Source organism: Archocentrus centrarchus, chromosome 24 (genome assembly GCF_007364275.1).
Source record: "Archocentrus centrarchus isolate MPI-CPG fArcCen1 chromosome 24, fArcCen1, whole genome shotgun sequence".
NCBI classification, from domain to species: domain Eukaryota; kingdom Metazoa; phylum Chordata; class Actinopteri; order Cichliformes; family Cichlidae; genus Archocentrus; species Archocentrus centrarchus.
The window spans coordinates 16,430,862-16,552,328 of NC_044369.1; the positions used below are offsets into that span (position 1 = coordinate 16,430,862).

The 121,467-nt window shown below is 40.6% G+C and overlaps 6 protein-coding genes and 1 non-coding gene across 22 annotated transcripts; 5 read left to right on the forward strand and 2 right to left on the reverse strand.

The window, feature by feature from the left end:
• Window positions 1–2,039: 2,039 nt before the first annotated feature.
• ncoa7b (nuclear receptor coactivator 7b) lies at window positions 2,040–23,522 on the forward strand. Of its 5 annotated transcripts, none has more exons than XM_030721694.1 (17): window positions 2,040–2,063; window positions 7,043–7,203; window positions 11,409–11,542; window positions 14,299–14,369; window positions 14,508–14,615; window positions 14,863–14,961; window positions 17,418–17,543; window positions 17,700–17,884; window positions 18,369–18,523; window positions 18,979–19,539; window positions 19,649–19,820; window positions 19,976–20,123; window positions 20,263–20,388; window positions 20,504–20,656; window positions 21,359–21,454; window positions 21,549–21,622; window positions 21,749–23,522. In XM_030721694.1, exons 2-17 carry the CDS (start codon window positions 7,166–7,168, stop codon window positions 21,882–21,884), a joined length of 2,382 nt encoding a protein of 793 aa, XP_030577554.1. In that variant the 5' UTR covers window positions 2,040–2,063; window positions 7,043–7,165; the 3' UTR covers window positions 21,885–23,522. The 5 variants fall into 5 exon arrangements, with proteins under 5 accessions (XP_030577554.1, XP_030577555.1, XP_030577556.1 ...); XM_030721695.1 differs by lacking the exon at window positions 2,040–2,063 and adding an exon at window positions 2,289–2,310; XM_030721696.1 differs by lacking the exon at window positions 2,040–2,063 and adding an exon at window positions 5,987–6,164 and having other exon boundaries at window positions 18,402–18,523.
• Window positions 5,841–5,912, reverse strand: trnae-cuc (transfer RNA glutamic acid (anticodon CUC)). Its single transcript has one exon. It is a non-coding gene; the product is annotated as a tRNA-Glu (tRNA).
• A 1,007-nt stretch (window positions 23,523–24,529) lies between the features above and the next one.
• LOC115774682 (histidine triad nucleotide-binding protein 3-like) lies at window positions 24,530–28,830 on the forward strand. The gene is made up of 6 exons (XM_030722042.1): window positions 24,530–24,608; window positions 24,711–24,914; window positions 26,070–26,187; window positions 26,436–26,505; window positions 27,890–28,016; window positions 28,210–28,830. The coding sequence occupies exons 2-6, from the start codon at window positions 24,813–24,815 to the stop codon at window positions 28,315–28,317; spliced, it is 525 nt and encodes a 174-aa protein (XP_030577902.1). The 5' UTR covers window positions 24,530–24,608; window positions 24,711–24,812; the 3' UTR covers window positions 28,318–28,830.
• A 2,274-nt stretch (window positions 28,831–31,104) lies between these two features.
• On the forward strand, window positions 31,105–33,417 carry LOC115774702 (histidine triad nucleotide-binding protein 3-like). 2 transcript variants are annotated; one of them, XM_030722085.1, is made up of 5 exons: window positions 31,105–31,260; window positions 31,333–31,450; window positions 32,312–32,378; window positions 32,534–32,660; window positions 33,054–33,417. In XM_030722085.1, exons 1-5 carry the CDS (start codon window positions 31,174–31,176, stop codon window positions 33,099–33,101), a joined length of 447 nt encoding a protein of 148 aa, XP_030577945.1. In that variant the 5' UTR covers window positions 31,105–31,173; the 3' UTR covers window positions 33,102–33,417. The 2 variants fall into 2 exon arrangements, with proteins under 2 accessions (XP_030577945.1, XP_030577944.1); XM_030722084.1 differs by having other exon boundaries at window positions 32,309–32,378; window positions 33,054–33,416.
• Window positions 33,418–38,430: 5,013 nt separating this feature from the next.
• ppp1r13bb (protein phosphatase 1, regulatory subunit 13Bb) lies at window positions 38,431–78,878 on the forward strand. 7 transcript variants are annotated; one of them, XM_030721552.1, is made up of 19 exons: window positions 38,431–38,815; window positions 39,073–39,245; window positions 45,667–45,814; window positions 47,671–47,790; window positions 48,492–48,562; window positions 56,793–56,894; window positions 59,642–59,816; window positions 60,234–60,433; window positions 60,574–60,738; window positions 60,897–61,089; window positions 63,667–63,800; window positions 64,499–64,952; window positions 65,083–65,867; window positions 65,949–66,086; window positions 66,181–66,314; window positions 66,414–66,580; window positions 66,789–66,988; window positions 67,524–67,631; window positions 78,312–78,878. In XM_030721552.1, the coding sequence occupies exons 2-18, from the start codon at window positions 39,237–39,239 to the stop codon at window positions 67,563–67,565; spliced, it is 3,237 nt and encodes a 1,078-aa protein (XP_030577412.1). In that variant the 5' UTR covers window positions 38,431–38,815; window positions 39,073–39,236; the 3' UTR covers window positions 67,566–67,631; window positions 78,312–78,878. The 7 variants fall into 7 exon arrangements, with proteins under 7 accessions (XP_030577412.1, XP_030577413.1, XP_030577408.1 ...); XM_030721553.1 differs by having other exon boundaries at window positions 60,574–60,714; XM_030721551.1 differs by lacking the exons at window positions 38,431–38,815; window positions 39,073–39,245 and adding an exon at window positions 45,449–45,553 and having other exon boundaries at window positions 65,083–65,529; window positions 65,623–65,867.
• LOC115774339 (disheveled-associated activator of morphogenesis 1-like) lies at window positions 70,998–112,782 on the forward strand. Of its 4 annotated transcripts, none has more exons than XM_030721554.1 (26): window positions 70,998–71,126; window positions 94,736–95,031; window positions 96,882–96,971; window positions 100,882–100,953; window positions 101,164–101,258; window positions 101,888–102,221; window positions 102,341–102,451; window positions 102,568–102,671; window positions 102,974–103,040; window positions 103,136–103,253; window positions 104,092–104,230; window positions 104,433–104,491; window positions 104,605–104,792; window positions 105,448–105,756; window positions 105,836–105,943; window positions 106,773–106,802; window positions 107,071–107,168; window positions 107,259–107,343; window positions 107,493–107,599; window positions 108,298–108,386; window positions 108,518–108,686; window positions 108,853–108,960; window positions 109,227–109,287; window positions 109,404–109,535; window positions 110,771–110,941; window positions 111,380–112,782. In XM_030721554.1, the coding sequence occupies exons 2-26, from the start codon at window positions 94,840–94,842 to the stop codon at window positions 111,590–111,592; spliced, it is 3,249 nt and encodes a 1,082-aa protein (XP_030577414.1). In that variant the 5' UTR covers window positions 70,998–71,126; window positions 94,736–94,839; the 3' UTR covers window positions 111,593–112,782. The 4 variants fall into 4 exon arrangements, with proteins under 4 accessions (XP_030577414.1, XP_030577417.1, XP_030577416.1 ...); XM_030721557.1 differs by having other exon boundaries at window positions 111,786–112,782; XM_030721555.1 differs by lacking the exon at window positions 70,998–71,126 and adding an exon at window positions 85,020–85,437.
• l3hypdh (trans-L-3-hydroxyproline dehydratase) lies at window positions 112,770–118,815 on the reverse strand. Of its 2 annotated transcripts, none has more exons than XM_030721558.1 (6): window positions 118,733–118,815; window positions 116,428–116,936; window positions 116,162–116,331; window positions 115,471–115,593; window positions 114,257–114,394; window positions 112,770–113,752 (listed from the first exon to the last, which is right to left on the reverse strand). In XM_030721558.1, the coding sequence occupies exons 2-6, from the start codon at window positions 116,903–116,905 to the stop codon at window positions 113,627–113,629; spliced, it is 1,035 nt and encodes a 344-aa protein (XP_030577418.1). In that variant the 5' UTR covers window positions 116,906–116,936; window positions 118,733–118,815; the 3' UTR covers window positions 112,770–113,626. The 2 variants fall into 2 exon arrangements, with proteins under 2 accessions (XP_030577418.1, XP_030577420.1); XM_030721560.1 differs by having other exon boundaries at window positions 116,428–116,912; window positions 118,733–118,807.
• Window positions 118,816–121,467: the final 2,652 nt, after the last annotated feature.

Here is a 121,467-nt window from a genome sequence, read left to right on the forward strand (position 1 = left end):
GCCAGTGAGTATATATTAAAGCTTAAAGATAATCAGACATAATTTCTAGAAAGATTCCTGAGTGATTCCGCTCTCGGACATGTATTTTTTTCCCTAATTAGTTTTCCCCAAGAAAGTCAAGAAAGCAGAAAAAGTTAACCAGATAAAATGTCTGTGGGAAGCTTGAGCTAGCAGTAAAGGTTTTTAAGAACACAGCCTACTGTACGCTGTATGTATAAAGCCTTTGCATGGCAAGTTATCACCACCTGCACTCTCTCCACTGCAAACCTCTCTGGCCCCTGGGTGACATGATAAGCACAGGCCTCATTAGCCTTTTTAACTGGTCCAGCACAGTTGCAGTGGGCCGGTCTGTGGTCTGGCTACATGCCAGGCTAAAGTAAACTAACCCAGTGGAAACACTGTACAGACTGACCAACAGATCACAGAGTGCAAAGACTGTATTTGATGGAAAATTAATCAGAATTTACAGTATAATTGCAGCTAAACTACTCCTCCAGTTTAAAAAACTCCTATCTGACTATTCTTAGACCTGCTCTCTGTACAAATTTACATCTTTTAAAAAGTTACCCGAGCAATCCTTTTCTAAACACATCTACTCCCTCCGCTTGACAGCTTGATGGCTTTATGCCCACAAAACTTTAACTGTCTCCTCAGTGTTAAATCATTTTAAAACACTTACTCATTAGCTGTTCAAACAATCCTTTTTTTCCCCCCAAGAATGAGGAGAAAAAAATTAGAGCAGCTACAAAGTTGTGTAACCTTAATGATTCACGGTGTTTGTTTTGTTTTTGTTGTCTACATAGCAATTTTTTTGAATTTGCTTTTCTCATTAACATTTGGATTTTTGTATGGACGCCTTGAGCCTGGCTTGCCAAATGCAGCTTTTGCTTTTTTGTCAATGTGTTCTCGGGCCTGCATGTGTGAATTAGATGGTGTGTGTGCGTTTAGGCGTCTATAGTTTTTGAGAAATCCATCAAAGCTTATCATTATAAGTAAACATGACAGAATGGACAAAATGTCTTGTGCGCCGCCAGACCTGCTATCTAACCACAAGCCATATCTGCGATGATGGACTGATGTGGCGCTGGCTCGGACTAACCAGAGTCTGAGTGTGAGAGTGGGAGTGCATGTATGACACACACACGCAGACACACACAGGAGAGCACGCACATCAAAAGGCTACACATGCAGACTCACAATAAGCAAACACTCATGTTACCTTATATCCTTTACCTCGCAAAGGAATATTACCTTTGCCATACTTGAAAAGTTGACTTATCATACAGTCACAAATAGGCAGACACTGTCATAACTCATATAGGAATTTATAGCTGTTATTTATTGGCCGGTGTTTACTGGGCCTCATAGTTTTATACCTATAAGCTGAGCAGAGACAGCGATTTTTCTTCCAGATACTGATCGTTACTGTGCAGGACGAACCTCTTTTTATGGCAGATGAGATCAGAGGAGAGTTAAGGAGTGCTGAGGGAGATTTATTAGTAATGCCAGCTAATAGTTCATGATCTGTGCTCATTATCCCGGTTTCACTATGTGTTAGAATACAGACCACTGCTACCACAACCTACAGCATGTCAAGGAAGGTCACTGAAAATTCTAAATAGTTTATTGAACAGTTTTTTTGGAGTTTTTATTTTTTTGCTTTTGCCCAAGGTGAGGTTTCTTGCATTTGTGTGCATGCGTGCGCAAGTGCTGAGGTCAACCTGTGTGTTCCTCTAGTTGTTACAACACCACTGATAAGCAGAGTAAACAACCATGCACTGTTTGCGCCCCTGCCACAGTCACATGATCAAAAACTCTGATGATTGAGTGTGTGTGTGTGTGTGTGTGCGTGTGCGTGTGTGATTGAAAGGGGTAATATTCTGTTTTGCCCCCATGATGAGGTTTCAGGCACTGTGTGCGCCATATTCAAGGTGTGGCTCCTGCACTGTCTGGATGGCTAGCTTTAAGAACTAAACCCCAGCTTTGATAACCTTTCCCCTGCTGTTCAGTTCCCGGGTCGAAGGTCATGGCTGCAGAGCCTCAGCTGACTTGGCAGATTGACAGTAGGTGTAGTGGCACTGGATGGTATACAGTATAGTGTCGTTTCAAGCCGTATCTCCATCACTTTCATTCTCCTCTCTGTCTTTTTTAACTGGACTGTGTTAGTGGTTAGTATGTGTGTATGCAGAGGCTGTGTGTGTGTGTGTGTGTGTGTGTGTGTGAGAGAAAGAGAGAGGGGTCATTAACCTCATAGTAGCCTATAGACAGTCTTTGAATCAGTCTGGACAGTCCTAGACCACCAAGGGAGTGGTGAGTGTCTCCATTACAAACTACTAAACTACTGCAGCTTGCAATGGCTCATATAAAAAAAAAAAAAATAAAAATAAATTAAATTTAAGCTCTAAGGGTTTACAGATTACTCTGACCAGGATTGGTTTGTGCCGTTGATTGTAAATCCATTACCAATGTGTAAAGACTTTCCTGTGTTAACTAGGTCAAAATGTACTAGATCTGGTTCCCCTGTGGAAAAGACACTTTAAAAACCATTTTAAAATGTCCCCTTTCCCTTCAGTAGTGTTTGTGTTTTATATTTATCGAAGTCTAAGCTAAACTATGTTAATTCTCATAGTATATTTCATTTAATCTATTCCAGAGACAAACTGTAAAATAAGCGGTTCGTCTGAGTTTTTATAGCTAGCCCCAGTTAAGTTATGCTAAACTAAGCTAGCCAACCACAGGCATTAGCTTCATAATTACAAACAGGAGATTTTAATTTAAAAGATGACTTGAGTATTTTTTTTTTTTTTTTACTACTAGGTTTTTGGTAACATCTGTTTGCCACAGCTTGCTAATTTTTAACTCAAGCGTCCTCTCCATTAACAGGTATTAGTTGGCTAATATTAGCTTCATGTGTATTCTTCACTACATAACGGTTACACTTACCAGATATTGGGTCAAAATATAAATTAATCCATGTATAAATAACACTTTCTGTGGTCATACATGCTCATTTTAATTTTGAGATTATCTGTAGCCAACTTGAATTATGCCTGATGGTTATGGTCAATATGGAAGCTTGTTTCTGCTGCTGAAAAAAACATTTTTATTAGTAAGTCAAAATTTCAAGTTATGCATATCTCGACATTACCACTCAATAACTCAAAATGCAAGTTACACATCTCATAATGTTCACTTACTCAGTAGTAACTGGACATTTTGAGATAGTAAGTTGAAATTTTGAGATACCTAACTAAAAAATTTGACTTTGCTCTGCCTGGCAATTTTTTTTTTTTAGCTATAATGAAAAGGAAAGTACAAGAAAATGGATAGCTGATTATCTTTTATATTGATCCACTTTAATGTATCAAAACAGTAACAAAGGACAATTTAACATCACATCAGTTGATCTGACTTAAAACAGACAATAAGCTAAATAACTGTAGCATAGGCTTTGAAAATATGAACAAATACTTCCTGTTAAATATAAAAAGCAGCTAACAAAAGTAGGTCTCTACATAAAAGCAAAAATGTGAGCTCCGTGAGCATTTTGTTTCAGCAGCCTCTGGAAAGAAAAGTCAACATATCTTCCTCATTCTGAGTCTTTTTTGTGTCAGCCTCTTGTACATCTGTCAAAGCTGTTAGCTGCTTGTAAGTGGGTCCCTGAATTATACTTACACCATTTTGTTTAGCTTCATTACTAACAGCTAATTGGTTTATTGCGCAACTGTCTGTCAGCATTCTTACATCTTCCCATAAACATCCAGATAAAAATGTACGTTTTTCTAAAAGTAAAGCAGCAGTTTTATTTTATTTTTTACACACTTTAGTTCATTATAATGAATTACACCCTATACTCTCTATCAGTTATCATTTGTATGACATATCCTTTTCCCAGTGTTTAGGTTTTGTGTCTTCTTGATGCCACGCCGTACTTGAAGTTATCAGTGGCTTTAGTCTAAGCTAGAAGTGTGACGTCCAAGCAAAATCATTTAAAATCACTCCAAGGCCCGGCCTGGTTCAGACCTTTGTGCCTACAGCAGTTTGAAAAGATATAAGCAAGATATTATCTTTGTTTTCTCTGTTTTAGCAAAACAGTGCACAACAAAATGATCTAGTTCATTTTAACCACACACAAACCCTCAAAATGTGCTCATCTTCAGAGATTGTGTATGTGTCTCTCTCTCTATATATATATACATATATGTGTGTGTGTGTGTGTGCGTGTGTGTAACTGTAAAGCAATATTAACTAAATAAAAGCAGATACTGTAATAATACCAAGCTGTTTGCCAGTCCTGAAGGGAGAGTACCATAAAACTTCTAATATCAGAGGCTGAAATGAAACTACCTGCCTACTGTACAGAGCTTATGTGACAGTGAGACAGTATGGATAGAATTAGACTCGTATTATAGCTCTGTCTGTGAAGCACATCTTGAAAACATTACTCAGCAAAGAGGCAAAAGTTTACTTGGGGTCATCCTTGGCTTTTTTAGTGCTTAAAATTCTTACAGTATGCCAGTTGGTCGGCTGCAGTGTTGCTTCCTTTCTTTCTCTCTGTTGATTCAGTGCCATCCTTGTGTTCCCAGGAAAGCAAACAAGAGACCTTGAAGATAATTTAAAGAATCTAAAGAAGAATTTTAAAAAGTAGGAAAATGAATAGAAAGATGCCAATCAAAGACAGTGTATGTGCAGGAAATGATAAGTTGGTGGGCGATATTTTGAGCTCTCCCATTTCTGAGTCACAAGGAGCTTTTGATGGTTCTGCAAGGGGACGATGATACCCAGAGCCGCAGGTTCCTGCCAACACAAACCCTGCTCCCAACCAGCACTCCCTCCCACCCCCACTATTCTTTGCTCCTGAGGAGAGGAGGGGGTGGAAGTCAAGGGGTGGGTTGATGAGAGGCTGAACAGGCCGGAGAAGGGACACACAGGCGCCATGGCGATCCCTAAGACAACTTATCTCCTCTCTCACAATGATAGCGCCTGTCAAAATAACTGCCAAGATACACAGCCAGGCAGGAACTGGTTAACCGGCAAGGCCTCCAATAAGGAGGGCCTTCTCGCTGGGGTCCCACCTTAGAGGGCTCTCTGGGACCGCAAGCACATATTATCTCTGTTTCATTGTTCTCTATAACTCAAACAGGTTGGGTTTAATTCAAGACAACAAGCTGGTTACATTTAATTGAAAATTAAAATGTACTGTGAATCAAATGTCAAGGTGTCTGAAAAATTAACACAGGTTAAAGACACTCTGGTCACTGATGGGGTCCCTATTTCCTTAGGGAATATATTGTTTTAGTCTGGTGTACTTTTTATTATACTATACTCTATACTATATTTTCCTGAGACCTTAAGTCCTTTGTAGTGATCACAAAAAAAAGTTGAATTGAAAGATACTTTTTTGCGTCTCTTCTCAGGAAGATATATCTGCCCATTTTCCTTTTTTGTGAGGACTTGTGTCATTTATTGTGAAGTATCGCCACCTAGCGGCACAGTTTTTCGTGGGTGGCAAAAATGAAGTGGACATGCTACCTCGCCGTCAAAGTACAGTTGTGTATTAGAGCCATTCTTTGTACATTTGAGGCCAAAGGTGCATCTGTAATGCGTCTGTGGAGTTATATCAACGAGATATGGTAAAATAAGACTTTTTGCTCTAACAAGGGCAGCGTCTTGGTAGATCCTGTTTCGAGTTATATGGAGAAAAACGATATATATCTATTTTTTTTCTTTTTCACTATTGTGACTGTTGTCACAGTGGCAGCAGCACACTACGGCTTATAATTAAATATTGTATTTATATTCGAGGATAAGAAGAAAAAAAAAAAAAAAAAAAGCTGGAGTTCCCTGACCGGGAATCGAACCCGGGCCGCGGCGGTGAGAGCGCCGAATCCTAACCACTAGACCACCAGGGAAGTTAAAATGGGGGAGGGTCCTGTCTTTATTTATTCGTTGGGATGCTGCATTTTCAGAACTATCTATTATGTCATCAAATTATATTGACTTACAATCTAGTCTCCAGCCTAGTTAAACCTTGGTAACAGGACCCATCGGGGCATTAACTAGAACCAAGTGGCGATCTCGAATGTGTTTTATAGCGCGCATGACACCAGAGGGCGTTGTAAAGGGGAGGAGGCTTCATTTTTATGTTGGAGGATGCATGCAAGGTATGTGGGAAATTTTAGTTACCTGTTTTTATGTTAAATAAAAGCCCTTAGAGCCGTCTTTACAAATCTGTGTTCGGCGTGAGTGTTTGACCTGGTTGCACGAACATGAATGCGTTATTTTTTTTTAAAGAACGAATTTGCGGAACAACGAAAAAAATATATAGTTAATGTCATCCCCAGGTTGCTATTGTCTTGTAAACAAAGTGGCTAGCTAGCACCGTTAGCATCAACTGTGTTGTCAGCTGGAGGACCTCGCTCACTTCGGCCGCGTTTGCTTTAAACATTTGCACATTTTGGATATCTGTTGTCGTTCTTGTATCGTAATAAGAAGCTGAAACCTGCCCTGTGGAACAATTTATGCAGGATTTCCTACCATGCAAGCTACTACAAAGTGAAAGTCTGGGCAGATGGGGTCGTAACGTTGCTTCAGATTGAGCTTTTCCACTCTCTGGTTAGCCACTCACCTGTTATATAACACGCTTAGGTTACACATGGATGAACTGCAGTATCATGCCAGTCGCTAAGGTGAGCTACATGCTGCGATTATTAGTTTCATTTTTATTTAAGCATCAGTGTTGAAGCTAGCTGTTAATGTAGCCATGATGGTTTGATTCTTTACATCGGCAGTCAGCGTGTGTTTTACATAATAAAACACACGCTGACTGTGTTCCCGTTAACTAGAAGCAGGTGTGATTGTGTTTTGTAGCCGAGAGGCTCCATTTTCCACCCCTTTGGCTTATTGTCAGCTGATTGAGCTGACATGCCTGTTATGGGACGCTTTCATCGCCCTTCACTTAAGCTAATGGGGCTTCGCGATCAGTTGTTGGGTAAGTGTTGCTGAGTGAGGAGGTTAATCCGGTTTCTTCTTCATTCTGCAGGACTAGGAAGAAGTGTGAGAGGTGATCTTCCCAACCTTGGATGCACAGACTGCGTACGGATGTAAGAAATTGGATCTTTGTATAAATGCACGTAACTGCATGCAGATTTAGGACCCTGGCCTGATGGAAAAGAGAGACAGGAAGCCTGGATATTTTGCCAGGTAAGGGACTCTTATGGAAATGTTTAAATTTTCATGCAGCTGTCAGTTTTTTGTTGTTTTTTTTTTTTTTTAACTCTTTTGATCATTTAGAGATATGAGTCGATAGTATTAATAAATTTGAACATAAAAATTATCTTGGAGGATTTGTGTCCTTGTGGGAAGCATTAACATGAAATTAAGGGTGTTTTGCTGACCAATAATGAGGATTTACCCCATGGTTAAGCTCTAAAAAGAAGCACACTCATCCTTTTGCCTTTAAAAATTCAAGGAACTGAAACTATGGGGGGAAAAAAACCTTTACATGTAGGTGGCAGGTTCAAGGTGCTGGGAACTTGAAAGCTATAAAAAAAATCTTAAAGGAAAATAGATTCTTGACCTTTTTTGTTCAGTTAATGTAAATTAACTAATATCCTATGCCATCTTTTTATGGTCCGTCTTGTTTTGCTGTTGTCTTTGTGATATCTCTCCACACCTTAAATTAACAAGTGTGGTGGTCCACCCAGTGGTCTGTGTTCAAAAGTGTGGCTTAGCATTGTTGACTGATCATAGACACCTGTCCCCTTACTCAGCTGGTATGTACTATATCTGAAGAAGGGCATGAGCTGCTACCATTGGATATTTTTTAATAGTCCTGTTCGGTCATAGCAATCCATTAAACTCTTATTTCCAGTGCCAAGTTTTTAATCTAGGACTATATTACTCTGCATGACTCACATGTCAGTATAAACCTTATTTATCTCATACTGGGCCTTGGTGCAGCCACAAGCTCTTCTCCTGCCCCCTTCTTTGAGGCCACCCTCACTTAAAGCCAGCTTTCTTGTGATTGGTTGCCCTGCGTAAACAGAAGGTTTGAGATGCAGGTGGTGGGTGGGGCTTCTGCACTCTCAGCCAGAGGTGATCATGTTAGGATATCGTTGGTTATCAATATCATTATCGATGGTTCCTCCTAGCAAAGCATGCCCAACTGAAGCAGCATTAAAAATCTGTTTTGTTTTGTTTGCTATAAAACCCTCCGGTGTGTCTCTCTAACATGATACCCTCTATCGCCAGAAATTGCAATGCTCATCTGATACAATGCAAAAAATTTCTACAGAATATGGAAAGAATCAGCGAAGGTGCTTTTGGTTATATTGTGGGTGCATTATTTAGCTGTAACACGTTTTTGTGTGTGTGTGTTTTAAACCAGTGGTTCTCAAACTTTTTCTGGCTTGATTTTTATCAATAATTAACAATTAGGAAGTATGTGAGTAGAACTGAAACAGCTTGTAATATTTATTTATTTTTGTTGTCATTCACTCTAAGAATCACATGGTAGTGTGATCCAAAATCTTGAATATTTATTTATTCATATGAGGGTATTGTTTGTTAGCAGTGACAGTTTGTTGCATCTTTGCGACTCAACCTCGTGCTGTCGAGGTGCATTTACTAATTACGTATTCAAAGCATTGTGAATTAGGCCCAGCATCCATCTCTAAGCTGCACCCACCTTTTACGGACACATAAAATCCCAGCCGTGCGTCACACGTCTCACGGGCACGGGGCCCGATGGGATGGTGTCGACTTTAGAAATGGATTTCGGCAGTGTTGTGAAACGTGATATGAGGAAATGCGTGGAAAGAGGCTTATCACGGTTGCAGTCTATAGACTGACAATAAATTTTCAGGTTGTCAGCACCTGCAACACCTGCTCTCGCTGACGTCTGAACAGATGAGGTGTGTCATAGAACTGCATGGCTGATTTAAAGATGGGTAAATGTTACATTAGGGCTGGTTTGCTGCTAAAACAATTACCTTTTGCTTTGTGTGACCTGTTCTACACAACACTTATAAACAAACATGTAAACTGGTGCATATGTAAGGTGAAACAATGATATGCTGCCATCATTGCATAATTTTTGTATTTGTTTAATGTATACTTTTGTGAGTGATTATGAGTTCAAGCTTTATAGCTTAATGAGCGTAATTCCTTATTATGTCTCATGTTACCCGCTTAGACTGTACTGACATCTTGGTGCAATCCAGCCCTTTGTCTTGTGTGTGTGTGTGTGTGTGTGCGTGTGTGTGTGCGTGTGTGCGTGCGTGTGTGCGTGCGTGCGTGCACGCGTGCATTACCCCCATTTGATTGGGTTATGTTGGAAATATAATATTGTGGAGAAAAATGGCTGTCGTCACAATTATTATTATTATTAGGTTGCCAGCATATTAGATGTTAATGGGGATGCAGGCTTTAAACTGAGTTAGAGAAGGAGCACTTGCCGAGAGGCTGTGCAGGAGCACCACTGCCTGTTTGCACAGAAAGTGGAACAAAAATAAGCCTTATCGCCGAACGCAACCACTCCTCTACCGCGTATCTGTGCGGCTACTTCGTGCGGCCTCGCTTCCTGACAAATAGAGCAAAGGTCACTGTGAGGTGCACACACAGGGCGGCCAGGGACAAGTATTAACCTGCCACATTAAAAATGTCCCATTGGAAACAAAGCTCAGCAAATGAAAACCGTGTGGAAGCATTAAACACAAAATAAATCCAGGCACGCATTTGTTCTTATAACATCATTTTTTTTTTTCCTAGACAATGCAAAATAAATTAAATTGAGGTCGTATGAGGAGATGAAGTTGTGATAATATTTAATATGTGCAAGGTTCATTTGTAAAGCTTCCAAACAAGGTTAGGAAAGCCTAAAGGCACTTATTATTAATCATGTTAAATAGGATGAGATCTGTTCATTTCAGATTGTCTTATCTGAAGCACTTTGATTAGCATTGACCTGTACAAGAAGTGCTACGCAAATAAAGTTTGATGAGTAGAAGGAAGCCTTCTGCTGTCTGTAAGAACAAGGTTTCTTTGTAGCCCCCAGGAATAAAACAAAAGTTATTCATAAATGACCATTAAAATGCAGAATTAAACTCAAATAACTGTATGGACATCAGTCTTCTTTAGCTCGTTCACATTTGTCCCCACAAGCTAAATAGAGCTCACCATTTTGAACTGGCAAATATAAAGACTGGCTGTGTACACATCGAGACTGAGGGGTTCCAGCTGCAGTAGGTGCCTTGTATTTGAGGGATATGAAAATGGATGTTATGATTTTTTTTTTGTGTGTGTTGTGTCATGCTTTAAATCATTTTGTATGCATTTGTTTGAATGTCATCTTCACCTCCTACACTGTATGAAAAAACATTAAAATGTGAGCATTCTCATAAATAACTTAGAAGTATTCTAGGGTCTATTTTTCTATTTGATTTTTCTTTTTGGCATCATGTTAGGAAATCATTCACTGTTTACAAGCTCGAGGGGGATAAGAAGGGTTAAACGGCAGACGATGATGTAAAGATGAAGGAGAGGCTGTGATGGAGGGCGCTGAGAAATGCCCCTGAGTGAAACAGATGGCGTACTGTAGAGAAATGCATCAGCAGATTGAGTCCACAACCAGATGTGCGCCTGAGCTCTGTCTGTCTACCGACTTATCGACCCAATCTTTCCTTTCCATTAAAGCACTTGAACACTTAAGTCAGTCCGTTTGCGTTTTTCTCCTTTGGCCAGATCGTGCAGAGCAGACCGCTTTCTCTCAAAGCCTGTGACGAATCAGCATGGCGCTACCTTTTCTTAAAGTACTTAAGCTCTCAGCAGGCCTCTGAGAGCCGGCATTATCCTTAAGTGTACCGCTAACCTGTGATTTCACTGCACTGCAGTGGGCCCCCTTTAATGAACCCCCCACACAGTGTGGAGGTGGCGTACATCATTCCCTTTCGTATGAATGATTAAACAGGGAGAAGGGGCAATGTCACAGAACAGCTGAAGCAGCAAAGTAAACAGAAAAGTTGGTGCTGATTATTAAAACTTACTGCAGCACCCTTGACAAAAGGAATTAACAGCTAAAGTCTGTTGTGTTGTTGATGCTATAAGATAAGTGTGTGCTCCCTGATAATGACACATTATTACAGAGCTTTTCTTCTAGATTATCCAGCATGCCTAATATCTGAAACAGAAATCCTGAATGGTTTAGTTTAAGTTAAGGGCTTTATTATTTCCTGTAGGGGTCTGCTACAACACTCGTAGAATATTTAAAGTTACAGACATGGTGTAAGCTGTATATTCACCCTGAGAGAGCTGACCAAAGCTGAGCTTTGTTTCTACTTGCTCTAAACGAATCTTGCTTTTGTTTTTTGTTTTTTTTTTTGTTTTTTTTTCCTCTGGCATCCCATCAGGCTGAAAAAGCGGAAACAGATCAAGGGGAACCAATCGGAGAAGAATGTGACTGAGCCGAACCCGACAATCATCTCCTGTCCTGACAGCGACCCCAACAAGAAGACAGAGCTGCAGAGAGTGACAGGAAAGCCAGGTAAGATGGCCACACCGATTTCCAATGTATCTGGAGATCTTGTTAGCTTTCATTTTTAAATAAAAAAAAATAAAAATTTAAAGTTTTACAGTTGGAACATACCCCAAAGTTTCTAAGTGGCTGCTTTTTTTTTTTTCTTATTTCCTGTCATATGTCTATTGTTTAAAATAGTGGATGCTCATATCAAACATAGCTTAAGTTTTTTTGTTTGTTTTTTGTTTTTAATATAAAAAGGAAATGCATGTGCAAGTAATCCATGTAGTGCTCAACAGTCATCCTTAATATGGTCATCTTGGACACACAGCTCTGGAGTACAGAAGCCCCACCCACCTGTTTGGGAGGGGCAGCCAATCAGGGGTTAAAACAGTTTGTTTCAGACAGTAAAGGGGCTCAGGGCCGCACCAATGCCCAGTATAAGATGAGGAATTTCTTAAACTGTGAGTCATGCAAAGCTACTCTACTAGAGTCCAAGAATAAAAAGATGGAGTTGGAAAGTATTATTATTATTATTATTATTATTATTATTACAGTTCCCCTTTGATAACATAAAAGCTGAATAATTTAATGCAATAGATTAAAAGGTGTATAAGATGGCTGTGCAAGCTGCATGCACACCCCTGTTTGAGAGACTGTCAGAGCAACCTTTTTTTTTTTTTAATTTTTTTTTTTTTTTTTTTTAGTGGTTGAGATGATGTTGCACATTAAGACTGTCGATCTCACCCTTCTCTGTATCATCTAACTGTCCTTTCTCACGTCTTTTCATCAGAATCTGTGTGACTCAATGTAAAGCAGATTCATGGGAGAGTGTAAAACAAATGGTCTCACTGGCTGGCAGCAAGCTCTGTGACACAGCTGTGACCTTGAGAGGGTAAAGCATTGAAAATGCAAAAAAAACTAACCATGCGAAACAGCTTTACAGTCTAATAAGAGAGAAATCTTCTATGGAAGGTTTTAAAATCAAGTTTCTCTTGATTTTAATGCAATTCAAGACTTGAGTTGTAGTTTTTTGTTTTGTTTTTTTTTTTGCTGTCTCGTGTGCGTGTGTGTTATCACAGTTGCTTTACATTTGCAATGTATGATCATTTTTAAATCTGTGTTAAGGATCCTCTCTGTTAAAGCAACCTCAGCAGTTTTAAATCGGAAGTTGCATAATCGTTATCCTGTTCTGGTTTACAGTTGAAGATTAATTTTAAGCGCGCTTTATACACAACATCATTTAAAACTATGGTTTGATGTTAGCCCTCAATCATTATAGGAGTGCCCTTAACCCTCTGGGGTGTAATTGGCCATTTTTGACTACTTTTGATTTTACCTTTTTATATTTCACCTTAAAAACTGTTTACCTTACCTTGTTTGGTATCCTTGTTTTCAGCACGACCTCAAATGTCTGACTGTACAGTTGTTTTGTTTGTTTTTTTTTGGGGGGGGGGGGGTTATTGTGACATACTGTATCAACACACTGGACACCTAAAATCTGAATAGAAAAAAGTTGTGAAAACCACAAACATGTTTAACAAACAATTTTTTACAATTATTTACATGAAAATGCAATGCAGGCCAAATTGCGTTTGCAACAGACCGCTAGCAACAAAGTACCTAAAGATACAATTTAAAATTGGTTCTTTGCTAGTTTGTCTGTTCTATAAACACAACACTGGTTGATTCTTTGAGTTAAGTGGTTAGTTTGGCTTTTTTTTTTTTTTTTGTTTTGTTTTGGGGTTTTTTTTATGCTTGAATGATTCATAGGTCAGTGTTAAGTGGCTTACTAACCAAAACCATTCCTGTGAAAATGGTCGGGTACAAGGACTGGACTGAAACTGAGTGACAAAGCAGCCAAAGAAAAACTTTGTAAGACTTTCAGAGAGCCTGGTGAACTACTGCTCAAGACCAATTTTAAAAAATAACAAGAACGTCCTACAAGACATCCCACGGACCAGTATCTGTCTAACAATAAACCCAAAATAGCCCAAAAAATTGATCATTGCAAGCATTATGAGCTGTGTGTGTCATGCTAGCATATTTTGCTGGGTTTGTTTGGCTGTGAATGAGCAGTGATGATAACTCCTATCACAAGTTCAGTGGGTCAGCCAGCTGTATAAACTCTGTAGTGAGTTGCTTCATTGTAATACATACTGCAAATGTGATGTTCTGTAGTGTAAGGGGAAAAGTACACACGCACAAATTTGTTTCCCATGGGCTAAAAATCCTGCCCAGTATGTTATCAGTCACAGCCTGGCACGGACTCGGTGAATGAAGTGACAGCGGCCTTTTTCTTTGATGCTCGGTACAGTAAAAAGAAGCAGACACAGCTGGAGCCTGGCTGTCTAATGCTTACTCATGCCCTCTGTTTCCATGGTGGGGGCAGCAGTATAATGAGGCAGGCAGGGAGTGGAGCACTAATAGCCTGTGCTTTCCCGGCAGGAAGAAAATGCTGACTGTGGACTCTGTCTACTACAAGGGTCAGATTATCTGTGTATATACAATAACCGCTTCAGTGTTTGCAGTGTTTTGGGGCTGCGTAATGATAGAGGATGAGCAGCTAGTACTGAGTCACAGTCAGACAACCAAAGGCTATTTAGAAGGTCCTTTCTGTTTGGGAGTTATTTGTTTTTTTTGGTGTTTTCTTAAATAAATTATGAGATGACAGAATTAAGGCATTTATGTGGTTCTTATAAGAGTTTATTTTCCCTAATGAGTGTTATGTTACAGTTGTCTTTAGTCTCCAGTCCTCTTTCTGTTCTGTTCTGTTCTGTCAGATGATGGCTGTAAAGTTAACAGTAAGGCAAAGATGGAGAAGACAAGGCCACCGGGGACAGTGGAGTTCATTGTGAGTAACTTCTTAAGTAACACACTGCAGACTTACAAGGGAAAAGCTTGGAAATTTGCATTGCGCAGTATTTTGGCGTGGGCTCATTTCACATGTCTCTAGAGCCACATTTCACAGAAGAGATGATCTGTGTTACAGGTGGGACCTGATGATTCCCTCAACAGCATCGCACTCAAGTTCAATATCACCCCAAATAAACTGGTCCAGCTGAACAAGCTGTTTTCTCACAGCATCTACCCCGGGCAGGTGAGACACTGACCCTACGCAGCAGCTGGATAATGTGCTTAGAGCGGGGTTTCCACTATTGGAAAGCACCCGGCCTACCCCATCATTATTGGTCTGTGGATGTGTGTATGAAATATTGAATAGTGTGTCGTTGAGCCTAGTGAAAGTTAAAAGCTCGTTTACCATTTGCCATGCTTTTTTTTTTTTTTTTTTTTTTTCTCTTCTCATTACTGATAATCTGAGTATTGGTTATCCATTATTATTACAGAAGCTGTTTGTTCCTGATGTGAGCCAGTCAGAAACTGACCTCAAGTCTCCGAGTTCCTCTGAGCCAACCACTAACAACGTGTCAGAGAAGTCATCACATGTAAGTAAAACCACATTCATTATGTTGGAGTGCTGTGTGTGTGTGTGTGTGTGTGTGTGTGTGTGTGTGTGTGTGTGTGTGTGTGTGTGTGTGTGTGTGTGTGTGTGTGTGTGTGTGTGTGTGTGTGTGTGTGTGTGTGTGTTACAGTGGCCATTTAGGGGCAAAATGTTGTTAAAGGGGTTACTGGGGTTAGGTTAACTGGTCGCTCTAAATTGCCCATAGGTGTGAATGTGAGTGTGAATGGTTGTACAGGGTGTACCCTGCCTCTCGCCCTGTGTCAGCTGGGATAGGCTCCAGCTGGACTTTGGAGTTTGGTTGTTTTCAGAGGCGGCAAAAGTACAGACATTCTGCACTTAAGTAGAAGCACCTGTGTTAAAAAATACTTTGGTAAAAGTTGAAGTACTGGTTCAACTACTTAAGTAAAGGAAGAGTTTAAAAAAAAGTACAGGCTCCGAAATGTACTCAAAGTAAAGAAAGTAAAAGTAGCAGGTTGTATGAATGTTGAATTCAGTGAATGAATCTCAGGATCAGCAGCTTTGATTCAAACTCAGCTCTGCTACACTGATGTGACTGTAAATACAGTACAGCAAGCTGGCCTGTTTATCACACACTACACTCCAGTATTTTCATACAATCTTTGAATTACACAAAGTTAGCACACCTCAGTTTGTTTTGCAGTCATTACCTTTTAAATCTAACCTCTCTTCTTCCTCTCCTGTCCTCTTACATCAGCTGTTCTTTTAGCTAGCAGACACACTGTGTGACAAACTGCAGACACTTGTGTTTGCTAATGTTTGTTGAGCATTTGGAAATGTTGCATTTAAAATGACCTGCCACATGTTACTCCCTTTATTTCGCTCCTCTTCACTAGCGTTAGCTAAGATGCTGGAAGTACTGCATGCACAACTTATGGACTCAGTCCGGCCCCCTGTTAGCCCTGATTATAGCGCTATAAATGATACATGAATTATATGGTTTTGCCTCTTTAATCTGTTTGCATGCGATAAGCCCCGGTGATGGAGGCTACGCCAGTACGATTGTCTCTTGTGTTGTTGTTCCGCTATTTAGGCTCCGTGACTGGAAATTCAAAAACTTCTCTCAGATGTGTTAAACCTAAAGTAACAAATCTGTTTGAAAATGTAAGAAGTAGAAAGTACAGATTTGTGTAAAGTGTAAAAAGTACAGATACCTGAAAAAAATCTACTTAAGTACAGTAATGAAGTATTTGTACTTCGTGTCCTCCCACCTCTGGTTGTTTTTCATTCATTTTCAGCCCATTCTTGTTTCTGACCATTTTCAGAGGAATATTTATTTTCATTTGTTAAGCCACTTAACGCTGACCTATGAATCATTCAAGCCTAAAAAAGGCACCTAAATCAAGGGAAGAAACAGTGTTGGCTACACATTTGCTCCCATTTCTTTAGTGAAATGTCAAAAATTCCAATGATAACAGTTTGACAGATGTAAAATTGTATTTTTGCACAAAAAAGGTGATTCCCAAAGAGCTATTAGAAGAAAACTTGGTATATCTTGGCATGGTGTGTAGTGTGTCCTTAAAATGTTTGAGGAAACTGGATAAGACAAAAGAAGATGTGGCAAGCCTTACAAAACTATCTACAGCATATGAACAGTATCTGAAAGTCATGTTTAGTGGAAAATATCCAGCAAAGACCTGACACAGTACCTGAGAGATACACCTGGTCCTTCAGTTCATCCATCTATTATTCTTTGAAGCCTCATGGTCTCAGTGGAATGGTGGCTGTCAGGAAGCCATTCTTAAGGAAGGAAAACAGGGAGAAAAGGCTGAGGTATGCCACATTACACAAGAACTGAACTGTAAGTCAGTGGCAACAGGTCTGATGGGGTGATGAATCCAAATTTGAATTCTTTGGTTCAAATCAGTTTGTATGGAGGAGGTCGGGCGAGAGGTACGACAGTGAGTGTTTGCAGCCATCTGTAAAACACTGTGGAGGCTAAATACAAAAAAAAAAGTGCCATCAGATTTTAATCCACCATGCAATACCATCTGGAAAGTGTCTGATTGGTTGCAGTTTCATTTTCAGCTGCCTTATATACTGTTTCCATTTGTTTTTTCACATTTCAAACCATTTCTGCACCTATTTCTTTTTTTCCTAGCAAAATGTAAAGAAATGAGGTGGCTCGAGACTTTTGCACAGTAATGTATGTAGTATTGTGGTCTGTTTAAACTTCAAGTACAATACTTGAGAACTTGCTTTCATTAACAGGAATGAATGCACTCTTTATTTTGCATGTTTTTAAATTTCGCTCTAAGTATTCTATATTCTGCACACTTTCTTGCTTTGGCCGACTGATGCAAAAACGGCAGCGTTCTGAAAGCTGCTTTGCAACAGTTGTGGAGCAAATGTGAGGAGCTTTGAAACGAGTTGGATTAAATACAAGCACGACATTCATCTGTCCCTTTCAATGTCTTTCAGAACGGCGCTCTAAACTGCAGGTCGGCAAAGGCCCTCCGCCGTGAGCTCTCCCCGAACTCAGAGGACGAGAGTCCGCTGACGGTCAAATTCATAAAGATGAGCTGCAAGTATTTCACCGATGGCATGGTAAGAAGAAAATGTGTTTTAAGTAGAACTCTTCAAATTGGTGAATTATTGGATCTTACATATTTAACAATGTCTTTTAATTTAAAACTAATATGTTGACCTGAATAATCAAATTGTCACCATCATGCTGCCTCTTTATGTTGTTTTATTTTTCAGGGTGTTGTTGGAGGCGTGTTAATTGTGACGCCCAACAACATCATGTTTGACCCCCACAAGTCAGACCCCCTGGTGATCGAGCACGGGTGCGAGGAATACGGCCTCATCTGCCCGATGGAGGAGGTCGTCTCTGTAGCGCTGTATGATGACGTGTCGCGCATGAAGCTCAAGGACGCTCTGCCATCGTAAGACCTCTCCATCATGTTACCACATTTCCTTCTCCTCTAACCGTTCTTCTGTCCTCAACTCTTATTCCTTCTTTCTTGTTCCTCCTTCCAGTTTCTATTTAGTCCGAAATAAACTGTAAACTGAGATCTTGACGCTTTCACGCACGCTTCCTACCATGCTCCTGAGTTTGTGATGTTATGAAACCTCTTTGTTTCCGCTGCATCTCCTCTCCGTTGTTGTTACTCAAAATTCCATCCAATGCATGATCAGCATCTTTACTTTTCTCATTTCAGCTTCTTCTTTTTCATTTGTTCACAATTTCTGTTCTATTTGAGCTTTAAGTTGCTGTTTCACATCACATTTATTATTTTTAAGTTGTATACCACATTAATTTCTGTTGGCCATTTTCTTTTTCCTTTTCCTTTTTTTTGTCCCCCCCCACTTCTGTTTTTTCTTCATCCTTGACTGCGGTATGTGTGGTGCCACATCGTGACCTCACAGAGACCTACCCCAGGATCTGTGTCCTGTGTACAGGCCTGGGGAGTGGGAGCAGCTGCCATCAGAGCAGGAACTAAACCCCTTCAGCCGCTATGAAGCTCTGGATCCCAAACGACCAATAGTTCTGGATGAAATTGAATCAACTCTCTCTGAAACTGGTAGGATATGAAGATTGTGATCCAATTTTAAACCAGCTAATGAATGAAAGTAGCTTGTGAATTTTCAAATCCTGATACCAAAGATTAAGGTTATTTCCTTAAGTAATGATCGCTGCATTTACATTCACTGGCCACTTCATTAGGTACATTGCTAATACTGGATTGGCTCCTTTTTGCTTTCAGAACTGCTTTAATTCTTCATGGTATAGATTCAACAAGGTGCTGGAAACTTCACACAATTGCTGCAGATTTGTCAGCTGCACATCCATATTATTGATTCTCCCTTAAGTTTTTGTAGGATGGATAATAAATAACACATGGGTGTAATTACCATCACTGATTTACTGACACATAAGTGAAAAATGCCTTAACTACCCCCCCCCCCCCTTACACTTTTTTCCCCTAACATTTCTGACACAAGTTAAGCTTAAAACAAAACCTGTTCTTGATAACAGTGAGTACAGTGGGTGAGCAGACGGAGAAGTCTCCATCAGATGAGGGCTTTACCGAACTGGAGCCGACTATTAACGGGAGCACAGACGAGGTAGAGGGACCATCCTCCAAAACACTCAGCAGTGACCAACATGAACTGCTAGAACCGAGCGGTCCAGGCCAGGGAGAGTGCCAGAACCAAACTCAAGGGAAGCTGGATGATGAAGATGAAGGTGTAGCTCAGAACAGCTCCATCGATGGAGAGTCTATACAGTCCTTCTTAGAGACTGAAAAACAGGGTGACTTGCATGATAAACCTAGAACCCAGGTGGTAACTGAAACCAAAGATGCAAAATGTGAAGGAACTGAAGAGCTGCTAAATGGTGTGGATGATAAAATAACAAGTGCACCAGTGAACCAAAACAGGAGGCAGAGTCTGAAGGAGGCGTCGGAGGTTCACGAGAAGTCTGACCCAGACAGACCTGCGGAGGGGGATGAACTCGGTGAGGAGGAGAGGCAGAAGGAAAACTACGAGGCGGAGATAAAGTCCTGGCTGCTGCAGAGAATGCAGGCTCCAATAGAAGGTACAAATTATAGGATGTGGAAATTTCAGACTTTGATGGGGGTCTTCAAAGAAAATTTCCGCGTGAATTAGCTAAACTTTTGCTGTTGTTTTTTCTCCATACTGCGCAGCCATGCTTTTCTCATCAGAGGAGAAGAGCAAAAACCCGCCCATGTTCCTCTGCTTCAAAGTTGGAAAGCCAATGCGGAAGTCCTTTGCCACTTGCATGACATCTAGTCCCGCACACTCATTCGGGAGCCGAGGAAAGCAGCCAGAGTATTGGTTTGCTGTGCCACAGGAAAGGTAATGTTTCCTCACAGTGGTCGCAGTTTAATGCTGCAAAAATAACTGCATTTAAGTTGTGTGGAGGGGAAAAAGGGATTGGTATTGGTTTTCTGGTGGTATGTGTATGACCACTCCAGTCAGCAGTCTCCTGAGGGGGTGTGTGTGTGTTCCAGGGTGGACGATCTGTATGCCTTTTTCGTTCAGTGGTCCCCAGATGTGTATGGGAAGGAGGCTCGAGAGCAGGGCTTTGTTGTGGTGGAGAAGGATGAGCTGGACATGATCGATAATTTCTTCAGCGACCCTGCGTCTTGCAGCTGGGAGGTAAGCTCGGGAGAAATTCATGTGGCCTCCGCCCCACTTATTTCTTTTTCAGATGAACACAACAGTGGCGTGTTTGTGCATTTTCAAAGCCCCTTTGTCTTTCAATGATTTCTCTACTGCTTATGTACTCTTGCTCTAGATCATCACCATTGATGAGGCTAAGCGTAGGCAGAGTTTTGGCAGCATCGACGGAGACTTTTCTATGGATGCACTGCCCATGCTCAGTGATACAAGTGATCTGCTGCAGGACACACACATTGAGAAGGTAATCTTCAAATATCCTGACATGCAGCTTGTTTCTAAGCACTTACACACATCACTTAGTGATGGGGAAATAAGCAAATTCAGTATTCAGTCTAATAGTGTGTTTGTTTCTCCAGCTGGCCTGTCGTTTGCCTGCCCGTGTGCAGGGCTATCCATGGAAACTGGCCTACAGCACAGAGAAACATGGGACCAGTCTGAAGACTCTGTACAGGAACCTAGCAGATGTCGACAGTCCTGTGCTACTGGTCATCAAAGACATGGATAACCAGGTAGATGTAGTCCACATGGATGTGTAGTATTTAAATAACTGGGAGCTTTAGGGATGTGACATCAACAGTAGGTGAATGGTACATGAATGTAATGGCATCTGATCACCAGGAGGTGAATAACTTGTTAGAAATGCATGAGCTGAAAAGGGCTCGTAACCATGGTGGTGTTAGCTTGTGAGACTTCTGTGTTATTCCCTGTATTGGTTAGATTTTCAATTTCAGGTCTCTGTTTCTTTATTATATCCCAGTTCAAGGGCTGGATACTTATTTGCTGATAATTATTAGCATGTTGCAGTTGCAACACTACAACACAAGCTGTTTATAAAAGACAGACATAGCCACCATGACATCACCCAGTGGTTATTGAATTCATTTCATATCTTTTAAGCCTTGAGCTGAGCATTTTCAGTCTCACCACCTTAATATTTTGAAACCAGATGAAGGGAGGAAACAGGGAGTTGCTGACTGGTCTCCGGGCATGTGTGACTGAAGCCTTATGCACCAGAGCAACAGCTCAGTAATGGCCACAAGAGAATGTCTTCCTGAACTTAGCGACACCCTGTGGTTAAAAGAAAAATGCAGTATTGAGGAGAAATTTCTACCAGGATTGTTTGAAAAGTCATTTCAAATGTCCAGCTGGAAGAGTGAAATCTCTCCGATTATTTGTAAGGAAACTTAACTTCAAATCAACTCTTGTCACAGATATTTGGGGCATTTTCGACTCATCCCTTCAGAGTGAGCGAGCACTGCTACGGCACTGGGGAGACCTTCCTTTACAGCTTCTGCCCTGAAATCAAGGTTTGTGCCAAATATGTTTACAAACTCACTTTGGTTATTTCACTTTGGTCCCAAAGTCTCAGTATCAGGTGTGCTTTGGTGCATATACTTTCAGGTGTACCGCTGGACAGGGGAGAACTCCTACTTTGTGAAAGGCAATACTGATTCACTGCAGATGGGAGGAGGAGGGTACGTAGATCTACCTCAGTTTTCATTCAAGCATCAATTTCTCTCAATAATCTAAATCCTTGAGCAGTGAAGGGTTTGACAGTTGAGTAGTCGGCACTGTTTTCTAACCATTGTCCTCCCCTGCAGTGGTCAGCTGGGTCTGTGGCTGGACGCCGAGCTGTACCGAGGCACGACCACCAAATGTGCCACCTTTAACAACCAGCCGCTGTCCTCCCAGCAGGACTTCAACATCCACAGTCTGGAGGTCTGGACCTTCGAGTAACCTCATCTTCTCCATCTAAAGTCACTCTCCCTAAACCTTAAACACCACCCAATTCTATTATGCACCACTTGGCGGCAAACCTAAGTACCCACAAACGACGCTAAATGTTCTGCGAGTGAAGTTCAGAAGGTCCTAGTGGCGCTGTGCTGACTGATGGCAGAGCTGTCAGTCTTCTGTAGCCTGTTTTTGAAGTGGGTTTGTTGATCAGGTGGGGTGACGAGTTTATGCCTGGTTCACCATCCGTTCAAAGGTGAAGATGGAAGGGAATGTTTTTGCTCTTGGTTCATTGGCTGCCTTAGACATCAGACAAAGCCTCCAGCTTCCCCAGCATGCAGAGACTGCCTTACCACCATAAGCTTGTGAGGAGAGAATGGCTGCTTTTTCTTTTCTTTTTTTGACCCTGTGGCTGTGAGGACTAAAGAAGCCGATCTGCTGATGATACTGTTGAGATGACCCCCAAAAGAGCTGATTTTTAAGTCTTTACTGAAAGAACAGGAGTCCCACAATACTATATGTTGATTGAATAATTGTTGATATAATTTGTATTTTGAGGAATGTACAGAGAATGGCTCTTTTTCTTTCTTTTCCTTTTTTTTTGAACTTCAAAAGTTCAGATCCTCCGCCATCAAATTAAGCTTCAGTGTGTGTGTGTGTGTGTGTGTGTGTGTGTGTGTGTGTGTGTGTGTGGGGGCGGGCGTGTTTACAGAGAAAGTGTTCACTTGCCATGGAGCACTTGTTGCGAACGCTGTCTTTAATCTCTTGTTGTTTTGGAGTTTTTCCAAGTGAAATGAACGAATTTTGTTTGCATTTCCTCACAACTGCATATAATGTTCACATTCCCTGTCCAGTCCAAAACAGCTGGTAGAGCCAGGAAACATTTGCAGTGACCAAATATGTTCTGTTTAATGAATTAATTTCATATTTGTCATGTCATTTTATAAATATATTTTTGCATTCTGTTTTTACAAAGAATGTTTGCTTTATTTTTACAGTTTTCTTTACAAAAATTTTGCTTTGTTTTTGTTTTGTTCTGTTGACTTTTTTTCAGTATTGCACTTTGCCTGATAATTTAGTTATTTTGACTAATTTGTGGTCAGTGTCGTTCAGAGACTTGCAGCCAGTAGAAGTTTAACATGATGTCACTTTGCACTGCAGGATAAATTGACAGTCCGTGTGGTGTTGTGCCCTAAAGCTTTTCTACAATGTAAATTTGTTACTGAATGTCACGGAAGGAGGGAATCTGCCTGTCCAACCTCCTTTAAAAAGGGATGAGAAAGGGATACTTTTTTTTTTTTTTTGCACAATGACCTGCCACTAACTAAAGATTCAGATCTACTAACACAGGAAGGAAATGTCCATTTATGCCCGTTGTATCTGATACAGGCTTGTAGTGCATGAATATGCAATACTGCAACTGTCTGACACCACTGATGAGGATCCCTGCCGTACTATATTCACTAATGTGGTTAGCGCTTCATGTGCAAATGAGCTTGGTTGTCTTCAGCTGTTCAGTGTTGTAGCTGTGAAGTATTATTTCTTGTGAATCCCAAACTGCTGTGTTCTGTGATATCATGATCTATTTATTGTGTTGTCACTGCAACTACATTTAAAATTAAATAAATGTTAAATATATACATATATAATCATGGGTGCTGTGGTTTATGTTTTAAGTCTGTCGTCAAGAGTTAGAATATAAACAGTACAATTACAGTTTTGATGAGGATCCTTTATTTTGTAGGTTACATGTGGCTTTCTAAGTGTACCAAGAACACACACCTATCCCCCACACCTATTAGACCACCAGCTCCTTTGACCTCTAACATCAACAAGGCATTTTCTCCTATAAATATGTATATTTTCCCAGCAGATCAGCAGTTTCTGGCACCAACAACCACCAAAGTCTCTTAAATCATCTTTCTTTGCAATTCTGATGCTTAGTTCAAACTTCAAGGCTGACTTGTCCGTGTCTACATGGCTAAATAGGGGAGACCGGGGCACATTGGACCAAATTTTAGTTTTTTAGCCCCTAATCCGAAACCTGATTTTTAAGAAGGCAATCATAGTATTATGATTATAAATGTTGAGATGTTAGCCATTTTTGTTTTGAGATTCATGCTGGAGAATTCATGGGATCATATTGCAATTTTGAATTTACAAAAGTGAATTTTTGTGATACAATGTGCCCCAAACCAAATGGCAAAAAAAACCCGTCATGATTTTAACATAACTATTTTATTTTTTCCATTTCAGTCCAACAAGAACTTTACAGAATGTGTGATATTTGACAATGAGTACTATTAGCAACATACATAGAACAAGTGCAGATTACCCAGAACACACACACAAAAAAAAGACCAATCAGAAATAAAGACTATTTCAAAACTGGTGTGTAACAGACCAGGTCAGACTGAGAGGTGCCAATTTTGACCTCCACTTGGTATTGATATCATCAGCCAAAGCTGCATCTCAGCTTACTGACAGTTGTATTGTTGTAGATTAATATTAATACTCACTTTTGACATTGAGAAAAATATTAAATATTATAGCACTGATGCTGGCAAGGCTCATGTACAAGGCTACCAATAGAGGTCTCTTCAGGCCCGTTTACACGAGAACGAGCGGATTGATTCAGCTGCAGTGATGAAGGAAAAATCCAGGGTGGATCAATGTGCTCCGATCTCCCCTACATCGAGGCCTTCACAGGTGCACCTAATGAAGTGGCCGGTGAGTGGAAGGGTGACCTAACAGGTCATTTTTTAATATTTTCCAGGGGGGGTCACAAAGTGAGAAAAAAAAATTTAAAAGACGGTGCCTTCATTTCCACAGTGTTTAGTTTGGGGTGGAGCTCCAGAGTAACATCTCTTCACGTCATCGACGATCTTCGGGAAGCGTTCAGGAAACAGACCGGTTTCAGATCATGTGGGAGACATGGCGACAAAAGAGTCAAACTCAGATGAAAATACTGTGGAAACATGTATTTTCTGTTTGATAGCGAATAAAAAAGACGAAGAGACGACGATCCTGAAAGAGGTAAGATGCTTTTCATCACAGGTAGAGCGATACAGGTGTTTTAGGAGGAAACGCTACCCGGATGTTTCTGGTCTAAGAAGTGCTGATAAACTAAATAAAGAAATAAGCGAGAAACACTGTTAGTTTGATGAAAAGTCATTCTCGGTGTTTCTGTTTTGAAGTTACTTGCAGATTTTAGGCGCAGCTGATCCACTTCAGTGGATACAGTTTTAAATGTACGGCCATGAGGGGGAAAACGCAGCATTTAAAAAAAATATAATAAACATAACACAGTAGGGAAAACGCGGGGTCAACATTTTATTTCTTTTTGTGAACTTACAATAAGAGCTGCCGAGCCACAACAACTATTAAAAATCCCTTGAATCCAAAGAATGTGTGTTAAAGCTACGTGAAGCTCTTCTTCCCGTCTCCAAACCTCAGGAAGGAGCAACAGGCTGACAGGAGCGCATCAGTGACTTTCTGTGGCATAATTTGGTGTAATATACCGTCCACGTCAAAGCACAATATATCAGAAGACCAAAAACCATGTTTGTTGTTAATATTTTTATTATAAGATGGATAAAGACAAAAAAAAAGTAGCTCTGCACTGTCCGTCATTGTGATTCACTGACTCTGTGTGCTTTAGGATTTTAAAGCTGCTCTCACTCCAGTTTAGAAGTGTTTTTAAATGTAGGATGCCTATATTTCAAAGAAGTAAAGGCATCCTGTTTGAATTGAATTGTCTTTAAATGTACCCCCAGGCTTTAATTGTTTTTTTGTTTTTTTTTTAATTAAAGCTAATTTCTTACGCTCTGCCTTTCTGACTGACAAAAGTCAGTCAGAAACAGAGCATTTAGGGCAGTGTGTGTGTGTGTGTGTGTGTGTGTGTATGTATCTATATATATATATATATATATATATATATATATATATATATATATATATATATATATATATATATATATATGATACATACACACACACCTATCAGAATTAGTTAAAGGATGCTGGGGTTCCTCATTCTTTTATCTGCACAGCTGAAGTATCACTACAGGTAGTAGTATGCATTGACAATACTTTCTACTCCACCACTGGAACAAACTGCATTGCATCTTAACAGCGATGCATTCACAGCTTGAATGACACTCTCCTCCTATTTTCTGTTCCCGACTTCAGACTAAAGACCTGGTGTGTTTCAGAGACATTGACCCAGCTGCTCCTCATCACTACCTGGTTGTTCCCAGAGAGCACATTTACAGCTGCTTCTTGTTGCACAAAGGACACATCAATCTAGGTCAGCTAGAAAATGGACCTCCTCTTCACACTGTGGTTATCATGTTGTCACTGCTGCTGCATATTTTCCTTTTTAATACTTGAAACTAGACCTTTACCACTGGTTCTTACACTGCTGCTGCAAACATCTGCTACTCTTAGTTTTCCAAGGCTGCTTCTCCAGCTTTTCAAGATTTACAAAACTCCATCAAAGCTGTTTTTGTCTAATCAGATTTTTTACCAACACATAACAAATCATGTCTCCAATAGTTGAAAGAATGGCAAAACTGGGGAAAGATGTGCTCCGTGACCAAGGGATTACTGATATGATGGATATAAGGTAGGTGGAGGCAGGTCTTCTTTGACCTAAAAACTTTGAGCTGGTTGGAGGTTTGATGCTCCTCTTGTTTCCCACAAAATAAGGAGATGCTCAGTCTGCCTCACAAAGAGTAGAGGAAGGAGGAAACTTCAAACCTGGCACTGACCTGTTAGTATTCAGTAGTTTGATTGAGAGTGGCACTAAAGAAAATTTATACCTGTTCAACTTACAACTCTGCACCCTCTGTAACCCCTGTACCTTTTCCTGAGGACATAAACTCAGACTCTTTATGAAGGTTGTGGTTTATGTCCTTAGTGATTATCAGGTTCTGCTTCATTGCTGTCTCTTCAAATATAACCTGAATGGGTGATGGAGGCAAACATGCCAATTATCTTTCCAGATAATTTGAATTAATGATCTAAGCTTGACAAACGGGTAACCAAATCATGCAGTAATACAATAACAGATAACAGATTTGATAATTGCCCAATAAAATAAAAGCACAGTGCTTTTTATTCATGCCCTGCGACAGGCTGCCAACCTGTCCAGGGTGTACCCTGCCTCTCACCCTGGCAGCTGGGATAGGCTCCAGTTCTCCCATGGGATTTTAGGAATCATTTCCAGTGGCGTCTCATTTCCTGTCCATCCATCCACCTGGACAGGTCACGAGTCTGCCACAGGGCTCACAGGGACAGACAGCCACTCACGCTCACATTCACATTAAGTTAATCAGTGATTCTAAATTGGCTGTAGTTGTAAACATGAACATGATTTCTCAGCCATGGAAAATAAAATCCTGCAGTCTCTGCTGGGTGCAGTGTAACTGCTGCAAGCCAAATTATTACATTAACATTAGATTTGAAAAGCTACCATGTATCTTAATATGACATTAATGACATTAGAAATGAATGGGGATTGTTTTGAACTGCAAATTATGCAAAGCTGACCTGTATAGTCCAAGAATTAAGAATATGAGCAGAGAAATGAGCATAACGAGTATGCCTTTATTGGTTTAGAAGGGTTATAGAAATGTTTTTTTTTGTTTTTTTTTACCACTTGCCAGAGCCAGACAGCTGCTTCTCACTGTTTTCATCCTTTATTGTAAGCTAACCAGCTGCTGACTGTGGCTTCTTATTCAGAATACAGACTTGAGAAGTATAGCAGTCCTCTTCTCAATCAGAAAGCAAACAGTCCCCAGAATATGAACCTTTTGGCTTAAGTAATTGTATGTAAATGTAAATGTATGATACACCTCCACGTTAATGTAAACTATGTAATTATAGTTTAATACGAAGTGAGAGGTAGAGATGTGCTTTGTTGCTCATAAGTGCTTCATTCCTGCTGTGAGCTGCACTTTGGCGTGGTCGTCGGGCTGATTTTAGCGCTGATGTGATTTCCTCCACAGGTTAGGGTTCCACCAGCCACCCTACATTTCAGTAGGTCACCTCCACCTCCACGTGCTTGCCCCCACCAGCCAAATCTCAAAGTACATGGAATATAAGTTCACTCCAGGGACCAACTCTTTTGTTACTGTGAGTACTGGAGGCTACTTCTGCCTCTTTCCTCCCTCCTTATTTCCTTTACCAATTCTCTTACACTACAGTAAGCATGAAGGTCACTGCAGGGATTTCCATGAAGTACTGTTTTTATTGAGATACTTGTACTTTTGTTACCTCTACAAGTTACACATTTGAACCAATAAATTTGTATTTTTTCTCTTTGCAGGAAGAAGTTTTACGGAAGGATCTTAAGAATATTGCCCCACCGCTCCAGTATCATTTGGAGACCTGCAAATTATTTCAGTGCCTCAGCTGCCCTCAAACTGGACTTTAAATCATTGCGGACGAACAAAAAATGTCTCCGAGGAGTCTGAGTCAGAATGAGGACTGCAGACACTCTTAAAATACCTCTGACATTATGAAGAGTGGCATTTACCACATTAGTATTCTGAAGCAGTGGCCAACATCTGGATGGGCCAATGCAATATAGAAAATTAACAGTGTTTTGTACTCATGCATTGTAAGTGTTGTTTTTAATGCAGAGTATGAATGTACATGTCAAAATTGTACTTTTATGGTAGGTACGTTACAATAAGAAGATAATAGATTGATTCCATTGAACACCGCAGTACTGTTTTAAAAAAAAGTACATTATTTAAATTATTTAAGGCATTTTGACAGTTTTCTGTGATTGACAGTCGATGTAGAGAGGAGGAACATGTGTGGAGACCCTGTTGCCTTGGTGTTTGCTGTGTGTCTGCTAATTTGTAATAATTTAAGAATATGTAGCACATATTCAAAAATATGAACACATTTTTTTTTAAATAAATAGAATTTATGTAGAACTCTTGAGTGTTTAATAAGCTAATCGGTGTTTTAAGGCCAGTGTTGTCACTTTTTAATGTTAATTGTTACAAGTCAGTTTACTTTAGTATAATCCTGTAATGCTGGTCTTGGAGATTTTGGTTCATGTTGACATGATAGCATCAAACAGCAGATTTATGGGCTGTACATCCATGATGTGAATCTCCCATTAAACCACATCCCAAAGGTGCTCTGTTGGATTGAAATCTAGTGGCTGTGTAGGCTGTTTGAGTACAGTAAACTCACTGTCATGTTCAAGAAACCAGCTCAGGCCATAAAGGGATGGACATGGTCAGCAGCAATACTCAGGCAGGCTGTGGCCTGTGATGCTCAGTTGGTACTAAAGCACGTGTCAGACTCAATTACAGTTATGGGAGAAGATGCAGAGGGAGACCTGCACAGGTGAGCTGACACTGCTCACACACCAGGAAACGCTGCGCAGCAAAGTCCCGAAGACACAAGGCGTCATTAGCACCGTAACAGACGTCGTCGCTGAGGCACCCGTTACGTGCCCTATACTTGGCGTGAACGGCTGTGTATCACCGCTGAGCCGGCTGATCAAAGGAATTTTGAATTACCGTAATTCCGCACCGTTTGTCCTACCGAAAAAACAGTTTGTGAAAGCTGAGAAATTAGGCTTTATTACAGTTAAAGTTCACAAATGGCGGCACCTTTATCCCTGCAGCTTCAGGGATGCAAATCAGAGCAAGTCTCCACCGCTGTGTTTGCAGCTGCACTTTTTGCTGATAAACTGGACGCACTGCGCAGTTTATGCAGCGTTTTTCCGCAAATGAAGCTCAAAAATTGACATCAAAATTTTTACCTGAAAAATTAGCAAATTTTCATCAGCTTGAAATATTCTAATTTTTCCTGATGTCATTTTTGAAGAATTTTTTAAATTTAATATTTTATTTAATGTGTTGAGGAAAAGGTTGCTGTATTCTGACCATTCAAATCATTTTGCTGATTAAAATGATTTTTGATTCTGTTCGGCCCGCGACTCAGACTGAATCTTGAATTTTGGCCCTTCATATGATTGAGTTTGACGCCATGTACTAAAATTTGTTTTTGTTTTTTTAAACACTAGTTACAACCAAGCAGAAGAGCTTCTCTGAACTCACAATACATTGAACCTTGAAGCATATGGGCTACTGAAGCAGAAGACCACACAGGGTGCCATTCCTTTAGCTAAGAACAGGAAACTAAGGATACAGTTCACACAGGCTCACCAATACTGGACCATAGAAGACTGGAAAACTGTTGCCTGGTCTGAATTTAGTGTAAACAACGTGATAACTTGGATCCATCCTGCCTTGTATCAATAGTGTAGCTGGGGTAAGAGTTGGCTCTTGAATTGGGAGTGCTGCACGGCGGTCTCTGCTTTCTAGCCTTACGTTCAGTGGTCAGGTGAAGTCTTTATAACAAAGTATCTTGAACATTTAATTTTTTTAAAAGGGATTTTGCATCTAAGGCAGTATGAAGAGTGGCTTCTCACTGTAACATTTTGACTCTTTGGTCAAAGAAATCCAACTTCGGAGAATACGTGTGTCAAAAAATTTTATGTTATGATTTGTTGCCGGTATTAAGGCCAACAATACTAGGTATGACTGTTATTTTCCTTTTGTTAAACAGTGGAGGGAGCGGTGAGAGGAGATCGCAGGCAGCCACTGAGAGCAGGGTGGCCATTGCAAGTAGCATGTGAACAAGGGATTCGTAGTTTGTTTTTTCCTTTCTTTTTCTACTGGTGAGTAATGTGGATTTGTGGGCCGTAGAAGGAGATCCCGTGGCTGTCTGTGTTTCTTTTTGGTGTTGCGTTTGTTTTGAGTTTTCTTGGTGATGCTACCATCTCCATGTTAGTGGGTGTTTGTTTTTTGTTTTTTTGCTTGTTTTTAATTCACATCATTGCCGTCTTTTGAGTTAAAATTTCTTCCTTTTTAAAAAAAAAAAAAAAAAAAATCAATATTTAACATTTTACTGTCTGTTTGGTCGCCTTTTTCCCACGGTTTTAATTATTGTTGCTTCCCACATTACCTACTGCCCAAAGGAGAATGGTGAGCGTACGTAGATCTCCGCGCTGGGCCCAGACAGAACCAATACCAAATACTCAGCTCCTCAAACTGGTCTCTTTGCTGTATTTCTGTGCGCAAACGCGCGGCCCATCAGTGATTTTGTTTTTTAAAGACAAATAAACTGACTGTGCACTCTGAGCTCGACTAGCTCTGTCTTCGGCTGTTTGTCCTGCATCCTCTCTCCGGATACACCCAGAAATTACACTACACCAATGAGTCTTCAGCGCAGTATGTTAACGACGCTTTAAAGTCCACGAATGGGGACGCAGGGGGCTTCTGGGATCGAAGACTGTCCTTTCTGTCAAATGGCAAACAACCGGACTGACACAGACATCCTGCTGAGCGTGAGTACAAACCATTCATTCGTGTTTAAATGAAACAAAGTTAAACCACTGGAAATTCCTGTCTGTAAACAGGACGATGAGCTGGTTTGCTTTCGTGACGTGAAGCCTGGAGCCACCCATCACTACCTGGTTATTCCCAGGATGCATATCGACAACTGTAAAACTCTGAAGGCGGCCGATATACCTCTAAGTAAGTAAAAACGAGCTAAAACAGTCAGTCTGGGGTTTTTTTTTTTTTTTTTTTTTTTAATTTTCCTGCTAGAAACCATTGACACGTCTTGGTCAACGGAAAAATATGAGTCAGCAGTTATGACTGATTACAGAAAAATGCACCTCACCCCTTTAAAATTTTCAAATAACTGATCAGCCAGTATTATTCAATACGAACCATTATAGCTTGATTTTACAGTAAAATCAGATTGTGACAATGAGTAAATTATTTTATTGACTCACCAGTATGACCTCAGTGTGCTTAGGTTTGTGGTTTATATTGTTAGTAAAGCCAGAATTTAAAGTTGCACCATGGAGTTGGTGTCTGTAGAGATCAGCTGCACATCCATGATGTAAATCTCCCTTTCAAGCACATCCCAAAGGTGCTCTATTGGATTGAGATCTGGTGACTATGGAGGCCATCTGCGTGCAGTGAACTCAGTCATTTTCAAGAATCCGTTTTGAATGCTGTGTCTTCAGAGATGCTCCTCTGTACCTTGGTTGTAATGAGCATTTATTTGAGTTATTGTCTTCCTGTCAGCTCAACAAATTCTGGCCATTGTCCTCTGACCTCTGGCATCAACAAGGCCAGGGAACTGCTGCTCACTGAATAGTTTCTCTTTTTTGGATCATTCTCTGTAAATCCTAAAGATAGTTTTGTGGGGAAAATTCCTGTAGATCAGCAGTTTCTGAACTGCTCACAACAGCCCATCTGGTACCAACAGCCATGCTGCATTCAGTGTCACTTCAGTCACCTTTCTTCCCCATTCCAGTGCTTGGTTTGAACTTGTGAGTGTATGTACATTGGTCTAAGCTAATAAGATTTGTTTGTTGACAGTAGAGCAGATGGAACAAATGGGAAGGCGTATACTGGAGAAGAACAAAGTCAGCGACCTCGATGACATCAGGTAAATCAGTTCCCTGTGATGAGCTGAGGCTCTTTATTATTTGGGATTTATTTTATTTGCTTTAAAATTCACCTGTTTGTTTTGTTTTTTTCATATTGTGATATAAATTCTTCTGTGACCTGCTTTTGTTAAACTTTTATTTAAAAATTGTATAGGTTGGGGTTTCATCTGCCTCCATTCTCATCTGTTCCCCACCTCCACCTCCATGCTCTGGCTCCAGCCAGCAAGATGAACTTGAAGTCGCAGCTTCGCTATGGGCAGCACTCTTACTGGTTCATTACGGTGAGTCATGGCTGGATTGAGCCAAAAAAAATAAATAATTTGAATTATGACTGGTTATAATACTGTTAAAAAGACATGTGAAATGGTTGCATTTGTTTCTGATTTGTTATCCATGCTTAAAATGAATTTAATAAAGATCAGGGCCTTAATGGAAGCTTGTGTTATCCGGTAATGAGGAGATTATCATCGATCCCTGGAAAAATAATTATATTGAAGTCTGACTTCAGTTTAAATCTGTTAGAATGAGCAATGAGACGCATCTTCTCTCCCATGTTAGGTCTTTTACATCTGTTTGCACTTTTAAATGTTACCTTCTTTCAATGTACAGGGCTTTTTAAATGACTGAATTTACAACATGAATATTGTATAACTTCCAGTTTTGCTCTGTTGCAGGTAGAAAAAGTGCTTTCACAGCTGAAGACTCACGGCAAAGTCAAATGAAGAGATGCAGATGGACCAGCCTTTTTTGCTCTCTAGTGCACTTTACACGATTTCTCCACCCTGCTTGACATTTCGGTGCTCATAAGTTTGAATACATTCCTCCACGCAGCTTGCTGACTCAGTTGTGGAGGAGAGTGAAAGAAAAAAATCTGACTTTCTCAGGGGTTTACATCATTTGTTTTAAACATGGAATTTTGAGGGATAAAAGGCAATCATACTTTGCATATTGAGATACAAACCTGACAAGTCATTTTTGTATCTGTTTACTTGTTTGTTTGTATGAAGTGGATCAGTCAATGCTACTGTTTATACCTTTGTCTGTGTTTAACTTGTTTACTTCAGATTTTTTTTTTTTTTTATAATCAATATAGCATTTAATACAATAATAAAAACATCTTGAAAAGCTTCAAAGATTGAGATCATCTCTAAGTCTTAAGAGTTGCTTTGCCAAATCTCTCCCATTACAAACCAAGGCACGGTACATGCAGCTCTTCAGTATTTGATGCTTTTATTACCGCTCAAGTTTCCATTAGCGCTTTCATAGTCATGTTTATTGGCAGCATATGAAGGGTTTGTTGGTCGGTTTCTCTTCAAATCTGTGACTTGGACAGCTCAGCAAGATGTCTGAGTCTTTGTGTCTTTTACATGAGAGAATTGGCAGCTAGCTCTTTGGTTATGATACACCACATTAGAAAGACAATTGGCCTCATGTTGGGATCTCTGGAAGATCATCCTGGGAAGATCCCAGCATGCCAATACAAAATGATTCAAGTCTAAGCAGAGAAGTCCAGACTTCCCTCTTCCTGGCCCCTTCTTCCAGCTCATCCAGGGGGATGCCAAGTTGTTCCCAAGCCAGCCTCTCACCAAGTCCTGGGTCTGCCTCAGGGCCTCTTCCTGGTGCGACATCCCCATAACAGCTCACCTAGGAGGTGTCAAGGAGGCATTTTAGTCAGATCCCCAAACCACCTCGACTGGCTCCTTTCAATGTGGAGGAGTCATAGTCCCCAGCTTCATGGCTATTGATCTGAGTTTCTTCTGCGGAGCACATCAGGCCCAAAACTTTAGTTTGATTTTCTAACAAAGAATCCAAACCTTAAAACGTAGGAGCTTCTAATTTAAACTTCTAACAGAAACACTAACTCAAAGGATTTGAAACTCAAAAATATCCCAGAGAACAAAAAAATAATTCAGGTTCATTAACATGCTCTAAGTAATAGACATGAATGCAAACAGTTTCAATATAGCCACTGTTTGAATACATTATAACTCAAAAACGTAATTCATCAACAGAATGACTTAGAGTGCACAGCAGGTCAGACTTTTCCTGACAGGATCAGTTCTTTCTGTGAGCCACTTGATGTCAGTAATGCAATAGAAACTCTGGCAATAGCAGATTTTATGGAGGGCCCACTTGCATCAACCGGCCTCATACGGTGACTCACACACTGCTTTTTACTTATTTAAAACGATAAAGCAGGAAACATCAAAATGTTAGCATGATGATATTTGCTAGTGGCTTTTTCCACCATTCCTATCAAGTGGCGACTTACCGTAATCCATACATTTTCAAAACTGTTCGCACAGGACACTAACTCGGCTCTGAGGCACATATTTAGCAGTGTCAAAGAGTCAAAACTGTCAGCTGATGAGGACAACAGAAACACCGACAGAATTCAGAGCTCATTTATATGTTTCACATATCTCCAAACTTTGTACTGCTGTAAGAAATTTTTACTGTGTGAGAACATTAATCTCAGTCTAAGGAGTTTCTATTTTGTAGTTGAGACAAATCTATAATTTGAAATAATGTTCAATTAAATAAGCACCACCAAAGTATCATCATCATCATTGTTTCTCATAAGCTTTTACTGTTTTGGTTTTTTTTGGTTTATATTATGGTGGTGGTATAGCTATCTGGATGCATGTTGTAGGGACTGTAAATTTTCATCTAAGGACTGGTTTAAGAGAAAAGTATTAGGAATATTGGGTTACTGACACAAATGACCCCACTTTGATCTGAGGTCCACAGTCATTCAGCTGTCTTATGTTGATGGCTATTGAGTATGTGGTTTTGCTAAATGGGGCAACAGTGATGTAGTTTCAGAAAGATATTATACAATGCATGCTTCATAGAACTAGTTTCTCTTTGAGTATCTTGATACAGATATGCATATATGTATGCATATACAGTTAAGTCCATAGTTCATGATGACATCAATGGATGATAGGACCTGAATAAATTTCCTTTTTAAAAAAAAATCTCCTACATTTCTCACTAGTAACACATAAAAACAACATAAAACAATTTGATATATAACATTTTATGGTAATATGGATATGCTCATGCTCTGTTAGGTTGAGATTAGGTGACTTACTTGGACATTGAAGAATATCACATTTCTTTGCCTTGAGAAACTATGGGTTACATTTGCAGTATGCTTTGGGTCATTGTTCATTTATATTATTAAGTCCTGTCTAATCAGTTTGCAGCATTTGGATAAATCTAAGCAGAGAGTATGGGCCCTGTACACTTCACAATTCATCCTACTGCTTCTATCAGCAGTCACATCATCAATAAACACTAGTGACCCACTTCCACTGGCAGCCATGCATGCCCATGCCATAAAATATTCTCCACCCACCTGACAGATAATGCATGTTTCAGATTATGAGCTGCTCCTTTCTTTCCCCATATGTTGCTCTTCCCACCATTCTGGTACAAGTTAATCTTGGTTTCATCTGACCAAGAACTGTGCAGGCTCTTTTAGATGTTTTTCAGCAAAGCTACTAAACACAAGTTTAACACTTAGAATCAAGTCCAGATCTTTTACCTGCTTAATTTGCCAGTAAATATTGGCAAAAAAAAAAGTGTAATTGTCCAAATACTTACAGTACAGACTGAACTGTAGCCATATTGCCACTAAAATATTAAATATGGAATTGTGTTATATTGTCTTTATGTGTCTCTGGTGAGAAATTGAGGAGAGTTTAAAAAAAAAGAAAATCTGTTCAAGGCCTTTGTGCCATCGTGAATTTGCTATAACTATAAAGAAAGCACCCAAAACTATAACATCTGTCATCAGCAGCTCATGTCAGAGTCTGGAAGACACTCTCATACATCATTCATAGCTAATGACATCATTTCTCAGATAAAATGTTTTTTTTTTTAATGTGACTCTACACCTACAAAAACCAACAGCACATCTTGCTGGGGTGTTAACATCCTGCATGAGTGAGCTGACAAAACAGCCTGCGATGCAGGATAGTTTGTGAGTGATGTGTTTTCTGCAGGTAAAAATGAGTTTGATGGAGGCAGAGGTGCACACATGACATGAAACTTCCAGACATTAGTGCGCCTCATTGGTGGCAGCATATGGGGGCTGAAAAGTACAAATCAGGGACTAGTTTGATAGGGCCAAAAGCAACATAAACCTGCCTGTATGTTTTAAGAGTGTGGTGTCTCTCTCTGGTATTGTTGAGAGACCTTTATTGTAATTACATTTTTGGCACTACATCATTAATTACATTAAAATGAGTCTAGTGAAGTTATCTATTTGCTTCTTTATATATTGTAATCTGGTCAACAGAAGCCTATTTTGCATAGGTTTTGGTCTGCAGCACACATTTACAGGCGCTTTAAATAGAAAGGGGACAAAATAATGTAATATTTTCTCTTTGTCCCTTGAGTGAAATAAAGAAAGAAAGAGGCTGCACTGAAGTTATAACGGTAAACAGGATTTCATTTCTAAAATAGCAGCCCATTTCTATCTGTCCGATTATGGATCTAGGGCTTATCTCTGTTCAGTGACATTTAAAGCATTTCTTAAAAAAAACAAAAAACAACTACATGGTTAATAAATTTCTTGTAATATAATTGATCTTCTGCTAAGTCTGAGCAAACAGAGAGGACAGTTTGAGCTGCTGAATGCAGTCTTATGATAAACTGGTGCAGTGCTGTCAAGAGTATTTGTCTCCTTCCTGATTTTTTTAGTTTTTTGCATATTTGTCACACTTATATATTTCAGATCATCAAACAAATTTTAATATTAGACAAAAATAATAAGAGTAAATACAAAATTCAGCTCTTAAATCCATTTATTATAGGGAAAAAAGCTATCCAAAGCTACCTGGGCCTATGTGAAAAAGTAAATGCCCCCTAAACCAACTAACTGGCTGTGCCACTTTTGGCAGCAAGAACTTTAATCAAGCGTTTGAGATAACTGGTGATGAGTCTTTCTCATCATTGTGGAGGAATTTTGGCCCACTTTTCTTTGCAGAAATGTTTTAATTTAATCACACTGGAGAGTTTTCCAGCATGAACGGCCTATTGAAAGTCATGCCAAAGCATTACAATCAGACTTAATTCCAAACTTTGACTAGACCACTCCAAAACTTTCATTTTGTTTCTTGAGCCATTCAGAGGTGGACTTGCTGGTGTGTTTTGGATCATTGTCCAGCTGCATAACCCAAGCACACTTGAGCTTCAGGCCACAAACTGATGGCCAGACATTCTCCTTCAGGATTTTCTTGTAGAAAGCACAATTCATGGTTCCATCAATTACAGAAAGTCAATCTGAAACAGCAGAGCAGCTCCAGACCATCACACTACCACCATCACGTTTGACGGTGGGTCTGATGCTCTTTTTATGAAATGCTGTTAAGTTTTATGCCAGGACTCAAACCATCTAAAAAGTTAAACTTTTGTCTTGTCAGTCTAAAGAATATTTTCCCAAAAGTCTTGGGGATCATCAAGATGTTTTTTGGCAAATGTGTAATGAGCCTTTGCGTTCTTGTTGGTCAGCAGTGATTTTCTCCTTGGAACTCTCCATTTTTGCCCAGCCTCTCTTAACTGAGGTAAGTGTGGCCTGCAGTTCTTTAGATGTTCTGGGCTCTTCTGTGAACTCCGGGATGAGTTGTCTTGGAGTAATTTTGGTAGGCTGGCCACTCCTGGGAAGGTAGACTTGTGGATAATGTCTCTCACCGTAGTTGCCTGGATTCCCAAAGCCTTATAAATGGCTTTGTAACCTTTTCCAGACTGAAAGACTTCTGTGACTTTGTTTCTCATTGTTGCTTCTTTGAGATCTTTTAGCCCACTTCACTTTGTCAGACAGGTTATATTTAAGCGATGTCTTGAGTGAGCAAGTCTGGCAGTAACCATGTAAGTGTGACAAATATGCAAAAACTAAGAAATCGGGAACGGGACAAAAACGTTTTCACCGTACTGTATCCTAGCAGCTGCCACTGCCGGGGGTGACGTTAGATTCCTGACATTCTACGTTACCGTGACACTCTCCCTGCTGCCATGTAGCCCCGCCCCTTCTACCGTCAACAACTGGATTCCAGCTATGTGTATTTTCGTGAACTAGCACTGCTAGCCTGCTTGTGATGGTTCGCTCCCTTCATAGGAAAAAAAAAACCCAAGTAATTAATAAAGCTTAATTTTCGTTCGCTTGAAAAAAGAAAAAAAAAACACTCCGTCGACAGTTCGTGCCGATGTTCGGCCAATGCAAGCTCAAGGGCCGACGAGAGCGGAGACATCGACGTGCATACCGTCCTCTAGCCATCTCTGAGTCCAGCTAACATAGCTACCACCTTACCGGGGAGATAACGCTAAGCTGGCTGGCTGGCTGACAGCTGCTTCGGTTAGCTGCGTGCCTTTTACCGTAGCATAGCTGAGATTTATTCGCTGAAATGATGACTCGTCTCTGACATTGGTGAGTAAAACTGCAGGCATTGCGTAGTAATAGCAAATAACTGCTTGTCGTTTGCCTTGGCGTTGCTTTGCGAGCTAACATTTAAGTGGCTAACCCTCGGCTTGTTTGTAGTAGCAGCTGCACAGAGCCACGCCTGGGCCATTTAAATTGATGCCCGCGGCTGGTGACATTACATTTTATTTTTGTAGTACGAGTCAAATGCTTTACAGTGATTGGATTTATAGTACTTAAACTAATAAGCTGTTTTTGATCTACAGAGAGGACTGAGGCCCAGTTGGTTGTCACATTGGAGATAATCAGAACAGATAACTAGCAAGGTGGGTCTTGGTTTGACTCTCCGGTGGTGCCATAGAAGATAAGTGAAGGAGCCAAAAGTCAGCTTGCCGATGCCCGCTGATTGTGATCCCGCAGAGCTGCCAATATGATGCCGGTAAGTGCACATTTAGCTTATTATCTAGTGTTTAGGGCACTTCATCAGCATGTAAAATGGACACACAAGTTTGGAGTTCTAGCGGACTGATATGAGTTTGTTTGCCTTTGTCACTGCTGCTTAGATAATCTAAAGGTGAGATCAGCTCCAAGTAATCTTTTTTTCCCCCTTAATCTCCTATGGCTTTAATGAGTTCACATCAGATTTCTCATGAAGATTAAAGAGTGACTTAAACCTTATACTGCATCCTAAAATATATAGATAATGTGATCTGTTTTTGATTTCTGTCTGAATTTACCATAAGAGATATGTTTTAGCAAGAGAGAGCATGTGACCCATTCTATCAAATATGAACAGGTAGATTTGTAAGGCTGTGTCTCAATAGGACAGGTTAGATTATTATCCTGTACTATCTCAGTGATGATCATAATTCATTTCTGTCACAAGAAATGCTGTTACACAATGGGTGCTATATTTAAAGCAGTGGGTATAGTAGGTGTGTTAAGTCAACAAATATTTTCATTCTATTGTTTATTTCCCCTGGTGTTATTGTTCAAGACACTCTGTGTTGCAAGGAATAGAATACCTGACTGGCAACCCTATTGGAGTAGCGCTTTGTTGGGACCTCTTTTGTTATCTTTAGTGCTGAGAATGCAGCGATTGTGGGAATGGTGATTCAGGGAGGGGAACATGAACTCATGCGCGGGATAAGTTTACAGTCGGTTCAGTGAGATCTCGTTGTAAAACAAAGAGAGGTGATTCACTCTTGGTGATATGTCTTTCCAAATGACTGTATTGGTTGGAAGTTGGCTATAAATTTATAAAGCTCGACAACACAATCCCAGAGAGGCTTGTACATTTCCAGAAGTACCAAATGTCCGAAGTCCATATTTGCGACAGTTCTCAGGTTCAGTTACCACCGTTGCCTCTGTGGACAGCTGTATCCTGTGGCACCAACAGGCCATCAGAGTCAACGAGCCAGTCGAGCAGAGCAGAGAGGCAGCGAGCCACTTGGTTCTCGCGTGAACCCAGCAGCCAATGAGACGTTAGCATGAGACGTGGGTCTGTGTGGCTGCGTCGACTAATGCTCTGTTGTTAAGGGGAACTTTTGAGCTGAGTAGATTGTCAAGTGGCATTAATCTCACCCGGTGGAACTGGGCAGAGCCTGACTTACAGGAAAAAGTAAACAGTGCATCTTTTTGCTGCTTTCACATTTTTGTAGATATACCTGTTTAAAATAATAAAGCACTTATCATTAAAAAGTAAAAATCTCACGTGTTTTGGATATGACTATATCAATACAAGCTGATGGATTTTAATTTATTTAAGAAGTTCCTCCATTTTGGGAATCCTTGGTCTATTTTAGTATTCATTCAATAAGTATGCATATTTTATATGACTTTAACGAGTCAAAAGCAAATACTAATACTACCATCGAGCTTTACAGTTCCTAATAAAACTAAACTTTAAAGGAGTTTGCTTTTCATAAATGCTATACATTTATGAGCTAAGTACATTAGTCTGTAACAGCAAAGCCAGAGTAGATCTAATTTGATTAACCAGCATGAAAACATCTTGTGAGCCCAACTAAAGGAATTATGTTTGTTTTAACAGCTTGTTCATTTTATCCAGACATTTCCTAGTTTTCAGACATCACGGTTAGTCAGATGTTTCAGTTTGTTTCACATCATTTGTCTCGCCTTTCCTGTGTCTTTGGCAAGTCTGGGCAGCGCAAGATGGACTGTTAGTCCAGAATGTCAGAGACAACTTTGACAGCCTCCTTGGATTTAGCTGTGGTTAAGCTCTGTGTTTGTGTCTGACCAGATTACCATATAGACTGATGACTAATATTCATCATAGTGTGTTGTTTACCACAGATTTGGGCTTCTGCTGGGTTACAGTTATTCTTTTTATTTTTGGTTATAGCTGGAGTATATATATATGTTATATTCCAGTGTCTTACATTTAGGACATTTAAGGATGGTTGTCAGTTCAAGTTTATGAACAAAGAGCGGTGTTGTGCTTGAGTTTTTTTTTTTTTTTCCCATTGTGGGCACATCTTTGTGGGTAAATAAGTGACAGGATTTGTGTGAGGAAATGTTCGATGTGCGCTGGAGATCAGGCCATCAAATAATGCCTTTTACTCTCAGAAGTTAAATGAGCTCCAGATGGTGCCCACTGTAGCATAATGCATTGACTCCCTGGAGTTATGTAGTGCCCAGTATAAGCATGATCTCTTTCTTGGCTCTGCATGATGGCATTGAACTGCCTGCCAGTCACAGCCGTGCCCATTAGCAGGAAGTCGTTGATGCTGCAGCCACAGGCACATCCCAGGGACACTTTTCCAGTAAAATTATTTTCCAGCACCCTCCTCTACCCATACCCACCACCCCGTGACACACTCTCTCTCGCTTCTCTCGCTCCTTCTTTCTCTCGCTGTTTCTCACTAGCACTCTCTCTCTCTCTCGCTCCCCCTCCCTGCTCGAACTGCACATGCAGCTTGTGTTTTTTTTTTTTCCTCTCAAGTCTCCTCTGCAGCACTTTTCTAATGCACGCATCACTGTCGGGTTTAGAGGTCTGCTCGGGATGGCATAACAACTAAGTCCCGTGCCCACAAAAGAGGCAGTGCCACGATGAAGAGATTTGTGACTATAGTATTACGTGGCCTTGTTAGCCTTTCCAAGGAGAACCCCATCTGGGCAAAAGAACATCACCGGCCACCAAAGAGGGAGATCAAGAGGAAACGGAGGGCGGCCAAGAGAGCCAAGAGTATGGGCAGACGCAACTTAGTGAGGGTGGTTCGTATCCCCAGTGGTCACTCAGCTGGATCTGAGTTTTTAAAATTTATTTATTTTTTTATCTGGATGTAACCAGTAATTTCTAGATTTCTGACTGTATAGTTGAGAGTAGTCTGTAGAAGCTGTGATTAGTTTAAATTCTCACTTCATCTCATCTGATTGGTTAGTTATGTGTCTTAATTATTGAAGGCTTGATTGGTATGCTGTCAAGGATATTCAGCATGCAGGCCTGTTAAAAAAAAAAAAAAAAGCTGCAGATAATGACAGATTTTATAGTGCTTTATTTTTTAGTCCAGTCTGTAAGGGATATTGGAGGCTATTGTACAGTATTAATAGTATTACCTGTATTCAAGCTAATGTTGTCTGTTTTTTGTTTTACCATACTGTGTTGTATGAAATTATGCTGGTTGTGGCACCCCCCCCCCCCCCCCCCCCTTTCACTAAATATAAAACTAGCTTCTAGTGTACCTGAAGACTTCTTTATTTCATCCATCCATCTTAACTGCTTATCCATTTGAGGTTTCATTCAGATTTTTCCAATTTAGTTTCTTTCTTCCAGTAATACTGTTGCACATGTGGTCCCAAAAAAGGGTCATCCAGTAGCTCATATCAACACTACAAGAAGCAGCGTGAAACCATAGATGCATTTGTGAAGGAGATCCACAGTAGGATTTCCTTGTGCCTCAGCATTAGTTCTATTTTTTGTACCATCCAAATGCAGGTTGTTGGTCTCATAGTCAGCTGAGTGATGCCACGGAGGATCCCTAGCACAAGTGATCATATTGTTCCATTTAGGCTGCTGCAGTAAATGTCACTGAATCACACTGTCGTATCATTACACAGGATGAGTCACTTTGTCTTGGAGAAACTCCTGGAGTAATTTATCTGTAGGTAGGCTCTGTGACTAAAGCTAGATTATATGTGACAATAGTGTGTGCTGGCAATTATTGTGGCACTGAAAATGCACCCTGAAGCCATGTGTACATATTGTATGTACTTGGAACATTTTATCTTATACATTATTTGTATTTCGGCAAAGTCAAAGTCAGTCAGCAAAGTCAGTTGATTTAACTGCACAGTGTTCTTGAAAAATTTATGATCTCTTCACTTTTCCAGTGGTATATTAGTTGTTTCACATTAGAGCTTCTGGAGTTTTTTTTTTTTTTTTCTTTTTGTGGCTCTTTTTGACATTTTAGGCTATAGATTGGCATTGTGAATCATATTATACTTAAATGAAATTGCTTTTTGTCTAGAAGGCGGCAGCAGGATAATTGAGATTATATAATGTCAGTCATAGCATAAATGCTGAGTACGTTAGACGGCCCAGTAACTGACAAGAAGAGATGGCTGCAGAAAGGTGCATGGAGAAAGAGGATGGAAATGTAAAAGCTTAACTTGCAGGGCTGAGAGAAAAGACAGCGTGAGTGGCAACAAACGTGCTGGAAATAAAAGAGAGGAGTGTAGAGAGCCTCAGTGCATTATGGGAGGTCTCCCGTCAACCTGGGCCTCTAGCAGCATAATTAAAGTGTGGTTTAGTGCAATCTGAGAGAACCCCAGCAGTAATCCTTTTAGTTTTTTTTTTTTTTTTTTAAATCAAAAATGAAAGATTTAAGCCTAATCTTTAAAAAAAAAAAAAAGAATTGGGAGCTGGCTCCCCAGTAGAGATACCTGATAACTGAAGCCTCTGCCTCCCATTTTACTTTGGAAAACTCTAGAAATCACAACTAAGCCATAGTAGTTTTTATTTAGTTTGGTTTTTCTGCATCATACTTTGAAAGTTTCTTGGCTTAAGTCCTTCCTGTTTTGGTGTTTTAAGAAGAAGAAGAAGAAGAAACAGCCTTTATTGTCCCACAGAGGGGAAATTTAAAGCAGTGAAGCATGTGCAAAAAACTCCAAAGTGGGACAGCTCGGAAGCAAACACTTTTCTATTCTGTTTACCATGATCCTTTCAAACATGTTTATTTCATTTTTGAGCATCCCTTGAAAACATTCTTTGTTACAGAAGTTTTTGTTTTGCCCGTTTTTGTTCGGTAAACTCCTCGCAGTGCCACTTTTCTGTGACGTGCCACAAAAGGTGAGGTAAGTGAGGGCTGTCACATGAAACAGGAAGGCACTCCTCAGCAGCTGAGAGTCCTTTGTCCCACAGGAAACAGTGAAAATATGCCTGCCACTGCAGGAGGGGAAAAAAAAAAACATATTGTGGTGATGTGCCATAGCAATGAATATAGAGGAGTTTACCATAATCACTGTGGATATTCACCTCTCATAGGGCTGCCGGTTTAAACAAGGTAGATGAAAATATCCTCATCTGAATGTTTTTGTAAGATATTCAAACCTCTTATCCTGCTGTTAGTTTGATTCTACAAAGAAGCTGAATAATCTTATCCAAACTGTTTACCCAGACACGTTTTGGCAATTTGTTGAAGGAAAAAAATCCTGCTCATAGTTATCAACCTAAATTCATAGTTTAACATGCCCTACAAAAGTATTTAACCCAGTGATTCAGTACTTTGCAGTTACTGAATCTTCTTAGATATGATTTAACAACTTAGACCATCTGGAATTTGGGATTTATTTATTTATGTATTGGCTGTCTTCCATGCCCTTATCCTTGAGGGGTAGTGTGTGTGTGTGTGTGTGTGTGTGAGAGAGAGAGAGAGAGCAAGAGCATGACCATGGCTTTTTTTTTTTTAATAAATGGGATGTCTGTTGATTTATATGGGGGAAACTAACTAAATCTTTGCACTTCAAGAAAGTCCAAATGGAGTGATAATTGGGATATGTTTCAGGTAGAGTGTGAACATAGAACAGATGAAAAACATCTCTTGTATTCATGCAGTAATCAAACAAAAAAAACTGTTTGTTTTTTAACCAAGCAATAGTCAAAGGTCCCAAAGTATTCAGTTACTGCATTTTTTAAAAGTTATTTAATTATTTTTCTGTTTCAGGTGTTGCAATTGTGAAACTTAAATGATTAGTCGAATATCACAACTGCTGATTAGTTTCATACTTAACAGCTTAGTGAAAAGGTCGCACACACATTAATGAGACACATTCTGATGTCTGATTCATGCAAGAGCACTTTAAGCACTGAACCTATGATCATAGCTCATACAAGATTAAGCTTGAAGATGATGCATCTACTGTGCTTTGTTTCTCGTTCACTCTTCTCCAGTTTAGAGTTTGTTTGTACCAGCCCTCATTTAGGAGTTTGGGGTTTTATTCAGATCAGATTTAAGTTGCCTCATACGCCCACTGAGTCAACGTATTCTCACTGTGGGTTGCTCAAAACCTGGTAGAAAGCCGACACAAGCATGTGAGGGCATGTATCGATATGTTTTACCTTTCAGCTCATACTTTATATGTTCAGTGCTATGTCAGGCCCTTATTATAGTAAACAGAAATTTGGCAGGCACAGGCATGAGTCCAACACTAGCTCAAACTAACAGTCTGGGTTGGTCAACAGGGAAATGTAGTGTCAGCACAGCGGGCTTTGTAGCAGTAGAGAAGGTAAAGATTCATCCTTTAACAATCTATTGTTTTTATTGTAATCAGTATCATTCATATTCTGCTGTTGTGCATTTTTTTCAGCTTTCCCCTGACTGTCTTCCTTCTCCTTTCAGATGATATTGACGGTGTACCTCAGCGATGGGGAACAGGCTGTGACTGAGGTGCCCATCACCCCCGAAACAACGTGCCGCGATGTCGTCGAGTTCTGCAAAGAGCCCGGTGAGAGTGGCTGCCATCTGGCTGAGGTGTGGAGAGGGAACGGTAAGGCCTGTTTGAAGCTTTGTCACACTGCTCGTTCACCTGCTTTCAGTTCACTGCCATGTAAAAGAGGAAGTACAGTGGGTGTGTCTTGTAAATGCCTGAAGGTAAAGTAATCTGAAAACCCATTATTGCTGAGCCAGACACTTCATTTGCATGCACAAGAATTTCATTTTCTCAAGCAGTAGACTTTAGGTTTCTTTATTAATGTAAAAACAAGCACATTTTTTTTTTTTTTTAATGAGTTGAAGTTTTGACCAGGGCGGTGCATGCTTACCTGAATGGAATAAAATTGTTCACAAATACGTGACTAGGATAATTCACTTTAATTACAAATTTAATATAAAGGGTTATGTGCCAGAGCACTTCATGCCACTGTCACAACAGATTCCACTTGGTCCCATCACCATCGCTGTGCTGACACACCCGGTGTTATCAGCGGTTTTTGAGGGCCTACTGCCCAGTTGAAAACAGCATTCCAGTAAAAGGCTTTATTGACCCCACATTATGCAGTCATGTCAGGCTAGAGCCTGACAATGCAATTGTCTGCCCCCAAAACCTTCTAAAACCTCTGTGTCTCACACTCCTTCTGTTCTCTCTGCGCACACATTGTGCTGTAATTATTCATCACTATCAGTCGACTCTTCCTCAGGGTATCATCATTTTAATTCAGAAACTGTCTGTATGGCCAAGGCATAAACAGAATTAGCATAAAGTGAATTATTCACACACATCCCTGCAAATGTATGGTGGGCGGCATCACACTCAGGGACAAGCAATTTGATACCATGTGTGTTAAAGAAACACAACTTAAAAATGAGGAATTGGGGAGAAAGAACTAAAGTCTGTGAAGTAAGAGAATAGAAAATATAAAAATTGTTATGGTGCAATCTTTTTTAAAAATTTTATTTTTTAAATTTATTTATTTATTAATTTTTTGTTAATTGCTTGACATACTTTGCAGCTTCTAGTACCAGCTGAGCATCATTTAAACACCACAGTCTACCTGAGTATTGTTGCTGACCATGCCCATCCCATTATGACCACAGTGTACCCGCCTTCTGAGGCTTCTTCCAGGAGGAAAATGCACCGTGTCACTAGAATCAGATCATCTCAAGATGGTTTCTTGACCATAACAATGAATTCTCTGTACTCACACGACCTCTGCAGTCATCAGATTTCAATCCCATAGAGCACCTTTTTAATGTGGTGGAACAGAAGATTCACATCATGGATGTGCAGCTGAAAAGTCTGCAGCAGCAGCTGTGTGATGCTGTCATGTCAAATATGGAAACATCTCAGAAATGTTTCCACCACTTTGTTGAATCTATGCCACAAAGACTTAAGGAAATCAAATGAGGGTCCAACCTCAGGACCCCACGTCACATCATCAGACTGTCCAACTCTTCTGTTTTGGGGGGAGGGGGGCAGCAGCCTGAGCCTGACCCTGACCACAACACAGTGTAACAAAAAAAAATACTGGAAAATGTTCAATAATAAGGTTATCTGCTAGACATTTTATATCTACCCTGCAGGGCATTTTACACCTACCTTTCTGCCTTGTCTGTTTTATTATTTATTTATTCATATGTTTGTTTATTTGTGACTTCTGCTGTGTTTGTGTTCTCTTTTTTTATCTGTAAAATGTGCTACTGGAACTTTAATTTCCCTGATGGAATCTTCCTAAAGGGATTAATAAAGTTTAATCTAATCTAATTTCTAACCTGAGTGTATAACATATCAATTACTGAGTTAAGTGGTTTTTTTTTTTTGTTACTTTAAGAGCCATGTTAGATGAATATAAGTTGATCCCAGTATAAACTAAAGCTGGTCCACCTTTTCTTTCGTTAACTTTTCAGAGCGAGCAATCCCCTTTGAGCACATGATGTATGAACACCTGCAGAAATGGGGACCGCGGAAGCAAGAAGTCAAATTCTTCCTCCGGCACGAAGATTCCCCAACTGAGAGCAGCGATCAAGGTGTGTACTGTCTGCTGCTTTCTTTTTGTCTTTTCAAGCAGAAGCCTGAACAGTAGAGGGTGGAGTCGATAGCTGTCAGCAAATTCTTGGTTTCTGTTCTGACTTTCTTGTAATGAAAAGTGTTGTCTTAAAAGCTTTGTAGAATGAAAAAACATAGTTTATTTGATGCTTAAAGGGGAATATCAGTGGTGTAATTGATTTGCCAGTTACCACACACACATTGTTTTGCAGTTCTATCTGGATAGAGCAGAGCCACAAAAACAGTTAGGAGTAAGATCTCACCTTAAGTATTATCACTAAAACCATACATATGTAATTTTAAAAATAAAAGTTCACTGATAGCCTCTGAGGTGGTTTGTGATCATATGTACATTGGATATAAACTATAAATAAAAGTGGAGATCACTGTTTGTTTGTATTTTTATTTACAGCAAAGGAGGCAGTTTTCTGTCCTCTTCTGTGAATTTTTAAACACTTATTAAAAAGTATGAGGTTGGTGGCTTTAGTCGGCAGTGTTTGTCCCAGTTCTTAAACCCTCTTGTCATGTGAAATCATATCAGTGAATTTGAGGCTATTCCAGACAACGGTGGTTGTCTCTGAATTTTTGCTTGCGTGCAGCATGCCTATCGTTGTGTGTGTTACATTTCTGTCTTGTCTTGTGTGTATTTTTTTTTTTTCTTACGGTGACTTCTTTTTCTCAGGGAGTCAGCAGTCTCAGGATCAAATGAGTCGCAGAAGTGGAAATACTGGAGACAAGCACAATGAGAATGGGGTGAGAATTATGTTTTACATTATGTTGAAATATCCACGTCTGTGTAGTATTTAAAGTCACTTTAATATTTAACTTACAGTTTACATTAGAGGTAGAAAACTGGGCTATACGCTTGAGTAGGCGTTTTGTACGTCTTTGTTTTGCGGATTTTGGTCAAACTCCACCATAATAATGTAACACTGGTGTACTATCAGTATCATTCAGAGGACCATCTCTGACCGTGGTGTCACAAGGCTGTTCCCTTTCCAGAAACTGTTGGTGTTTTCCTGTCAGGTGTACCCATTGATGTGCTCTTTGGCTTAAGGATGCATGCACTAGGAGATGTGAATGACTGTGATAAGAGCACCCTCTGGCACAGCATTATTTCTCTCTCTGACCATCTGCCCCAGATTTCTCAACAGGAAAGTGTTGTGGTCAAGAAATTGTAACTAATTCAACCTTACTAATTCAATCTAGCACAGCAGGAGATGGGGGGGGGGTGTTTATTTGTTTGTTTGTTTTAAAGAACACAAAAGTGCCCAGAAGCTATCCGCTTTATATTATCCTGGAAAATCTGCAGCTTTTAACTTTGGAGATATGAACAGATTTGTCATCTATATACTACATAGTTAGTATACTTAGTATACTAAGTCTGCAATGAAATATGATGTCTCAGTTTTAATTTGAGATGGTTTAAAAAGAACTGTGTGTGACACATCTAGTATGCAAGGATGTAAAAGTAAGTGAGAACTTGGCTACTAAATGTTTCTTATGTATTATTTCAGTGTTTTTGCACAAAAGGCATGCATAATTTTTTTTAGATGTGTTTCCATTTAGACTGAGATGGGTTTGGATAGATGTCAGTATGAGCGAAGAAGCAGTGATCAAGGGTATTTGATTAGCCAAAATTAATGGTGTGATATATAGCAAATCAGAAATGGTGAAGGGTGGAGGTGTAAGACGATCATGACCAGAAGCTGAGAGGATTCACAAGATGCAAACCCCTTGTGAGCTTTAAGAATCTGTAAGGCTGGTTTGCAAAAGCATAAAAAATTTAGTTAAAAAAAAAAAAGCTCTATGAAAATGTTGGCTAGAAGAAAGGAACGGCTCACGCACCAAAGCATCACCTCATCTGTCAAACATTGTGGTGGTGCTTCTGTTGAGACTCAGGCTTGCGTGGCTGATAATGAAAATGGCACACTGGCATTTATTAATGATTTCCCTTCTGACAGAAAGAACAGGATGAATGCAGATGTATACTGAAAGCATTCAGATTAACCATTTGGACAAAATTTAAATATTTAGCAGGATAAAATCTCACCAAGTAACCAAGGACCTTTTACAGTTACAATGTGAAGGCAGGGGCCAAAGGTGGCTGCAGTCATTACTTTTAAAACTTTGGCACTGTGTGTGTAAAAGGGGTGTATCTCCTCCACAGCTCTTTGTATAATAAATAAACCTAACCTTGGCACTTTAATGAACTCTATTTTATTTCACCATAAATGTGCTTAAGGATAGAGCCTCAGTAATGAACAGTGTGTAACTGACCAAATTCTTTAGTGTAGCTGCAGAAACTGGCTATTGATTGACTCTAAACAGCAGTCACTGTTTAAACACCACTACTATCATTAGTATCAGTACTAGTCTATAGAGACAGTGGCTCCTCCCAAAGTGCTGAGACTTATTTGTGTCCAAGTTTTTTCTTAATATCTGATTTAGAGGATTATATTAGTCGGCCCGCTGGATGATATAATGGCCCCTAAGAGGATCAGTGCTGTAGCTTTTCCACTTGCTGCTGCTCAAAGCCCAGAGGCTTTCTCTCAGCTCAGCAGAGCTGATCATCATCTTAAAGAACAGAGGTGCCTGTAGGGAATACTATAGTGATTTTTATTTTTTTTTTTTTATATTACCATTTATGCTTTCATAATTGATAATGACAGCTCATTTGCACAACCAAAATATTCAATTTAATTAGTAAAGAAAGGAAAAAACTGAAGTGATTATTAATCATTTCAGTGATTTTGTTTTTTCTCATAACTGTCTATGATGCCAGCTTCTCAGTTGCTGTTTTTCTTTGAAACATTTTATAGCTAAATCAGTATCGTAGGATTTGGAACTTAAGCTTAGTTGGATAGATATCAATGACATGTACAGTACCAGTCAAAACTGTATATGCAGTTTTGACTAGTACTGTACATGTCATTGATATAAAAAAAAACTGTATATGCAAAATGATGAGTATACAAAGATTAGAATTGTTGATGGCTGGGTAATTCAGCAAGCATGAAAAATACTGAATTTCACCACCTAAATGATATACTGATACCTTACCTGATTAGTTAGATTGCCCTTTATCAGTTTCACTCTCTTATGACCAATATAATACTGGTGAAATCACAGAAATAAAAAGTAAGGCCTTAAAATGATTATATTAACTACAAAATATCAGCATTTTGTTACTGACTTAAACCATGCCACAGTGGCTATTTCTTGTAAAATTGAGTCTAAAATCTTTGTTATTGAAACTTCATTGTTACTTTGAAACTACCTGCTTATTACCATGTTATTACTATGTTCTTATAAATGAGGGGAAAAAAACGACTTGTTGACTACTCTAACAGACAGAAAACATACAGAACTGTGTACACTCTTATGGACAAAGTTAACTATTGGCTAAACAAATATTGCGTGTGTATTTAGGAGCTGTATGAAACTGTTAATCACACTCCTTTTTAATCCACTCATATTTTAAATGTGCAGCACTTTTTAAACTGTTTTCTCAGTCATAACATCAATCCAAAGTTGCTAACCAGTGACCCAACATGAGTGACCAAACCCATAAACCACATGTGTCAGAATCAAGGCCTGCGGGCCACATCCGGCCCGCCATCTAATTTTTATAAGGCCCACAAGAGGATTTCATATAGCTATTATTAATTGCCTGCGGGTAAATGGTGCTCCCACCACTTATACTACAAGTCCCACAATGCACTGCAACAGCTGCTATGCAGGCCAACACCTGTGCGCTAACCCATTTTCCCACGTTATCAATGACACATTGATCAGTGATCAGCAGATTAAAAACATTGACCAGCACTTTTTACAGCGACATTTAAGCTAGCCTGACCCCAAAAATGACCAAATGAAAAGTGGAAAACAGAGATTTTCCAAACACGGAAGGCAAAGAGCCTGATCGCTGTGACATCGGAGTTAAACCGTGTGTCTCTTTTCCTCTCCTGCGATGTGCGGGGAAAAGAGCGGATTGGTGGGGCAGATGGTGGAGAAGATGCAGAGGGTGAACAGGTGAGCTGACAGCGCATCACTGCGTCACACACCAGGAAACGTTGCCCAGCAAAGTCCTGAAGACAGAACACATCACAAGCACTGAAACACAGACAGTGAACTTTTTAAGAGGCAAAGGCAGTTTCGGAGGAAATAGCTTCTGAATTTGGTGACATGCCTTATCACACAAGTGCCACGAAGCTACCTGAGGAAAGTCAGTTCATGAAAAGTGAAGTAAAAGACTCAGCAGGGCTCTGGGATGAAAGGTGGCTGTGTGAGTTGGCTTTTCTCTGCGATATAATGAAGTATCTTAGTACATCCCTGCATCTTCGGGGACGGGATTGCGCCCCCACCCCGAAAGAAAAAAAAAAATCAGACCAGGTCCCCACCCCTGTGTTTGCAGCTGCACTTTTTACTGAGAAGCTGGACACACTGCGCAGCTTACGCACATCACAGTTTTTACCTAAAATATCTGCAAATTTTCATCAGCTTGAAATATTTTCATTTTTCCTGATGTTATTTTTGAAGAAAAATATAATTTTATATTTTATTTAATATGTTGAGGAAAAAGTTGCTGTATTCTGGCCATTCAAATTCATATTACTGATTAAAATAATTAATTTGAATCCTTAATTTTTTGCACGTCCTGTGATTGAGTTTGACGCCACTGCCATTAACTCATTGGGAAAGTGTTTCGGATGTCAAATCAGAAAGAATTTTTTTTTGTTTGTTTGTTTGTTTTTTTAGGCTTTTATAGCGGAAGTCTTTTTGAGACCACAGCTATCGCCATCTGGTGGCCTTCAGATAGAATGCAGGTTTAAGACACTTCCTTATTGGGTTAATTTTTCTAACATGAAAGTTACATCCATAAATAAAATAAGAATAATACAGTTAACAGACTAGTATTTCTGGCCTCCATCTGGATGTTTAAACAACGTTTAAACATCCAGACAGCTGGTCTAGATCCCTAGATATTACCTTGTTACTGTGATGATGCCTATTTATTACAGTCCTTGCCTGCAAATGCATACAGTTTGGGTTTATGAATTCCTAGAGGACAACATCCTTCATCAGTGTGCATGTGGCTGCTCTCTTTTTCCTCTTCTCCCTTGTCTGCTCAGCTTGTCTCCAACTCTCTCTTCACCACAAGAGAGGGCTGATCTTTCCCTCAGTGGAACCGTCACTGATGCGTTGTTGCTCGAGTGCATTTGAGCGTGACTGTGTTCATGTGCCAGTGGCTTCCCCCATCTACCCATCTCAATTGAATAATCTTGCTCCCCTCCCCCTTTTATGAGGCTTTCTAGACATCTTTATATCTAAATGTCTTAATGAATGCCAAGCAGTAAAAGATTGGTCTAGATCCCTAGATATTACCTTGCCCATGTGGGCAAAGCTGCGCAAGTTGTGCACTGCTCTTGCATTCTTTCAATAAAGTAAAAGTTGAATTTACTCCTAGAGAGAATTGTTATTTTTCAGGCCTCCTCTAAACAAACAAGGCAGTAGTTACAGTTAATGTTGTTGTCTCTGCATGTTTATTTGACCTGGACTTCCTCTCCAGTACTTTAAATATGGGTTTTATTCAGCATATACTTAACATACAGTATGCCTCTTACTAAACTCTACTCGAGCCAGTATTCTACATTTTTCAGTCTGTTGTTGGAGGGAAAAAAGGCATCATGACATTTCCTGCATCGTCTCCTCCTGCTGAATGCGCCTTCTAAAGGCAAAGGCTGGGAGCGTTTCACTAACGCTTGTAGTTTGGAGGAGCGTGTTCATTCAGTATTCTGTTTTATTTAACGGTAGTTGTCGGTGTGTTAAATCTAGAAATTCAAAACTCTGTGGGGAAAAGCCACTCTACCTTTATTCTGTGAGCTCTTCAAGAACACATGGGTGCCAGAACTTCATGAAAACTGCTGTTGGAGGTGAACCCTTTTTTTTCCCTTTAAATTTCTGTTTGGGCTCTCTGTAAGTAGATGACAGTTTGTTGCATGGGTCTGTGTCTCATCTTTGGCTACATTGTGCAGATACTGATAGCTTTTGGTTGTGCAGGGTTTTCTGCTGTAACGCTTGGTTGAAAGGTGATCTGATCTGATTTCATTTTTCAAATAATATTAAAGAACAAACTAAAAAATTCAATTGTTGCTGTTTATCCTCCTTTTCTTTAAACACAAGCAGTTGAATTGCAACTATTGTCTATAGCTATTTGTTGTCTAGTGTTTCCTTGTTAAACCGCTCGCCCCATATGCATCTTAATTTTTTTAAACACAAAGTCAGCTGTGTTTTTTTGACTAATTTTGATTTTGTTTGGCAAAGGTGCACGCCATCTTTTGAAGCCACTCTTGGTTTGTTGTAGCTGTAACGAAACCAAGAGGTTAACACGGTGTCTTCTTCAGTCATAATAATTACAAAATAAGTTTAAGTCATGGTAGGAAGGACTTATGTCCTTGGTTGATAGTTGCTTGACATTGAAAACCACTGGTGGTAAACATGAGTAATAAGAAAGCAACACAAATGTGGCTGAATCGCTGACTCATTCGATTGCGCTATGCCTGTAAATGCACTAAACAAACACAAACTGATCAGTCAATAAAAATGATCAGTACTACCTGGTCATGTCACCACATATTAGAAAACTCTGGGTTGACAGATGGCTTAAAGTTTTTTCATCCAGCGGCTTCAGTAAAGGCAGAGAGAGGCAGAGAGCACAACACAAACATCACATTGTCCTGTGTGATTGGGTATAACTACTTGAACATTATTGACTGAAATGGAGAAAGAGGGGATTCCCCATATCTTGCAACTGACCAAAGTCACTGAATAGCTGGCAGTAGCTGGATGGTGAGAAACTGGGGAATCCCAGTCTGTTTGTAATAATATCAGTTCTAGGCGGCAGCCTTATTGATTAGCCTGTTACGCCAACTTCTGTTTGCCTGAGCATTGGCTAACACGTTGGTCAGGGATGACTCATGACCATAAATAGTATAGACTTTGACTCATCATTGAGCAATATTAAAGCCATACCTACTGCTCAGCAGTATTGCTCAAATGTAAACAACATGGTTGCATTATGTTTTGTACTTGGTTGTCTTATGATTATAGTGATGTTACATGTAATTCATTGATATCAGCAGATTATGTCATATGGGTGCATTATGTAGCAATATTCCTGTACACACATGAGTATAATATGATGTGAATACCTTTTAAGTATACATTATATCTATATAGCTATTGTTATTGATTATATAGACATTATGTAGTACACACCCTTGTACAAGAGTGCAGTATGTACTTTCTCTAATTTATATAGCATGGAATTTTTTTTGTCTGTTCTAGGATGTGGTTACCAAAAAGTATTTATGGGAATGTTAGAGATAATCACAGAATATCAATCTCTTTGAAAACATATTTTTGCTGAGATACATATTAAATCTTTACTAACCCAGGACTGACTAAAAGTATTTGGATAATGGTTTAGGGAAAGGCCTCCAAATTAGGGAAAAATAGATTTGCAGAAGGTAATAAGATGTCTGCTGAAGGGTTTTCTGTTATGAAATGGGGCTGTAATGTTATCCAGACTTCTACATTAATTCTTCTACATTTATTTTATATTTTCATTAATGTTGGGAGGATACTTCCATCTGTGATGGGTCTTGTTTGATACATTAGAAATAACTAGATAAAGTTAATTTTATTGTTTTCCCATGTAGCACTTCTTGGTATCTGTTAGCCCATCTCTGTACAATTTCATTTTCTTTTAAACTTTTTAAAGCAATGATACTTTGATTGAAGCAGCAAAGAATGAAGAGGTTTGTTTTTCCACCCAGCAATTCATTGTGTAGTGATGCCAGGGTGACTTTGATTGCCGAGCTCTATTTAAGAATGAACATGATCAGGGTAGTAATGTAACATCAAAATTCTTGTCAATAACTGCAAATAAGAGTTTGTACACATTTATTGTCCATCCAATCATCAAAGAAAAGAAAAGTGTTACTAGCCATCAACAACAGGTTGAACAACCTCGAGGAGCTAAATGTAGCAAACGGATTCATATTTTTATTTTGTCTTCTGTGCACTTGAGTAATGCAGCAGCCTTATAGCTGGTCACAGCTTTGCTCAGTAATGCCTTCCCCATTTCATACGATACAAAGCTTATACTTTGTGTATGAACACCAAATGACATGTTGCCCTTAGAGGCTCAAATCCGCAGCTCACTAGCTGAGTCTTCATCACAGTTAATGTCCTGTAATAATGCTGTTTTGAAGAAAGGAGTCCCCGGCTCTGAGTGCTGTGAAATCTACTGCGGTTTGACCCTCTGGCTGCTGAAATCAGACATCTTTTTAGAATCATTTCTGCAAATGGCTTTTTTGCGTAACCCATTTCTTTGTACTTTGTTTTCGAGCCTTTTTCTTATATAATATTTTAGCTTATGTAATGTTGCAGGCTGGATGTATTATTACACATTTATTGATTTGACATTTATCTTAAAAGTGATATCATAGAAAACATTTACCTGAATATTGGAATAAAGAAGCATAAGGCTGCATGACTTATGTTGGCTCTGGCATTTAGATGTTGTAGGTACTGCTTATGTTGAACCACTCAGCTGTGAGATTTTGCTCAAAGCTACTAAATGTTGATGTTTTGGCTGAAGAGAGAGGCATGTATCTTTGAAAGTGTGCCATCTTTGAAAACTCCCAGAGCAAAAATAGAATTTTTAAAAAAGAAGAAAAAGAAATGTACTTTTGGGTCTGAATTAGTCACCTTCTAGTACAAGTACAACTATGAAGCCAGAATTTTTGACAAATTGAAAAATAACATTCAGCAGTGTTTATAAGGAGGAAAACACTTTCATTAAAATCATTGTTAATCATCAGTCTCAGTGGTTCTATTACATCCGAGGGTTTCAACATCAAGACCAATCTGCTGAGATTTCAGTGTATTGACCAGTCGTTGTGTTGGTGTGTAGGTGGGCGGTCAGCGTGTGGAGCTCACGCTGTCGGAGCTGCAGGAGATGGCCACACGGCAGCAGCAGCAAATCGAGGCTCAGCAGCAGATGCTCGTTGCAAAGGTAACAGCAGCTTCATTCTCTTACCGTGAATCCTTCCTCCAAAAAATGATCATGGTCTTTTATTCAAAATGTATTTTTAGCTAACAAAATGTATTAATTGGAAAGCAAGAATGTGTCCACATTTTCTCTTCTTTTAACGGTTTATATTACGTGTTTGTTTCTGTAAAACTATGTAGAAAATATGTTGATAAATTTGCCATTCTGTAAACTTCAATGTTAAGTTTGTATGCTGGGATGTGTCACTGAAAAATTCTTGCAGTAACTTAACTGAGCGATATGGCAGACCCAACAAATCATAGCCTTGGCCAGGGTTTGGCCTGATGGTGTGTCATTTAGTCTGATGCCGCAGACACAGCCTGGGCATTAGCTCAATCAAGTTCAGGACACAACACGGCCTTGGAACGCTCTGTCGGAGAGAAAGTGGAATGCTGTTGCATTTGTCTGGTCCAAAGAGTCTGTCGTGACCTGAAACGGGGGCAAAGCATTATGTAACAAATGAGATGGGATGCAGTATGAGTCATGGTGCCAGGATTGTCCAGTCGGTCAGAAATTATACTTGAGTGTTTATAGGAGCTCATGCAGGAATTAGCACTATTTTCTAACCAAATGCAGCTCCAAAATCCTCAGGATTTTATCTGGAGCTGTGCAAAGCTTCCTTAGTAATTTTTGTCTCCTCTTTGTCAGTAATTATCAGGACAGAATGATAAGAGGGTGGAGTGCTTAGTTGACAGTCCTTAGGGTGGAGCTGAGTTGTGAGCTAATGGACATTAAGCTGTAACCATAGATTATATGTGTGCATCGCACACAGGTAGCTAGTTAGGCCTATAATTAACCACAATGCAAGCCATGTTATTTGTCAGATTGCATTAAAAAGATGCCACCATCACAAGCACAAGTCAAGAGGTCCAGTTCAGTGACCTGAGGTAACACATGGAAGACAGCTAAGGGCTACAGCTCCCTATGTGAGCAACCATTTGTTAGGTTTGGGCATTTTTAGCACAGTTATTTGACAAATTACAGTACTGTGCAAGTCTTGAGCCACCTCTCATTTCTTTATATTCTCCTTTCAAGGAGCCAGACTTTTTTTTCAACTGGGTTTGAGCAATAGTTCTCCAGGATTTCTGAAGGTCTTTTTAAGTTTTCCTTTATGCGTTGGCTGCTTTTTCAGTCATTTTCAGCCCATTCTTGTATCTGAACATTTTCAGAGGAATGTTTGTTTTGATTTGTTGACCCACTTAACTCTGACCTGTGAATCATTCAAGCCTAAAAAAGGTACCTAACTCAAGGGAAGAAACAGTGCTGTTTACACATAATAGACAACTTAGCAAAGAGCCAATTTTAAATTATATGTTTAGGCACTTTGTTATTAGCAGCCTGTTGCAAAAACACATCATTTATTCCCATTTCTTTAGTGAAATGTCTAAAATGGGGACAGTTTTACAGACATAACATTGTATTTTTGCACAAAGAAGGTAATTCCCAAAGAGCTATTAGAAGAAAACTTGGCATATCTTAGCATGGTGTGTAGTGTGTCAGAAACTGGATCAGTGGAGGACAAAAGAAGAAGTGGCAGGCCTAAAATCTACAGCATATGAAAAGTATCTGAAAGTCATGCTTACTGGAAAACATCAAAGATCTGATGCAGTACCTGAGTAATGCATCTGGCCCTTCAGTTGATCCATGTACTGTTCACAAAGCCTCATCAGAAATGGTCTCAGGAAGGGTGGCTGTCAAGAAGCCATTCTTAAGGAAGGGAAACAGGAAGAAAAGGTTGAAGTGTGCCAAATTACACAAGAACTGGACTTTTTGCACATTAGTTTATATGGTTAGCATTGTGGCTAATTTTACTTATAGATTGTCTAATAAGTTTGTGAATGAAATTCCATGATTTTGTTTGCATATTACGTGCTAATCTGTGTCAATTATCTGTGTCTGTGCATCTTTGGATGCATCTTGCTAATGAAGCCTGCTAATGTGATCACTCCACCCTTCTGTACAAATATGGTCATTTTATTCTCAAAAAAACGCAGTATGCATGTGGATATAGTGCTAAAATCAAGGCTTAAAAATGGGACTTCACAAACCAATAGGTGACACCACAGTGGTCACCCTCATGTTATTCATACAGCCTATTATTTCACTCTGTAACATCAGGATTTCTCCTTTAATGGAGGAGAAAAAGCCGAACTCCACACGAACGGCCTATCTTGTCACTCTCTGTGGCTTTTCATTGCACTAACTCAGTCTGACCACCGTGCTTGTGGTATGCTGATCAGTCATGCAAAATGAAGCCCACTGTAGACTCACTGATAGAAAGACTATTTATTGCCTTTGTTGTGGTGTCTGAAAAGTAGGCCCACTTGAAGCCCTGCAGTCATTTGGAAACCTGGCCCTGTCAGTTCCTATTTTAGGACCTTAACTGGAGCAATTCTCAGTTGGGCGGAGATGAAGTCATCTGACCCTTTCTTCAGCCTTCAGACCGTCTTGACACAGCACAGAAATTCACTTAATGCACTCAGTAGAATGATTTAGCCTAGTTTTAGGAGATTTCGTTTAAGCTTTGGATGGTACCTTGCTGATTTTAGATTCATGTGTTGAGTTTTTTTTTTTTCTTCTTCTTCTTTTTTTAACCTATTAAGATACAAGGATTGTACAGTAAAGTAAAAAAACAAAACAAAAAAAACTTTACACTGTTTTATAAAGGTTTCCGCCTGTTAATCAGTCACTCTTTGTCTCACTCTCCAAAGGAGCAACGTCTGCGATACCTGAAGCAGCAGGAGCGGCGCCAGCAGCAAAGCATTTCAGAGAGCGAGAAGCTCCAGAGGCTCAAAGAACGTGTAGAGAGCCAGGAAGCCAAGCTCAAGAAGATTCGCGCAATGAGAGGCCAGGTGGACTACAGCAAGGTCATCAATGGCAACCTGTGTATGTATACTGAAAATACACACACTTTATATGCAGTTATATTTGAGCATCAGATATGTACATATTTGAATAGTTATATAGAAAGATTCTCTGAGCTCAGCTGGAGCTATTTCACAGTCTATCAGACTCTGAAAGTAATAATGTATCTCATATCAGCACATACTTTATATTCAGAAGTCTTGACTTTCAATTATTAAGAGTTCCAAAACATCTTAGTGTTGTGGAAGGGTCAGTTTTGAGTTTTTCAAATAAGAATAACATTTAATTTTTGATGAATGGTTTGCAGTAACTTTTTCTCCAAATGAGCACTTTTTCACAGCTGTTGGTTGGTGCCCCATCTAGCAAATCAAAAGCGTTTACTTAATATGCAAATCATTCAAATCCGCTGATGTGATTCCTGTTTTCTCCCAAATGTAGCAGCGGAAATTGAGCAGGTGAGCAGCTTGTTCCAGGAGAAGCAGGCGGAGTTACAAGCAGCTGTGCTGAGGGTGGAGCAGCTTAGCCTGCAGCTGGAGGACCTGCGGAGAGGGAAGCTCAATGGCATACAGACGTCCCTGGGCGGCCAAGTAACTGGCGCTGCAGCCTTGGAGCTCCGTAAACTGTACCAGGAGCTTCAGGTAATGCATAGTTGAAATGAGTGATCATCTAGTGCATGTTCTTACAAGTTCAGCTATGTTTACCTTGCCCCACTACAGTGATAGCATATTATATTGGTCCTGTCAATCTGTGCACTTATGTCTTTGCTCATCATTCTCAGATTCGGAACAAGTTGAACCAGGAGCAAAACAGCAAGCTGCAGCAACAGAAGGAGCTTCTAAACAAGCGCAACATGGAAGTGACGCTCATGGACAAGCGCATCAGCGAGCTGCGAGAACGTCTCTACAAGAAAAAAGCTGAGGCACGTCAAAAAGAGAACCTTCCTGTAAGACTAGGAGCTCTTAACATCTCCTGTTTACATTTTCTGGGGTTGGAAAAACTTTTGAAACAAGATCCTTTCTCTTTAAAACATCAGCTTAGACACTACAGTTGTTCAGTATAACCTTAAACATCTCAAACATTTCTCGCTCTTGTCTATTATAGCTGAATAGAGCCAATGGGCCTCCATCTCCCCAGCCAGCTCCTGGTACTCTGGGTCGTGTCGCTGCTGTCGGACCATATATCCAGGTTCCAGTACCGTCTCGACAGGAAGGGGGCTACACCATACCACCAGACCCACTGAAGCCTCAAACACTGGGCGTTAATAACCAAGCCAACCATGGCCGCACTAAATCAGGTTTGTTGAAACTTAAAAATTTTATCAATGGAGCATATTTTTCACAAAATGCAAAGAAGTCTTAAAAAAAACGACGAGCTTTAATACATGTAGTCCCAGAGTGCGAGCCTTAGGACCGGGTTATGGTCTCTCAGAACAAGATAATTAAGATATACAGTCCGATCATATTGGAAATCAAATGTGTTGAGATTGGTTCCAAAATGCCACACTGGAAGGTGAGGTGAAGGCCGTTGTAGTGTTGTACAAGAGCCATCTGGTCGATGATGGTCTGAAAGTGAGATCACTGATTTCAGATGTTGGGAGTTTCTGACACTGTCCAATCATCCAGTCTGCTGTTCAGATAGACCATAAATCCAGCATTTCCAGCTACACATTGAACACTTTCTGCATGCTACTGAAATTCCTTCCTCTTCCTGAACTGATTCTTTCCTACCTGACATCTCGGTTAATTCTCCACCTGGACTGGATTTCTGTGATTGCTTTTGTTTTTTCTCCCTTCCTCTCTAACCTCGCTCTTTTCCTGTGTTGTGTAAACTGTTTTTCCCTCCCTTGTCTCTCCGTTACTCTGTCTTTCTCATGTCTATCCTCTCTTGTCTTTGTAATGTGTCTGTCTGACTGGGTGTGGGGGTTGGGCGGGGGTGGACTCTTCCTGGGGCAGACGGTGTGCGAAAGCCTCCCGGCCCTTGGAAAGTGTCTGATTTAGACATCGTTGTGGACCCGGTTCCCCCGTCCCTTCCAGAATCACACCCGGGCCCTGGAGCCTCCACTGGCTCTGACGGCACGTCCCGTGAGTGCACAGTGCTGCATAAGCAAAAGGATGGCACCTTCAGAACCTTGTCTTGATTGTAGCACAGGACCCTCAGCATGCCCCAGATTTTTTTTTCTCCGTATTACAGCCATATGTGACAATAGGCAGTCATCATTTTGATTTCATCTAATCACATTCTTATTGCTTGAACTGATTGGATATTTAAGGGTTCTCCCCAGTCACACTGTGAACCCCCCGCAACTCTAATCACTCACTGCTGTGATGGGTAAATTGCTCCAACAATTGCTGACTGATCACTAAGATTCCTCCATGGCTTTGCCAGTGACTTGAAAGTCATGGGTTGCTGTGTTAAAACATAATCTGCATTATGTTTGTGCTGTTGATTGTAGCTGATATCATGCCTCACATGACTGATGGCGAAGTGCTGCTGATCCTGTGTTTTCATGCACTTTTGAGAAGGTTCCACGAGTTGAGTGCCTCATGAATTTAAACATGAGTCCATAATATCGTGGCTTTGTTCTAATTTCATCCCATTCCCGGGCCTACAGCCACCTTAACTTTCACACCAAACTCTCACAACAGCTTCACATGCACAAGGAATTTAACCTGTGCATGTTAAAATGGCATAGGATTCACTCTTTAACTATCACTCCTGATAATCTGTGAAGAACCAGACCCAGGTTTTTCCTTTTAGACTCTGGTTAATGTTGCCTTATTATTACTGTTTAGACCTTTTCCACTGTAAAAGATTTTGGTATGTAATGGCAGGAAAAGCACAGCTGTGATTTATAACATTGAAACTGGTGCATCTGTTTTAGTTGGGCCTGTTCCATGGCCTTATTATTGTGCATGCCAGCTCACTGCCACAGCTGATTGAATCATGTTTGGCAAAATTTTTTCCACTTGTTCTTTTCCTACTATAACAAGTCAAAATCTCTGGTCCACTAATATCTGAGAGTACCCACTTTGAGGTCTTTAACACATCGGTCAGCAGCGTTATCACTGTATGACGGATCATTACAGTTATAATTTCTGTAAGTGTGCAGCACCTATTTCTGTTGTTTTTGTCATCTTTTTCTTTACTTTCATGCTATCCTTTCTGTTTGAAATTACATTTTTATTCTTATTTTACATCAGTCTTCTTTTTAGTCTGACATTTTAGGCAATAGCTGCTTTTGTACGAATCCTCTGCTAGTTCTTAATGTAGTTAATAATAATAGTTACTAAGTTAAACACTACATGACTAAAAACAAATGAAACATCAACGTACTGATTCACATAAATGATTTCCTCTCTTTAATGTGAAGACTCAGGATTTTTGTCCTATTGATCAGCGTCCCCTCTTGAAACATTTAGTTTGATACTAGTGATGTTTTTGCTCAGTTTCTGCTTTAAAAAGAAATAAAGAAAATGTCCCTTCTGATCTGTGAGAGGAGCACATGGGAAATGTCTTATCCTTCGATTGATGTTTTCACTATCAGTGGTGGAAGTAAATGTAACATAAGGCCAGCTCTTTCTCTTTATGGTGTCTGGTTAATAGGATAGACTTCTCAAAATCCTGACCTCTCCAGTTAATACCAATCACAGATCAAAGTGGTACAGATGTTTTGTGTGTTTAAGACACTGTATTTACTCATGATCTTGAAATGCCTTCACTAATATTCCACTCAGTGCACTTCATCATAAGAAAAAGCTGCCATGTAGGCCTAGTGCTGATGGACTTGCTTTTTCAAGTTAAAACAACTCACTTAACATGATCTTTTTTTTCTCTTTTGCACCCAACTTACTGTGTCCTATTTATGCCCTAGCTAATGAAGCTGGTTGGCCTACTATAGGCAAGACCAGTGCAACTCTAAAGCCTCCTGAGAGAAGAGACTCAGGGACTGATACCCAGGGCAAAAGTGCTCCCTCAGGCTCCCCAGGTGCTCCAAGTGGAGAAAAGGTTAGTCCTGCTAAACTCCTTTCATGTATACAGAGACATTCATACTGTTCTTTAGGCCTGTGTGACTGAGGGCCAGAGACCAGTCAGTGGTTGCTGGAGGTTGGTGGTAGTCTAGAATGAAATTGGTCTCAAAGAAGTATACAGTACTGCACTGTTTGGAAACATTTGCCAACTACTCACTAGTGAAACTGTGAAAAGTGTGGCACAAAGTGAAAACAGTGAATGTTCATCTTCAAAATAAAAGTCGCACCTTTTCATATGTATTAGCTTCTGTGATAAGGCACAACTTTAACTTTGAAGGTGAATGCTCTCTGCTTCTGGTTGTGTCGCACTTTCTCGAGTTTCATTACAGCTTGGAGAGCAAAATGTTTGCAGACAGGTCAGCGCCTTTCATGCAAACTACGGTCACAAGGACTTTTTTGGTGCAGCAACCTCTTTGTGACCGATTTCACCCAGCATTAACCAGCAACATATTTCCCTCATTTTTGGCATGGCAGGGTCACCAACTTCCTAGGCCTGTGTGGCTGAGGCTTTAGATATTACTTACATTTATTAAAGTATCTGCACATATGAAAAAGTGTTTTTTTTCTGAGTGCTGAAGATGAATTTTTTTTCAATGGCAAGGAATGACTCTTATTTTTCTGTGTAACAGCTGTTTTAATGATGACTGCTTGTACTTGATTCATGCTTCTCGACAGGTGCTAGACTCCAAAATGGCTGTGACTTCCCCAGCCATCAACAAGCCGCAGCCACCACCATATGGATCCCACCTCACCTCCGCAAACTCAGCCAGCTCCTTGGAGCGCCGCAAAGATGCACCTCCCCCTCCCCGCCCGCTCCCAAACCCACCAGCTCCCGCTTGGCCCCGCGTCCCCCCCTCCACAGGTTCATCCTCTCAGCAGATCCAGCAGCGTATTTCAGTGCCACCAAGCCCCACCTTCCAGCCTAATGCACCGCTCTTCCCTTCTGGGATGAGTGAGCGACTGGATCCTCCGCCAGCTGTGGCAGTGCGCCCCTTCATCCCAGACAGAGGATCACGCCCTCAGTCGCCCCGAAAGGGTCCACCCACCATGAACTCTAGCTCCATCTATCACATGTACCTCCAGCAGTCGGCGCCAAAGATCCAGCCACTCAAACCTGCTATTAAAGCAGGTAAGAGCTGAGGTTTAGGGACATTGTTTTCTGTTCATCTTTTGTCCAAGAATTGACGAACTTTAGTTTGTGGCAGCCTGAAATGTGATAAATACTTTACCTTAACTCTATCATGTCTGTTCTCCCTTAGTATACGGGAAGCCTGTTCTCCCCTCCAGCTCGACCCCTCCCTCGCCTCTGCCTTTTGGCCAGGCAGGAGGTGCCTTCCCATTGCTCCAAGGCCACCCCAGTGGTGAGGACACTTTAGATGGAGAATTTGATGATCACGAGAGCTTCCAGCACCTGGAGCCATCAGCACCTCCTTCCAGTGTGGAGAACATCCCACGGCCACTCAGCCCAACCAAGCTGACGCCAATGGTACATTCTCCGCTTCGCTACCAAAGCGACGCTGACCTCGAAGTGCTCCGGAAGAAGCTGGCCAACGCTCCGAGGCCGCTGAAGAAGCGCAGCTCCATCACAGAACCAGAGGGCCCAAGCGGACCCAACATTCAGAAGCTGCTCTACCAGAGATTCAACACTCTAGCAGGAGGCATAGAGGGAAATGGAGTCAGTGGATCAGGAGGTGGCAGTGGTGCAGGTAATGGAACACCATTTTATCAACCAGCTAATCCTCCTGGATACCTGGGAGGCGATCCTCTGGCTGATACAGACAATGGGAACCTCCTCTCAGAAACTCCACTAGGGCCAACACCAGGCGAAGAAGAACCAGGCTCTGACGCGCCACCTGCCAGTACTGATGCTAATGACAATGAGCCAGTAGCCTCACCAAAAGAAGGACACATGGATCTTGCTGAAGCAGAGGGATCAGAGGACAACAACAATAACAACGTGGGAGGTTCTGAGGCGTCGCTGCCCAGCCCTGTGCCTGAGGTCACCAGCCCAGAGGAGAGCGGCACAGGGGTCTCACAACCACTGGTGAGAGAGATATTCACAGAGTTTTATTCTAAGAAATAAAAGTTCTTAAAAGGCTCATCCTTCCTCTCTTCATTATTACAGGAGAAGCGAACAAACCTAAAGAAGCCTAACTCTGACCGCATTGGTCATGGCTTCAGAGTGAAGTTTAACCCTTTGGCCCTCCTGCTGGATGCCTCGTTAGAGGGAGAGTTTGACCTGGTCCAGAGGATCATCTATGAGGTATGTTTTGATTTCATGCACAGACTTTAATTTGTTTCATATTTGTAATGTAGGGTAAGTACTCATCTTTTTGTCCTGGTCCTTCATTTTCCAGGTGGAGAATCCTAGCACTCCCAATGACGAGGGCATCACACCCCTGCACAACGCAGTGTGCGCAGGACACCACCACATAGTAAAGTTCCTGCTGGATTTTGGAGTGAACGTCAATGCTGCAGACAGTGATGGATGGTGAGTCCAAGCCCTCCGACACAGGAAAACTGGATGATGTTTTTGAAGGTTTACATGATCTGTAATATCCATTGTTCCTGTTTGTGTGTGCTTCAATAGGACTCCTCTTCACTGTGCCGCCTCCTGCAACAGTGTTCATCTCTGTAAATTGTTGGTCGAGTCGGGGGCCGCCATCTTTGCCAGCACCATTAGTGACGTGGAGACCGCTGCAGATAAATGTGAGGAAATGGAAGAGGGCTACCTCCAGTGTTCCCAGTTTCTATACGGTGAGAAACGGCACACCAGCTGGTGTGTAAAAATTCTAGAAAGACTTTGTATCCTTTCAGTCCAGTCACTAAGACTGTAATAAAATTTAAAAAAATGTAGCAAATTAGACAGATAAGGCAACTCTGTAATTTAAGATTATCCTCAAAGCTCCTAATTTGACCGATACTGTAATTATATTGACTGTTTGTTGTGGACTCTTTTGTGCAGGTGTTCAGGAGAAGCTGGGTGTAATGAACAAGGGGACAGTGTACACTCTGTGGGATTATGAAGCCCAAAATCCAGACGAGCTGTCATTCAGCGAGGGGGACGCCATTACCATTCTGCGACGACAGGATGACAGTGAAACAGAGTGGTGGTGGGCGCGGCTCGAGGACAATGAGGGCTACGTGCCCCGCAACCTGCTGGGGGTAAACAACAAAAACATTGTCACAATTGTTTCCAGTTTTCATCCATTTTAATCAAATTACAGCTTTGTTATCCAAATTTAAGTTAGTTTAACTAGATGGATATTTAATGCTGAACATTTTTCTCTAAATGTTTCATTTTTGTTAGGATTTTTTCCTGATTAATTAAAGTAGAGCTGAAATGATAGATGAATTCATCAGTTAGCTGGCTAAACAACAGAAAGTTAACAGCTGAGTTTAAAAGCTGCGTTTCATTCTGGATGAAAGCGTAGGCTTGCTTTACATCTAAGAAAATAATCCAGCCATCGAAAACAGTCATTAGTTGCAGAAAAAGTCAGAGCTCTGAGTGAGAGTGTGACCTCTTAATAACACTTGGATAGTTGACTGTACCCTTGAGCTGATTGGCTCCTTGAATTTTTGCGTAGATGCCACTCACATGTACCATTGCAAAATGAGAAGTAATTACAGATTACAGTGACAAAACATGCATAAATCAAGTTAGTCACATCAGACATTTCCTCTGTTGTTTTCTTTGCAGCTCTATCCTAGAATCAAACCCCGTCAGCGCTCCCTGGCATAGTGTCTCACTCCACTGACCTGTGGCTAACAGCTGGACTACTGACACGACCAAGAGCAGAGAACAACAAAGGAGCCTGGTGCTCTCTCTTCTCCCTGTGGCCATAACCTCCCCTCCCCTCTCCAGCCTTGTGCTTCTCACAAAAATCCTTTTTTTTTTTTCTTTCTTTTTTTTTTTTCTTCTCTTCTCTCTGAAGCAGTGGGCACAAAATTCGTGACACACATGCTTACATCTGCACACACAAACACAACGAAACACAAGCACTCCAATGTTTCTTAAATGACTCCATCCTGACCCCCATCCCACCCCCCACCTTTCAGCCTATCGCTCTGTCATTGTCCCGACTTGAATTTATCCCAGTTCAGTGCCAGCTCTGTAACAGACATCAGTTTGAAGAATCAAACACTAATCCTTGTCTCAGTATTTCTTGCAGTGTTCACACTTCTTTAGCCATCTCCCTAATGAGGTCTGTGGTGGCACTGGTTTACATGACACTATAATGGTAACTGGAAGTTCATCTTTAAGGGTGAGAGAAGTTGCTGATTTTTTTTTTTTTTTATTTAATTTAATTTTTTTTTGTAAGTGAAATGTAATTTGAGTTATTGGACATGAAGAATTTTTTAAGGCTAATTTGATCCATATGAATAAAACACTAATGTAGAAAATATGTACTTTAAGGCCTAACCACCAAAGATGAGCATGGAACAACTTTAAATCTGTTGCTCTCTGGGATCTTGCAGAATTGCTGAGGAGTGAGATAATCAATTTGCTGCTATCAGGATTATTAGTTCCCAGGCATTGAGACAATGTTGTAAATCCTGAATATTTTTAGCACACAGGCCAGTCAAATTCCAATGTATTAAAGAAAAGATGAATATAGATTTGACAGCGCACACATTGCCATGAATTGCATTTCACAACATCATTACAAGATGTTTTCTTTTTTTTCATTAGTGTCATCTGTTCAGAATGTGGATGCAGGATTGTTGTGGATGTGTGGCGAGAACATGAATAAATTATAAGTGAGCCTTTGAACAATAGCCCTGTGAACTGGTGTGTGTCATTCTGTGTGAAGCAAAGTTTATTTTTTGATTAATGATCCCCGAAAATAACAGCAAGTTTGAAAGCAAGCGATTTGGGGGTTCTCATCTCACAGCCAGATCTGTGTGCCTGAGATGACCATATTAGGGATACTCATATATTAGGGGAACCCCACAGTTCAAAACCAAGTATGGAAAGAACAGAAAAAAGTAGTTCTTTATAAAACTGCTATATCACCATGTTTCAATCATGCCTAATTAATGAATTATATATGCCTTCAATCTCATTTGGTTGATAAGCATTTAAAACGCATATCAATTTGTCCTATAAAATTCTGTTATGAAAAAAACAGCCATATTAGTAAACTCCAGATGTGCTGATGCACAAGATTTGAGCCAACAGAAATGCCGATGTGACAGCTGTCAATCAACTCCGTCATGCCTGCAGCAGCTGTTTCATCTGTGGCAACAGCTGCAGCGTGGTCCTGGGTGAAGTCAGTACCCACCAGTCTGCAGTTCCTTTGAAGAAAAGCTGATGAGCTATCATTATAAATGAACGCTGTAACGGTGTATGTGTTTATGCTGCGTATCAACTCTCACTCGCATCATGACTCACATTGTCACTTTGTTACCACCAGAGGGCAACAAACCATCTCAGATGAATCCTATGGGTCCTTGCAGTGTGGAGCAAGAGGTTCACTTTACAGATATTGATAAGTGTCTCTAGCTTCAATCTAGTACAAATGGATTGATATATTTTTTTTTCATTTACATGAAATTAAAATAAAACAAAAAACTATAATTTCCTTGTTATCACTATCACACAGTAGTCAGTTAACAGCTGTTAGGAGGACTATTATGTTGGTTGAAATTTCCAGTTCCAGTTAAAGGTTTACGGGAAAGTCTGTGCGCTAACTGTCATCACAGTATTCAGCTGCTTTCCATTCAGCTCAACTAGTTAATAGCCATGTTTGACATACAATGCAAAGATTGGCACCGTCCCAAAAAAGGCTACTTGAAAACAGATCAAATCTTTATTAAAAGCTGCCGTTGCCAAGATCAGGTGCACCATTCAGCCTGTAAGCTGGAGCCAAACTGGTTTTTAAGGTCACAATGACCAGCAGCCTTCTGTAGTTCCTATGGAGACCTGGCCATAGTCCAGACACCATGCTGAGCAACACAACTGCTACTGCAGAGGCCCGGCTTGATCACCAACTTGATGAAATGCGTCCTAAGCTTGGCTTTGTTCAGTGTTTGTAGGTGATGAGTTGGAGGAGGGAGGGTTTTCTGAGGCCAGAGAGGCCGTGGCAGCTCTGGAGAAGGACCTTGTTGAAGTTTGGAACTGACTCTGTTGGGGGAGAGTAGGAGGAAGGTGAGAAATGGCCAAATAAAGGCACCAGTCAAGCAGGGCAGATAGTTTCTTTATGGTGTGAAATACATTCTAAAAAATGAGTGGAGAGAGTTTAAGAACTTAACTGTAATCAGCTTTGTGGTAAATATAAAATACAGTGTACAATTTGTCTTGTAGGATAGATGTTTATAGCACTTTAGTCACCAGATGGAGACATTCTAGCTCTTTTGGCTATATTTGGTAGGCTTATTCCCACCTGGGTCTTTATCATGGACAAAAATAATGCCTGCTTTATAAATTTACAGGATCTTAACAATTAAAATGACTGAATATCTGTGATTTCCTAACAGTAAGAAAAAAAACAACTTATTTTAGATATTTAGGACTTGTGGTTATGGTACTTATTGTATATGTATAGTTTTGCACTCTGCCTGTGACACTTCTATTCTCACTTATTTTTTTATTGTAGATTTTACTATTTTCTTGCTGCTGTAACATAATAATTTCCCTTGTGGGATCAATAAAGTATCTATCTATCTATCTATCTATCTATCTATCTATCTATGGTACATTAACCTACAAAGGTCAAATACAAATGTTTTGGACAGGACTACAAATATTTTTTTTTTCTTACTGATGAATCCTACTGATGAATAGCTATTTTTCAATCATTGCTTACAAAATAAAGTAATGTTTAGGCCAACTAAACCACTCATGTAGCTTACTGTCATACAACAAAGACAAAGGATAAAATCTTCACATTTAGGAGACTAGAACATGATTTTGCCTGTTTTTGTTTGTTTGTTTTGGGTATTTTTTAGTAAAAGAAGGATACAAGAAAATAAACAGAAAAATAAACACAAAGTACTTAAAGCTTAGCTTTGACCCACCTCTTTAAATATGACAATGATTTTAAGGCTATTAATTAAAAGGTTACTGTGAAGAGCGCTGACAACTTTCTATACTACAACATCCATGAAGCTCTGGACTACAATTTTGGCGTAGCAGAGCGCATGCGCATTAGCTGCTCGAGTAAACAGATGACCTCACGAGTAGCTCGGACCAACCAGTCGGTCGAATCATCTGCCTGCTGTCTGTGCTGAATGTTTTTCCTCTGCCTTACCTTTCCGAGGAGATGAGACGGTTACCAAGAGAAATGTTCACCGTAACGAGGTAAGCGGACTGCCGTCAGACAGAACTTTAACCTTTACGGCTGAACCATTAAACCTCCCGAGAAGCCACACCGGCGGTTGGGCTGCGCTGTTGGTGGTGACCTCCGTACCGGTGTGGCCGGTCAGTACTACAGCCGTCGTTGACGTTACTGCGGTGAATTTAGGCAAGCTGTGTTTATTGAATTTTACCAGAGCTTCTTCATATTCATACAGACTCTTGAGAACTCGAGTTACTAAAACTCTGGTCCAATCAGGCGCTGAGAGGCACGAGTTCGGTATTATTTGCATGTGTTTTGCAAAAGATTTTTTGTTTGGTCGGCTCTCCGTGTCTGTGGAGTTAAAAAACAAACAAACAACAAAAAAAAGTGACCTGTACACAAAAGGAAAACCCCACTGAAATTTGAAACTGGGTCCAAAGACCTCCTGGTGGACTTTGAGAATTTTCTTAGCAAAGTGAGGAAGAGTTGCAAAGTCATATTTATTAGCCTTAATGTGAGGAGTCGTGATTACAGACAAGTTTTTATAATGTCTCTTATTTTTCCTTGTGGTATTAATGTACATGAAAAAATATAAAAGGTTAGTGCCTAAATGAGGAATGTAACTTTGGCTAATAATTAACAGTTGACCCTGTCTGACCCAAACTGAACTTATATCAACTCAGATATCCATATTTAAGAGTCTGAATGCTGACCATCCCTAATATTTGTTGAATTTTAGGGAAATGGGTTTAAGAACATGCTAATATTATTATTTATTTATTATGAGTCTGAAGACAAGGTGCACTATTTGCACAAATGATGCACTAAAACACAAAAATTATTTTCAAAAGTAGGTCTTTAATTTGAACTGCGTCCAATATGTACAGAGCTGGAAGTGAAACCTGTGAGAAGCTGTAATCTTTAGGCACAAAGGTCCATGCTTGATAACATTTAGCTCTCCTATATGTGCATAGAGCCTTGATTTGAGTGCAAAGACATATGGGTAAAATCCGAACATCCTTTAGTAAGTTTCTTCCCCTTTATAAAGCCCAGCTTTAAGGATTCGCTTCTCCTGAGTTAATATTCGCTTGTGTCAAGTAAAATCTTTTCTGAGGTCATACGTCACAACACAGAGATTATCACAAATCAGCAATGGTGTTGGCTGTTTATCATAAAGAGCTTGCATTCCCGAGAATTAAAATGCTCTAAATCGTTGAGAGGGGACCTGTGTGTGCTTGTAATGGGCTGCTGCCTTCTGAGAGGGCTTACCGCTGTGGTGCGATCTGCAGACGTGTTTTTACTGTAAACACTGGAGAGAAGCCTTACATGATGTTCCATGCAGTTATTTTGTCCACAGCGTTAATGTGCAGACAGGGAGTTGGCTGGATACAGATCAGCATCGACAGGCCCTGACATTCGAAATGCGTGTTTTGTTTTTCTGAATAGGTGCACTTTGCGAGTGATTAGTCTGTGTTGTAAGTGCATGCTTTCCCAAGCAGGAAGAGCACACCATTAGTGCCTGACCAGTATGTATCCACAGGCTCAGATATAATTGGCTAGTATTAACAAGCACAAATCTATCAGTGTTTGCAATAAATATGCATATTTGCAATTGATGCCCTGTATAGTCTAACTAAAACCAACTTGATGCCTTTTATAATGCATCATTAGGCTGTTCTTTTGTGGTGACTCCTCTCACCTGCCCAGCTTAGTGTGTGTTTACCTGATATGCTTATTGTGTCGTTTTGCCTGACTGAGGAGCAAACACAACAGGGATGCTTGACAAGCTTTCCGCTCTATGTTAGTTCAGTTTATTGGGTGCTGTTAGCAGCGATGTGGGCCTTTGGTAATCGAAAGCAAAGCAAGTTGTTCATCATGGCACGTTGCCATCCATCCATCCCGATCTCATAGCAAAACATGAAAAGGGTGCAAAAAAACCCCCAATCTGATTGGGTTCATGGACATTGAATTGCCATGCTTTTCCGGGACATTTGGCACGACTTAAAAACTTGTGTATTTCAATAGGAAGTGCATTTCATTTCTGTATGCTGTCCAGACTCATCAACAGGAACACATCTCCTTGGAAACCAAGGAAACAAAGCCTCATAACAATGGGCAACCACTGTATTTTAACCTAATCCATGGCCTCTTGATAAACCTAACCGAATAGGTATTGTAACTAAGTATTGTTTATACTCTAAACTTAATGGAGTTGTTTTTATATTTTAGATTTACTGCACATAAAGTGAAATATCTCAAGCCTTTTTTGTTTTAATTTGAATGATTATGAACTTAATGAAAATCTGAAATCCAGTATCTCAAATTATTAGAATGTTTGAGTTCAAGTGTGAGTAAATTACTGTTCAAACAGAATATAAATATAGTTAATTAAACACAACCACAATCCTTGGGAAGAGTACTGACTTGACAGTTGTTCAGATGAAAGTTTACTTTTTGAAATAAATCATGAAAAAAAATGGTTGTGGCTATTTGATGAAGTGCCTCGAGAGTTTGTGGTGCCTTCTCTAAGCGAGTACAGAATTCAGCCACTACAACTGCCGTGCTGTTTTTGTTGGCACTGGTCATGTGTTGATGTTTCATGTCATCCTCCTGTTGTCACAGACACAAACACGCTGCCGTGCTGTTGGAAACAGACTTTGACTGTCCCTGGTGAAATCGACTATGGCATTGTGACTGTCAGGTTCAATCAGCCATATCTTCTCTGTCCTTAAATTTCCTCACTGGTGCTCAGAGTAGGCTGAGCATCAATAATGTTCAAATAAGAGGATAAAAATCATACTCACCTCAGCCCAGATATACCTGTGCTTTTCACCAACTGGAAGCATGAGAACAGTGTGAATAGAGATGTGAACAGCACGAGTAAGTGTTTGATAATGAATGAGATGGAAAGGTGATAGTTTTGTCATGCTGTACAAAAACTGGCAAAGCGTGCACTTGAGTTTGTGCTCCACAGAGCAAACATCAACACTGAATGTGCCAGCCTGTAAACTGTGGCTGTGTATTTTATCTGCTTCTCTGTCTGTCACCCCCCACACACACACACACACACACACACACACACACACACACACACACACACACACACACACACACACACATGGAGAGAACTGGGCTAATGAACTCAGTGTTATGTTTCACAGGACTGTCTATATAGCATCTGGGGGGTGGGGGGTATCCTCCCTGGGAAGCTCACATTAAGTACTACAGACTGAAAGAGGAACTGACAGCCCCAACAACAAGGAAGAGGGAAGTGTAGACTAATCATTTTTTCAATGCCAGGTGTCATTCAGGGGTGGCTGTAACACAGCTGAGCACCTCAGACCACCATATGTGTGAATGGGTTCTGGATGTTGTGGCATTAATACACAGAGGCACAGCCCTGTGACAGCTTTGTTTCAGTGCATGAAAATGCATGTGCTTTCTTTAAGGAAGGATATGAATGATGTTCAGTGAAGTTGTTACTGTAAATTATGCATTCTGGGGTCCCATTTAACTGTTTCCCATAAACTAAATATGTTTTAATGTCTAATAGCTTCAGTTAAGCATTTAAGAGAGAATTCTTTAGTGGAGTATTTAGTTCCTAATTGATACACAATGTTGGTTTCGCTCTCATATGTTGTGTTTTTGCTCTTTGCTGATCTCCGTCACTTGATCTAATCAGTTCCATCAGGGTGTAGCAGGAATGGAGCAGCCAAGCTATTTGACTGAAGGACTGAACTCCTTCCTTCATTGGTTCCTCCAGGTGAGTGTGGTTCCTGCTTTTCCTGCTGGTGCCAGTGCTTCATGTCCTGAGATCAAGCTCTCTGTGTGACATGTAGTGGATCCTGTGGGATTAATATGGACCTGCAGCACTCTGCTGGCCCATCACAACAATAGGCCTGTATGACTGTTTGAATGTGCCATTCTTTGTGTGGTGTGCTTCACTTGGGCCAGACAATGGCTTCATTTAGCATCCCTTCTCTTTTGAGGCCTGCTCTGTCACCATGACACCCCTGCCATGCCACGCCCTGCCCCCAGTCTGGTCTGGCTTTGCACTTGTTCTCTCTTTTAGGACAGCTGGCCTTAGACAGCCATTGTTGGCCACACCCGAGACCCAACCTCACATTTTCAGGATTGTTTCTTTGTGGCCATGTGTTCAAACCTCTCAGCTTGTTGTAGTTTTTGAGCTTGAGAATATAAACCAAGGCTCATGTGATGCCTGCTCTCAAGGTTGATGCAACCCTGTTAAAGATCACATACCAGAGGAAAAACTAACACAGAAATAAACAGTCTGTGATCGAAGGGTATCCTGAAGTACTTCATGCACTCACCTGAAACAAAGATCCCATCTGCCACTGAGGATAGTGGTGTTGCACTAGAACTGGGATTTAAGAAAAGGAAAAAAAAAAATGTATAATACTGTAAATAATTTGGTGCCAGTTACTTTCTGGTTGGCACTCCAGCATAGTTGATTGTGCTGTTGCACCTTATTCCTGGTTGCTACTAATCAAAAAAACAGAAAAAAAAGGATGATGCAAGCTAGCTAGTTACTACACGCCCTGTGGCTGCTGCTGTTGCTGTGCAAAATCATGTTGGGTGAGTTTAACTCATGCCAAAAAAAGAGAAGAAAACACAAAAAAATTCACATTTTACAGATGAATTTGACTGCTAACTGATGATTTTGTTTTAAGTTTGTATATATATCGTGATAGTCGATTATTTTGGCTATAAAAGTTGGCTGGTAGTAAAAAATCTGATATTATTACATCTCTTACTAAAAACATTTACATCTTTGTGAAATAAAGCAGAGCTGTACTGAAGAACAGACATCATATATGGTATTTCTACTGTTTAGCACATCAGCTAAATTGATCACAAGATGATGCATGTCAGGACCTGGGTGGATTACTACCTCAGCTAAACCATTTACTGAAGGAAAGCCTGGATTGCAGCTGCTGATGTATGATTTGTCTTTTTGTTTTAACTAGAAAGAAAGAATGTGAAACCTGTCATCATCCTTTTAGTGCAAAACACATATATTGCATGACCTGGAGGCTGGAAGCCTTGTTAACTTAGCCTCTGTTTCTGGCCTCTTCTTGGGTCTTTAATTCACTTTAAGCAAAACCAAAAGAAAGTACTTTCCCCTTAATTATTAGTGCATTTTTGTACCATAAGTTCTTCATAACTTATGCTTAAGATTTATACTGGTAGATGAGCTGAGATCGCCACACAACGAGTGAGCACTGCTTGTGTTTTTTCCATGACCTCATTGACACTTGACCTTTGAGATTGTCCAGAGTTGAAAGGGCAGTGCACCCTGTTTCCAGCTCAGCCTCTCGGCTGTGGGAGATTTTTCATTAATGCGTTTCAGGCTGACACACTTCAGGCTTCTTGGTGAGTAATGGATCCCTCATGGAAAGTCATTCAGTTTTATTAGCAATGAAAAATGCATTACAGCCAGATGATGTGGGCTGGATCAATAACAACAGCCACTGCAGGTGTCATATACTGTCATGTTTTATTTGCTGTCATTACATTTGGAATAATAATATAAATTCCAAACAATTAGTGTAAATATTAGGCACGTTCCACGGCCCATCTCAGTCACTGATTTTGCAGCACAAACTTAATCTCCAAAGAGCAGCTTCCCTCAGAGAAACAAGCCTTGATCTAGAGTTTTGCACTTCTATAACTAGAACTGGGTGACCTATGAAATTATATTTTGGGCTGATCTGAACTTGTTGCAGTTGTGCCCCGGAGAATGCAGCATGAGCTGTGCTACTTCTGGTTTCCTTTTTGGGACTTAAAGGGGTGAAGACTTTACAATCATGATACCTGCAGTGTGTGAAATGCAGCACATAGCTGATGTTTACACAGTCATAGAGAAGACCTCCTTATTGCTAATGAATAGTATGCAGCCTGACCATAGGAAATTGAAAGTACTTCAGTACTTTCAGTACTGCAAATTTCATCCACGAGCAGGAGCTCACACCGGTGTAAATAGACTATGACAGACTGTTCTATAGCGAATGACCACATTTAAATTTTGGGAGCTATTATTTTTCCAGGTTGGGGGTCTGCAATTTAGAGTAATTGTCTTGGGGTGTATGGTATGTCACATGATAGAGGCTATATTTGCTTTATTGGTTCACACTGAAGTCTCTGAATCACTCAAACTTTTCATCTTGTATATTTTTGTTGATTATATAATAGCTCTGCTTTACTTTTGGAGTTCAGTTGTAGTTAACTAAGTTCAAAAGTGACTGTTCTCTTGCCAGGCTGAAAGAAATGAGGCAAACCTCAGATTATCATGACAATGAGCTTCAAAATTAATCAAATGTGTGTCTCAGCCACAAGATATGGAAAGAGTGTAGCCATGGTCGAGTTCAAACAAAGGCAGCATGCGATCCTGTCCTGTGTATATCTGTGTCTGTGGGGGAGTCCTTTATAACCAAGTTGTTGGTTTGGGAGGGTAGGGTGGATTTTATAGGCCAGGAGGGATTCATGTTTCATTCCATGCTCGCCTCTATCCCCTTTGTCTAGGTCACATTAATAATGCTAATTCCCAAAGCAGAGATGCATTAAAATTAGAATTCTGTATGAGTGCGCAGTTTTGTCAGAGAAGAACCAGCTGGTCAGATGCCACCATTTCGTTTGACGGCAAATTCAATCAGTTCAGGTTCCTACTTGAAGTTCTGCTAATAGCTGCTCAGTCACTGAAAGCTGACATGTGTTTATCATATCAAAGGGAACCATATCACACACTGTAATGGAGCTTTGTTTCCTACACAAAACAGGTGCTGTCCTCCAGCATTTCACCATCAAATACTAATGTTCACAGCATTTCTTTAATGTTCTAACTTATCCAGCATTTACAATGATTTATGTCTACAGAGGGATAGGTGATTAATAAGGAGTCCTGAAATCTCTCAGGGTATGGACTCTATCTAAAATGATCAAAATATTAGGCTTGTTTTTATATGTCTGAGGCAAACCCCAGCAACAATGCTGCAACCTCACAAAACTGAAGTTCAAGCCTTTGGGATACATATTCATTGGGCCAATTTATGAACGACACGAATTTGCACAATATGCAGTTTTTCCCGTTTGATTCATTTCTTTGACAGATGAGGTCAGATGCCAGCATGTTTAAATCTTCACCAGACACAAACCAAAGCATGTGTGACAGGCTTTGAATCTGCAGACAGATTCACATTCAGCCCCAGACTGTGCCAGAGCACGGCATGCTTTATCTTGCTCTTAAAATACTGCCCCACCCCTCCAGAAAGCAGCGCTCAAGTTCGAACAAGTTATCAAGCAAAAGATCAAGGGTAGAAAAATGTTTGGACTATGCCACTTATCTGTCTTTTACACAGGATGATGTAACTTTATCAATTCAGATGTTCAGTCTCAGGGAAGGATTAAGACTCTGTCATTGTCAGCTTTTTTTTTGGCCTGATCAGTGATGGACTTCACATGCTCTGCAGAGTATCACTGCCTTGATTCAGGATAATCCTCAGCATAATTTATGCGATGAAAAAAAAAAGTCTCCTTTGTTGTATTAATGCCTCTTAAGCCAAGATGTTATTGGTATATTTGACTTGGTAATGCAATTTCCAGTTAATTGAGTTGGCGTCTCAAGAGCAAGTGATGTCAGTCATGCACATTCTTATTGAATTAATCGTATTTGCAATAATTTTTTTGTTCTTTAAAGTGTCTTGTTTTTGTTGTGATGCACAAATAACATTCATGAGATTTTAAATTAATGAATCAGAGCATGGTTATAAATTTAGAACATAAAATAAATAAATTTATAACATGAAACAAGATATTGACAGATATGAAATGGTTCTTTATCTGAAAGATAATCACAGCAGCTTCTTTCTACCTTCCAGAAACACGAGGCATCCCAGTTTTCCTTGAACATGATTTTAGGCTGCTGCTAGGACAAGCAGGATTCCCACAGTATACCTTATCTGTGTGATAACATTACTGTAGAGAACCCATGAAAACAGCCATGTAGTCAGATGAAACCAGCTGCATCAACAGCTAAAAACGTTCCAGATGAGTGATAGTTTTACAGCTTTACGTGGCGACCATTATTCACGTTCATATTTCTGTCTTTTCTCACACTTGTGTAACTTTTCATACCTTTTTTTTTTTTTTTTTTTTATGACTTTCAGGTGATCCACTAGAACAACTGGCTGTTTCACTTGTCTAGCCATAAAAATAAGGTGCAATTCAAGGCTTTTAAATCTCTTTTTTTAAGGAAAATTGCAGCAGTGTTATCATAGCATATATATCTACTCCACAATCATTCAGCTGTACTGCTTCCCTGAACACAGTGTTGTTTTCCCAGAGTTTGTGTTGTGCAGCTGATAGCTGTGACGCCACAGGGCAAAGGCTGTCAGGTTGGTCCTGTTAAACAGCAGGTGGCCTTGTTAACATCCACAAACATCTTTTTTTTTTTTTTTTTTTTTCTATCTGCTGTTTATGTTTTGGTTTCATTTTTTTTTTCTTTACAATGCCCAGCTCTTGGTAGAAGCTTCTCTGCATCATTTCCTAGTTTTAGTTTATTGTTCTAGCATGTAGTTCTCTCCGGTTGTTTTCCCCCCACTGAGATCATGACACACTTTAAGATAAGGAGCTTTGTAACTCAGCCATCCTGTCATGCAAGATGGCCATCTACAGTATGGTGACTTAGCTTTACCTCAGACTTTGCCTCTGTGCCAGTGAATTAGTCATGCGTCCGGCTGGCCATAAGCCAGTCTCACATTCGTGTTAGCGGCCACAGAGGAGGCCCAGACTTCAAACCTTTTCTCATGGATTTTAGCCTGGTCATGTGTGACATATCCTAATGGACCCACGGTGCTTTGAAGCTGTCTTTACCCACAGAGCAGACTGGATAGTGATTAGATTATGCTGGATTATCATTACTCTATTTGATTTGATTTGTTTGTTTATTTGCTACCTCTGCAGTAATTCTCAGTGCAGTGCACTGCCTCCTCTTTCTTATCTCTCTGCATGAAACCTTAACCACTGATTTCTCAGCACAGTGCCAACATCTGGAGGGATCAACAAGTTAAGCCATAGCCTTTCAACCCTCAAATTTAGTCAATCCATTACAAGCACGATCGCTGCAGCTGCAGCATTTCACGTCATAATATTTTTGCCGCAGTGTCTTTTGCTTCTTTCTGGAAGATTTTTTTTTTTTTTGCATTGCTGTAGCCATAAATTCTCCAGGTTTGCCTAAATAAAGATGTTATACAGTTCAAGGGTAGTAGAAGTAAAAAGGTTTTTAGAGTTGTAGTTTACTTTTGGTACAAATCCGCTCTAAATGTAAGCACAAATATGGCTTTGTTTTTATTAGATAAATGAGCAAGGAAACAACTTTAAGATAACAAGTACTTTGTCAAAAGTCTTCTGAAGCTTTAATATGTGAGAACTTCTTGAGCTCATGGTACTGGCTTATTCCAGGACTTTGATTTCAGTTTGCTTATCTCAACAAACTCCAGTGAGAGAGACTTTGGGATGGGTTGAATGGGCTGTAAAAGGCTACAGGGAATAAAAGCTTAGTCTTAACAATTACGTCATGATGTATAAATGGAAAACTCTTTTGTCCAGTTTGCTACATATATCCTCTTTTAGATGCACTTTCTCTCTCTCTCTCTCTCGCGCTTTTGTTTTATTTCTCAAAATGTCAGAACTCTAAAATGTCTCCTTACTCGGACTTTTTATGTTTCTAACTGCTTGGCTGTGTTCTGCAGATTAGAGGAGGTTGTGTGGCCCTTCTGAGATGAACCTGGTGGATGGAGTAATTACAAGTTTTCCACAGGGTGGAAGAGACCAGTAAGACCCTTTTTTAATCCTGGTGTTTAATTTGTGAATGTTAGGAGGGTCTCCTGCAAGGGAAGGGCTGCATGGTTGGAATTTATAGATATAGCTCCACCCTTAATGAAACACATGTATACGGTGAAGCGCTGTAGCCTTCCACCACATGATACGAGCCATAATATTACGTTCCCCCCTTCACACATTCCTTTGCAGTAGTTGGAGAAAGTGTTTTTTATTTTGGGGCTGCCAGTCACGATTCAGCTCAGACTATCCTTATTATTATTGTGCAGCTGAACCTTGGATTTATTTTTACACTTAAGCATATATGTCTTTTTGAGGATAAAAAAAAAAAATCAGAATCTGTGTGTGTGTGTGTGTGTGCTGTTAACTGACCCTACACCTCACACTGTTAGCTGAACAATAAGCTTTTAAGGCTCTTTATTTTCTACATTACCAGAGAAGTTTGCTTGTAATCACAGCTGTACTTTTCTGCAGCCAGTCAGATTTCTATGCTTTCTTGTTTCACAGTTGATGTATTGCAGACTGATTTTCAAGCTTCATCATCTTTCAGCTTTTAACTCATTTCTCATCTTGGGAGATGGCATCCTAAAAGCAGCATTTGCAGAGTCAGTGGAGCCGATGGTGTGCTTTAAAGTGACTTGGATTCTGATTGGGTTTTTTTGTGCTTTGTTGCCTTGTGCATTATTTTTATTTCATGTCTGCTTACTAGGAAACATACGACACAAAATCAGTGTCAGAGTAGCAGGAATATGTACTTGTGCTTGTTGAAAATCATAAAATGGGGTAAAGTTGAGCTGTGTGTACACTTAAATGTTTAATAATTAACACAAAAAGTTCAATGAAGGGGGAAAAACAAGGTTTGCGTGTCATTTTTTTTAAGACTTCGGTTTCTGCCAGAAGGTATCTGTTCCTGCTATTTCTTAACCTGCAGATGTTATGATACAAAACCCTCAAGCTAGTGCTGTCATGTATTATGTCACTCAAGCTTAATTGCTCATGCTGTAAGATGAGCTGTCTGCCAAACAGAAAATCTGTTTGTTGGTGGAGTGCTGGTGATCACTGTTTTATCCATGATGGCTGAAGCCCATTTTTCTGGACTTTCCTCATCCAAATCATCTTGTTGTTACATTATCCTAAACGTTCAGACTGTAGATAGAAGTACAGAGGTTAGAAAATCAAAATATTTCTGGATTTATTAAATTACAGGAGGAACCTGTCTTACTGAAAGAGGAGTTCATGGAAATGCTACACAAACTCAAGACAAAACAAAACAGACTAACCAAAGATGTACTGTCTTACTTCATACAGTTTAGTTTAAGAGAAATGCAGGACAGTATTACTGAATGTTAGTTAAAAATGTCACCAAATATCGGTGTTCCAAACATTGGCTGTTATACCTGGTGCACACAAGGTCAGCAAAACATTGGTCCTGGCTTTTTATCGACTCAGCAGATCCATCCTATCAGAACAGGAGCCCTCCATGGGAACTGGACCTGTCTGTTATTCCAGCTGCATGACATTCTTTTCAGAGGCAGCTACCCAGCACCGTACAGCTTCCACTGTTATCCATTCATGACTGCACCGACACGGCCTGCCACTGATGTCTGTTACCCCAGCCCTGTAGAGATAAACTGTTTCACACGAGCCCAGCTATGTGGATCAACAGTGCAAACTCAGACGTGGAACTGTAAAGTCCGCTGTGAGAAAGCCGAAGGGCTTCAGAAGATAAAGTATCCTATCATCTAGCCATAACATGTGACTGGATCAGGCAGCTTTACATGCTGGCATGTCCAGATGAGAGGCAAAGACAGCTGCTGGAAAGCTGAACTTTTGAAAACCCTGAAATCAGGGAAAATGACATTACTAACCTCTGATGAAGACAAGGCAATATTTTTAATACTTGCTTGCAGCTGTTAAGGAAAAGGTTTAATGTTGCTTTTATGTTTGATGTGTGACTTCCTTTTGGCAGGGGTGTGTGGCAGCCTCACACTTTTCTTGGCAAGTAGAGTAAATTCATAGTTTCGGTTATACTTTCACGTACAGGGAATGTGATACTCTTATTGTGTGTCTACCACATTTCTGCTTACGGTGAATATATAAAATGGTGTTGAATAACAAAAGCACTGAGAGGTTTAGTTCCTGTGACACCCCTCAGTAATATTTTGTTTTTTGTTTTTTTTAAATGACAGACTGACAGAGTGGGGCAGCACAGTGGTGTGATAGTTAGTGCCATTGCCTTAAATCCACTGTTTGGTGGGGCCTTTCTGTGTGTGGGGTTTGCATGTTCTCCCTGTGTTTGTGTGGGTTCCTCCTACAGTCCAGAGACAACTATGGGGTTGGGTTAATTGGCAATTCTAAATTGGTTGTTGGTGTTAATGTAACAGCTGAATTAGAGAAGCAGAAGATGGGTGGATAAAGTTAATGAGTGTTGGATGACACTTAATATGTCTACGCCTGCATGGAAGCAGGAGCCTGAAACAGGTAGATGATTTATTTTCTCTTATGAGAACATGTATGATTTTGTCACCTTCTCTAAAAAAAAAAACAGATGGACAAACTAGTCATTTGTGCAGATGACATGGTTTCAAACATTACCTCAGAGATGAATCAACACGCCACAGTAGATTCTCATATTGCGACATCATATGTTGATTGCTGCTGGCTTGGAACATTTGTTTCTATTTTAACAAAAGTGAGTCAATGTCCTTTTTTTTGGGGGGGGGGGGGGCAGTGTTATTATGTCTGAGATCATTTTATGTCTTTGATCCATAGACTGACTATAAAAATAGACGTGGGCACTGTGATTTGGTTTGTGGACTACCATTCTGAAGCCTTGAGTTGAGCATTTTTACTGTTGCCATCTTGTTGTTTTTAAAACCAGATGTCACAAGCACAGGTTGGATCTGACTCAGCAATCAAGAACACTACACACCCATACGTGTCAGTCAGTAGGGACCCACGCCCTAAAGGATGCATACTGTAGGTTTATTCTGTTTTACTCTAAATGGAACCAGATATTCAAAATAAACCCCAGGCTATTTTTAAATAAAGCTTGAAACTAGTGATTGAGACCATAAATTTCATGAGGAAATTTGTTTATTGAAGTCATAAATAAGTGAGCAGTATGGTCATTTTCTCAGAGAAATCTATACAATTGAACTTCTTTTTGCAAGCAGAGGAGTCACCCCCTGCAGGCCATTAGAAGCAGTGCTTTTTTTAAAAAAAAAAAAGTACTTCATTGTCTTATCAGTTGCTTTATAATTGATTCTTCTGTTAAGACTTTAACCTTTTTAACATCAGACTTCACTTACCCACTAAAGTTGATGTGCCTCGATACTTGAAAAGCACATTAAACTGAGTGTCTAGAGCCATTGCTGTGTTACAGCAGTGAAGGTAGATTCCTGCCACGCTATGTTTTGAGTGTGCAAGTGATTTGTAATTTCATGAGAATCATGCTTAGAAAATTCCATACACAATTTTATTACTTTGGTGTCTGAACAAAAAAAAAGTCAGTGTTGCAATGTAGGAATGTTTATGGATGCTGGATTTTGCTAGACAGTAATTAGCTGAGATACACTAGTGATGCATGTGCAGTAAATCATGTGGGAGTGTCTGACATTGTTTAGATTAAAATTCTTTGGGATGTTATCTTGTTGTCTCACCGTTTCTTGACTGCAGTGCTGCATATACTGATGGGCTTTTATTAAACACAGGACTTCAGTTTAAGGATGGGAAGTAATTCAACTCTTCTGCTTTTTTTTTTTTCCTTTTGGACATTGCCTCATTCCTTCAGCAGCCCTGTCACACTTGAACAGCATCCCTCTTCTCTCCCTCTCACACATTTCCACCACACGGTTTCCACCTTAGCCCTCTTTTCTCCCTTCAGCTCTTCAAACAAGCCCTCTTCAAGCAAACCCTCTTCAGAAGTTGCTCACAGCCGGTGTAAGGGGGAGGGGAGGGAGGGAGCGAGCTGGGCGGTGGCCACGACCCGCCTGCATCCTATTAGGACTAGGAGTGTTGAAAAGGGGTGTGTCCTGGAGCCAGTAACATCTGTGCCTCTCCCCTCTGCCCCCACGGCATTCTGCAGAGAAAGGCAGAAGGAGGCTAGGGAGGGAGAGAATACGCTAAGAAGTACACGCCAGCCAGCTGGCTGTTTGCACGATCTCAAGCAGCAGCTCGTTCTATGTATGGCGAGTTTATCCCTTGTTTGCCCTGCAGCCATCACAGAAAAACATCCTCAATCTAACTGGGATTTTCCTTTGACAGCCTCTGGGAAGGTGCTTATTAGCCATTCAAACCCTAACCAGATGACTTTGAACCTGCGCGGATTACATACCTTGCGCAGGAAATGCTCTGCTGCATGCTGTGTACAGGCATAGTTTTTTCTGTCGACAGTGCAGAAAGCTGGATACTGCAGTGAGTTGAGGATATAAAGGGAATGCCAAGAGCACAACTGAGGCGAGCTCACTCCCGGACAGGGTAAGACAAGCAAAATGCATCCTCCTGTTCTACCCTATAATCAAATGAATGCAAGGAAAAGGAGCGCAGGAGCTGAAGCCGGCTATCTGCTGATTGAAATGTTTGTGTGTGGACTGCATGTGACCAGGAGATAGTTGAAGGCTATCAGCATGTGAGTGAGGGGAGTTGGGGCTGCTGGTTTGCTTTATCAATCCCCAGAACACAAGCTTGATTGAATTCCTCTAATTCCTCTCACCAGTACGTAGGTGATTGTGTCACGTCTGTCTAATTAAGAGGTGTTGATGCAGAAAAACAGTGTTACCATAGTAACCAAGGGGGAAGGGGAGGATGACAGGTCGCTCCTGTTGGGCCCCGGGGCTGATTTCACGGTGGGAGAGTTGTCCTGTGTATGCAGGGAATGCCCCATAATGACAAGGCTGCTCTGGAGATAGGGTGAGGTGGTGGTAGAAATATGTGCTCTCTCTCTCTCTGACACTCACACACACACACACACACACACGCACACACGCACACACAGAGTGGCTACAAGGTGCTACCTCCCACCAGCTTCTGTCCCTGGTTTGCTGCCCATTATCAGTATCAAGTGAGTGAGAGAGGGAGAGAATGGCATACTTTTTCCATGATGGGAGCGGAGTGCAGATAATCAGGTCAATGAAAAGCAATGTCACCTTGAGCGTGGAAGGGTCTGCTGAATCTCCTCACTCGTTTCCTGCCACTGCCCATCCTTCTCAGGTTCCACTCTCACTTCCGCAGACTCTCTCAAGAGGCTGTGTATGCTCCACATCACATAAATACTATAGCGACTGATGGATTACAGATGAGTCTTTGTAATTTTGCGTGGATTTCACAGTGCGTCTGGGTGATGGCAAGCTAGATTTTTACCCTGTAATCCGTAATGGTTTTGTTATTTGTTTTTGTCCGCTGAATTAGAGGGACAATCCTATTTTCTCCCTTATAAGCATCCAGAACAGATTAAAAAGGAGGGTAATGTGCACTGGAAAGGACTTACATTAAATCACCCTCCCACCCAGCTTGCACCGGTCCCCCACCGTTCTGGTTGCCATGGCAACTGAGAAAGAGGTAGGGATTTTTAAAAGGGCTGCAGCTCGGGGTATCCTGGAAAATATTACAATGCAGTCTGCACCCCGTTATTGAGGATCTGTGAGGTTGTGTATGTCATTACTCAGAAAAAAATATGTGACTTATGTTGGACCGTGGCTAGCTGTGTCCCACATTGTTTGCTTTTGCAGTACACAGAAAGATCACAATGGCAGCTATTGGTGCTTTATAAGGATCTCATCAGTCATTCAAAGTACAGAATTTATATTTGTACTCACCAGTTGTTTATTCCTTACTGTTACAGTAATGCTGACGTTTCCAATATACTTATCGTTAATGACACATTTATACAGAGGAACTAATTCTGTGATGCACTGACTGTCTGCCCTTGCTATTGATAGTTGAGGGCATATTGATCCTGCAGTTCAATGATTCTCAACCTTTTTTTTTTTTGTTTGCTTGTTTGCCTAAAATCTAGTCAGAAGTACCAATTCATCCTTTAGCCATTCCATTTTTTCCCCAGAATAAAATACTTCCTAATACTTCACTCTAAAGGATCATACACAGGATTTCTTCTGCAATTGCCAACTTCTGGGCTTAAACCAACATTTAAAATAACACTTAGCTAATAGCTCATGCTTAATATTATAATGATGTCAGTCATTATCAGTCAGTGCATTAATAAAGTCATGAAGTAGGTAGGATGAGCGACTCGTTTTATGTGCTATTTTTAAACTGTGCTGTTCTTTTTCCTTTTATCTTGAACAGAGTCAATAAATAGAACTCGAGGTGTCAGCGTTGAAACTCTGGCTCTCATGATACTGTCGTGTGTTCATGAAGTTTCCTTCTTTGCCCCGAGTCTAACCTCCACTTGAAGGCTTGACCTGTGCAAAAAATGCTAAGATGTTAAGAGTGGGGGGGGGGGGGGGGGGGGGGGGGGGGTTGAAGAGTCTGTCTGCAGAACAAGTTTGGCAACCTTGCCAGTGGAAAGAGCAGCAGGCTTTTAACCTGCTTCTTAATCTCTGTCCTCCCTACATTATCTGCACACTCCCAGTTCCTCAGTGTGTATTTTTATGATTTGTGCTCATACATGTAAGAGTCACAGGAATTTTTTTAAACAGTGCAGAACAGTTGAGTGTGTATATGCTAGTGTCAAAACAAACATGGTGAGCATGCAATCAAAGTTTACATTTGGAGACTTCTTTAAAGGAATGAAAGCTTGCATAAAACTAGAAGCTGCCACATATTAGATTCACCGGTGATTTGAGTCTTTCCAGCACAACAGAATAACTTGCAAAATGACAAACAGCTGCTTATCGCAACTGGGTGCACACAACACTTTGTTCATGAAATACCGCTGCTGCCTGCTAGACAAAACATGCCAACAGGTCAGGTTATCACTGAGTCTGTTGATCAAACATTCACTTAAAGTGTGAACAGTAATCGCAGTAAGTTAGTCAGCCTTCATCTGAGTCTGTGTCTTTCTTCTCTTCCTGTTCGTTGATTGTTTTTGAAAATAATTGTGGCAACAGATGCATCATAGACTACAGCCAGAGTACTGTCTCCAGAAGAGTATGAAGATCATGAGCTTGTGTAATGAGAAAACAATTAGATTACCTTTATGTAACATGGGTAATAGAATTTGCTGTTTCTAGCCAGAGCAGATACAGCAGTGTCTTGGAGCACAGAATAGCATTTAATTGTATTGTTTACTATTAGTTATGTTCAGTATTACAGTGGTCATACGGATCTAATTTTCCTTAAATAGTTCACTGACAGATTTTTTTTTTTTTAACTGTCTTTTTTATACAAATGAAACTTCATCATAAAACAGGAGAAAACTACCATAGCAATAGAATCACATTACACCCCTTATGGTCACAGCTCTGACTAACTTTGTTACTCAACTTTCACTACTTCAAAGTCCTGCAAGAGCTTTTATAACCCGCAGCCCTGTATAAAATGACTGTAAAGTGTATCAGCCGATGGAAGAAATGCTTCCTTTGTCTCCGTGCTATCCCTTTCTCTCCGCTGTGCGTCTCTCTATGTTAATCCTGTAATCTGAGAGCCACTTCAGCACTGCTCCCTCAGCCATGTGACATTAATGCTCCAGAGGCAATGCCTTTGTCGTATCTCAACATGCAGCCACGTAATTTAAATGCACATGAGCACAAACACATCAGAGCTGAACAGCTCTGCTGCAACGCTGCAGCTTTGACACTCGGGTCATTTCTGACGGCTTTTCATTGACTGGCAGCCAGTCAGGAGTGATTGATTTTAATCTCCATAAAACCTGCCAGTCAGCATTTCTATCACGGCTTAGTTATTTTCTGATAAGTATCCAAGTTACCATGTGTTTACTCATCATGTACTCAGGGTGCCAGTAAGTAATTGCCGTTTATGCTATCCAGCCCTGCAAGATACCATTATGCCACAGCTAAACCAGGGAAAATTAGTCACACACCATTTAAACTTTCCTTCTTGATGGGGGAGAAACCTTAGCAACACATGCACTAAAGCTACATTGAGAAATGTTATTATGTTATTAATATAACTTTTAATGTTGTGACTAAATGCTCCTCTGACATTGAATCATTTTTCAGTTGCACAAGTCAGGCAAATGTTGAAATACTAGTTGGATGGCTGGTTTTCATTTTGGCAGCTCTGGGCCAAGATTTTTTTTTTTTTTTTTGTTGGTAAAATGACTTCCTCTAGCCTTATTCTGTGTCCTGAGCCTCATTTGCAGCTGTCCATGCTTATCCAAAATATTTTTGCCAGTGCAGGGCACAATAATCCTTGGGATTTTAGTTTAGCATGTTGCAGATAGCGCACTTGGCAAACTGTGGTGTGCCTCCAGTGTCTGTGGAACAGATATAGAAGCAGAAATGTATTTTTCTGTGTGCAGCAGTATCTTATAGCTGCATCCGTGACCTGGAGTTGCTTTGCATTGAAAATACCGTGGCGAGATGATCATCAAATTGTAAGTCTGAGCCATCCCAAATCCTAAATCAGAAAAGAAGATTAAACCTCTGCACCAAATACCTTTCTGGTCTGCCCATAACACTGCTACAGCTATATGCTATATACAGAAGCACGCTGCTACCAGCTGTACCATTTTTACACAAACATCCCATAAAATTATTTGGGTTTTATTTATATACTGATGCAACAGATGTTTATGGGTTAGAGCAAAGATATGGTGTAAGAATGACATTATACTGATGCCATTTTCTTGGGAAAAAAATGCAATTTTTATTAACCCCCTGTTGATGATGTAAAGAGTTCAAGTAAACAGTTAGATTGATGTCCCTGAAGCAAGGAGGGATTCAGTGTGTTTCTCAAGGATGCAAAGGTAGATTATAATTAAAGTATAATGTTATTATGTAGCCCTTTTCAACCAAATCAAGGTGAACAGAGAACAATGGTGCCAAGCATATTGTATGTATTGATTCTCAGGAGAGTCTTGATACTTACATCTTTTGTTCAGGGTTTCTTTGGCTTTACCACAGAAACATAGGAGAGCTTTTCATCTTTTTCAACATGAATGCAGCCGGTGATTTAGGTGAATGTTATTCACTGTAGAAATAAAAAAAAAGAATTAAAACTACATCTCAAAGCTAGAAACTACTGAGAGATGCCAGCTGGTGCAGAAGAAGGTATTTCACACATCTGTTTTCAATACACTGCTGTCCACTGTGTTCTCTTTCCAAGGTTGAATTCCTTCTCCAAGTTAAGCACAATCTGGGTTATTAGCATCAGTTTGAAGTTGACCTGTTAGTATTTATAAATTAAACAAGGCAACTTATTTATAACAGCAATTAATTTATTTCTACATTATCTCTTCATTTGTGTGTCTTGTGTTTTGGTATATAACTGGGTTGTTTTTTGTTTTTTTTAACTGGGAGTAGTTTGATTTCATGCAAATTTCTTTATATTTTGAAGTACTCTTGGATCAGTTACTGAGACTGTGACCCATGCAGCATCAGGAAGATCTGGCACACTATATTTAGTTTACTATAGGTGCTTTTGTAATTAACTGTAGAGGATGCTAAAGAGGTTAATAAGCTGACAGAACAAAATCAGAAAGAAGGGAAGGAAGATGTAAGCAGCGACAGCTGGATGAAAAGTGTCAGGTCATCTTTAACCCTAGAACACCAATGGTGATTTTCACCCATGTTGAAGTGTACTAGGGTTAAATTCTTCAGTTTTTCCTGCACATGTTTAGTAACATTGAGTCTCTGTGTTTAGCTTAAGATACTCTTCTTAACTTCTGCCTTTTCTCCAGCAGACCTGACAGTTGTTCAGGTTTTAATGGAGAAGTCTTGGGCAGGCACCATGCACGGGTTCACACTCACTTCCCAAACACTTGGATTCTTTTTACAGTCTGGACTCATGCCAAGTCAACTCCAAACCACATGGTCAAGAAAACAAGACTATCCACAGACTGAAATCTCTTTCACACAATGAGAGAAGTGTTTGTTAGGAAATGGGTTTGTGGGGCTAATTATTGGATGTGTATGAATGAAGGAGTACAAAATAATCTGCCTTATTCTGTCCACAACAGACACAATGTTTCTCTGGTACAGCCCAGAAGTTGATTTATGTCAGAATAAATGGCAATATTCTTGATTATATAGAAATGTAGCTATTACATGGCACCAACATCAACTCTTAACATTTCAAACGTGCCTACTACATGGGATAATTTCTGGATGTGATCACTAACTCAGCTAAATTGTACTTCTTGGACAGCTAGTTTAGCTGACTAGGTTGTACAGGACCTGTAATTAAAGGTAATCTGTGCTCCCTCTCAGTTAGAGCAGGTGAGAGTGGAACATGTTGTAGTATGGGTGTTGTTCAGGTTCACAAGACTTACCTGGCTATGAGAGGAATGTTGTCCTGTTGCAACAAGCCTTTGTTAGGTTGGGCACCTTGACCGTATGACAGAAAGCCTGGGGGGCTCATGTGAGAGCACTTGGGTCTCAGAGGATAAACAATTCCAGCACCAAGTCTTCACAGTCATCAGATGGTCTCCATGTTCAGATCCTCCCTGTATCCTCCTCGCATGGCTGAGTCGTGGCACATCCACAGATTCCTGTAGCTGGATGGGGACCAGCTTTGTCTCACTCTGGCTCACGGGTTTAAACAAAGTTTACAGCCCGCTTTAGCTAATGGAAAAGATGGTCAGTTTTGTGGACTAATATGGTCAAAGAGGCCTTTAAATGGCTTCATCCCTTTATGCTAGAATAGATGGTGAGCGTGAAGCCAAGCAGCTGCTGCCGAGGCTTCCAGTAGTCAATTTAGAAAAGTCAAGGATGTGTCAAAATAAATACACTATTAGTAAGAGAGAGCTGCTGTGTACTTTATCCCACGTGTGGCCATTTGGCCTCAGACACCTTGGATTTCTAGTGTACTATATACTTTTTATTCACTGTGTTGTATATTTTGGTACATTTACTTTATTTATTTAGAAAAGAGTGCGTATTCTTGCAATGGAATACATTTTATGGTTCGTTTTGTTTGACAATTTGCCTGGTTATTTGTAGTTATTTCAAGATCCAGAAGGAGTAATGTGGACAGCTCTCTAGTGTTTCTGATGAAATGGTAAGAGCAGCAGGTCATTATTGACAGGCAGCAGGTCATTATTAGGACAAAATATATATATATAAAAAAATTTTATATCTTATCTTTCTGCTTGTGTTTTGATTATACTCTGTTTGCTGTTGTTAGCATCAGTATGTTTTAAAGAATTTTAGTGTTAAGAATAAAAATGATACAAAGCGACAGTTTTTTCTGGTGGCTGGAAAAAAACTGTGGACAGCCTTCATTTAAAAAAAAACACAGCTGCTGGATAGAGGAAACCCATATGAACCAAAAAAGTGACAAAAATGGGACAGTGATGCTATCAGGCTTTATTTAGGTTGACCAAAGACATCGCCATAGGAAATGCCCTCACTTTCTCCTTTGGAAGAAATAACTAGTTTGTTTCCTCGGCTCGCTGAGAATAGCGACCCACAATATTCGATTACCGCTAAGGACGTGACCTGACCAGACTAAATTTAGAAATGCTTCCCACTGGGCTTGATGCATTCTGTCTGTGTGCAGTATTTGACTTATAGGAAATCACTGGAAAAGGTCAAGTGAACACAGTTATGATCCGCTGGGCTATTCGTCACCAAGAAGACATCCAGAAATTCCTGCACTTCAGCACAACCTCAGTGGTTTATGATGCTTAGCCTCACACCACAGTTCACAGCAAAGGAGAGACAGTGCAGAGACGTTTTTGTGGTTTGCTGACGACGGCGTACTTGTGGATATCTGGATATCTCATCTTTATTTCCCAGACCTTTGTGCACTTGATTCCCTTGTTGAAGATATGCCATCAGGTTGGAGAGCACACACCCTGCAGCTTTCCCCTCTCTTTATCATGTTTATCTTGCTTGTACATGTGTTCTTGTGTGAAAGTGTTCGTATGTTGGTGGTGAGTTTTGATTTCTGTCTTGTCTCAAAATCTTACTTTAGGTTTTACTTTGAAGCTTTAGCTGAAACTTTAGCATCTATCATACTTAATGTTAGAAAGCTGTAAGCAGAGTTTGGTCACAGGTCAAAATGCAGTCTGAGATGACTGAAAGGCTGTGTTCTTAAACAAGGTGAGAGTTTACAAGCTGCGCTTTGAGCTTTAAATAAAGCTACTTTCACCCCATTCTCACATTCTCATTTTACCCATCTTAGATTAGTGTGCTAGCATGCTGACTCACTTATTTTTAAGTGTGGCTCATAGAAATGCCATTATTTTGCCATCACTGAATCATAATAATAAACAGTATTGTGCAAATTTAAGTTTTGAAAGTGTAGCTGTTAAAGCTTGTCCCTCAAAGCCATAATTTCAACATCAGGATGCCACTTAAATGCTGCCAAGTTTATTGGATCTTCATCTTGTAAAACTTTCTGTGATGGGCCGACGGGGTCCCCTCAGCAATGCTGCTTATTTGGAACAGCTGATCTCTGTGTATTTTTATCTGTGATATACAGGCAGGGCAGATAATTGAACAGGACTGTGCACATTTCCTGCATTACTGGGAAACTTGCAGCTGCTACAGGCCAAACCAAATGTGTAATGTCTACTACAGCAGCCGGAAGGGAGAGTCAGGTGATTAGATCATCAGGAAGATTGAAGCATTGTATATTCAAGTTTGACATAGTCTCTAAATGTTTTAAATCTCCCCCGTCATTAGAACAGTATGCAGGCTGACTTGTACAACATCTCAGGGATTACAAAAAGGCCTGTGTTAGCTCTTTCCCCTGACTGACCAAACCAGTTTCCTGAAGACCAAAAAGTCTCACACACCTCTCACCATGGTCATTGTAAACACACCCCTCTAATCACTACTGGTTAGCTCTTCAGAGAAAAGCCGATCCTGAATAGGAAGGAAGGGGAGATGAGAAGGCCTGAATTAGCTAATCCAGGCAAATTATGTTCTCCATTTCAACACTCATTGCAGGGCTCTATTGAGTAAATGATATAACTGAGTCTTTTGGGGGCAGAGGACATTGATTCTGGTAATGTTTAATGAAGTAGGGTCATGATTTTTGAAGGGAAAGTACAGAGGCTCAGGTTGTAGATTTTGTGTTGTCCAGCAGTATGATTGTAGCTGGAGGCCTACAGTGGATTTCATTGAAGAGAACACAAGTGTGTCTCTGCTTTTAGTACTTTGGAAATAATTTGTCTCAAGAGGTCTTTATACCCTGTATGAACTGCTTGTCAAAATGCTTTGGAAACAACCTTGCTCCACACCGTTCTCATGTGGGATTAGGCTGCTTTGTAATCATTTCTGTAACTTTCCAAAACCAACAGTGTGAAATGTACAGTGATGTATGCCTGGATTGGCCTGCTGTACACTCTCTCTAGCTTTCTTTTGATATTTGATGCACAACTATTTGTTGTTTATAACTTATAGCATTGTACTTCTCCTCTTCTAATAACAGCAGGATTTTCCCTTCACTTTTAAGCCAGGTAAAAGTGGGGTATAAATGCTGGTGACCTCCAGCGTGGCCAGGCAACACATCTTATGAATTCGTTTTGACTGAGCCAAAACATGTCATTGTATTTATTGTTCATTTAAGAAAACACTGCTTCTGTGATTTATTTTTGTAAAAACCAGTTTAACTAATGTGGTCATGACTTCACTCTAGTGCGTGATTTGGTTTAAAACTCAGTGTCCCCTCTTTGTGTTCACAGTACTCTCTGACGGAGGCCAAACTCTGAGGTGGAGGAGGCTGTAAAGAGGTCCTGAAGGAGCCTCCCACCCTCCCTACCTGACCAGTCAGACATATTGGACCACCATGGCTCCTCGGAAGCGTGGTGGCGATGGCGGCGGCCGCGGTGGCCTTTCCGCCGTCTTCTGTTGTTTTAACAACAACGACCATCCAGAGATCACCTACAAACTGCGGGAGGACTTTGCCTTGCAGTCCATGGAGCCAGCATTGCCGATGCCAGGATATGATGAGCTGGATGGCATGTTTGCCGAGTTGGTGGTAAGACTCTGTTCCTTTTTTTTTTTTTTTTTTTTTCTTTGTATAATTAAAACCCTTACAGAAACTGACAGGTAATCCTGATTAAGCTTATTCAGCTGTGCGCTCGACCTTCATTGCTCAGAAACTATTAAAAAGAAAGAAGGTTTCCAGCAGGTTTGAATCCCAGGGCTTCTTGATGTGAAATGCCAGTGCTTACCACTCTACCACTGGGCCACCATGGAATAATTATGAGATCTAAAAACCACCCCACCATACAAATCATAACAATTCACAATGAAATGCGTGAGTTGTTTTCTAAACTAACTTCAGTGAGTGTTCAACATTTTCTTAAATTTAAACAATTAAAATATTCCTACTACATTGTTTATCCTGTTTGTTACGTTTTAAGTCATTCCCACTTCCTCACAGTTTACACTTACACTAACTTGTGAATAACAGGGCCAGACTGCTTTTTTCCAGTCTTATTGTCACTTCTAATTTGTCGTGCCCTCCTCTCTCTCTCTCTCTCTGTCTCTCTCTCTGTCTCTCTCTCTGTCTCTCTCCTGGCCCCGTTTCCTCTCTCGTGGTTGCCACAGTAATCTAAGCATGACATTTTTGCACATCAATAGGCCTCATTCAGGAGCTCTTAATGTCTCAGCCTCCTCCATCTGCTAATTGCTTGTTTTTGTCTACCACTCTTTATGAAGACATAATTGAGTAAGTTGAGTGTAACAAGGAGGCTTTCAGTTGCTCTGTTTACTAAAAGAGAACAGCCACGTGCTTTTCTTTTCACCCAGTGTGAGCCACCATTTGCATGTATAATCAGAATGGATTTGCTGGGGGGGGGGAGGCTCACGTCAGGAAAACGGATTTTGGACATCTGCTCTGTTACGATCTGTTAAACTCGAACTTTGGACTTGAAATTTACAGTTAAGTGAAGCGTCTTTTCCCATCCTCCATTTATTCCCTACATAAAACACATACATGCTTTTTATGATCTACAGAATAATTGAGTCATCTCCCCCAAACACATGTGGCCCTTATAGTGAGGATGTGGATCAGTCAATAGTGACTTGATCATTGCACATATTGATTCACCAGACCTAAATTCTTTAGCAAATGAAACCCCAAAGGCATGTCCCATGATGACTAGTAGTCATTAAAATATTTCACAATTATTCTGTTGGGTAAACTGCGTTAACGTAATCTATTTGTTGCTTAAATGTCAACTAAAAAAAAAAAAAACAGCCATCTTGTGTTTACACATATTTTTAAACTGCTTGCTCTATACCGTTTCTCCTGGAGGTAAATTGCTCAAAACAGCTTTCCCATGACTTTCACCGCCTCCTTCACATATAGCGCACTGAGCTACAGTTACTTCACACTGAACTGAAGTTCAACACAAAAAATGTTAAAGCTCATAAATCCCTCAGATAAGTTACAGATCTTGCTGATAATGTCTCAGTTGTCCAATTTTTTTTTTTTTCCTGGTATTTAGTCAAACACTTCCCAACAGCACGCTTTACGCGCCTCTGTGAAATATCTTTTATACGTTGAGACACATGTTGTCTCCAGATGTTTGTTACCACATGTCGACCAGGCAAACCGCACCTTATCTTTTCCCTATTACTCACACATCTGAAGCCTTGAAGACATCTGATGTGATTCAGAATCACACTGCTCTTGACTCATGTTTTTGTTTTGGGGAAAACTAAAATTGACTCATGTTGATATTTGTGAATTTGCAGGGTGAGGATGATGCTTGATATTTTAAGACCGAAGTCATTGATACAGGATCGCCTTGTTTCAAGATGTGATGTTGCACCGACATTTCTTAACCTTTTCCCTGCGTTTTCATCTCCATTTTGCAGGATGAGCTTGACCTTACAGAGAAACACAGGGAAGCCATGTTTGCGCTGCCGGCAGAGAAGAAATGGCAAATCTACTGCAGCAAAAAGAAGGTAAAAAGCTCTCCGTCAGCTCCACATCGCATCACTCCATATCAGCCTTCACAGGCTCACTGCTGGCTGCCTGATCTTCCTGATTTATGGCTGCAAATATCCCAGTAGCCAATTTTATGTAATCTCCTCCCTCATTGATTTGTTGATCCCTTGAGCTGTGTGTTTTCTAAAACAGAGTCTTTTATCACTGTGTCCCTCTGCTCACATCAGTCACTGTAGCATATTTGCCTCCTTAAGAATTCAACTCAGAAATCAAGATGTAAAAATGCAGTTGAAAGGGTGTGTTAATGAGAACTGGCAGGTGAAGTTGGGCCGTGTCACATACATCTTCTTGCACTAGTTTCTATTTCTCACAAAAGAGGGCCGTGGCTAAACAGCATGAGGGAAGATTGATACTACATCAGTACATTACATTTAAAGCTTCTGCCAGAAACCGGTTAGTCGGCAATGTTCTCATCTAAACTATCAAACTATTCCTTTAATGTAGAGGCGTTGGCGCTGTGTCTTCCCGTACTTTAGTAGAACTGGTGTCACCAGCATTGTGTTTTAAGAAATAATGAACCTGCGCCTTGGAGCATTTTAGACTTTATTAGGATTAGAACAATAAAGTTCCTGGCTCATTTTCATGGCATCTCTCTACTGTTTGTACAGCTAATTAAGGAAACCACTGTTAGTGAAATGGATACCTGAACATTTGAAACAAAGCACATCATTCCCATTCTGCAAAGTGCTTCTAATAAGTTTATGCCCTGTTCTGTAATACAGCTCTTGAGTTACAGTCACTTTCTCTCTCACTACACAGTAAATCTTTCCTGCTTAAAAGAGCTCCTTTGTGAATAACTTGCCTAAGCGGATGTTACACGAGGTAGATATAAAAATAGTGTGTAGAGGGAGTAAAGCAAAGGCTAAATCTAGCCTCCTCCATTAGATAATCCACTAACAGGGAAGGTATTGTCAGGAATTATGAAGTTCTGAAGAATCCAAAAGTTGTATTTCTTTCCTAGTAAATTCCAATTTTGACAGCACTGATCTACCTGATTTGAAAACAGAGTACATGTCACATGGTTGTTTTTTTTTTTCCCTCCCATCAAAGCATTCATGTAGCCACAACATAATCTACTATTCTGTGACAGTGTCATGTTTCGTCATTGCCTTGCTTCTCAATAAAAAGGGTGTCAGCTGTTCGTCTGCATAACAGCTCCTCCTCAGCATGCAGGAAAACGCAGACGTCTGTTCTGCTTTAGCTCAATGCAAGTTCAGCTACACAGCTACCTCTTAATATGCCCACACATTTTTACAGAAATGTTTCAAGGCCGAAGGTATGAGGGTGTAGGATATCCTGTCCTGACTAGTATGCAGACGGGGCACGCAGATTTATTAATTTTTTCCTACATCTGGTAACAAACTGGATGGTGAGGAGTACTGGGATTTAGCCAGATGGATTGGATATTTAGATTATGTGTGCACTGTGTAAATCCCCAGAAAACACAGCTGCAGAAAGGCATAGATGTTATTAAGGCCAGAACAGCAGGGCAAAAAAGAAACAAAAAAAAAAAATAACCATTGTTTGAAATGTCAGTTTTCTCCCTCAGTGTAAATGCATTAGTTTAGTCCTCATTCAACCAGTCTGGGAGCCAGCCCAGACAGTTTAAATATACATGAACCAAATGTACCTCTTGGCAATAAATCGAATAGGTGTCTTTCCCAAAACGTCAAACTACTCCTTGTAAAGATTTGTGTGTGTGCGCCAAAAATGTGTATTCGTGTTGATGGCTAATTTCTATGCAGAAATGGTATGTTTCCAGGACAGTTGAGTTATTGGATATGATGAGAAGCTTGAGAAGCCACGTCAGTTTTTCCTCTTTCGCTGGACACATACTTTATTTAAGTATACTTGCACTTATGGCTTTCTTTAGCTGCAGACAGCATTCACAAGCCAGTCACAACACGGAGATGGAAAGCGGTGCATGCTCCCGCTTCTACTGTGCTCCAGTTAATGGCCTTATTTCTGTAGCATCACAGGGCGTCTTAAAAATGAACCTCAGAATGTTCTTCTATTCAGATTATACAAGATTGTTTCAGTGTTGGAGTGAAGATACAGGAGGATTTGGGTGAATCGGTGCTTTAAGTGTAGCATGGACCTACAGAACAAGGGGAGGGAGGAGAGACAGAACAAGCATCAATATTGCTGACTCTGCAGCAAATTTTGGCTTCAACCCAGACAGATACAAACTCACCATCAGAGGGGAAGTGTATGTGTGTTTGTGTGTGTGTGGGGAGAAGAGGCAAAGGAAGCACTCAGTTGTCCAAAGCAAACAGGAAGGCTTCACTTCCACAGGTGCAGCTTTTGTATGTGAGCAGTGGGTGGGTGACTGAGGGGATGATAAGGAGGAAGGTGGGTCATTATCAGGGCACTCAAAGCCCAAGTGATGAGGGAGCTCTTTTCCACAAGTCGTTTCTTGGCTTCAGAAGTCGAGGTGGATGTGGAGGAGATAAGTCATTCAAAGCTTCAACTGTTTGGTTTGGCCAGGCACCTGAGCTGATGAAATCAGGCTGTAGAGAATCAGTTTCCTTCCTGTCTCTTGTCCATTCTCTTCAAGGCTACTTCATCTGCCAAGAAGAAAATTTACTGATCTGGTTGTTAGCAAAGAGTTTCTAGTTGGGTTTTAGATTTCAGCGAGAGGAAAAAAAAAGTTTAACTTGTGAGTAGACAGAGCTGTAACTTCCCGAATTCTGACCATTAAATGCACTGATTCTTGTCTCCTAATGTGTCTTTGATCTTTATTTTCTCTAATGTGGGGGGAAAAAAAAAAAAAAAAAAAAACTCCTCAAAATACACCCTTGGCCTCTTGTCATAACTCTAAATAAACTGTGGACATTTTATAGTTGGAAGAGCGCTGACTTAGAAGTAAAAGGAGGAACTCTTTAAAATGTAAAAATGGTCCCACCTCGCCATCTCCTTCTCCTCCTCCTCCAACAGACTGGACTTTTTCCAGCACCCGTCTGGTCAAGCTGGCACTAGTCATGAGTGGAACAGCAGGATCGGTCCTTCCTGTCACAGCACAAACCTTGCAGACCGGCCAAGGCCCGCAGTTTAGACCAAGAGCAGCCAAATCTCAACAGGCTGCTTTATTAACTGACGCCCAATTAGTTTCTGATGGTCACAGTTCACTTGTGCCTAATGCAGCGTGAGTTAAACTGAAAGCCAGGAGGACTTTTATGTACATGCTAAGGTTAGCATAAGGTCACTTTGACCTCAGTTTTTTAATCTACGTTTTCTTAAGTCAAATATGAAATCATCTAAGAAGTGCCTTGCTTTTTTTTTTTTTTTTTTTTTTTTACTTGCAATGCAAATGTGTCCGTGAGGAGATTAATCTCACCATAAGTCAGGCCATGTCCTTAATCCATGGTTTTAACATTCATTTGCTAATCTCATGATTTTCTCAAGCTGCTGTGCACTCGTATTTTTTTGGCATTTTTCACCACCTCCTGAAACTTAGTGAAGCTCTGGAGGATAAAATGGCTTGAATATCTGTGTTGCCCTACTTTGAGCTCTGGATTCATTTTTGGCTTTTGGCTATTTATGCTCCGGTCTGTCTGTTCCCTGTGCGTTTGCCTGTGTTTGTGTCCATCATGTCCTTCAAAGCCAATTGATCTGAAAAAATTATGGAAAGAGGGGGGAAAAAAGTTCATTTGCTTTGAAGTTAGACTTTGGGGTATTCAGACATGGGACATGAACCAAATAACATTCCTTCTCATGTGAAATATGTCCTTCCAGACCACACTCTTATGTGACTTTGAAAATTAAAATCATACCCAGTTAACATTTATGAGCTAATGCCTCATGTTTGTCTTCTTTGCATTTTTCTTTTAATGAGATTAAAGTATATTTAATTTTTCTGTTTTTCAGGAACAAGAAGAAAACAAAAGTGCAACTAGTTGGCCAGAATATTACATTGATCAGCTCAATTCAATGGCAGCTGTAAGTAGTAACGTGATTGATTTAATTTTTTTTTTTTTTGTAATTTCCTGATGAAATACTGCAATTTTAAAACATTTTGCACATTTATATTGTGCTGAAATATTAAAACCAGGAAGCAGATTTTTTTTTTCTCTTCTCAGCTTTTTTGCTCTGTTGACCCATTTATCATTAAGGATTTTGCTCTATTTTGACCTTCTTTATGATGCTCAGAGAAAGACGCTCCTGGCTCTGGAGAAAGAGGATGAGGAGGAGAGGAACAAAACCATAGAGAGCTTGAAAACAGCTCTGAGGACCCAGCCCATGAGGTGAGCAAAATGTTTAAGATAGGAAAAAAACAAAACAAAAAAACCTCATATTCACACCAAAAAATGAGGCAGGTGCTGGGGTATGAAAACTAATCTCTGTAAAGGTTATATCATCAGCAGGTAAGTACCTGATGTCACACACTACCAAAATGCAATAGATGAATTGGAGTTCTGCAGTGTCCAAGCTGCAAGCCGCTGATATATATTTTTTCATGTGACCAAATAGTTTCTATATCTACACTCAGTCCTCACTGTCATCTCCTTTTTTTTCTCCCCTGATGTCAGCTGCGATCATATCTCTCTTTATTTAACCTCCCCTCACCCTGTCTGTCACTCTTTTCAGCTCCTCATACTCGTATGGAAATGCACCCTTTAAAAACTGAACACCCATAAAGGTTTTTTTCATTGATATTAAAAGCACATTAAAGGACATCATTTCACTTTAAACACTTGCTGAATATGATTACATTGTCCTTCAAGAAAACAGAAGGGCATAGAGAATATTTACTACAGTTTTAATCCAGATATTTGAGTATTATAATTCCAGTGTACTTCCATGGTAAAACCAGTCTTCCCTGAAGCATTAAGATCACATCTGTATGACTTTTCCATTTCGTCTCTGTTCTCAGGTTTGTAACCCGTTTTATCGATCTGGACGGCCTGACGTGTATCCTGAACTTCCTGAAGAGCATGGATTATGATACCACAGAATCACAAATCCACACGTCTCTCATTGGCTGCATCAAAGCTCTGATGAACAACACGCAGGGCCGCGCCCACGTCCTCGCTCACTCCGAGAGCATCAACATCATCGCCCAGAGCCTGGCCACAGAAAACATTAAGACAAAGGTGGCAGTGCTGGAGATCATGGGCGCTGTATGTCTGGTGCCTGGCGGGCACAAAAAAATCCTGGAGTCTATGCTGCACTACCAGCGTTTTGCCTGCGAGAGGACGCGCTTCCAGGTGGGTGGGAACAGTCAGGGCAGCGCTCTGATTTTAAATCTCTCACAGAGAGGTAAAGCAATTTAAAAGCAACACTGCTTGAAGATATTAATCACCTATAATGGCTTTTCATCTCTAAGACACTTATAAACGATCTGGACCGGAGTACAGGGCGGTACAGAGATGAGGTCAGCCTGAAAACAGCCATCATGTCCTTTATTAATGCTGTGCTGAGTCAAGGAGCTGGAGAGGTAATTTATACTGCTTTAATGCTTCTTTTTGTACAAGAGTCACTCATTCAAGAGACTCTTTAAAGCACTGATTGCATCAGTATCTTACTGCTGTTTCTTATTCTTTTCTATCTTAGACTAGTTTGGAATTCCGTATTCACCTTCGATATGAATTTCTTATGCTGGGGATCCAACCTGTGATCGATAAGCTACGCTCACACGAAAACTCCACGTTAGACAGGTGAGGTGTAACTCCACTCCAAAACATGATTCCTTCTTTGGAAGAACTCGCCTACTCCAACGTGGCGAGTATAAATGTTAACTGATCAGGAGCAATTAATCAAGTACACAAGCACATTTATTCTGACTCAAAAACTGAATCCACATAACACATTATACTGGAAAAACACCTTTACCCCCACCAACACAGCAGGTATTAAATTCTTTCCAACTTTTGTGTATCAACATTAATATTGTGATCTTTCTAAGCTATAAGTGTGTGAGTGCATCACTTAATTCAGTAGTTCTTTGTGACACTTTCAGGCATTTAGAATACTTTGAGATGCTGAGGAACGAGGATGAGCTGGCTTTGTCAAAACGTTTCGAGTCGGTAAGGAAAAGAAATGTCTTTCCCTTCCTTTAGCATCATTTGAGGGTTAAATATTTTTACTCATGCTTCTTTTTTTCCCCCCTTTTTATCCTCAGGTACATATAGACACCAAAAGTGCCACCCAAGTTTTTGATCTCATCCGCAAGAGGATGAGCCACACTGATGCATATCCGCACTTTATGTCCGTCCTGCATCACTGTCTGCTCATGCCACGTGAGTGTAAATTATTCACAACTGAAAAAAATGGGGTTGACTATTATTATATAGTTTTTTTGCTTTGAAATGCAATCATTAATGTGCTAGGTCATTTAAAATATTCTGAAATTTTATGAGGTTCCAAACTAGGTAGTAGTACTACTCCCACAAAATACAGAGTAAATTTGTACTTTTTGGTTTCTTGCCAAAAAGATAAGAATATTGACTTTGTCCAGATTAGTGAGCCCAGAAAGTGGATTAGCACATTCCCAGCCAAACTAAAGACTGCACTCATTCAGACTCTAATATTTACTTCTGTAACCGTTTTCCCCACTTCCCACTTTCAACAGATTTCCCACATCATCTGATTTGAAGTGAAAGAGCCACTAAACACAAGGCTACAGGAGGCTTTTAACTTTGACTCCCTCCCTCCTCCCCTCTCTGTGGGATTCTTCAGGCACAGGAATAAAAGTGGAAATGAACCACAACTACCAGTGATGTGGTTCTACCCTAGTGTTAATGAGAATATGCAAAAAAAATAGCGCTGAATATGATGGAGCGCACTTTTAACTGCCACAGTAAAGCGTAACAACAGTACTGTGTGTTTTGTGCTGTGAGTTTGCAAGTTTTGTAGTGTAAATAACAAGGCGCCAGTTAGCATCTTGTCCCCATATGACTGAAATTTCACCAATCAGTAAGAAATACATTTATCATCTTGTTGTAGCCTTTAATTATTACGCCTCCCTTAGGCTATCTAACCACTGTGATCCAAGTTTAATCAGTAATTTCTCAGATAAAAGGGAATAGAAGAAACATGAGTAATGGGAAACTTGCACCTCTTTCTTTCTCTCTCCAGACAAGAGAAGTGGGAACACTGTACAGTACTGGCTGCTATTGGACCGCATCGTCCAGCAGATGGTCTTGCAGAACGATAAAGGTCACGACCCTGACGTCGCACCACTGGAGAATTTTAACGTGAAGAATGTAGTCCGGATGTGAGTGCGCTGATTTCCCCTGAACATAGACAGACACGTAAACATGGAACAGATTGAAGAATGTAGAACAGGGCTGAAGTAGAAATCCATGTGCTTAACAGTGTTGGTTCAAAAATAGCTCCCCTTTTATGTTCAGAAAAACAATCAGTGGAGTTGTTCATGGAGACGCTGTTAGTAATTATGTGTGTCATTCTCTCTGCAGGCTGGTCAATGAAAATGAGGTCAAACAGTGGAAGGAGCAGGCAGAGAAAATGAGAAAAGGTGCGTGCAATTATAAATGAATTACCTGAAATGGAACAAGTTTGTTACCAATGAAAATTGCATTTTAATAAAAATCAGAATGATGACCATATTGCTTTCATTTCCCTTCACAGAACACCATGAACTGCAACAGAAGTTTGAGAAGAAGGAGCGCGAATGTGACGCCAAGACTCAGGAGAAAGAGGACATGATGCAGACACTCAACAAGATGAAAGAGAAGCTGGAAAAGGAGAGCAACGAGCACAAAAACGTCAAACAGCAAGTGGCTGAACTCACCGCACGACTGCATGAGCTCAGCGCTGTATGTTTCCCTTTATATCGCTTTGCAGTTACTTTCAAATGAAAACCTTAATGAATATGATGGTGCGCCAGAGTAATCACATGAGTTCATGTAAGAGGCAAGGCGGGTATGCATAATCAGCGTGATCTAAGTTGATTAAAATCTGAACATAACAGCTTTTTTTGCTCTAGATAAAAAGCAGAAATACAAAAATCAAAACCATTTCTAACTTTAGGGATTACTAGGCTCCTAGTTATCTATAAAATAGAACAAAACACACATATTTTGCACAATTTATAGAGTTCTGACACCTACTGTATATATATTAACAAAAACTTTATTATGAAAGGTCTAATCCAGGTTTAAGAAAGAAACACAACTACCTCACTGGAAAAGGAAACAATAAATTATGAAAATATTTTGTTTTATGGTCTCTGGAACTGATCTGGGTATAATTTTTTTTTCTTTTTATGAGAAATATCAAAAATTTGACTTTAAAAAAATGTAACCGTTTCATGTCTCCTGATTATGAACCACAGTTGTAGGTTTGTGTGGAAACATGAAAAAAGTTTTTTTGTAGTTACCAGTTCTCACGGAAAGAGCAGGAATACTTTCTTTCCATTACAAACTGAACAACAATTTAAAGCTCTTCTTGTATTCCCACGTGTCCCTGCAGAGGCAGGCAGCTGTTGTTCCAGGCGGCCCTCCTGTTGTCCCCGGCCCCCCCGGTGGCCCGGTGCCTACTTCGCCGGTACCAGCCTTTGCAGGATTAGCCCCGCCTCCTCCGCCACCTCCTGGTGGTATGATACTGCCTCCTCCACCGCCACCCCCTCCGCCGGGTGGCCCTCCACCTCCCCCCGGACTCCCACCCATGGGAGGCATCCCTCCACCGCCAGGAGCACCACTGGGACCATCTCTGAAGAAGAAGAACATTCCTCAGCCATCTAATCCTCTCAAGTCCTTCAACTGGTCCAAGTTAGCAGAGGTATGAACAGGAGGCCAGAAAATATTCGTGTTCTTTGTTTAAATTTTAAATATAAGATGGCTTATTTTCCTCTCCTCAGAATAAGCTGGACGGCACGGTCTGGATGGAGGTGGACGATGCCAAGGTTTTCAAAATCCTGGATTTAGAAGACATTGAAAGGACCTTCTCAGCCTATCAGAGGCAGCAGGTACTGAGAATGATGTAGTTCATCTTTCAGTCTCACCACATGTCACTGTCTATCATTAGATAAGGCCGAGGGTAGATACGTGGGTTTGGGGTGGGCAGAGAGTTCAGTGTGCTTGCATTTTTTTGGATTTAGACTTGGCTGCTGTTCAGGTTCACAGATTTTTTTTTTTTTTAAACTGTTGTGCAACTTTTGCTTCTTCAGAACAGTTTGGCCATGGAGAAGAGGCCAAATCAATAAAAAAAAAAAAAATCATAGGAGAAAGGAGATATCTTGAGATATACCTTGCTGTGAATTAGATTCCAAACTTTCATGTTCGAATGATTTTAAACTTCTCACATTTTGAATAGGATGAATTGGGGGGGCAGGGGTCATTCTGCCGTATGTAATTGAAAATGCATGAGCACACTGCTGACATTCAGCTGTTCTTTTTTTTCTTTCAGTTTGCAACTGATGTAGATACTAGAAATTCCTAATCAGTAGTTTTTGGATTAGAAGGGCATGTGTTCCAGCCCACTCTGATATGTGACCTAAAAGATGTTGAATGCATTAAAACTAAAAACCCAAAGAAAGGCGCACTTAGATACTCCGTATCAGCCTGATCAGTTTAGTCAGATGGATTTCTTATGTGCACAGCATGTGAACAATCAGCATGTATTGATGATCTGAACACTTACAGTACATCTTACTCCGCTCACTTCATTGCTGATCCATTGTCATTTAAGTGCTGAATGAGCTGTGATTAATTTGTTCTTATGGGCTGCAATCACATAACTGCTTTACTTATTCTAATGATTGCTTACATCTTCCCTGCTTCTTGCCTGCATTTTAGGACTTCTTAATGATCAATAACAGCAAACAGGTGAGTGCACTTACAGTACAGTAGTCTATACAGTCACACTTTGGTCATATATTTGGCATCAGCTGTCTTTACTTGTTGTATTTGTGTTCTCATGAATTCTACAACCACTCTGTGACTCCTTTCAAAGCCTCTCAAATGTGTTTTCAGCTCTTCTTTGGGATGTTGGCACGTGTCATCCAGTCCTAATTGTTTTGTGTTTGTCTGCGACTGTAACTAAAACAAAATGTGAGCTTCATGCCTTCTAACCTCTTAATCACTGTGCTAACAGAAAGAGGCAGAGGATGACACGCTGAGCTCCAAAAAAGTCAAGGAGCTGTCAGTGATTGATGGCCGTCGAGCTCAAAACTGTAACATTCTGCTCTCACGGTAAGTTCAGTACAGAATTAAAAAAAAAAAGAGAAGAACTCGGGCTGTGATGTGCTCAATCTTTATGGACTCATCTGTTGTGTACTGCAGACTGAAGCTTTCAAATGAGGAGATCAAGAGAGCCATACTAACCATGGACGAACAGGAGGACCTTCCCAAAGACATGCTGGAGCAGGTACAGCTTAAGTGCATGTAAACACACTGATGGACACAGCAGTTGCACTTTAATAATCAAACAGGCTTTCATTAATGCATCTCAGTTTAGGTTGAACTTAAGCAGCAAAGTGTTGAATATGTTTAAATGTCTTTTCTATCCTCCATCAGTTGCTGAAGTTTGTCCCAGAGAAGAGCGACGTGGATCTCCTCGAGGAGCACAAACATGAGCTGGACCGAATGGCCAGACCCGACCGCTTCCTTTACGAGATGAGCAGGTACTTCACTCTTAGTTTCTCTTTGTTATGTGCAATGTATTAATTCAGTATTAAACAGCTGATAGCCACAGAGCTGACATGTTCGGGGCAGAGCAGCTCAGATGTGCTAACAAACAATAGTCTGTGTTTCCTCCTGGTCTGAGCAGATAAACCCAGTGACACATGGTTTTCTACTTAGCAGGGAACAATAGCTCTCTGTGTGAAGCACTGTTTTGGAGAAATAGAGGCAATAGTTTAATATAAAGTTTTGTAAGCTAAAAGAAAGGAACACGGTCACAGGCAAACATATGAATACATTAAGACCAGCAAAGGTTAGACACTAAGGTAGCATCCTGCAGTGTACTGACAATAGAAATGTATTTAAAGGAAGAGTTATACAATTTTTTTTCCCTGTTTCCTTTGAAAAATGTCGGTGTAGTTTTCCAGTTTGTGGTCTTACAGAATGGACTGGAAGACAGATGCCACTGTGGTACTCATTAACTGTGCAGTCTGTGCTTTATAGGCTTAAATTATAAACACAGCCAAAAATAAGCTTCAGTGCCACAACTAAAACCTTTATATGCACCATTAATTGTGGCAATTCAAGCACAATGTTCATGATTGTGGCTTTTGTCTACATTTGTGGATTTCCCTGTTTATAATTTATTTGTATCTTCTTCTTCTTCTGCTCTGACGCGTTTATTTCCATCCTCGTCCAGAATAAACCATTACCAGCAGAGGCTGCAGTCTCTGTACTTTAAGAAGAAGTTTGCAGAGAGGATAGCTGAGATCAAACCCAAGGTTGAAGGTGGGAATTGTCTGCTTCATACAAAATCTCAAATATAATTTCTGATATATTCAAAGCATAAATATTTATAACTTAAATAAATGACATTTACAGCGACAAATCTTTCCTACTTTTCCATTTTCTTGTTTTAGCTCTGAGTAAGGCGTCTAAGGAGGTTTTAAACAGCAGAAACCTGAAGCAGCTGTTGGAGGTGGTGCTGGCATTTGGTAACTACATGAACAAAGGTCAAAGGGGCAACGCTTATGGCTTCAAGGTGTCTTCACTCAACAAGATCGCCGATACCAAATCCAGCATTGACAAGTAAGAACTTTGGTTTTTTTGTTTTTTTTTAGCTGAAACATTAAAACTTTGCAGGCAGCAGTGGAAAGAATGGCATTGTATTATTATAGTGATGATATTCATATCTGAAAGTCCATCCTGAAAGCTTTATAGTGTACATTTGTCACATTTTGTACTGTGTTTGCAGAAACATTACTCTGCTGCACTACCTGATCACCATCCTGGAGAAGAAATATCCCAAAGTCCTGAAGTTCCAGGAGGACCTGCAGAGTGTCTCAGAGGCAGCCAAAGTCAAGTAAGTGAATCCTGGGAGCAGTGACTCCCAATAAAAGGAAAAGTTGTTTTTGTTTTTTTACCTTCTAATCTTTGCTCCTAAAAAAAACACATTATCTGAGAAATGCACTTCACTTTGTGGTTGAACTGTTGGCGTATGGAAAAAAAACTGTAACCACATCAGTAGTCACAGTTTAACATAAAAGGTTATGAATCACCGCCATGGAGAACCTAATTTTCAGCTACTTCCTTTTTAAGCAAACAATGACGACCTTTTCTTTCATGCAGTATGACGGAGCTGGAGAAAGATATCGGCAACCTGCGCAGTGGATTAAAAAGCGTAGAGAGCGTGAGTCACGGACATTTAACAGACACTTCTTGTTTTTGTTTTGCAGACCCAGTGGAGCTCTCTACTTGTTTTTTTTTTTTGTTTTTTTAATTCCTCTGCTTGATTTCCACTTGCAGGAACTGGAGTACCAGAAGAAGGGACCTCAAGAGCTGGGTGACAAGTTTGTGTCAGTGGTGAGCCAGTTCATCACTGTGGCCAGCTTCAGCTTCACTGATGTTGAGGACTCTCTCACTGAGGCCAAAGAACTGGTGAGTTATTGCAGCCGGTCGGTTTCTCCAGAAAACCCATGTATGCGCACGTTCGAGCAGACCGGACAGACACAGGCGCTGAAAGCTCACATCCCATTTCCTCTCCGTGCAGCTGTTTCTACAAGCCTGGCTGACCCCGTCAGTCACATTTCGAGGACAGTGGCCAGCAGGAGTGAAGCGTTTCAGCTTCCTGCTGAAGTGCCACCAACACTTCATTGTGCAGCCTGCTCGTTGTCATGTGTGCGGGCCAAGAGTGAAAACAGGAACACAGGCATAGATATTATTTCACAGTGGCGTAGACGGTGTGGATGTCTGACTACACCTGCCAACTTTAACATGTCACTTTATGTTGTGTAAACGAAAATCACACGACTGAAGCAAAAGAAGCAGCAAATGTGGATTTTTATGGGGCATAAACTCCATTACTAGCAGAAACCTGAACGTGGTCACATTTCAAAGGACAGTTTGACACCTCAACATTGGATTTATGTGTCTGTCTTCCTGAAAGACAGGAAGAGGTGTTTTTATGCCTCACAGTGTGTGCCACATTGACACGAGTACTCAGCTGGTCACATGGGAACCATTACTTTCTGTTAATCATTTACAGTATCCCACGGTTAAATATTTGAGTGTTTACAGTGGCCTTCTGTACCCACGACTGGGAGGTAGATAACCTGCTGACCCTCTAAATCGCTCACTGTGTTGGGTCCATGTATATAAAGAAAACAAAGGAAGAAAGAGGAAGCAAAAGGTGACAGTGAAACAGTGTTCCTTGATTGCTGCTCTGAGGAAGTTAAAAAGAAATGTATAGTTCTCTTTTAATGAGCTGCACACTAGGGGAAAAACAAACTGTTCAGCTGACTGATTTTGAATTTTGTAAGTGCACCTTTGCTTCACCTGATAAGTTTGCATGTCATTGACAGAGCATGCTGTTCTCAGCATGATCTTGCATCTGGATGATGTTCTTTTTTAACTTACTGTGAAAAACGTTGCCTTAATTTGGGCTCTGGCTCCAGTCTCCAACCTAAGCTGCAATCAGTAGCCGGTCAGATCTGGGTGAACGTGGGCTTCAAAGCCCGACCATTGCTACCCTGCTCTGATTTCAAAGAGCTGAAGCTTAATGAGTCTCCTGTAAAACAGTCAAAGATGAAGTAAAACATGGTTCTGCCGTGTCCCGCTGTAAATCTAATCCCATGTGCCCCCGCTCACTGTGCCGCTTCTCTTTGGTCCCGCAGTTCCTGAGGGCAGTAAAGCACTTTGGTGAGGATGCCAAGAAGATGCAGCCAGATGAGTTCTTTGGCATCTTTGACCAGTTCCTGCAATCGTTCACAGAGGCTCAGCAGGAGAACGAGAACATACGAAAACGAAAGGAAGAGGAGGAACGCAGGGCCAAAATAGAAGCTCAGGTATGCGATTGATCCCTCTTTTCATCCTGTTACTCTCCATAGAGCCACAGCTGCTATAAAACACTTAACACCTTTAACATATTAAATACCACAATGCCTTCATTCAGCAAAAGCTCCACAGTCATAAGAAATGTATTTGTTTTCTGTCTTTTGACTTGCATGAGATCAATATGACATTCACATCTATCCTGCTTGTTAGATTAGAGCTGAAAATGGCTTCTGAAGCTCTGCCAACGTCTGCCCACCAACACCTTTACAGCCCACTTATATATAATACATTTATATTATATAACCAAATTGGATGTTATTACATGACTATTTCTCTGAATCATAAATCAGAACTCCACGAGGTCTCAGATTTCATCTAAGCCAAGCTAATACTGCATTTGTCCTCTCACTCCTTGATCTTTAAACACCGGTTTTCATTTGTGTTCCCAGCTAAGAGAACAGAGGGAGAAGGAGCGAAAGGCCCGGAAAGCGAAAGCGAATGGAGAGGAGGACGGCGGCGAGTTTGATGACCTGGTGTCAGCACTGCGATCAGGCGAGGTCTTTGACAAGGACTTGTCCAAGATGAAACGTAACCGCAAGCGGATCAACAGCCAGAACACGGACTCAGGCAGGGAGCGACCAGTCACAAAGCTCAACTTCTAAACGTGCTCACCCACTCTCACCCCTGCTCATCATCATTAGCCTCCCTGTGGGTCGAACTGACATCCACATTCCTCTTCACCCTCCTCCACTCCCACCCACCTCGGCTCGGGTGAACCACAGCATTGTGTCATCGCAGCAGGGCCACACACAGCACAACATGATCAGACCTTTCATCCTCTGAAATTTTGATAAGAGACGGAGCAAAAGCCAGAAGTTGATACTCTTGGACCAAACCAGAGGGAGGAATGAAACGTCTTGAAAAGTTTCCTTTCAGGTGCAAAAGATGTTCACAGGTGTTTGATAGGATCTGTTCGGTGTCGTTTTTGTACGTGAATCTATGCACAGAGTGAAATGTGCAGCCAGCTGACTGTTTGAGGCTGGAAGCTCGATCCAAGCACGAAGATGATTCCACTAAATGGGGCCATTTTGTATAGACTGAGGCACGCTGCTTTCACCTGCTTGGATTTTCCGCGAGATCATTTGTGGAGAAAGACTAGACCTGAGCTTCCTCTAGAGGCTGCTGCACTCTTGCAGTCACAACCATGACGGGACTGAGAACCTGCGTTAAAACCAGATGTGGTTTTAACTGCCGGTGACACAGCTGTCTTTTTTTTTTTTTCTTTCTATTCATCTTTATTGGAGTGCAGCATTTATATATCTGATCACTGTATGTTTTATTTGAACATTTTCCTGTTAAGAGCTGGCCTTAACTCTGATTTTTTTTTTTTTTTTTTTGTGTGTGTGTGTGGGTACTCTCAAAGGCCTGGGCCTAATCTGCAATTTCTCAATAGGTGTGGACACTCATGTCATAGATTACAGACATCCATAGTATATAAGAGTGTGTGCTTGTTACGCATGCACATAGGAATTCATAAAGCTAAATACCATTGAAACCAACAATTAATGCAATACACTTGTTTTCCCCTCTGAAGAGAGTGCCCTCCTTTAATGTTTTTATTTGAGTAGATGAAATGCTGGCTGGATTTACACTGCATCAAAAGGAAGAAAAAAAAATCTGCTCCACATGTGGTGATTTCATTCTTGTAGAAAACATCACATGTTGACGTGTAAGTTTCCCCTTCAGCTGTGTGAGTCCATCCAGTGTCCGACACCTCCACCCAACTTTTATAATTTAAAAACTGCCTTCCATTGTACAATGACCTGATGACGATAATAAATGGGAGAAAACAGTTGTGACTTCTATCATTTAGTTTGCCAGCACATGCACTTTCACACAGCATTAACTGATTAAAAAAAACAAAACAAAACTACTAATTTATTGCCACTACAACCCTCAACAGGAAGTGGAAGCATCTTTTAACGTGTCGAAATTTAAACCTCAAAGGTAACTAGCATCGTGGCACCATCTAGTGGTCAGTAAATGCAACACAACATTTAAGGCATACCCCCAAACTTGAAGCGTTTTAACATGAGCTGATTCTTAAATGTCAGCATCACTGCACTGGTCATTCACTCTAACATACGTATTACTGTTGTTTATTATTATATACAATGAAAGTCACAGTTCAGTATCAAGAATATTTTAGATTTTCTGAATAGCAGCACGTTTCCTCTTAGCTGTTTGTCAGATCCATCCATCTATGTTTTCTACTGCTCATCTGGGGCCCTGTTGTGAGGGTAGCAGTCTATGCAATGAAGTTGGACATGGCTGAAACACCTCGTCTAGGAGGAACCCAGGAGGGATCCTCAACTGATAGTGATGGAGTAGCAGCTCTACTCAAAGTCCCTCTCAAATGACCAAGCTCCTCACCTTCTCTAATGGTTAGTTATATACTTTGCTAATCTATTAAATATAATTTAGATCAATATAATAATTCACAAGATACATAATAGTTGGTACTTTTGCTTACAACAAATTAAGGAATAATTTTCTTATTTTTTTTTTTTTTTTTAATTCAATTTAGCACTCAGGTAAAGCAGGCAATAAGTGACTGTCTTCATTATAGATCCAAGTCTTGGTCATCTAAAAGATTTCCTGTTCCTGTGTTTTTGTGTACATCACTGAAAACCTGCTTACTTCAGCAGAAAACCATTAGTCAGTTTATCATCTGCCTCTTGCACAAAGCGTGAAACTCCGGTGTAAAAAGCTCTGCCGGCGACTTCCACCACTACAGCCTTGAAGTCTCCACACTTCGTCTCCTGAACAGAAAGAATCACACGAAAATGCACACACATTTTTAAACAGACCAAACTGATGGTTCAAGTTTTAGCTTTACTTATTTAAGGCGAGGTCGCCTATAAGTGTGCATAAAGCATACAAACAAATATGTAAACAGGAAAAAAAAAAAAAAAACTGGACCTGCTACAACAAACAGTTAAATGCCTCATATCAATCCACAATGCAGGCAAAATGATCAGCTGATTTTTATTTTATTTATTTATTTATTTTTAAAGAGATGCATGCAATATGTAAGGTGGCTAATTTTGAGGGCATGTGATTCATTTACAGTCAGTCCACACATCAGGGTGCACTATTTTGGTGTAATTATTTAATGCCATAAAATAATCTACAGCTTAATAAGTCTAAATTCTGACTCATTCTTTTGGTCTTTTTACAGCATGCACTCCTTTCCTTTTTCCATCTATGCCTTTGAACACAAGGCAGTCACCTTTGTATCACAAGAGAGCAAAAAGTCCCCATACCTCGACAGCCTTCCCTGTGAACTGGGATCCAGTGGCTCCGCTCTGAAACGTCCTGGTCTGGTTCAGCTGGATGAGACCTTTATGATACTGAAGAGCCACTCGAGCGGTGACACCAGAACCAGTTGGGCTTCGGTCCACCTGAGAACAGAGTTTAAACCTCCTGAGGTATGAAGTTAAGATGGTACCAATGAACGTGACACTGACTTTGTTTTCTTTTAAAGATTTCAAACACTTGAACATTCAAGGAGGATTCAATTAATGGAAGTAAGGACAAAGACTGACCAAAGCAACACTACACTTAGACCATTTTATTAGGCAACAAATGCACGAATCATTTTTTTCCATATAGCTCTCCTGAAAGTATGGAGTCCCCAAAAGGTCAAAAATGGGTTTCTTTTGTAAATGACTTCTGTTTCCTTGTAATGTGCCTTGTTTTCCTGTGTGTGTTTGTCCATTTCACTTACAGAACACTTCCAGTTAAACAAACAGGCTCTGCAGATACTACACAAAGGACAGATGATGTGACCACTTTACGTAATGCTCATTATTCATTGTAAAAGGCCGATCTCCAACAGTGTCTAGCTGCTGGCTGTGAGCACAGCCAGAGCTGCTCTTCCTTGGCTGTAACGGGTGTAGCTCAGACTAATATAGCTGCTCCAGCTTGTGATGAAGCTGTGGTTGTGGCTGTAGCACTTCCTGGAAGCTGCAGTGCTTTGAAGACAAATGTACTACCACAAAGGAGATCAGTAATACATGAACTGTAATATAATACTCAGAACTACTGCATGTAGGTGCAGTATGTTATGAACATTGGGAGGGTTAGACAGGATTAAAGACTGTATTTAAAGATGGCTGTAGCTGGAGGACATAAAAAGAAAAAAAAAAAACCCTCAAAGCCAGTAAGATTTGCCTGCAACTGCACTGTTTCTAATGACCAGCAGGGGGAGACTCCTCTGGGTGCATAAAGAAGCTGGATTGTATCGAAGTCTGACCTCTAAACATTTTCCTGATGAGTTTAAGGTCTCAATCAGCGTTTTCAAGGTTTTTCTGAGTACATGTTCATTTTTTATGGTCCCATTTAGAGTAAAATAAGAGATAAATCAGGGTATGCTTTAGTTTGTGGCTACCTTGTAACTGATTAATCGCTATTATATAAATGTGCAGTGTCCAGTCAGATCCACTCCTCGTTCATCACATTCAACTAACTTAAATACCTGAGCTTCTGCAAACACACAGATATTGGCGGTGGGTTCAGGGCAGTAATCATCTTTTCCGTCTGTTAGGATGGTGCCATACAAGAAGGCCAGATCGTCACTGGTTGGATGATGCAACTTCACCTGAAGGATAATAAGAAAACACACTGAAATAAAGGGAAAAGGTTTGTTGGCAATCCTTTGGTTTACTCCCAGTTAGACGAAGAATGCTCCAGGGGGAAAAATAACAGAGAGCAAGTCTCAGCATCAGTTTATGCTGCAGAATATGGTTGAGACCACCATACTGTCCGCATACTTTTGAACATCACGTTGATTATAGGTGAATTCAAGCTGTGAGTTCATGTACTGCTCAGATTTGCAGCTATTGGCATCTAACGCTGCAATCTTTCATTACAGGCCACATAAATATTGCCAGATGTTGCCTGTGGCCTCTAAAAATATCTTCCACATACATTTTAGCCATAATAAGACAACGCTACAAAAGCAGAGCTGTTGTATAAATGCAGGAGCTGCCAAATTAAACCAGCTCTACACAAGATCGGGCCTAAATTTTGCAAATATCAAATTAAAGTATGGATTTTCTTTTCATTCTTAGACTCACCTTATATTATTATTACTATTGTTGCCCGTTTTTTGTCCAATGATACAGCTGAGGTTTTTTAAAAAAATGTATTTCCTGTCAGCTGCTCACCTGAGATTTGACAGCGCTGGTCACCGCTGTGGCTACGTCGACAAGATCCCGAGTCCTGGACTTGGACACATCCAGACCAAACCTCTGGGCATTCACAAAAGCATAGAAGGCTCCGCCGTAGCTGATGTCAACTGTTACCTCACCAAACCCCTCCACTGTCACCGTCACATCTGGTTTAAAAAAAAAATAAAAATAAATAAATATTATTTAATTAGCCCTACAGAACATTAAAAACACAAGAGAACAGTTAAGGTGATTTTTGCTACCTGTGGCAAATGCAAACGCTGGCACGCTGAGAAACCTCACTCCTCCTGTTTTTCCCTCAGAGTACTCAACAAAAGCCTTCACCAGACCACAGGGACAGTGGATGTTTACTTGTGTCTCCGGTGACTGTGGCTCTTTCACCAGTTTGTAGTCCACAGCGAAGCGTCCCAGCGCGATGACCGCGTGGCCACACATGGTGCTGTAGCCCTCGTTGTGCATGAACAGCACCGCCAGGTCGGCTTCGGGTAATTCGCTGTCCACGATCAGGGCACCGTACATGTCGTAGTGTCCCCGGGGTTCATACATCAGCACCCTCCTGAGGTGGTCCAGATGTTCGCGGACGTAACGACGTTTGGAGAGCACGCTGTCGCCTTTGACCTCTGGGTAGCCGCTGAGGATGATCCGTAAAGGCTCTCCACCCGTGTGCATGTCGACCACCGACAGCTCGTCTCCCTCGTGAGGTGGAAGCTGTATTTCCATCTCAGCGCTAATTTCAGAAAGCAAAACAATCCTTTGGGATAAAATACATTAATATTTTTCAGATTTCAGAGCATACAGTATCAGTGTGCAATTATTAAGATCCAGTGCAGCCGACTGGTTGTGACAAGAGATACAATTCGGTATATTAGTGAATAATAAGCTTAGATTGTAATTTTAATAAATACTTCTTTGAGAAAACTTTTAGGAGTTTAAACACAGTCTGCCTGAGAGTGTCATTTGAAAATTGTTCTTTACATTTGGTCTGGTACAAAGATTGGAATGGAAAGGAGTGAAAAAGCAGCCAATGTCTAAAGGAAAACTTTGAAAGACTTTCAGAAAGCCTAAAGAACTATGGCTCGAGACCACTTAAAAAGTTCTGGTTGCTTGGAACAAGGTAAAAAGAAGAGAGGAGTGGCTCAAATCTTTTGCATGACACTGTAGATATATACACTATATTGCCAAAAATATTCACTCAACTGCCTTCCCATTCTTAATCCATAGGGTTTAATATGATGCTGGCCCACCCTTTGCAGCTATAACAGCTTCAACTTTTCTTGGAAGACTTTCCACAAAGTCTTGGAATGTTTATGGGAATTTTTGACCATTCTTCCAGAAGCGAATTTCTGAGGTCAGACTGATGTTGGACGAGAAGTCCTGGCTCACAGTCTCCACTCTAATCCATCCCAAGGGTGTTCTATCAGGTTGAGGTCAGGACTCTGTGCAGGCCAGCCAAGTTCTTCTAAACCAAACTCACTCATCCATGTCTTTATGGACCTGCTTTGTGCACTGGTGCGCAGTCATGTTGGAACAGGAAGGGGCCATCCCCAAACTGTTCCCACAAAGTTGGGATCATGAAATTGGCCAAAATGTTTTGGTATGCTGAAGCATTAAGAGTTCCATTGACTGGAACTAAGGGGCCGAGCCCAACTCCTGAAAAGCAACCCCACACCATAATCCCCCCTCCACCAAAATTTACACTTGGCACAAAGCAGTCAGCCAAGTACGTCCTCCTGGCAACCACCAAACCCAGACTCCTCCATCGGATTGCCAGATGGAGAAGCCTGATTCTGTTGCTCAGCCACAGAAACCCATATTGTGAAGATCTCTACACACTACAGTATGTGCCTCAGCATCCGCTGACCCCGCTGTGACTTTGAGAATGACAGCAACGCAGCTACAATCACTTCCACTGTATTATAATCCCACTAACAGTTGACTGTGGACTATTTAGTAGTGAGGAAATTTCATGACTGGATTTGACAGGTGGTACCACGCTGGAATTCACTGAGCTACCAATTCTTTCATAAATGTTTGTAGAAGCAGTCTGCATGCCTAGGTGCTTAGTTTATGATCACTGTGAAAGCCACTGACCATCTAACTACTGTAAATCATGTGGATTCATACTTCAGATGACATCTGTTAATTCTAAGTAAGCAACAATCTTGCTTAATAGTTTCTGAAACTAAACAGCACATGTTACAAACATATTTCAAAGATGCGATAACGTGCTGTCAGCTGTGAAGCTTAATGCTTGGATAAAGGAGAAACTGTTGAATGGCGATACAAAGACACACGAGTTTGTGATATACTAATATTTGCCCTCTCGGGTGAGGAAATATTTTCCATGCTGTCCATGTTATTATTATACAAACTCTTTTCCCAATGAAAACAAATCATTTCAGAAGTTTGGATGGCTTCAGTAGGTGCGTAACGGAGCGCATACTGCAGGGGCTCTTCAGTAAAACGCTCTGGAAAAAGGCTGCAAAAATCCAGCGCTCACTTAACCACACAGCTCGAGAAAGGAAAAGAGCTGTTAAATATGCTTACCTGGTTTCAATTTTCTCTGTGTTCGGATGTTCAGATCTCAAACTTCTGCAGACCAGGTATTTTTTTCTGTGCGTGTACAAAAAAAAAAAAAAAAAAGGAGTTTCAAGCCACAAAGACACTAAAATGAGACATTAGCGCCACCCTCTGTTCTGGAGGACTGAATGAGTCATTTAACAAACTACTCAGTTCAGCAATCATTCTCCAAACAGCCCAGTTTTATAGTCACACAGATATGCAGACATGTAAATGGTTATATAACCATTTAAAACTGATTAAGAGTGTTTCTGATTAAGGATTGTATCCAGGACAAGATTTATTTGTTTCCAAATAATAAATGAATTTTGCTTGAAATTAAATCAAACAAAATAATCACAATTACATGTGTATTTATGTTCTGTGCAACAATCCTGTTTCCAAAGCTGCTTGGATGTTGTGTAAAATGTGAATAAAAATAAGATCTCAAATAGCTGTTGTCTTCTCTAGCTGAGGCCATTTAAGACAGACTGAGCTAAAGTGGAAATGATGGACCAGAGGTACCATCCAGCTTGTTATGAGCACACAGTTTGAATGTCAGTGTGGTGAGAAAGAGGCACAGAAGCCCAGGTTAGGAGAGCAGCATTAGATCTTACCAAGGTAATAATATTAAGATTAATGGGCCTTCTATTTGCCTTTTTAGAGTAAAGTTGGCCTTTTTCTGGGAGTCAAAGGTCAGGGGTTTAAATCCCGGCCAGACGATGCATCCAGTGAGGGTCCCCAGGCTTGAACCCCCTTTCTACCCAAGCTTACCTTGGAATATGAGCATGAGATATGCCAGGTCTGCATCAGCACAAATGAACCAGCTGCTAAAGCAGGGCTCTTCAACTCGAGAGCCCCTGTCCTGCAGGTTTTAGATGTGTCGCTGCTTCAACACACCTGAGTCAAATATAGAAGTCATTAGCAGGACTCTGGAGAACTTGACTGCATACTGAGGAGGTAATTCAGCCATTTGATTCAGTTGTTGGATCAGGGACACATCTAAAACCTGGAGGACAGGGGCTCTCGAGGCCTGAAGTTGAAGAGCCCTGTGCTAAAGGCTAAGATGCACCCAGAATGACTGGCCGAAGGCTGGACAGTCCTGATTCCTAAGGATCCCCAGAAGGGACCAGTTCAATGCAACTACCAGCCAATAACCTCTCAGTACAACATGGAAACTCCTGTCAGGTATCATAGCAGGGGCGGGCAAACTACTATGTTTATGTTTGATATGTATGCATCTGGTGCTGGCCCGGCCCGTCTGTCAAATTTCAAAAGCTCAATATGGCCCCAGAGCCAAAAAGTTTGCTCACCCCTGGGCTAAGACAAACAGGCACATGGCTCAATACATGAGTGGGGCCAAAAAAGGAATTGGCAGTAACACCAGAGGAGCAAAACACCAGCTACTGGTAGATAGAGCAGTCACTCGAGACCGTAAGACCAAACTGTGCACTGCCTAGATTGATTACAAGAAAGCCTTTGACTCAATGCCGCACACATGGATCCTGGAATTCCTAGTACCGTAAATGATCAACAGGACCTGCATAGGCCTGAACCCCCTCAGCCAGATCATCAACAAGACTGGCTACGAATACTGACTACGCAATGGAGCAAACATCAGCCACCTCTACGTGGATGACATCAAGCTGTATGCCAGGAGTGAACGAGACATCAATTCACTGATCTACACCACTATTTCAGTGACACTGAAATGTCATTTAGACTGGAGAAGTGTAGTCAGATGGTAACAAAGAGAGGGAAGGTGTTCAGAACTGAGGGGACTGCACTACCAGAAGGCAACATTGCAGACATTGAGGACAGCTACAAGTACTTTTGAATCCCACAAGCAAATAGGAACCATGAAGAGGCCGCTAGGAAAGCTGCAACCTCCACGTCCCTGCAGAGAGTAAGGCAAGTCCTAAAGAGTCAGCTGAATGGGAAGAACAAGATCTGGGCAATCAACACCTATGCCCTGCCAGTCATCAGATACCCTACTGGGATAATAAGCTGACCAAAGGAGGAGAAAGAAGTCACTGATGTCAAGACAAAAAAGTTCCTTACCATGCATGGAGGGTTTCACCCCAAATCCAGCACCCTGAGATTGTACGCTAAGCGGAAGGAAGGCGGCTGAGGACTAGTGAATGTCAGAATCACTATCCTAGACGAAACAACAAAGATCCATGAGTACATCAGGAAGATAGCCACAAAGGATCATGTGCTTAGTGAGTACCTCAGGCAGCAGAAACCTGAGAAAGAACAGGAACCATCATGGAAGGACAGGCCCCTGGATGGCTTGTACCATCAGTAGATGAAAGAAGTGGTTGATATCAAAAAATCCTACTAATAGCTGGACAAAGCTGGTTTGAAAGCACAGAGCACTAATCATGGCAGCACAGGAACATGCTCTAAGCACAAGATTGATAGAGACTGGGGTCTATCGCACAAGGCAAGACCCCAGGTGCAGGCTGTCCAGAGATTCCCCTGAGACAATCCAGCACATAACAGCAGGGTACAAGATGCTAGCAGGCAGGGCATACTTGGAATGCCATAACCAAGTGGCTGTGCCAAGTATGACCTGGAAGTCCCGGTCAAAATGGGAAACACCCCCAAACGTGGTTGAGAATGACCAACCTAAGATCCTGCGGCACTTCCGGATACAGACAGACCAAGGTCTCAGAGAAGAGCTAGAGAGGATGTGGAAGATGAAGGTAACAATGGTCCCC

Coding starts and splice junctions, on each gene's coding strand:
- LOC115774339 (XM_030721554.1), top strand. CDS start 94,840: ATGGCTCCTCGGAAGCGTGGTGGCGATGGCGGCGGCCGCGGTGGCCTT. Junction 101,259..101,887: donor CTGAGGACCCAGCCCATGAG/GTGAGCAAAATG, acceptor CTCTGTTCTCAG/GTTTGTAACCCGTTTTATCG. Junction 102,452..102,567: donor TGAGTCAAGGAGCTGGAGAG/GTAATTTATACT, acceptor TTTCTATCTTAG/ACTAGTTTGGAATTCCGTAT.
- ncoa7b (XM_030721694.1), top strand. CDS start 7,166: ATGGAAAAGAGAGACAGGAAGCCTGGATATTTTGCCAG. Junction 18,524..18,978: donor ATCAACTCTCTCTGAAACTG/GTAGGATATGAA, acceptor TCTTGATAACAG/TGAGTACAGTGGGTGAGCAG. Junction 19,540..19,648: donor AATGCAGGCTCCAATAGAAG/GTACAAATTATA, acceptor CATACTGCGCAG/CCATGCTTTTCTCATCAGAG.
- LOC115774702 (XM_030722084.1), top strand. CDS start 31,174: ATGGGGACGCAGGGGGCTTCTGGGATCGAAGACTGTCCTTTCTGTCAA. Junction 31,261..31,332: donor ACACAGACATCCTGCTGAGC/GTGAGTACAAAC, acceptor GTCTGTAAACAG/GACGATGAGCTGGTTTGCTT. Junction 32,379..32,533: donor AGCGACCTCGATGACATCAG/GTAAATCAGTTC, acceptor AAAATTGTATAG/GTTGGGGTTTCATCTGCCTC.
- ppp1r13bb (XM_030721548.1), top strand. CDS start 41,879: ATGAAGAGATTTGTGACTATAGTATTACGTGGCCTTGTTAGCCTTTCC. Junction 47,791..48,491: donor AACTGAGAGCAGCGATCAAG/GTGTGTACTGTC, acceptor TCTTTTTCTCAG/GGAGTCAGCAGTCTCAGGAT. Junction 59,817..60,233: donor GGTCATCAATGGCAACCTGT/GTATGTATACTG, acceptor TCCCAAATGTAG/CAGCGGAAATTGAGCAGGTG.
- l3hypdh (XM_030721558.1), bottom strand. CDS start 116,905: ATGGAAATACAGCTTCCACCTCACGAGGGAGACGAGCTGTCGGTGGTC. Junction 116,332..116,427: donor AGCGTTTGCATTTGCCACAG/GTAGCAAAAATC, acceptor TTTTTAAACCAG/ATGTGACGGTGACAGTGGAG. Junction 115,594..116,161: donor CCAGCGCTGTCAAATCTCAG/GTGAGCAGCTGA, acceptor ATTATCCTTCAG/GTGAAGTTGCATCATCCAAC.
- LOC115774682 (XM_030722042.1), top strand. CDS start 24,813: ATGGCGACAAAAGAGTCAAACTCAGATGAAAATACTGTGGAAACATGT. Junction 24,915..26,069: donor AGACGACGATCCTGAAAGAG/GTAAGATGCTTT, acceptor TCCCGACTTCAG/ACTAAAGACCTGGTGTGTTT. Junction 26,506..27,889: donor ACTGATATGATGGATATAAG/GTAGGTGGAGGC, acceptor TTTCCTCCACAG/GTTAGGGTTCCACCAGCCAC.